This window comes from Cornus florida, unplaced genomic scaffold (genome assembly GCF_030987335.1).
Source record: "Cornus florida cultivar Cherokee Brave unplaced genomic scaffold, ASM3098733v1 CherokeeBrave_3.0.0_Hap2_Chr06, whole genome shotgun sequence".
NCBI lineage: Eukaryota > Viridiplantae > Streptophyta > Magnoliopsida > Cornales > Cornaceae > Cornus > Cornus florida.
In genome coordinates, this window is record NW_026775576.1 from 77,665,143 (window position 1) to 77,805,865 (window position 140,723).

The 140,723-nt window shown below is 34.7% G+C and overlaps 8 protein-coding genes and 2 long non-coding RNA genes across 25 annotated transcripts; 9 read left to right on the top strand and 1 right to left on the bottom strand.

Moving 5' to 3' along the window:
- Window positions 1-18,421: 18,421 nt before the first annotated feature.
- Window positions 18,422-20,286, bottom strand: LOC132312193 (GDSL esterase/lipase At4g26790). Its single transcript, XM_059810460.1, has 3 exons — window positions 19,807-20,286; window positions 19,216-19,705; window positions 18,422-18,677 (listed from the first exon to the last, which is right to left on the bottom strand). The coding sequence occupies exons 1-3, from the start codon at window positions 20,170-20,172 to the stop codon at window positions 18,484-18,486; spliced, it is 1,050 nt and encodes a 349-aa protein (XP_059666443.1). The 5' UTR covers window positions 20,173-20,286; the 3' UTR covers window positions 18,422-18,483.
- Window positions 20,287-27,509: 7,223 nt separating this feature from the next.
- Window positions 27,510-39,750, top strand: LOC132312194 (grpE protein homolog 2, mitochondrial-like). 2 transcript variants are annotated; one of them, XM_059810461.1, is made up of 6 exons: window positions 27,510-27,810; window positions 29,302-29,509; window positions 29,592-29,779; window positions 29,902-30,069; window positions 39,033-39,161; window positions 39,390-39,750. In XM_059810461.1, the coding sequence occupies exons 1-6, from the start codon at window positions 27,655-27,657 to the stop codon at window positions 39,465-39,467; spliced, it is 927 nt and encodes a 308-aa protein (XP_059666444.1). In that variant the 5' UTR covers window positions 27,510-27,654; the 3' UTR covers window positions 39,468-39,750. The 2 variants fall into 2 exon arrangements, with proteins under 2 accessions (XP_059666444.1, XP_059666445.1); XM_059810462.1 differs by having other exon boundaries at window positions 29,320-29,509.
- A 5,744-nt stretch (window positions 39,751-45,494) lies between these two features.
- LOC132312195 (trigger factor-like protein TIG, Chloroplastic) lies at window positions 45,495-54,285 on the top strand. The gene is made up of 13 exons (XM_059810463.1): window positions 45,495-45,842; window positions 46,516-46,599; window positions 47,077-47,205; window positions 47,778-47,866; window positions 48,740-48,923; window positions 49,982-50,072; window positions 51,227-51,381; window positions 51,946-52,038; window positions 52,128-52,220; window positions 52,799-52,879; window positions 53,075-53,224; window positions 53,482-53,577; window positions 53,903-54,285. Exons 1-13 carry the CDS (start codon window positions 45,543-45,545, stop codon window positions 53,981-53,983), a joined length of 1,626 nt encoding a protein of 541 aa, XP_059666446.1. The 5' UTR covers window positions 45,495-45,542; the 3' UTR covers window positions 53,984-54,285.
- Window positions 54,286-65,798: 11,513 nt separating this feature from the next.
- On the top strand, window positions 65,799-73,296 carry LOC132312196 (65-kDa microtubule-associated protein 1-like). The gene is made up of 10 exons (XM_059810464.1): window positions 65,799-65,909; window positions 66,770-66,864; window positions 67,023-67,226; window positions 67,360-67,608; window positions 67,687-67,902; window positions 69,395-69,550; window positions 69,634-69,945; window positions 71,555-71,642; window positions 72,477-72,625; window positions 72,807-73,296. Exons 2-10 carry the CDS (start codon window positions 66,793-66,795, stop codon window positions 73,110-73,112), a joined length of 1,752 nt encoding a protein of 583 aa, XP_059666447.1. The 5' UTR covers window positions 65,799-65,909; window positions 66,770-66,792; the 3' UTR covers window positions 73,113-73,296.
- A 4,893-nt stretch (window positions 73,297-78,189) lies between these two features.
- On the top strand, window positions 78,190-87,463 carry LOC132312197 (uncharacterized). 7 transcript variants are annotated; one of them, XR_009483214.1, is made up of 7 exons: window positions 78,193-78,505; window positions 79,023-79,209; window positions 79,535-79,804; window positions 79,911-80,892; window positions 82,690-82,777; window positions 84,846-84,894; window positions 85,221-85,617. It is a non-coding gene; the product is annotated as an uncharacterized LOC132312197 (long non-coding RNA). The 7 variants fall into 7 exon arrangements; XR_009483213.1 differs by lacking the exon at window positions 85,221-85,617 and adding an exon at window positions 87,009-87,463 and having other exon boundaries at window positions 78,190-78,505; window positions 82,690-84,894; XR_009483212.1 differs by having other exon boundaries at window positions 78,190-78,505; window positions 82,690-84,894.
- A 5,247-nt stretch (window positions 87,464-92,710) lies between these two features.
- LOC132312199 (uncharacterized) lies at window positions 92,711-96,469 on the top strand. Of its 2 annotated transcripts, XR_009483218.1 has the most exons (3): window positions 92,711-93,610; window positions 93,692-93,735; window positions 95,114-96,469. It is a non-coding gene; the product is annotated as an uncharacterized LOC132312199 (long non-coding RNA). The 2 variants fall into 2 exon arrangements; XR_009483217.1 differs by lacking the exon at window positions 92,711-93,610 and having other exon boundaries at window positions 93,620-93,735.
- Window positions 96,470-98,933: 2,464 nt separating this feature from the next.
- Window positions 98,934-99,747, top strand: LOC132314940 (65-kDa microtubule-associated protein 1-like). The gene is made up of 2 exons (XM_059813709.1): window positions 98,934-99,134; window positions 99,312-99,747. Exons 1-2 carry the CDS (start codon window positions 99,075-99,077, stop codon window positions 99,615-99,617), a joined length of 366 nt encoding a protein of 121 aa, XP_059669692.1. The 5' UTR covers window positions 98,934-99,074; the 3' UTR covers window positions 99,618-99,747.
- A 5,761-nt stretch (window positions 99,748-105,508) lies between these two features.
- LOC132312200 (uncharacterized) lies at window positions 105,509-109,457 on the top strand. Of its 2 annotated transcripts, none has more exons than XM_059810465.1 (4): window positions 105,509-106,596; window positions 106,669-106,713; window positions 108,132-108,180; window positions 109,155-109,457. In XM_059810465.1, exons 1-3 carry the CDS (start codon window positions 105,690-105,692, stop codon window positions 108,134-108,136), a joined length of 957 nt encoding a protein of 318 aa, XP_059666448.1. In that variant the 5' UTR covers window positions 105,509-105,689; the 3' UTR covers window positions 108,137-108,180; window positions 109,155-109,457. The 2 variants fall into 2 exon arrangements, with proteins under 2 accessions (XP_059666448.1, XP_059666449.1); XM_059810466.1 differs by having other exon boundaries at window positions 105,509-106,587.
- Window positions 109,458-120,398: 10,941 nt separating this feature from the next.
- Window positions 120,399-128,836, top strand: LOC132312201 (uncharacterized). Of its 7 annotated transcripts, none has more exons than XR_009483219.1 (4): window positions 120,399-121,409; window positions 121,482-121,526; window positions 125,543-127,915; window positions 128,079-128,836. XR_009483219.1 is itself a non-coding variant. In XM_059810469.1 (4 exons), the coding sequence occupies exons 1-3, from the start codon at window positions 120,458-120,460 to the stop codon at window positions 125,545-125,547; spliced, it is 1,002 nt and encodes a 333-aa protein (XP_059666452.1). In that variant the 5' UTR covers window positions 120,399-120,457; the 3' UTR covers window positions 125,548-125,591; window positions 128,079-128,836. The 7 variants fall into 7 exon arrangements, 5 of the variants coding, with proteins under 5 accessions (XP_059666452.1, XP_059666451.1, XP_059666455.1 ...); XR_009483220.1 differs by lacking the exon at window positions 128,079-128,836 and having other exon boundaries at window positions 125,543-127,470; window positions 127,610-127,773; XM_059810469.1 differs by having other exon boundaries at window positions 125,543-125,591.
- Window positions 128,837-132,210: 3,374 nt separating this feature from the next.
- On the top strand, window positions 132,211-138,924 carry LOC132312202 (protein HOMOLOG OF MAMMALIAN LYST-INTERACTING PROTEIN 5). The gene is made up of 6 exons (XM_059810473.1): window positions 132,211-132,361; window positions 132,472-132,572; window positions 133,869-133,978; window positions 137,106-137,181; window positions 137,367-137,507; window positions 138,042-138,924. The coding sequence occupies exons 1-6, from the start codon at window positions 132,268-132,270 to the stop codon at window positions 138,786-138,788; spliced, it is 1,269 nt and encodes a 422-aa protein (XP_059666456.1). The 5' UTR covers window positions 132,211-132,267; the 3' UTR covers window positions 138,789-138,924.
- The last annotated feature ends 1,799 nt before the right edge of the window (window positions 138,925-140,723 follow it).

Consider the following 140,723-nt stretch of genomic DNA (forward strand, 5'->3'; position numbering starts at 1 on the left):
AATTTAAAACAAGGTGGCCTTCGCCGTTTAAGAATTACCATGAACCTATCTTACTAAAACTGGAATAACTCTCATCATACATGGAGTTATGATGTGTGGTTGGTACCATTGGATAGCTAACTACGAATTCTTGAATTTAGAGTCAAGAATGACCCAAATCGGATTCGAAATGAAAGAGATATGATCTCCCAAAGTTGGAATAACAAAGCTATCCAATAGATGCTGAGAGGGAGAGAGTTCCAGGGAGGATCGGTAGACCGAAGACAATGGTCAGCCGGCCGAACCCCCATGGTCAGCCGACCGAAACACCCTTTTTCACCAAAAAGGCTACTGGAATGGTCTCGAGACAATCGTCAGCTGACCGATGGAGCTTCATCAGCTGACCGAAACTTCTACAGCTGCTATGAAAAGCTGCTGTAATGGTGTATGTGATGATAGGTTCATTTCTAAGGCTCTCTAAGCTTTATACATGATCCAGACAAGTTTGAAAACACTTTCTAGCCCCGTTCAAGCACCTAAGACATACCAAGACAAGGAGGAACTTCAAATGACACTCCAAGGAGGAATTTTCCATGAAAATTCATAAAAATCGCCCAAAAATAGGTCAAAAGTTGAAACTTGAGTGTTTTATGCAATGTGGACATGTACGCAAACGTAGAAAGACATTTAAGACGAGTTCCAATGGTCCGCGGCTTCAAAATGCCAAGAATGCAAAATATGACCTCTCAATGGCCAAAAAAATGAAACCATAATGCGAAACTTAGAATGAAATGGTGTTTAGCCCTTGGCTACACCTCATGCATGATCATAGAAACCCTATGAAAAAGAAAGAATGGAATTCCTACACCCGATGCAAAAGTTATGAAGAAAAGACTTATGAATTTTCAATATTTTCATAATAACTTTGAGAATAAAAGTACATAGAATACAGGTTACATGTCATTGGCCTCCGACCTCATCATATACATGTTGAATATAATGAAAAGGAGTGTACTTATGTACACTTTACAAATTTAGAATCAGAGAATACAAGTTACATACATTAGGCTATGAAATGATAGTTCATGCTAACATTTGCATGAAATGGAAACTGAAAAGCTAGAAGCCATCCCACTGAATAGCAAGCATCACGAACCATGTCTTCATACCTGATCAAACCACCCAGTAACTTCGGGGTGAGTAAACAAGTTAACTTGTAGAGAATGAGCATGCATCGACTCGATTTCTTTAGAGATTTTTAGGACTAACATGATATAGTTTAAAAGGGATCATGCCACCTAACATCTATGTCAAATATTAGACTCATGGATCATCCTAAGTTACCATTGAGCATAAGTAACAAGAATTATGATATATCTACATATATGAAGCAAGTTAAGATTGGGATAATCCAAAGAACACGACAAGAATAACGTATGGAATGAAGAACAAGGCATAATGTCTATGTAAGTAAACAAGATTGGGATATTCCAGTTAACACGATGTGAAGTATACTATGCGATTAAACAAGGATAGGACATTCCATGAAACACGAAAAGAGATTATACATGAAGTCAAGAACAAAGCATAATATCTATGCAATTATACAAGGATGAAATATTTCATATAACACGAAAAGAGGTTATACGTGAAATCAAGAACAAGGCATAATATCTATGCAATTTAACATGATTGGAACATTCCAAGTAACACAATAAGGAAAACACATGAATCCAAGAATGAGGCATAATATCTATGCAGTTTAGCAAGATTGGAGCATTTCACATACACGACAAGTTTAAATCTTCAAGGAATAGCAACTTGAAATTTAAAGAGTGAAATCAACAAATGTGGAAACTCGAATATCGCCCAGATTAAAACCGTACTCTTCATATCACTTTAGGGCTACTAACCCATGGATACCTTTCCCCTAGTGCGCACTATAGTGTAGGAGGACAATCCCCCATACTAGAACCAAGTCCTAGCCATGACAATTCTTGATTGATATCCCAAGTCTCCAAATTAACAAGTTGTGCAAGTCAAGATTGTATCAAAATATAAGAAATGCATTAACCTCATATCATGCACAACCAAGATTTTGGAATACACAAGTCATGCCCTAGATTCACAACTATGATGGCATGTGAAATGTCAAGAAATCAAAGTGTGCATCCATATAAACTAGAACCAAGATATATAGTACGAGAAATCCATCGAAACAAATACATTACAAGTATAAGATACATGATTCAATTGTATACGAAACAACACATGTGTATATAAACAGTTCCAAGACAAATGAGCATGTTCATTAAGTACATTAATGAAACCAAGATATAAGAAGTCTAGATACATGATATCAAGGCATGATTAACTCGAAGGAGACATAAAAGGAAATTTAATCTACTTAAGGGATTAAATTATCAAGGTTACATGGCAAGTCCAAGCGTTCTACGAACAAGTTATGTCAAGGATCATGTCAAGGCCAAGTTCAATGTCAAGTTTCAAGTTCATTTCATACACGACACAACCATGTGAGTTAAGTTCCATACAAGATAAATGAATAAATATAAGTTTCAAAACTTATCCGATTATGCTCAATGTAATACACGTGAAGGAACTTATCAAGAAAATCATGAATACAAGGTTAGAAACTTAATTAAGTGCATAGAACCATTAAATGGATTCTAATTATTTCATTTAATTAAAATCTTTAGATTTTGAAAGTCATCCAAATGGCCTCAATTTAATATATGTTTTACAACATGTCACAACTTGATTTAAGAACACGGTACATGTACATTTCATGCAAGGTATGGCCACGAGTATTAAACTTTAATACTAGAAAAATAATAATTGAAAGGATTCAAAACCTAATCAAATATTCTAGATTTAATATATGTGAAACTATATGACATGCATATCAAGAATTTCAAGTTGGAAATCCAATGGGATGAATAGTACACTTGGAGCAATTTAATTAATCTAATTAATTAAATATTACAAGATTTCAAAACTTCTCCGATTACTGTCAAATTAATCTATGTTGAAGAGTATGCTAAGGCCTAATATAATATGCTATCACTTGTTGATTTAAAGCTAGATAAGGCCACATGATTTAATATTTTATTCAAGATAAATATTAAATAAAATCTTCATTTTTTGTCCAAATAATCTAAATTTAATATATGTCAATCTACATATCAAGGGGTAATATTTTATCATGCCACATGATTAAACAAAGTTATGGACAGCCGGGAAAATTAAATCATTCACAAGAAAAATAAATAATAAAATCTCTAGATTTTGTGATTCAAGCATGCAATCAAGTTGTATAAACATCACAAGCATGTAATATAGCAAGAAAGTAAATTATAACACCCCCTACCTCAATTTGAGATGAAAACCCCAAATCCCCAACGGAAGAAAAGTGTTCCGAATCTGCCGAAACCGAAGGATTTTGTCGGGGACAACACGATCTATATGAATCCGAAGGAAGCCCCATGAAAATCACAACTTGACCTCAAACCCAAATTCAAGAAATGGTCAGAAATGAATTCTAATAAGGGGGAGGGGAAAAAAAAATATGAAGGCCGAAGACTTTTCACTTAGGAAAAGTAAATCAAAGGAGGAGAGAGAAAGTGGCAGCTCCATAGGCATCCATGGCTGCTTCAGGTCGTGCAAGGGGAGTGGGGAAGATGAAGAATGAAATATCTCATCCCCCTTTTATAGAAATCTCAAAAAGTGTCCCGAACGTGCCCTGTCGGGTCTGGAAAAGTGGATTTCGAGCAAATGCGCTCAAACGGAAAAAATCTGTGAACAAAAAAGATTTAAAATGAGAAAATATGAACAACGGAAAAAACGGCATCGAAAACTAAGTCCCGAGCAGAAAGTTATGCCCTGAACAAGTTCAGCGGCAACCGGGTCCAAAAACCCTGAAACTGGAGAAAAACGACCAGAACGGAATTCCAAGAGTCCATGACTTGATGAAATGTGAAAATGAATCCCATACAAGGATCCAGACTCCAGACGAGGCATTTTGCAATAACTTTCGTTAATTGCACAATAGCTCCTTCAAAAAGGGTTAACTACGAAACTGCCCCAGAATGAAAATATCTTCCAAAAGATATTTTCTTAGATGCCCCTGAAATAAAATAACTTCAAAAGATATTTACGAAAAACACCCTAAGAAAAGAAAAAGATTCTTAAGAATTGTGCATCCATACCCCTATGGACACCGGGAGTAACCAGAGTACTTTCTTACAAAAGTAAAAATACGTATTTCGAGAAAACCACTGAAAATGAAGACATGTGAAGTCAAAAACCAACTCCAAGCATGAAAAGTGAGGTTGTGCCAAAAACTGGCGAACGGGGAAAAGACAGAATAGGGAAAAGGACGAAATAGGGAAAAGGACAAAAGTGAATAGTGTCCCGAAAAGTGAAAATGCGGAAATGACTCGGTCCTCAAAGGAAGTTGTCAATCCGAACAAAAGAGTCTCAAAAACCATTTCCAAACACTCGAAATGACACAAAACGACGAGAAACAGAACTCAGAAAAGAAAATTAAACGGAAAAAAAATTTATCCGTAAAATTTCAAGAAAAAGGAAAGGGAGTCAAATTACCAGGTCATTACAATTGCTGCTGCAATAAGTTATTAATTCTATCACGATGGTACTCTCGCGGTGAGCTTACACCCTCAGTCGTTAAATCGGAAGCATACCTATCACATTTTCTTAATTATGTGGCTTCGGATGCGAGCTCATGATGGCTTTTTCCTAAATTATTAGTGTTATGACAAACACAGCGAATCGAGAATAAATCAAGAAACATTATAGAAAAGTTCACACCACACACAAAGAACGCAAAGATTTAGAGTGGTTCGCCTAAATCCACGGGGGAGATCCGATAAAAGTCTTCACGATGCGAAAAATATGAGATTACAAGTTTCAGATCCTCACTCTCTTTCTTTGCGATTTTCAGTGTCTCTCTATATCCCAATTTAAACCCTAAATGCCCTTATCTATCAGTACTAATTTAGGTCTATGACCCACAAGCAAAAACGAATCGGTGGGTCGTAAATTGGTCGCAGCGTGACCCGACACCAAATTCGGGCCACAACATCACAGTTAGTGATAACAAGAACTCAATGCTACTGTGACTACGACTTTTAACAAGAACCACAATAAAACAAAATGTCTAAACATTCCAATGGTGTTTGTAAGGAGAAGGGGGAGAGGTTGCAACATTCAGTTGGAAGGGAAACAAAGTGCTATTATTTCATTCTTGAACACCCCCTCTCCCCCCTTTTTTTTCCTCTATAAGAGAAAAAGTGGGACTAGGACCTATGACCATATTTAAACCGTACGGTTGACCTTATGATTGCTCATCCCCTCATGTGGTACTTCATCATACGATATATTAGCACATGCTAGATTATTGGAAAGTTTTCTTGCTTCTGTTAAAAGTAAGGGCTAAGTAAGAGAACCAGCTACCATTTAATCATTCAAATGACAAGTTTATTGGACTTCAAATTGCAAGAAGCATAAACAGAATTGAGAACAATGTTGCCGTGTGCAGCAGATGAAGAAGGCCATCAAGAAAAACCCAAGAAACTCACCTACATGATTGAATTGTAAATTTTCCTTCTACACTTGAGAATTTTTGGGTCTGTCTCAGATCCCTGGATTAGGTTGTTTCATGCATGTGTGATCAGACATCAAAGCCAACAATCTCCAGGCTCTCAGTCTCTCCTTCAATGTATTTGTTATTTGTTAATGAAAAAGTTTATAGTTTCTGTTCAGTGACTATATTTTGTTCAATATTGATCAACGTTTTTTTATTTCTTATTTTTTATTTTTATTTTTATTTTAATCTTCCTACATAATATGTTGTATCTTATTTGGATCTTTTCTTCTTCATTTCATCCGAGAAATTGAAAAATTATCTCTTGTTGTTTTAGACTTTTGTGAAATGCCTACCTGAGAATCAATGATTGCTCGACTCTTATGCACACAATCTATCATTCTATATATTAAATGCTCGTCTTGATTTCATTCAGCAAAGAAAGATCTCCTTTTTAATAGCATATGCTGAAAATAAATATATTTTTGCTGACTGAAATAAAGTGACAGCATATTCTCAACTGTCAAATAAATTTTGTAAGTTCATCGGCATATATAAGACTACAAGTTTAATCAGATGGAACTGCTTCAAAGATATAACTCCTTTATGAAAAATTGTACCTAATATAACTATCTCAGAGCTTGTTTTCAATAAGTTTTAAGATACTTCATTTAGGCTAATTATCATACAAAATGCAATATCGATTGTGGAGCGGAGGTTATCTATCTTCATGTAGACTTGAATATTTTCTATTCACTTTATGCATATGCTTGATGCAAACTTCTTCAGCCACCTTGTGCAGTCATTACTAGAAAATGTCTCAGGAAACTTTGATTTCTTCATCCCAATTTGTAATCATTCTAGTCAATTTATAGTTGAGTTTTAAACAATCTTGAAAAAGACTAGCAGAAGTGTTGATGCTAAAATCGGCTGACTAGAGCCGATCTTGATTTGATGTAATGCGGGCGTGCCAGAACCAACTATATGGTTCAATTGTGAATTGTCAACTTGCAGTCTCTTCGGGATAGTTGACTTCAGGCGATTATAGGAGAAAGAGAACAAATAGACTCCCTAATGAGTTCTAAATGCCTTAGTTAAAAGGACTTTTCAATGAATAAATAATAGTATCATTAAGATAATAGAAAAAGGGATAAACAAATATAAAAAGAAAGATTAAGAAGAGAGAGACAGAGATCGAGATCGAGAGATTGAGATAGATAGATATAGATGAAAAAGAAATAGCAATGATGCTATTTTAGTAAAGGCTTGAGAAAGCAAACAAAATAATAATAAGATTCTGAGGGTGCTGGACCCCTATCTCAGCATGCCCTTTTGTTTATTTATAGAAATTATTAGTAACAAATTCCTACCAACAAGTATTCTAATTACAATAAAACTCTATCTTATCACTAAATTTAAATTCAAACTAAAGTTACTAGATAAACATTGATTTTTAACAAAAATCTAATTCAAAAATATTTAAAAAATACTCTAACCGATCTGTAGCGCTCTTGCACATTGCATGTAACTTTACTCTATGTAGAACCTGCCATGTCACTGTTACTTGTAATCCATGTTCATGTATAACATTGATGAGTTTTATTTCAACTGAATTGTTAATCCAAACCACCTTTAGCCCAATCATAAACCATGACTCAAATACCTGTTGTGGTTTTGTGGAGTCTGATTAGGTGGAAGATTTTTAGGAATATTTAATTATATGGAAACTTCAAGAGTATTGAATTTTAGGGAAAATTCAATTTCCGAATCTGTTAGAGAAAATTCAGTTTCCTAATCTGATTTAACTTCCTTATTGGTTTAAGGAAAATCCAGTTTCCTGATCTGATTTAATTTCCTTATTGGTTTTGGATTCTACAAAAGGCAAATTTTTGTAGGACAAGTTTGGGGACTCTATAAATAGGGTGAGAAAGTTAGAAAAAAATGTGTGCCAATACAAGATAGAGCAATTGAGAGAGATTGAGAAAGAATTTTCCTTGTAATTCTTCATCTTTTTCATAGTGAATTTGTTCAGTGTGCTCCATAGACGTAGCCCTAAGATTTGGATGAACCATGTATATTTTGTGTTCTTGGGTGTGATTTTTTTTTCTTTGTGATTGCTTAATTATTTTTCGAATAACGTGCGTTGTTATTTTGCGTTTCCGCCACAACAATTGGAATCAAATTCTGTTGATTGTGTGTAGTGCAACTCTAACAACTGGTATCAGAGCCTTTGGTTGAGAACGTAGGACATATAAGGTGTTTGCTAAAAGTCTTTTGATCAGATCTATCCGTTCAAGTGGGAGTAATGGCACCAGAAGATAAGACATCCACATCCATGATCGAGAAGTTCGATGGCACAAACTTCAGCTTCTGGAAGATTCAAATTAAAGACCTCTTGTTTCAGGAAAATCTGTATCAACCTTTGTGAGAGAAGCCAGAGGATACAAATGATACAGATTGGGAATTACTTGATAGGAAGGCTCTTGGCACGGTCAGATTGACGTTGTCAAAGTCAGTCGCTTTCAACATCAAGAATGAGAAGACGATGATGTCTCTCATGGCAGCCTTTTCTAGTATGTATGAACAGCCTTTTGCAGCGAACAAGGTGCACTTGATTAAGAAGTTGTTTAACATGAAGATGGTCGAAGGTGGTAAGTTCAACGAACATCTAAATGCGTTCAACGCGATAGTTGGGCAATTAGAGTCTGTTGATATCGACTTCAAAGACGACGTCCGAGCACTGCTAATTCTAAGGCAGTTACCCGAGATTTGGAGTGGCACAGTTACAGCGATCAGTAGCTCTGTAGGGAAGACCAAGTTGAAGTTTGATGAAGTTATGAGCATGATTCTGACTGAAGAAATCAGAAGGCAAACAGTAGGGGTTTTCACCAGTGGTTTGGCGTTGAATGTTGAAAGCAGATGTAAGGGTTCAAACAAGAAGAAGGGCAATAATAATAGAGACAGAGGCAGATTGAAGTCAAGGAATGGAAGGACATAGTCTCAAAATTTCAGGAATTCTATAAATCTCAGTGACGTTGAGTATTGGAGTTGTGGAAAGAAGGGACATTACCGTGTTGATTGCAGACTGCCAAAGAAAGGAACCAAAAGAAAAACTGAAGCAAACTTTGTCTTAGAAGAATCAGATGATGCATTGATATGCTCTTTGGAGAGCAAGGCGGAGTCATGGGTTTTAGATTCTGGCGCATCGTTTCATAGCACCTAAAACAAAGAGCTATTTAATAGTTATGAACCAAGTAACCTTGGTATGGTGTATCCTAGTGATGATCAGCCTTGCAGCGTCGTTGGCAAAGGTGAAGTGCAAATCAAGTTGAATGGGTTAGCTTAAAAGTTGAAGGATGTGAGATACATCCCTGACTTGAGGAAGAATCTGATTTCGGTGGGACAATTGTCAGATGAAGGTATTGTTACAACTTTCAATGGAGACTCGTGGAAAGTTTCCAAATGCGCTATGACTATTGCACGTGGTAAGAAATCTGGCACTCTCTACATAACTACCAGTGCTTGTGGGTCTATAGTAGTTACAGAAAATAGAGAAGATCACAACCTTTGGCACCAGAGACTAGGTCACATGAGTGCAAGGGGACTCAAATTATGCACTAAAAGGGAAAACTACCAGGCATACGGGCAATTGATATTGACTTCTGTGAGAGTTACGTGATGGGCAAGCAAAAGAATATCAGTTTTAAGAAGAGTGGCAGAAATCTCAGAAAGGAGAAACTTGAGCTAGTTCACGCAGACGTTTGGGGGCTAACCACTGTTTCATCCATTGGTGGAAAATCCTACTTTGTGACTTTCTTTGATGATCACACGAGGAAGGTATGAATTTATTTTTTGAAGCACAAATCTGAGGTATTTGATGTGTTCAAGAAGTGGAAGGCCATGGTAGAGAATGAGACATGTTTGAAGATCAAAATGTTGAGATCAGACAACGGTGGTGAGTATGAAGATACTAGGTTCAAGAAGTTCTGTTTTGATAATGGGATCAGATTAGAGTGGACTGTGCAAGGAACCCCACAGCAGAATGGGGTGGCAGAACGGATAAACGGAACATTGACAGAAAGGGCCAGAAGTATACGCATACATACGGGTCTATCCAAACAGTTTTGGGCAGAAGCGGTCAATACAACATCCTACCTAATAAATCGTGGACCATCGGTGCCTTTGGAGCATTGAATACCAGAAGAGGTATGGAGTGGCAAAGAGGTAAATCTTTCATGGTTGAAAATTTTTGGTTGTATTGCATATGCGCATATTAGTGACCATGCTAGGGGAAAGCTCGACCCCAAGTCACTAAAATGCATCTTCATTAGGTATGGCGGAGATGACTTTGGTTATCGACTCTGGGATAATCAGAACAAGAAAATTATCAGAAGTAGAGATGTGATTTTCAACGAGAAGATGATATACAAGGATAGAGATGCAACACAGTTAACTAGTCTTGTACAGAGTAAGCCTGAGTTTGTTGAGTTGGATGATGATCCAGAGAGCATTGATGCGGAGCAGACAGATGAGGGTTCTTGGCCAGAACTCACAGAGCATAGTTCACCGCAGATGCCAACTCCTATGCCTGCACCTAAAAGGTCTACGCGACCTCATGTACCGAATAGGAAGTATTTGGATTATATGTTGCTCACAAATGATGGTGAGCCTGAATGCTATGATGAAACATGTCAAGTTGAAGGTGCTAGCAAGTGGGAGCTTGTAATGGAAGATGAGATAAAGTCCCTTATCTCTAACAAAACATGGGAACTAGCTAAGTTGGCCATGAGGAAGAAAGCACTTCACAAAAAATAGGCGTACAAGGTAAAAGAGGAACACGATGGTTCTAAGAGATACAAGACGAGAATGGTGGTTAAAGGTTTTCAGCAAAAGCAAGGCATTGACTACACATATATTTTTTCCTTGGTTATGAAACTGAGTATCATTCGCTCAGTTCTTAGCATTGTTGCAGCAGAGGGGTTGCACCTTGAGCAGTTAGATGTCAAAACTGATTTCCTTCATGGTGACCTTGAGGAGGAGATTTACATGCAACAACCGGAGGGTTTCTCAGTCAAAGGGAAAGAGAAACTAGTGTGCAAGTTGAAAAAAAACTTATATGGTTTGAAGCAAGCCCCAAGGCAGTGGTATAAGAAGTTTGATGATTTTATGAAGCGACATGGCTACAACAAGTGCAATGCTGACCATTGCTGCTACTTTAAGAGGTTCAAGTCAAGTTTCATTATCCTTCTACTTTATGTTGATGACATATTAGTGGCAGGTTCTGATTTTGAAGAAATTAGCAAATTGAAGAAGCAGTTGTCTAGTGAATTCGAGATGAAGGATCTTGGTGCAGCGAAGTAGATTCTTGGGATAAGGATTAGCAGAGACAAACATAAAGGTATTTTGCAGTTGTCTCAGGCTGAGTACGTTGAATGGGTTTTGAAGAGGTTCAACATGAATAATGCTAAGGCGGTGAGTACTCCCTTAACTAATCACTTCCGCTTATCTCAAGATCAGTGTCCGAAGACAGAAGATGAGAAAAATTTCATGGCTAGAATTCCATATGCCTCAGCCATTGGAAGTTTAATGTATACCATGGTGTGCAGAAGACCAGACATTGCATATGCAGTGGAAGTAGTAAGTAGGTTCATGAAGGATCCGAGCAAGCTACACTGGGAAGCAGTAAAGTGGATATTGAGATATCTACGGGGTACCACAGACAGATGTTTATGTTTCAGAAGGGGTGAGGTAAAGCTACATGGTTATGTACATTCAGACTTTGTTGGGGAGGTGGACCACAGAAGAAGTACTACCGGGTATGTGTTCATGGTGGATACAACTGCAGTTAGTTGGGTTTCGCAAATATAGAGGATTGTAGCGTTATCTACTACAAATGCAGAGTATGTGGCGATGACAGAGGCTAGTAAAGAGATGATTTGGTTACAAGGTTTGTTGATAGAGTTTGGATTCGAACATGAGAAGAATGTTTTACACAATGATAGTCAGAGTGCGATACATCTGGCAAAGAATTTAGCATGTCATTCAAGGACCAAGTGTAATACCCCTAGTTTTAAAAGGGTTATAATTGGAATTTTAATATTTAGTTATTGTTTTTATTATTTATTTTATTTGCTTTTGGTATTTATATGGCTAGGTGTTTTTCTGAATTAAAGTAAGTGTTGGGTGAATTTAAATGTTTATGACTTAAATTGATTTGTTAATTGTTTTATTTTTATTTGATTTAATGGTTAATTGTATTTGACGTTGCCTTATTTGGTTATTTGTTCTATTTAATTTAATTGTATTTTTATTTTTCTGTAATTGAATTAAATTCATTTTAAATGGATTAAATGTTGTGTAATTTAAAGGATTTAAAGGAGTTTAACTTATTAATGAATTAAATTATAATGTTAAATTAGGATTGAAGTCTGGTATCTCACGCCGACTAGAATTAGGGTTTTGTTTCAATCGTGGGTAGGATTTGGCTTAGGATTTCTTGATGCTTATATATACATAACAGTGTGTCACCTTAGGGTTGGCAGCAAACACATACCCTATTTACGTTTAGAATTATAAAGAGAAAACAGAGAGGAACAGAGAGAGATTGTGAGAAACAAACAGAGCCACTTTGGTGAAGGTTTGGCCGTGGCTTGAAGGACGGATGTAGGAGAAGGGAAGATGGAGCAATAGGAGATTTAACAGTGAATTGGATCGCCGGAAAAACTTAGAATGACGGCAATAGAGTTTTGAATCCAAAACTATAAAGGCAAGTTATTTCCTTTCTCTTTCCCGTTGCCTGTGTTCTGTGCATCCTTAGACTGTCTCTAGGGTTTTAATTGATCAATAATTAAATTATACATGTTTGTTATATGCTAAATCAGATGTCTATATGGGTTGAATTATTCTGTTAAAGTTCTTGTACCTCTGGTTTACAGTTTGGAGTGGAAGCATGTTTAATCGGTTAAGGTTTTAAACACTGTAATTGAATTGAACTATTATGAACAAGTCATGGGGATGTTAATGGGATGTTATAAGACCTTAGGTTCAGTTTTGAAGAGGAGCAGAGGAGTTGGAATGGAACTGTAGTTGAAAGATTGTATTCAATGTTTGATCGTAAAAGCGTGTTAAGACGATTGTTGTTTTTGTTGTTGTTTTAATTCCTACTGTTATAACAAACTGATGGGATGCTACTGGGTGTTAATTAAACTCCTAAGATCAGTTTTAAAGACCAACAGAGTGTTAGGAATAGACCAGAAATGAAGTGGACGGACTGAAACAAAGCAGGAACGGACTGAAGCTCGCAGAGGGGGAAAGAGACGGCTCCACAGAGGGAGGAGACGGCTCCCCCATGAGTAGAGCCTGCTCTAGAGGAAGTAGAGTAGGATCTACCTCTAAAAGAGGCGGCTCTAGGCAGGTTAGAGCCTACTCCACTTATTTGGAGAAGGCTCTATGATCCTATTTGTGTTCTGGGGCTGTTTGTGTGTTGTTTGGTTCGATGGTGGTTTTTCTGAGCTGTGTTTGGGTTAGGGAGAAGGATTTATATATTAATTCAAGAAATATTAAAGCCCTAGGATGCATTAATTTATTTATATGCTAAGGTTTTAAACTGTAGGAAAATCTAAGGCAAGACGCAGGCAGTTTACGGACTTAGCGGACCGAAAGGACTTAATTGTGCAAACTGCGTCTAGAAATTAAAAAGAGTTGGAACATGGATTCCAAGCATTATATTATGCTATACTAGAGCCATTTTTAATAAATTAAGGTCTTTATACTCAGGGGTTTAATCGTGGGAAGGAATACAGCAGTGCAGGTTATTAACGGATGAAAGAAGTTTAATTGTTTTTTTTTTTAGTTTAGCAATTTAACGGAGTATGTATATATTTGTAACTCTTATTGTGGTTGTATGCTAGGATCACTTAATTAACAAATTTGGTCTATGCATATCCTGGATGTTAATTGTTGAAATACTAAATACTTTTTTGCAATGCATGAATTTAAGCTTAGAATTTTTAAATTGCTGTAATATTAAGCATTACACTGCAATTATTTGGATTAGGGTTTAGACTTTAATTGTACTTAGGTTCTGCCAATCTAATTAGACGTTGGCCTGGAATTAATTGAAGAAATAAATGTATATTTTCTGTCAATTACCTGGATGGATGCTGGAATTTAACTTGACGAATTTGTAAACTTTGTCTCGTTTAATTACATGGATGGATTCTGGATTTTTAGTTGATGACTTGTTTAAATTCTGTGTTTATCAACTATATGGATACTGTGGACTTTATTTGATATACTGCCTAAATGTTGCATCATTTACGGATCATTTACATGTATGCACCAGTGTGGGACGGTGTCATACGGAGGGATGGATTAGGTCACAACGCTAATTCCTACCCATTCACACATACAGAATGGATTAACTAAAATAGTTAAATCCTATATGGTTTCATGTCCTGTCAACTAACACAGTTGAACGACATACTGGATGATTGTTTATATTTCTGTATTATGAAGGATAGGGTTTTAACTAAAACGTTTAAATCCTAATTTTATGTCATGTCATGGCAACGAACAGTTGAGCGGCACTACATTGGTTTGGATGGGAATTTATATATATAAATTATGGTACCGCGATCTGAGCTTGAGTCTTATAGTCGACGGTTTGGGTGCGTATATGCAGTAGGATGCGTAGTTAGCTATGTTGGTTGAGGTATACCCTGTTAGGCTTAGGTAGTCATGCCCACTCAGGTGCGTATTGCATGTTGCCTTCTATTCAGGTTGAGATCTTCAGCATAGTTTAGTGAGAGTCATGTAGTGTGGTTATATGTATATATCTATTTATGGACTATATAGATATGGTTGAGACATCTATGATGTATCTGCGTATCGGGTCTCTATTTGGATTGTAGTTAGGATAGAACTTGTTCGTGGGCCTGACCTACTATTATTTTTCAGGTAACGAACGGTTCCAAGTCTTAGATCTTGTTCGTACTGAGCAGAGACGACTTCTCATTCTCCCAACGACGTAGGCGGTTCTTGTATGGTTTAGTATTGGATTCTTTTCCGGTGATTCATTTCTCAATGATGATTTTATTAGGGGTCCACCAGATGGATTCCGGAGTTGTATTAGAAATGGAGAATTTAGATGTATCAAAATAATTCTTTATTAATTTAATTTTATTCTGAGGTTTCAGTATTTGGTTTATCATTCTACTTTCTTTTCAGCAAATTTTTATTTATTCCTGTTTCCTTAATTGTATTCTGTGTTCGTTTATTGCTAATTGGTTTGATATCCTCGGGTAATTGGGCGTGGGCCTGGCCAACTCGCATTCGGAAATCCAAGGATATCACACCAAGCATATAGGACTTCTGTATCACTTTATCAGATCTTTGCTAGAAGATGGGGTGTTAACACTTGAGAAAATACTTTGCACCAAGAATCCGGCTGACATGTTGACCAAGACAGTGACCATGGAGAAACTGAAGTTGTACGCAACTTCAGTTGGTCTTCTAGCTTGAAGACAGAAAGAAGCGCACCGACATGTATGGGACATGCATGAGAAGAAGATGGAATGGGTTTACAAGTGCTCCAGACTCCAAGTGGGAGATTGTTGTGGTTTTGTGGAGTTTGATTAAATGGAAGATTTTTAGGAAGATTTAATTATATGGAAACTTCAAGAGTACTGAATTTTAGGGAAAATTCAGTTTCCTAATCTGATTTGACTTCCTTATTGGTTTAAGGAAAATTCAGTTTCCTGATTTGATTTAATTTCCTTATTGGTTTTGGATTTTACAAAAGGCAAATTCTTGTAGGACAAGTTTAGGGACTCTATAAATAGGGTGAGAAAGTTAGAGAAAAATGTGTGCCAATACAAGAGAGAGCAATTGAGAGAGATTGAGAGAGAATTCTCCTTGTAATTCTTCATCTTTTTCATAATGAATTTGTTCGGTGTGCTCCATGGACGTAGCCCTAAGATTTGGGTGAACCATGTATATCTTGTATTCTTGTGTGTGATTTTTTTTTTTCCCTTTGTGATTGCTTAATTATTCTACGAATAACGTGCGTTGTTATTTTGCGTTTCTGCCACAATAACTGGAATCAAATTCGATTGATTGTGTAGTGCAACTCTAACAATACCATACACAGCCCAATGTTTGTGCAGCCCGAGCTTTCATCATTCATCAGGCCCATATACTCTTGGTCCATACCATCATGTCACTGTTTATCACGCCCAATTGGAGCCCAGACCTAATTACCAAAATGGGTGTCAACAAGAAGACAACCGCTTCCTACCTTTGGTTGTTGACCTCAAAATGACACTAGTTTTCGAATATGGTTTGTATGAACAAGTTAATTGTGTAAGATCATAAACTGCTAACTTCAGCTATAAAGAGTACTCAAGAATCTAAATTCCGCACTGCAGAAGCTCTGATAAAGGAAGATTTGAAATTCAAACACTTCAATAAAGAATTATGTTTAAGGTTTGATGAGAAATAAATTAGGGACAGTTGAAAATTGAGTAAAGAGTGTTTCGGGAAGAGAACTACGATTTATTGGAGCTATTTTGATGGTTGAAGTTTGGTTTAATTAAAAAGATAGTAATTTGTTTTAGTAAATTAATTAGAGATTAGAGTAAAGGAAAAAAAATTAGAGAATAAGTGGAAGAGGATAGAGAGAAGAGAAGTAAATAAAAAGGCAACAGTGAGTTTACCAAAATCATGGACTAATGCTTAGGGCTGGCTCAATGTTATTTGAAGCCTAAAGCAAAAAATCGAAATATGGCTTTGATTTTAATTGATCAATATAAAAAATATTGATATTCTTATATATAAAAAACATTTTTCTTGCTTTTTGAGATGCAAATTGCTGATTAAGTTTCCGTAAGATAGTTTAAATACGATGGCCAATTTTGATTCAAGCACATACAAAAGTGAAGTTAAAGAAGAAATTTCGAAGAAAATGAATGTGCATAGGAGTAGTTAACAAGTCTGAAGAAATACAAAGAGGTGTGAGAGAATGAAAAAATATATATATATATAGGAGAGAGAAGAGGCCTGAGAAAAATAAAATAGGAGAGAAAAGAGGAGATGAGAAGGGGTAAAAAAGAGAGGTAAAATAGGTGAAGATCTTTCACATTATACAATGTAAACTTATTTAATATAGGCCAATGTGGATAAATAATGTAATATTAAACAATTTAGGAAACTAATAGTAGAGCCCACCTAAAAAAACATCATTTTTCTAGTTGGGGCCTTAGTTGACCTCATAAATAACCTAATGATGAAGCCCTGCCCTACTAATGCTGCAATTTTTTATTCATTATTTGCCAGCAAGAGAGATGATTCAACAGCTTCTGTAACTTTTGATAGTGATAAGTCCTTACTATTGAATTGACTATCTAAACCCTTGAGTAAAATCTACATAAAAGAAGCCTAAAAAATACAAATAATGAAAATGTTCACTGCTACAGAATGGAGTAGCTTAATCAGTAACCTGCTACAATGATGTGAATGATGACAGTAGTGTTAATAGTACCTGCTGCGGCAGTAGCTTCCCTACTTTAATTATAGAACCTAAAAATAAATAATGCAAGTCTATCATGAGTGCATTTTCACTGGGCTTGTGCCCAACCTCTCGATCTAACAACAATGAGGACGGGAGCTTAGTCCACGGTGCACTGCGGTACCTATGTCAGGCAGCGCGCTACTAAAAATGCTTAACATATGTCTATGTTGCTTGTGTTTTGAGAAGCAAATACGAGCCCCTCTACTAGCTTTTTTATTGCTTTTTTCATCCTTTAAATAATAATATTTTGCAAGTAATTTAAAGAATACATTGATATTTTCTTGCCTTAACTACTAGAATTTATTATTATTGTTGTTGTTGTTGTTAATATAATCATGTTTCATTACTATCATTATATGTAGGACCCAAGCAACGAGAATGTGGTCAAGTGATGAAACGTGGAGGAGCATTTTGTTAGATAAGCATCTGATTGAGCTAGCTGAAATTTGCTGATCAAACTACATTTTCCCAAGAAATCAAAATGAAGGTGCCCATCCACTTTTTTTAAGGTGCTTGATTCACTGAGTATTTGATATATGAGTTTGTTATTGGCTAGATGCATCGATTAGCTTTTAGTTTCTGTTATATTCTTTTACCCACATAGTTTTAAAATTTCTTCAAACGATCTTTATGTATTATACAGATACAAGATTGTTATAGTAGTAGGTAATATAATATCTATTGAGCCTGAACTCCCGACTGTTTCTCTTAATAAAGGAAAGCAGTGATATGATGATGCTCGTGTAAGAAACTTTAGCTTTTCATTTGGACTAGTCGCCTAATTTCATAAAGAATGTCTCATAGCCCTACAGAGAAGCACCACGATTCACGAATAATTGAATATAATCTAATATATTGGTTCTTCATCTCTCTCCTCTGAGATAGAAAATGTAGACACGGAATCATTTATGGATTTCAACTCTTTTTAAAGGGCTGTTTTATAAGCAGTTCTGCGTTAAGGAGCCTCTACTATAGCGGAAGCCCATGAGATCACCTCATAGCACCTCTAGTGTCTGCTAAGTAAGTTACAAAAGAGCTTGAAAATAACATCTGTTTTTTCTTTCTTTTTTCTAGTGCACCTCCTTCACTGTGTCCCCTAGGTCTTTTATATGCCTTGACCAAGAAATATTGGAAAGATATAGAAGGTGTTGTGCTTGATTATGGACGAAGTGCAAATTTGGGGGAGTTTTTCTTCATGTTTGCAAAATCTTAATTTATAGGAAATTGTACAGTATCTAAATATATATATATATAAAAACAATTTGGACTAATTTTATTATGGTTACAAAAACTCAATAGACAATGGGACTGATCAAAGAAATTCAGCTAGGGAAGTCTTGACCACATGATCTGCAACAATACCATTCGTTTTCTCTGTGGGGTGGAAGGAATCCCAAAACACATATTTATCTGCATCTTGGCAGGTGAAGGGATTGAATCTGTTACACAAATAACCCATCTCAAACATTCCAGTCGCGCAACATGCAGTTGCTGCATTCTCAAATCCTGTAATTAGGAATAAAACTGTTAAATGCAGCGAAGGAAATGAGGACTGATGGTACTAATTAGTAATTATGTTAAGTGATTGAAATTAGTGATATGCATTCTAACTGAATTGAGGAATTAGCTAAAATAGACATTGTTAATATAATTTGAAATTATAAATATAACTATTGACTGTTTTAGAACCATATACCTTGAAACAAAGTTCATGCACTCCTTGTTATCTTATTTATGGATAAAGTCAACTTTGGATGTTTTTATATGGTGGTTTGTGTTAATAAGGGCAAACCAGTGCACAAGGCTCCTGCCACCACGTGGTCTAGGGAGCTTTAGATGTACGCGGCCTTTACTCTTTTGGGATATTGAAAATTTGAAGCTCCACCCAACAATTCATGGTGTCATGCCAGATTTTTAAGGGTAACGCATATCATGTAGGAACCAATGACCCAAGGCTGAATTTGCATGACCTGTTATATCATGCAATTCATGCTGCATCACACTGAAGGTGATTGAGGTGAAAATATGACCAAAAAAAACTTACCGAAAGAGTGAGGATTCCGAATGATTTCTAAGAGAATGTCATATGGATTTGAAAGCACCAATCTAATTCCTGGAAGCTCCAAGTTCAGATTAGCAACCAATCCTTGCAATTTCCAATTGAAATGCTTTGCTACATCATTGTACTCCTCTATACATTCACTTCCAGAGAAGAGATTTGTGGTTCTCTCCAATGGCAAACACCCCATTGGAGGAAGCCCGCCCAAAGACATCTTCCGGGCTCCAAGCTTGTAAAGCTCCGTGACGAAATTTCTCGCGATCCCCTCAAGAAAATGCTGATACTCTTCAACAGAATACACCGACGATCTTGTGGGAATTAAGTAGTAATTCTCTAGGAAATCATTGGTTCCCAAGCTTATAAGATACAGTGCTTGGTTAAAAATGTTGTTGGCTTTTTCATCGCCTAAATAGTCTCTCAGCCTCTTCTGGTATTCCTTGTAGTACTCTACTTCTTTCCACAGAGGTATTACAGACTGCAAGTACAGTTAATTACAAAAGTTTAGGTCTTCAGAAAATGCATAGCAGTGGGACTGTTCTATTCAAAAATTGAATGTAATTTTTTTGTCGGACTTACTAGCACATCAGATGTAGCATTATCATAACCTGTTCCGGCTGAAGCGAAGCAAACTCCTGTAGCAAAATCAGTTATGTTATACGTAGTATCCAAGTAGGCAGGTATGGCTGGTTTGACACCAAATGCCTCCGCGATGAAATCCGGCGGAACCCGACCGTTGGAAAACCGACCAGTGGCCCGACCGCCGTTGAAATCGCGACCGTAAGGCTCAAAGTTGCTCCTTAGGACCGTGGAGACGTGGTTGTTGTTCCCGGAATCTACGGAGGAGTCTCCGAACACGATGATGGTCGGAACTTTTGCATGGATCTCGAGGATTTGCAATAGGAACTGTAGTAATAGAAGCAGATGAATGGACTTGGGTGCCATATTTTTATGTTCTGCTTCACCTACTTATTACAGGGTTCAGAGTGCCAGTAGGAATAGTTATAGGAAGAGTGGTGGAGGGAAGTTGAATTTAGGTGGGACAAAGTTTGATATGAGTTCTAATTGCTATTTGCAGTGTTGGGTGAGAAAATGAAGAGGGAAGATGAGAAAGTGAGAGGACACTTCTGGTGTTTACTGTGGTAACTGAGATTGAATGCACTGTCAAAGTTTCATCAGTTTCTCATGACATTTGTACGGATTAAGGACAGTGTTGGTTGAAATATAACTTTTTCTTGTTCTTTTTCTTTTCTGGTCTTGAGAGAAATCAAACCTAAACTCAACCAACCTAAAGTAACTTCCAGGAAAAAATAAATAAAAAAAACCTACCGAAAGTAACTTGAGTCAGTCAAAATGTGTTTTGAGTGGAAATTAGATTGACTTTACACTAATGCCCTCTGGATCTTCCCATTAGCATTGCTTTTAGCTAAGATAGAATCATGAAAGTGCAAAAAAAAAATCATGGTTGGTGAAGTTGTATCCTTGACTAAGATCCATCTAGGGAACTGTTACTCAGCATGACGAGTTATCCAAGCCTGAAGTGATCTCAGTTTCACAACTATGACTGTGTTTGAAAGTTAAAAATTAGGTTAAAAGGTAAAGAGCTGTTTGAAAATTTTATCTTACTTTTTGGCAGCATATCCACTGGAACTAGCAAAGGAATGCAGATATATTTTTCACAGTTCCATTCTTAAAACTGGTTCAATTAAATTAATGTTCCATAAACTTGATTAGGGAATTGAGCACATCATATGGTGTGTCATATTCCTCCTATTATATGTTTGTTAAGGGTCATATCATATGTGATGTCATATTCGGATTTGGATCCTTTTAGGATCATCATTGTTTCTCGTGAAACTAGAGGACTAAGAAAAAATCACATCATTTGGTAATCACTTAACTACTCTGTACCTTTCGAGATATGGAGTCCAAAGAGAACAGAACATTTTTTTTGTGGGTTACCAAATGACGTGGCTTCTTTTTAGCCCTTAGATATAGTTTCACGAAAAACACGAAAGAGATCCGGTTGAAGAGGATCCCTATCCGTTATATTCCTCCAATTATTATTTGCAAGTAAAGGTTCATTCTCAAATTTAAATATTAGAAAAGAAGAGGGAACATCATATGGTGTGTCATTTTACTCATTCTCACATTTAAAAGATTGGAAAAAGAACCAAAGCCAACTTGGTGTGCTAGATGAGTTCTTCATAAATTTGCATTTTTAATCTGCAAAAAATGTAAATTTCAGTGATAGTTATACCAAGGTCACTCTCTGGCTTAGAATACTCTTTTAGATACTAAGAAGAAGTTTCAAAATGTTCTTGTGGCAATTTAAAAGATATTTTTTTTAGTATATTAGGACAAATTATATTTGAGGGAAAAAAAATATATAGAGTCAAAGAGGAGGGTCACCTGTTTCATGTGTCCTGCGGTTGTAACTGCCGTAGGGCACATGTGGTTGTAACTGCTTGAAAGATTACTGTCGGCTTCCTTCTTCTTTTTTTCTTTCTTTCTTTTTTTTTTTTTTTTTTTTTTTTTTTTGTTCTTGCTTAGTACTGAATCTACGCGTAGCTACTAATTAACCACTTCAATGACTTTTTAATAGGCAATTGCGAGTAACACAATACCGATGCATTGATAGTTCACTGAGTTAATGTCTCTGGTAGACGATTTTGGAGTATCAAATTTCGAACTCTCTGCATCTACCAATCTAATTCTCAACATTTCTTACTTCGAAAAAGAAAAAATGAGTAACACAATACAAATGGAGCAGGGTTAAAATTGTGAATTCAACAATTAGGGAAAGATTATATATATATATATATATATATATATATATATGGGTGTGTGTGTGTGTTTTTTTTTTTTTTTTTTCCTCCTATGGATATATATATATATATATATTATTTATTCCTCTGTTGGATATTTTTTTGCATAACATCATTTTTTTCCCTTTTGTTTGTTGGATTTAAGAATTTTATGCAACTCTTCTCTATTTCTGTCCTTTCTGTATTCTATTTTCAATCTCCCAGATTATGCTAATATGCTTTATTAATTTATTATGTAAATATAAAAGTCTCATGAATGAATTGTTGAGTATTATTGTTTTACACAATATATTCATTTTGGTATTTTTTTTCATAACCCAATTTAGTATATAATGCTTTAATCAATTGTTTTGGTTTGTGTGGATTCAAATCTGCTTATGTTCAATTCAAATATGAGTTTAAATCTATTTAATTTGTTATTTTTCGCTAGATTGCATTTTATAATAACACATGCATTTGTTTTATATATATATATAAAAAAAAAAAATTATATAATTATTTAGTTTTGTGGGCAAGACACCTTTAACTATTGATGAATTTATCTTACTTTTGCCAACGGATCAGTAACATAGCGGTATCGGTTCCTTACCTCTCAAAAGGAGATTAGGGATTCAAGTCTCATAGGAGACATGGGTGTGTGAATATCAATTAGGAAAACAAAAAGTTCATCTTACTTTTGGGGAGGACTAGTCCTTACTCCTATAAAATGACTGTTAATTGTGACGATTGTGCCCATGTTATTCTAATTTTGTTGTAAAGTAGAAAGGTTTAAGTTTTTATAAGGACAAGTGGGTGTGTCTGACTGTGATTTTGTCCAAAAAAAAAAAAAAAAGATTTATAATAATTTTAGGTTACTCACATTATAAATATTGGCAGGTACTTAGACAAGGTCGGAAATAAAAATAATGTTACAGGTTAGCCAAGTTTCGAGTTGGGTAATGATTTTTGTTTAAGTATTTACATTATTATCTACCATATTTCCTGCGTGTTCAATGCTCCTTTTCATGTTTTGGACCTTGCTTGTACTGATGTGTCTTCTTAGCTGTCATTTGCCTTGTACATTTGAACTTTTATTAGCGTACTCATAAAATGAAGGGGGGTATTCAGTGTGTCCGGTAGAGAGCCGTTGTAAAAAATAGATGATTTTAATGACTTATGCAAGGTATACCGGACACACCAACTATATTCCCCATACATTGCATATAACAAATGTTAATGCGTAACAAAGGCTTCAAGCATGTTTGGTGACCTAAACTAATTAAAAACACATGTTCCTGTTCTAACCAAGTTGCAAGCATTAAATGAGTATTAAATGAGTTTCAAATGCAGAGTGATGGAATTTGTGAGTGTTGTATTGCAGAGGATTCGTGGTTTGCTGAGCACCTTAGTGTCGAAGACAGGTTGGTGATATTGACGGGGGAAATTTATATATGAGATTTTATTCCTCAGTCCTCGCTACTTTAGCATATGCATGCATGTGCAAGAAAGGGATTCTGAAAAGAAAGGAGTATTATCCAAATATCTTGTTAATTAGTTAAATATAAAAATAATAATAATTCATACAAAAAAAAAAAATTTGTCACTTATTAAATGATGACACGTTATGGTAGGACTCGCTAGAGTAAAAACAGTGTTATTTGAATGATTAACTTTAAAAAAAAACATATGTAATTGATTGATAAAACACCGAAAATATTCTATATTCTCCTTTTGCGCTCTCTCTCTCTCCATTCCCTTAAAATCAAAGTGACATGCCAATTGAAAAAAAAATATTCAACATATAATAGATTTTTAATTTCACCATTTCAATTTTACCTCTAAAAAAGGAAAGATATGTAATGCTATTTGAAACTCAAATGGGTTAGAAACTTAGCAAGTACACGACTTTTTATAATTAAGTTTTCACTGATTTAATAGATTATAAAATTTGCCTTTAGAAAAAAAAAAAAAAAAATCATTAAAATATAATATATTTAGTGGGTTGTGTTGTTAGTGGGTTAAAGAGTGGGTATTTAGCCTGACGTGATCTGTTCCAAACTCCATTTATTCCTCCTCATTCTCTCTCCTCCAAATGCAATATTATAGTATGGGATTACTTCTCTACAGTTTAAAAGTACTTTTATTTTAAAAAATTATATTTAGATGTGTTTAGTAATTATTAAAAGCGCTTTTAATAGATTATCAAATTTATAAAATGTTTGAATTAAGCTAGAATTTGAAGCTTTTAAAACTAGGCTCTGAGTAGAAGTTGAATATTTTAGATAATTCTTTTTCATTAGTCAATTATGTTCTTTTTAATTTTTTATAAAGACAATTACACTCATTTCTTAATAAAATTGTTATTATCAAAAATCCTATTAAAGAATATTATTGTAAAATTAACAATAAAAATATTTTAAAAAATATTGTTAAAAAATAAATTAAAAAATAATTTAATTATGAAAAGTATTTATTATAATGTGTCATCAAACACGTAACATGTTTTTTACTTACACTGTTAATAAAAGTTTGTTTGTTTATTTGTTTATTTGTTTTTTTTTTTTTTTCAACAACAACCTTTAATGGGCTCTTAAAGTAAGGGTGTACATTGCTTACTAGGGAAAAAAAAAAAAAAATCACAGCCTTGAAAACTGGAAGAGTGGATCAATATAGGCATGGACGGTGTTTGGTATGAAATTTGTTTGCGCTGACAACATCAATTCCCTCTTCCCCCAAGCCAGATCTACACTTTTAAGGCCCTAAGATTTTGGACATTTCTATGACTATGACCAACTGCACAACTTGGACCAACCATACTTACATTTTACAACCTAATTTTGACCTAATTTTTAATGGACGATAACATACCTTAATGTAGGAGGAGTTGGTGTTTTGAAATCTTTTAAACTAAAAAATAAATAAAAAATTATTTCAATTTTAAAACATAAATTCCATACAAACGAAGATAACATTGAAGTCGCAAGAAAATATTATTCTATATTTGGGAATTGATTTTCTTACACCCTCTCTATTTCCCTTTTAATTCCTATTTATAGAAGTGTACAATTTCCCCTAATCTTCTATACTTTCCCTTGAAAGTAAACGTTAATGGGCCTCCTGTGTGGGGCGGTTCGTCCATCCAATTAGATCCCAATGTAGGCCCGGTCCTGTTATCTTTGACTTCCTTCGAATTGGGCCTGACCTTTGAGTCTTATTATTGGTGATGGGCTGGATCCATTGGGCATCTTGGGCTGGATCAGGTCTGGCCCAGCACCACTAACTTTTCCACCTCTTTAAACATATATTTTAGATTCTTTTTATAATAGTAATAATTAAATAAGGATGATTGCGTGCTGTAAAAAATTACAAATTGTCAAAAGTTGTTATCTCTTCGTTCACATACTGCATCTGATTTGAGAGAAACTCGAAGAAATTCAGAGGGTTAGCCCATTCGTGATACGCTGTCCCCCATGTCTCAAAAAGATTGCACACTGTCCATTTGGTTAATATATAAATCAAAGCTGAGTTCTTCATCGTAAATATGCATTTCAAATTTTTATTTAAAATAGTTGAGGAAGAGTTTGTCTAGTTGAATTGATTCACATCATAGTTTTAAAAAGTGTTTTAATTATTTGGGTATATTCTTAATTTGAAAACGAGCATTGCAATTTGCCATATATATAGTGATGGAAGAAGTTGGTTAAATTTTAGGAAAAACTACGCTTAAGTAAATTTATGAATCTTAAATAACAAATTAGTCTATTATTAAAGTTAATTTTTTAATTTGGTTGAGTTAGGTAAAATAATTATATATGTATTAAAAACTATTATTTAGGTCCAAAATATCCTCCAAACTCTTATTTCAAAATACCAAAATACCCTTCCTAAATCAAATCATTCTTTCATTTATAAAATTTAGAAAAACAAGATTTCTAAGTTGACTTTCAACTTGGCATTGGTGTATATATTACAAAAATAAATAAAATAAGAAACAACATATATATATATATATAATATAAATTTTGTGCAAATCTTTTTTAACAACATCTCCTGATCCATATCGGTTCAAACATGCAAATATTAATATAGAAATAATTTAATGGAAATTAAATATGTGTAGAATTTTTTTTTTTTTTTTTTTTTCTTCAGTTAGTGGAAATTCATCTTTTATATATATATATATATATATAATTTTATTTGCACATAACTTTATCTATATCTCCTAATTCATACCAGTACAAATCTGCAAATGTGAAAACTAACTTTTCCTGTGAATGTGTATATACACGCACAGTACACACGAGAGAGGAAGATTATGAAAAAAACTAAATAGTTGCTTCAGTAAATGGAATACCAGCAAATCATTTATTTATTTATTTATAAAACAAGTGTAATTAAATGAGCAAAAAAATTGATAATCATCTTAAGGCATACACCACAGCAAAGACAATTTATATATTCTTGAGTTTAATTATATTTTTCTTTTTGGAGACTAACCTTTGATTGCCCCATTTTTTACTATATTGAATCTTTTTTAATTGTTTGTATAATTTATCGTGTGTATATATGAAATTTGCAGCAATATGGTTCAAAATGAAAGGAAATAAATTATTTAAAGAAAGTACTTGATTTTAGGGGAATTTTTTTTAGTATTTTGGAATAAATGTTTGGAGGGCATTTTGGAATATGTAATTATTTTACTTAATTAAACCAGAGTGAAAAATGAACTTCTAAAATAGATTAGTTTGTTTTGGGTCCTAAACCTATAAGTGTAGGTTTTTTTTTCTAAATTTTATGATACTTTTATCATTTAAAATAGGTCTCTTGGGGGTAATTAAGTATTTTTATACGAATTAAGTCAACATGTAGTCAAAAGAATAATATTGTCATTTCACATGTAAAAGTGATCTGACACCTAAGAGAAACTCTTCAAAATGTGAGTGAGTGATAGTTAAAATCAAAATATTGATATTTGACTTAACTTAAAGGGTCGGTGTAATTTATCCAAAATAAAATTACAAATTATCTTCAAAAATTAAAATTAAAAATAAATATTAATTATAATAACGTAGTGAAATAATAAAGGCCAATACATTCTTCTAAATTGTGGGATAATAGAAATAGGGTTTCACATTGCAAGTTCTAGTTGTGATTAAAACTCATAAAGGGACACAGTATCAAACTAATTTTAATTTTATGTAAATCTAAAATCAAATCAAATCCACGAAAACCCATTCACAATGTATAGAAGTATATCTAAAATTTATGTTATTCAAATGAAATTTATGTTGTTAAAATTTATGTTATTCAAATGAAATTCATGTGCAGGTTTTCAGAAAATTATTAATCCATTGATAATATATATATATATATATATATATATATATATATATATATATCCTCTTTTAAAACCTTTTTCAAACAATTGTTTTAAAAAATTATTTTTAAATCTCTTTCAAACAAGATTTTTTCCTTATTTCACTTTCTTTCTCTCCAAGCATGTTTTATTTCCCCCAAGTTTCTCTCTCCTAAAACCCTTCAGACCAGTCGCCATAAACCCCCATCTTTCTCTCTCTACAACGATTCAACTTTTCTGGACACAATAAATCTACATCCAGCGATGTTGGTATCTAGGGTTTCCTCTCGGCTTCCGAAGGGCGTTTTGGCTCAGTGCCGGAACTCACTCCTCCTCTATGCTCGTCGACAACAACTACAACAACACCACCTTCCGATCCTTTCCAATCAATTTCACTCCCTTCGTGAATCTCCAAACAAGGTACAACAATCTCAAATTTCTTCATTTTCAGGATTTCCATATCAACTAGGGTTTTAATAGGGTTTTAGTGATACTGTAAATTGAGGCATCTTAAGACGATTTTCGATACGCCAAAGGCCTTTTGCCCATCAAATGTTGTTTTATTCTTATTTCTTTGTTTTGTTTTCTGTTTAAAGTTGGTCTTTAGTCAAAATTTATTTACTTTTCATTCCATTTGGAGCTATTGTTGCGTGTAATAGGCGTATTCACCCCTCTGCCATTCTCATATTTGTTAAGATGGGGATTTAAATCAGAAATAATATTTTATGATGAGTTCAGAATTCTCATACATGATTATTTAGGAAATTGCTTTTATGAGATTTTACATTTTAAATGCTAGAATGATTGGCATGAATTGCATTCCTAACCAAGCATAAGATTCTGCCAATTGAAGGTCTCAATTTTGAAAGCAAAGTGGGATTAGAAATGCTTTCATTATTGAATTGGTTTATTTCACCACTTTATCTGTTTCACCATTTTGTTGGATTAACCCCATACCCACTCTTTATGCATGTTTATAAGGTGAATTTACTCTTTGCTGTATTTGAAAGCTGTTGACGATGAAGTTTTCAACAATAATCATGTTGTTGAATTAATGTTTTGTGTGTCGACAAAAAGGAAATGGGAACGACAAAAAGGAAATGGGAACGGATAAACGATGTTTGGTTTAGAATATAAAGAACTAGACTTCATCATTTTTCCCAAAGCATTAGAACTTGGAGTTGGTATGCAATTGAAGTGTGGGTTTTAGATTCACTTGTAAGTTTTAAAATAATACTAACCGGATTTAGCTCATTGAGACTCAAACTAATTTTACCTAGATCTTTTGCCTTTTATGCAATTACTACAATTAAAATCTCTAGTTTTCTTTTGCCTTTGCTTTGCATATTCGTATATATTGTTATCATGTATCCTGCCTCGTAGCATAAAGATAGTTGTGTGCTCTGCACTTAGCATCTCTGACTACCTTTTGACAAAAGCTTTGTTTTCCTGACTTGTATACTGTGTTATCCTAGGCTCCTTTTGATTAGATGGAATTGTCAAGAAAGGAGAGGAAATGGAAAACTGTTAAGCACTTTAGGATTTTTGATATCTGGGATAGGAAAATTTCAAGGGAAAGTAATTTTCCATAACCACCTAACTTCCCATAAAATATTCCCACAGAAATCACTGGAAAATTTTGGTTTTTTTAGATTTATTTATGAATTTACAATGATGCCCTTCCTTTTCTTGCAAGTTTAATGCATTCCAAACCATGAAAGGGGGATTTCCCATAACTTTCTTGAGAAAATTTCGTGCTAATCAAATGCATGTTAGAAAACTATGTTTCTTTCATTTCAGTTCACCTTTTTTTTTTATTATTATTTTTTTTTTACTTTCACTTTACACTATTAGTTTCCATCTGACCAAAAGTATCCCTAGTGAATTATGTGCATTCTTTTACTGTTTTAGGTGGTTGTTGCTAGTCAGGTGTCTGTATTACATCATTCAATCTTCAATACGTCAGCCTTTCAACGATACGGAATTTCCTCATCTGCATCACCCCTACCAACTGAAAAAGATAATGCCCAATCCAGAAATGAACAAGGGGATACAATAGAGGACAATGGAGCAGCTGGGTTTGGAGAGGCTGAAGTTCCTGGTCAGAAAGAAGAATCAGGTTCTAACTCAAACCCCTGCTAACATGTCCGAATCTGTCAAAAGAAGAAGGGGTACTAAACAAACTGCATTTTCTGATTCAGATTCACTGGCCAACTTGTCTATTGATGATCTGTCGAAACTTGTGGCGGAGAAGGAAGAACTTCTAAAGATAAAGCACAAAGAGATGGAGAAAATGCAAGATAAAGTTTTACGGAGTTATGCAGAGATGGAGAATGTCATGGACAGGACAAAACGTGAAGCAGAGAGCTCCAAAAAGTTTGCCGTTCAGGTTTGTGCCAGCAGCTCCTTTCATATAATGTCTTTGTACTTTTCTTATTGGATCATAATTCAAGATTCTTCAATTCGTATATGGGAGTATTACTCTGTTCTTTGTTTGAAAATATGCTGCAGAACTTTGCAAAGAGCTTACTGGATGTTGCAGATAATCTGGGGAGGGCTGCTTCTGTTGTAAAAGGCAGTTTTTCGAAGATAGATACATCTACAGACAGTGCTGGTGCTGTGCCACTTCTCAAAACACTTCTAGAAGGTGTTGAAATGACTGATAAGCAGCTTGCAGGGGTATTATTTCCTCTTCTCAGAACAATCATCATCTACCCTCTCTGGGCATCCATATTATTAGTATCTATTTTTCTTTTTTCAGAGTTCTGCTTAAAATCTAAGCCATCATAGTTACAGCTTCATTTGTTTCTTTTCAGTTAGATTGCCATTGCTTTATATATGGTTTTTCACATATTCTAGTCCTTAAGATGCCTCGAGGAATGCAAACTGATGTAGGATTCCTATTTATCAACTAAGGACACCATTTAAATGTTTTAAATATTGAAACTTTATTTTTTTTAAGAAATCATGGAAATTGAAGTTTCACATATCTATAAATATAATTTTTTGTTTCTATCGACTTAGCTGACTAACTATTTTTTTTTTTTGTATATTTCATATGAGTCCCACATCAACACATCCATATTTTAATTTTTTGTACTTTCATATGAGCCCCACATCACACACATACATATAAACTTGCAACATATTTTTTTTAGTGTGTGTGTTTTCACATGAGTCTCACATCAACACATCCATATTTTACATGTATGTTACCATTGGTGGTTAGCTTGAGTGCTATCTTTTGGGTCAGTCGACACTCCACAGTGCTATCTTTTGGGTCACTCCACAGGGAGATGTGCAAGGCTCAAGTTCCACTTGAGATCTGAATGTGTCATCCGTAGAAATTTATATGTAATATATGCATATATATGTATATTGAAATGGTTATTTCTCTCCTTATTTTTCTTATCCACTTCTTTTGAATGGAGTTATGATTGGAAAAACTACCTCTAAAAGTTAAACACTAGCAGTGATTTTGAGAGCAGTTTTTTCTCTCTTTAAAGTCTAAACCGCAAGTTGAAGATCTAAATCAACCCAAACCACTTCCACCACTTGAAACATAGACCACCATCCTTCACCTCTGTCACTGATGATGATCCAATTTAATACATCCCATTAGAGTTGAAATCTACCACCATTACTCCTAATCCAAACATTTGACCACCAACATTCACCAATCACTTCATATTATTTTGCAAGCAAGTTTTGGTTTGCATTCATGTCAGTAAATGAAAATGTTATCTTAAACTTGACTCTTATGAACTTCGAACCAAGGTTTTAAAACTCGGTCATCTCTGCCCGACTCAGACTCAACCAGAGTTGAGACTAGGTCAAGTCAATTCTTGGTGAGAGAGAACTTCATAGCTATCTCGGCAAGATTTGGCCGCAATGACTGTGATTGGACCCGACTTAGCTGCAGCAATGTTGTTTGCCACCCCACTATATAAAACTTTTTTTTCCTCCAGTTTTTCATGATTCTCTCTTCTAAACAAGTATTCTCATCAATAAACAACCTCCAAGCATGTCAACAACTTAAATTTACAAAATTCAAAAGAAAGAAAATCCAATCTTACAAATTTATGCATCATTTTTTTTTTTTTCTTTTTTTTTGGGGGTCTTGTTACAAATCTCCTTAGATGTCCTTTTTTTTTAATATTTTCTTAATTTTAAAATTCATAAAACATGTAAATTGTATTTTTCCGTTTTGGTACCATACAACAACCACCAAGCCTTTTTCCAATTACTTGGGGTCTGCTACATGAATCTTATGTTTCCATTCTTCTCTATTTAAAGCTTCCATTCCGCTCTATTTAATGCCATAACCTCAATCAATTTACATGTTATCGTACCTTTCTTTACTAACTCTACGCACATTAACTTTGGTCTTCCTCTTAGGCCCTGTTCGGATTGGCTTTTCAAAGCGGCCTTTGGCTTTTCAAATCCAAAAAGTCGCACTATAGAGCGTTTCGCTTGCTTGGGGAGAAGAGCTTCCACATTTTTTTTTTTTTGATAAGTAAAATTTTATTAAAGAAACGCTCAGAGGGGGAGCGAAACCCAATGACAAAACAAGGCCAAAAGCGCCTTAAGCCTTCTAAGAGGCCAAAAAAACCAGTAACTCCTCAACAGAACGAAAATCTCTCCCTGAAACCCAACAAAAAAGAGTGGAAATAATCGAGAACTTAAGCATAGAGATAGGCTTTTCCTTTCCATCGAAACATTTCCTATTTCTCTCAAGCCAAATGCACCACCAAATGCACAGAGGCGTAGCCCTCAAAGCGTCCCGGATGAGAGCCCCCACTGAAAATCCTCTCCAAGCCTCAATCAACCCTCTAGAGGATCCAGGCCTGACCCAAGGGATCCTAAACAGCCCAATCATCAAATCCCAACAGTCCCTAGCCATGCTGCAATGAAGAAGAAGGTGATCAACGGTCTCCTCATCTCGCATGCACATATAACATCTATTAATCACCACCTGATTCCTCCTCCTCAAATTATCCTGAGTTAAAATCCTACCTAAGACGGAAGTCCAAGCAAAGAAGGCCACCTTAAGGGGAGCCTTGGATCGCCAAATAGACTTCCAAGGGAAAACACCTCCAACGCTAACCGTAAGACATCTGAAAAAGGATCTCACCTCAAAGAGACCCTGAGGGTTAGGAATCCAAAGCCAACAATCAGGATCCCCAACTGTAATCGTCTGACGGTACTACTCCAAAAACTGGGTGACCTCCTCAATCTCCCAATCCTGGAAGTGCCTCCTAAACTAAACATCCCAAGTCAATCTCTCGTTATCAAGATGATAGCAGTCAACCACCATGGTCTGCCTACAAGAAGTAATCCTGTAGAGACGTGGGAAAGCGAGAGCAAGAGGAAGCTACCAACACCAAAGATCCTCCCAAAATCTGATCTTCCTATCATCCCTGATGCGAAAACGAACATGCTTGCAGAAATCATTCCGCCCCTTCCGAATGGCAGTCCAAACCCCCACACCCCTAGGACCACGCACCACAAGAGAACTCCATCCTCCACCACTCTCCCTAAATTTATGCTCGATAACTCTCCTCCAGAGCCAACGTCTCTCCACCCCAAACCTCCACAACCATTTCCGAAGGAGAGCCTTATTGAAAGGCAACAACCTCCTAATCCCTAAACCACCCTTCCGAATTGGACAGCACACTTGCTCCCAACGAACCAAGTGAAACTCCCCTCCCCCCCCCCCCCCCCCCCCCCCAAAAAAAAGAAAATTGCGCTGCAACCTCTCAATCCTCTCCTCCACAGAGGAAGGAATCTGAAAGAAAGACATGAAATAAGTGGGGAGGCAATAAAAGGTACTCTTAATCAGAGTGACCTGACCCCCCTTAGAGAGATACTGTTTCTTCCAACCTGCCAGCCTTCGTTCGAATCTATCCACAATCGGATCCCAAATCCCCACACTTCTCGAAGGAGCACCCAGGGGCAACCCAAAGTAAGAAATAGGGAAGGAGCCAGTGCGACAACCAATAATCTGTGCAAACCTCTCAATCTCAGGGACCTCCCCAACTGGCACAAGAACACTCTTACCAACATTCACCTTTAACCCAGAGACAACTTGGAACCAGACCAAAACACATCTCAGATATCTCAACTGAGCCGCATCAACGTCACAGAGCACTAAAGTATCATCAACAAACATCAAGTGGGATATCTCCAACTCACTGGCAGCATCCCTGCCCACCATAAAGCCTATCAGAAAACCCAAATCAACCGCCCTCTTAATCAATCTACTTAAGGCCTCCATTACAAAAAGGAACAAGAACGGAGAAATAGGATCCCCTTGTCACAACCCCCTCGAACTAGAGAAAAAACCGGTCGGAGCTCCATTCACAAGAACTGAATAACGAGCACAGGAAATACAAAACATGATCCATCTCCTCTAACGCTCCCTAAAACCCATCCTCTCCATCAAGTAGAGGAGGAAACTCCAGTTCACATGATCGTACGCCTTCTCGATGTCCAGCTTGCACAAAACACTTGGACTCTCACTACTCAATCTGGAGTTAACACATTCACTAACAATAAGAACTGAATCCAAGATCTGTCGACCTCCCACAAAAGCATTCTAAGAGTCAGAAATGACACCATCCAAGACCTTCCTCAACCTAGAGGCCATAAGTTTAGCAATCAACTTGTAAATACACCCCACCAAGCTTATAGGGCGAAAATCCCTAACATCCAACACCCCTCCCTTTTTCGGAATGAGAGCAATAAACATGGCATTCAAACTCTTTTCAAAAGAGCCCTGAGCATAGAAAGCATGAAAAGTACCCATCACCACCTCACGAACCACCTCTCAGCACTCCGAGAGAAATCTCATGGAAAAACCATCTGGACCTCCCCGTTACAACTCTTCAGCGCGGAAAGGACTTCCTCTTCAAAAAATGGCTCCTCTATAATAGAGCTTTCCTCACCCGATAATGAATCAAACTGAAGCCCTTCGAGCAAAGGTCTCCAACCAGCAGATTCTGTAAACAACATCGAGTAGTAATCAATAAACGCCTTACAAATCTCCTCCTCCTTACAAAACACCTCCCCATCCACACGGATTCTCCCAATGTGATTGCCCCTCCTATGAGAATTGGCAAGTTTATGAAATTTTTTTGTGTTATTATCCCCTTCCTTGAGCCACAATGCTCTAGACTTTTGCCTCCACGAAATCTCTTCCATGATAGCAATCTCAGCAAACTCCGCCTGACACTCCACCCTCCTAAGTCTCAAGGAATCCGACAAAAAGCCCTGACCCTCCATCCGATCAAGATCAGCAAACTCTGAACCTTATTCTTCCGCCAAACAAGATTACCGAAAACCTCTTTATTCCAAACTTTAAGATCGTTCTTCAACAAGCACAACTTACATGCAAGAGAATGACTAGGAGAGCCACTCACACTATACCCCTCCCACCAGGATCGAACACGTTCCAGAAATCCCTCAGCTCGAAGCCACATATTCTCAAATCTGAAAGGGGATCTTCTACTACACAAACCACCACAATTCAACATCAACGGAACATGATCAGATAAAGGGCGAGCCAAGGTAGCCTGAACAACATTCGAGAACTTCTCCTCCCAATCGCTTGACACAAGGAACCTGTCAAGACGAGAGAAAGTAAGAGGAGATCGACCACTAGATCAAGTAAAAGGACCACCCACCAAAGGCAAATCAATCAACCTCGACACATCAATGCACTCCGAAAAAGACTCCATGTCAAACGTCCATCTTCCCCCCGTCGACCTCTCAAAAGGAGAACGAACAACATTGAAGTCCCCTCCAATACACCAAGGCAGCTCCTAACGCCTATGGACCTCTCCCAACTCCTCCCAAAACAAATGACGCACATTGTCTTTTGTAGGGCCATAAACACCAGAGAAAACCCAACGAAAATCGTCCTCCAACAAAGAGAACACACAGGAAGTAGAGAAAAACCCCACCTGAGAATCCACCAAAGAAACCCAACGGTTATCCCACTTCACAAATCCCCCCCCCCCCCCAACAAGCTTCGCACGATCAAGTTCGTCATCGATGCAATCTTAGTTTCTTGCAAACACATAACATAACCACCCTCTTTCCATAGAACTGACTTTACAACTTCTCCTCTCTTCGAGTCATTAAGACCCGGACATTCCATGATAAAATTCGTAGCTTCATAAGGAACAGATGAAAAAGCACTCCCACTCCTCCTTCCACCAACCCTCTCCCTGGACCCCTGTTCCTCCTTTCATAAGTAACGACATCACTGGGACTCTTCACCTCCCTCTCCCCCACCTCAGCCTGAAACCCAACCCTACTCGTCACCCTATCCACAAGCTGAGCATCAAGAACTTCATTAAACAGCCTCATCGCCTCATCCATCCTACCTTCGAAAGACCCTCCCAAAAGAGAACCCAACTCACCACTCTTCTCTCTCAGCCACTCCTCTTTCGGCCTCTCCTTACCTATGCCAGTAGCAAATGCTTCCAAACAATCCCCCTCCGGCCCCATAACAGCCAAAGGTTCAAACAAGCCAAAATCAAACTCACCCCCTTCCCACTGAACCAAGCCCATATCCCCTTCAAAAGAGGAATCTGCATCTCCCTTCCACCCATCGGAAAAAGAAGGGGAACAGCAATTCAACGGCTTCACAGCCTCCTCATCATTCCCAGAAATCCTTGAACTGCACAGAGCATTGGGCAGAAGCTGGGGGGGACTAGCTTCCGCAAAACGCTCTTCCTGGAAAACACGGGAAGCTAGTTTCCCTTTAATGAAACTTTCATAATTCCTTTTATACCCTTAATGTTTGTGAGTAAAAAATTGAAATTCGAAGTGTATCCTGTTTATATTCTACAAACCCTAGGAACAAGAACACACTTTTCTCTTCTCAGCTCGGTTGCGACTGCCATGGACTTTTGTCAAAACTATAATTTCAGTTGTGGCTTTCTCATCTCTTATTCTTGGTTTACAATCTTGTAACACACTCTAAAATTAGGGTTTGTGTTTCCAATCTAGAGAAATTTCTACCAATCAGTAGAAATATGGTTTGATTTTTTTATTTTGTTCTGTTGAAGGTCTTGCAGTTTGTTAATGATTTTAATAATACTATTATTTTCAGTGATTATGAATATTTTCTTGGTTTTAGCAGGTTGAGTTTTTCACGTATTCGTATATATGAGTTTTTCACTTATTTTGTGTGTGTTTCTTTTTTTCTCTCTCTGCCTTTGCAATTGTCATAGAGGGAAACAGAAACCTTTTTAATCAGCAGTACAATGTACAATTTCATGCCCATCCATAACCACTGTTTCTTCGATCTTCACAAGTATTTACTTTTTCTGCTTTCTTGGTAGATCAATATATATATATATATATGTATGTATATATTATTTACAAAATACAAAGTGATATAAGTTGATAAATAGTATATATTTATTATTAATTTATTTTCTTAATTGGTGTGATTTACCAATCCCAAAGTTTCTTTTTAATCTGATCAAATTTTTTTTTTTTTTTGGTCAGTAGATGACAGGTCCCCATTGTCGTTATTTAAGATAAAAATGCTACTGACCTTGTGCTTAAATAAATTTTGAGTTGTGTTATATGATATGGTCTCATAATTTAATTTGAATGGATTATTTATAAAATGTTGAGTTGTATTGATATGTTATGCTCTCATAATTTAATTTTAATGGTAATTTTAATGGATTATTTATATCACCAATTAAAAACATTCCATGTAAGGGCGAAATAGTTATTTCAATAGTAGAATAGATCCAACAAATATTGTGCTAAACGAAAAACTCTTCCATCATTGAAAGCTCTTCTAAAATACAGTTACCCAACACCAACACATATTCCAAATGGAAGTGATAGCTTCTGCTTCTCTTTTTCTTCTGTGTCAAAGTAGAAGCAAAAGCTATGCCAAACGTGCCCTTGGTATTATTCTCAATGTGGACTATGTCACTTTTCCTAACTGGCGCACTTAAAGGCCTTCTTTGCCCATGTCCAAACCATCTTAATCAATTTTTCTCCCATTTTATCTCCAATTGTTGTTACTCCAACCATCTTCCAAATGTGATAATTTCTAATTCTATCATTTTTAGTCTTACCACACATCCATCTCAATACTCGTATTTCTACCACACTCACTATGTAAATATTAAATTAGCTCATGTTCGACTCTTAGGAACATTTTTGTTATCTAAATCTTGTGTTCCTTTTTTATTTATTTATTTTTTTGATAAGTAATAATAAATTAAAAAGGGTGTTCAATAGGGGAACGCGTCCTGTGGACAAAGGAACCGGGGTTCAAGGCCCCAACAAGAAATTAAATCAACAGAAGAGGAACACGAACTTCTGTTCACATAACAAAAAAGAATTTATTTATTTTATATAATTCTTAACCTAATTATCTGAGTTTTACCTTATTAAATATGAAAATGTATATGTATATAATTAAACCATAGCTACTTGAAATTTTGACATTATACACGAGCGCTTTATGTTCAAGGGCAGAGCCAATGTAGGCCTGGGGGCACGTTGCCCTCCTTGGCCTGCCCCGCCACTATTTCGTGTTTTTTTAGGTATATATGAAAAAAAATTATACCCCCCCCCCCCCAAATTTTTAATTTATAAAATTATCTCTTAAGTTGTGTATTTATCGTTTTCATCAAGATTCGCGATGTTAAAAAAAAATTCACGACTCACAACATTACATAATCTCTGTTGGACCCTGCAACCACTACCATGTTTTAGAACTTTCTTCCTGGCCCAAATTATATGGGAGTGGAACATCCTGATTTGAAGCATTTTTCACACAATTGTTTTGCCCACAAACATAGCAATGATTGCAACGTATACGTTTAGAGTGGATTGGGCTTTTCTTCTCCTCCTCTTCCTTCTCTAAAGAACCAACTTGGTTGAAAGCAATTTCTGTAGTTCAAATGATAGAATCTTAATATATATATATACATATATATATATTCCTGTTTCTGGGAATTTTTCTTTTTGGGATTTTGGTGTGTCGAGGGAAATCTGTGAAGGCTCATATGCTTTTTATACTTCAACTCTCTCTCTCTCTCTCTCTTGCTTAGTCCCTTCAAATTTTTGATGAGCATTCTCCACATATGTGCCTTCCATCATAGCATATGCTAAATGATGGTTTGGTCGTTATAGTTTGTTATTGAAGTGTCTATATAAAATAAGCAAAATTTGGAGCACGAATGGCCACTCTCCCTACTTGTGTATGTGTGTTGAATAAAAACAGATATTAGATACTTCTTTTTAAGGGCAAAAAACTGGTAAAATACTGTTGCCAAAGCCGTTAGAATCAAGCTGTGCAGGTGCCTTGGCAAGTGCCCCCAAAATACTTATTTGATTACCTATATCATGTCTTAGTTGACTATAAGTATCATGTCTGTCTAGGCATAGTTGCCTAGGCATTTTAGGCAGCTTTCCACAGGTGGATGCCCGTGTTAGTGTTATTCAGAAAGATTTCATATTAGCAGCTTGTTTGAGTTCTAGCCCATGCAAGTTGTAATTGATGTTCCATCATGTCCTATTATGTGCTAAGATGGGCTTTATGATATGATTAACTTGGAGGTTTTCCCTATCGGGCTTATTGATGTTCATGATTCCAGGTGTTCAAAAAGTTTGGCGTGGAAAAGTTTGATCCTACAAATGAGCAATTTGATCCTCATAAGCATAATGCAGTGTTCCAAGTACCAGATGCTACCAGGCCGCCTGAAACAGTTGCTGTTGTATTGAAGGTAAATAATTGCGATCCATTTTTTTCTTAAGTATTATGGAAAGTCCTGCCACTTTGTTTTTGAACTTGAAAAATGAAAGAAAATGAACAGGGGGTGGTCACAGTAGTTCTGATATATATATATATATATATATATATATTGGTGCATATTGTGGTTAAAATGTTTCATCGAGCGTATCTTCGTAATTAAAACAATTTTTAATATTTCCTGATTGTGCTTTCATTGCAGTCGGGATACATGCTGTACGATCGAGTTATTCGGCCAGCTGAAGTTGGCGTAACAGTGGGCAATAGGATGGTAGACTAAGGCTCTGGAGCATAAGGAATGACTTGGTAGGGTACCCATTCTGGATTAATTTTTAAAAAATTTGCATGTGCTTGTGAGAGATGGAAGAAGAGGTACCCTTTCTCCATGTTAGATAAGGTTTGGATACTGTTTCCATAGAGATTCTTTATATACATTTTCAGCTTATTTATTGTCATCTGCGAAATAGTGCCTCAATGGGCTTTGTTGCATCTTTTAAATTTATAAACACAGTTCAAAAAATGATACAAACAGTAGGTAAAATCTAATGAAGTTTTCTATCCCAGCTTGCGTAGTCGTCGCTCATACCTACACCTATTTGTTGGTTTTTATACCCACGGCATGTATAATTTGTTGGTCGTGCACAGATTCAATTGTGGGTGTGGAAATGAGGTTTCTTTTTACACACCCAAGCATGCGTGATGCTCAAATTCAAGTGTGCTCATTTTGAAGGAATTGGCTTTAACTGGTATGAATTTATACAGGACATTGATTTATATACTCTCAACAGTTTTGGTTTTGTCGTGTGCCTTCGATTCATGAGTTTCTTTTATCACGAATTGAATTTATAGACATAAAAGTACATAACTGGATTATTAACTGCATGCACAGCACCATGAATTTATTTTTGACTACTACTGTTTGGGAACTTCATAGTGTAATAATACAGACAATGAAATAAAACTTTCAATAATGAAATAATTATAAGGTTTGGAACCGTCTGGAAGAACAAACCTGGGTCAAATGCTGGAGGTTGGACGCAAACCCCTCTCATTTTTATTTACTCTTTCTCATTCCATTCTCTACCGGTTCCTACAATATTTTTGACAATGTCAGATGTTTTTTTAAATTAATGTTGGATTTGGGGTCATGGATTTAAATTTTAAAGCTGGACTTTTAATATGGAGGAGTTCCAAATAAAATAAGTATGCGTGATACGCATTAAAGAAAAATCATTGTGGTCGTCATTTTGCAATAAAAGTAACTAATAATTTTATGTGTGAGTGTAGATGTTTTATTGTTTTAATAAAATTGTGGAGACACTGTAATTTGAAACTATCAACTAGTCTGGACATCCAAAAATACGTATTCATGGAAATATTATAAAAAGGGTTGGAAGATTTTAAAATATTAAAAAATTATTGAATTTGTTACAAAACCAATTGAATGGTAGGCATATACATTCTTAGGAGCCTCCCTCGTTGTTTGCTAGTGACAATTGTATCCCTTCACGATGATCATCACCATCGGTATCCCTCACCCACCATCTCGTCATCTGGATTTTCACGATTCCATGTGAATTGATTCTGCCACCTTTATGTTAATATCACCCACCATCTCGTCATCTGGATTTTCACGATTCCATGTGAATTGATATGGTCATAACTAATTTACAGTACATTCTGCCATGGTTTATGCATAGACAATTCTAACATACATATTATTGTTATTTATAGGAATCATTATGTCTTCTATTTTCATCAGCAACTCCCACCCTTTTTATAGACTAAAATTATTGCAAGTGTCATATCCAACCAAGATTTATAAAATTCTATAATTGAGTTCTAAAAAGAATACTCTAAAAAAGCTAGAATATTTACAACTTACTAGTTTTTCATGTGCTGTTGCACTTGCCTGGTGACTTCTATTTCACTCATCCTTTTTATGTTTCATTCTATTTTGTATTTTATTTAATCCTTTTGGACTTCGTTAAGTTTGACAGATAATTTTCTCTATTAGATATGAATTTTTTGTTATTGTTTGGATTACGATGTCAAATAGCAAAAGGTTTTGGATTTGGATTCTGTCCTGTAATTTTTCTCTCCAAATATCACTAAATCAACATCAAATAGTGACATTAAAATAGGCGTTCACCAAATTTCGTCTTTGAAATTGACATTATTTCTGTTTGGATTAAGTTGTGCATTAAATTATACAACAATTGGTTAAACAAGCAATTAGATTACACCTTTTTAATAATAGGATGCCATTTTAAAGATGCTTGGAGGACCTAGGGGTGGGCTTCAGCCAAATTTTTTTTTGCCACACTACTTTAAGCCCAGCCTCAAAAAAAAAAAAATTACTAGTGGTAACTCATCCAAATTAGTACAATCCAAAGTTGACCCACTCCATTCAGAAATGCTGAATCCGCCCTTATTTGAAACGAAATTCATTGAAGATTGTTTCTTTTCAAAGTGTCATAAAGACAAATTTTAGCCATTACTCTCCTACTCATTAAGTACGAATTTAATTAGATTAATTTTTTGATCAGAAGTACCATACAAAAACTTTATTTGGTCCCAAATAACTCAAGTCATACACCGAGGTGAGTAAATACAAGAACAAAGAAACCCTCTATTTTTCCTCATACTTGGAGCTAAACCCTCTATTTTTTTCACGCTCTACTTGTGGGTGAAACAACCCAACAAATCCCAAATTTAGGATTGCGTGCAATGCTATTGTCAGTTGGGACCATGGTTTACCGACCCACAAAGGCCCAAAACGTGTTGCCATGTTCTAATTTCAAAATAAAGCCACAAAAACAAACTGTTTAAGTAACAATAAATATATTTAAACTAGTGTCATTCAATTTCAAAGCTAATAAAGGTTAACGTTCTTATTGTACTTGGTCCTTAATTTATAAATGAATATTAGGAGATTGATCATTGAGACATATGTATGTGAGTATCAAATACGAAAAAAAATCATTGAACTTAAAAAATTCATTAATAACACTATGCATTTTTTTATAATGGCAACAACTTAAAAATTAATTATTAAGTCATTGTTTTGCTAAATAATCTTTAAAGTTCAATAGAATTCATCAAAATGCACTAAAAATCTATTTTTTTCGAACTATGCTGTAAAAAGTATAATATCTATGAATTTTCATCATTGTGTTCAAGACTAAAAAAATTCACAATTGAAAGTTTCTATAGGGGCTCTAAAAATTTTGAGAATCTCATAGTCGGCCTCCAAATCTCCCCCACCATCTTGACGGAGAGCTTAGACTCCTTGAACAATTCCTATATTCCCTTATTCAGCAAACCCAATATACCCAGCAAGGGCGGAGTGAGGGGTGGGTGAAGGTGGGCTTCAGCCCACACCCCCCAAAAAAAAAAATGTAATATTAGCCCACCCAAAATTAACTCAATCTAAAATTAGCTCACCCTATTCAGAAACCCTGGATCCGCCCTTGATACCCAAAGTACTATATTTGACCGAAAACACATGTTTTCTGAAACACCCCTTCTACTGAGGTTCTGCAATCTTTATTAGAGTACGCAACCACTCTCATTGATCAAAACTTTTTATATCAAGAACACAAATCTGCACTAGTTTCTCATTTGTGGTTGCTTCTTGTTGATGTTATGAATTCAACGAAACACTTTGTTTTGATTGCAACAAAATAATCCATAACCACTTTTGCACGTGTCTGATACAACGTACAACACGACGTTCATCTTGCTACCACCAGTGAACCCTTGGTGAGTTTCCACTTTCCATTACCGAGATAGTTTTGATAACCCAGCCGATCTAATGTAATTCCAGAAATGAGATTGAGACGCAAATCAAGAACACGACATAGATCATTCAACATCGATTTGCGACCAATATTAGTGTCAAGCGTCAAGCATTTTAATGTATAAAAGATTTAATTCTTGAAAGAAAATGAGAGTTTTGAATTAAACTTATTCAAGTTTCATTTTAGAGTAACGAAGAGTGTTTTAATATGTAGTGTTATGTGATTCCGTGAGTGTGGTCCGATACCCAATCGGACGGTCTGAATGTATGTTATAACCAACAACTTGTATCCCTCTGACCCCAATGCATTATTCGGAATTGTAACTACCATACCTTCAACTCTAACTACTCAACATAAGTACAATTCAACTTTATACTTTTAAACTAATGAAGTCGTGCCACTCGAGAGATTCTTATCACGCTTCCATGTCACCTTTTTGTTTCTATTTTGCCCCTCCAACTCTTTATTGTTATAGCAGCTGTGGTGACGTCTACACTATTATTTTTCTTATTTTCTTTTTCATCTTGTTATTTTAGCCAATGCAAACAAAATCAATCTCTTTATATGACATATATTGTCACCCTGAAAATACGCTCTCTCATCTATAGGTTGTGACTGGCCTGTGAAACAACTCTCATCTCTAGACTATAACTTGCCTCTGAAACGACTTTCCTCTGGACCTTCTGCTGTCTTTATCCTCTGCGACAAGAGCTTGAGTCTTAGGTTGATTTCCATCAACATCCTTTCGTCGTAGTTCTTCATTGAACGTACAATCTTTCACCACATTCAAAGTTACTTACCATCTGGAACTAGATTGCTGAGTGATACCACCAAAGTCTCCCAACTGTTAGGCAATGAACTCACAAGTAACAATGCCTGTAACTCATCATCCAACACATCTTCATTGTGGTTATCTGATTCACCAAACTCTGAAAATCACTCATGTGCTTTACAACATAATTCCCTTCCTTGAACTTAAAAATTCACCAATCTTCTTATTAAAAATGCTTTATTATGGACAACTTTCCTCTCCTACAATGACTCTAATTTCTTCCAGAGACCTTAAGTATTAGTCTCCTCAGAAACATGGTGAAAATACACTGTCTGATTAGTCCCACAATTTTCCTATTGGTCTAAATCCAGACTTTGGCATACTTTTTTTGCGAGCTTGGCACTATCACCCTCAATGGGGTCGTATAAATCCTTACAATAGGATATCCTTCATTCTAGGCTCCCAAATCGTATAGTTTGAAGCCGTCAATTTTATCATCACACCGTTGTATGTTTTCCATATTAGCCTCAAAAATAGATCACCAACGTGCAACCTCGGCTCTGATACCACTTGTTGATTCCAAATAATTTGGGATAAGAGAAATAACCTTCAAAATATAAATTCAAACAATCAACTATGCAACCAAATCAGAGACACCAAATATTTACGTGGAAAAAACCCAGGGACAAACTTTTCACTATCACAGGAAAAATTACTGTTGAATTTCCACTCAAGTTATACACCGACTTGACAGAGCAAAGAAATATATCAAAAAACCCACTAGCAACACACATATGCTCACACCCAGTTTTATAACCAAACACGATTCACCATATAACTTGCAAGGATTTTTTGAATTGAATTTCAATTTAACCGATGAGTGCGAGTTTATGTAGGCAGAGCCCATTTTCTCAAAATATTAGTTTTAGCTAACAGAAATTACGAATTAATACAAACCATAAGCAAATATTATAAAATGAACCACACTCCTTTGATTGAACAAGGATGATGATGTAACATTGGCACACAATATATACTTTTTCCAAACAAATAACATACGGGATTTTTTTTTTTTTTTTTTAAGAATAATTTAAAGAGGATTTGAACTTCTGACCTTTACGATGTGAACATAGTTCTTACAAATTGAGGTTAGGCTACTCCTATGAATTCATACCCACTCATTAACTTAATAGCAACTTAAATTTACAAACTTTTGACATTGCTCATAAACCTCATCAATTGAATTTGGTGATATTGGTACGAAAAGAAGTGGCAACTGTTTAGTTAGTTATTTCTCTCTATTTTATTTTATTTTTATTCCTTATCTTATATAAAAATTTCTTAAATTTTTTTTTTTCCTTACCTTACATAGAAAATTAGAAATTACTTATTCTTTATTTTAGTGCATATATATTCCACCAACTTACACCATAATTGACCGTAATTACACCCCAATCATTTTTTTTTTCAAAATTATTTTTATCATTTTCCAGTTCAATATATTATAAAAATTGAATTTTCTAGAAAGGTAAAAGAAAATTCTCAAATTCTTAACTAAATCCACAAATTGTATTTATCATCTTCAACACGTATTATCTTGATCCAATTTAACTATAAAGAAATCCCAAATAGAATGCTAATTTTTTTTTCCCCCCCTGATTGACCATAGCATCAAATCTAACGCCGTCGTTTTCTATGTCCATCCTATCTACTTCGCAAAACTATCTTCCCGTGACCTCGTCTATCTTCAGTAGCTTGTTGCTCTATACTCAGACCACAAATGGAGCTCTGTAGTTCTCCGACAACTCCGACGTTCCTCCAATTCAAACCCTCTCTTCTCTCTCCTACCTCATCTCTTTCTCTCTCTAGCTCTCTTCTTCAACCCACCAACAACAACAGACTCTTCAATTCTCAAAAACTATCATCCTCTTCCCGCCATTTCTCTCTCACCCAACCCCCTTCTCCAATCATTTCGACCCGCTTCGTCGTTTCGGCATCAACGGCTGCTCTCGATGATGTGAAGAAAGACCCACTTCCGGCTGAGATCAAGGTCACAGAAACCCAAGAACCCAATTCCAGAGTGAGTTTTTGTAATGTTATCTACTTTAATTTTTTTTTTAAGTAATTAATTGTGAATCAATGTAGATATTCATTTATTTTTATTTTCTTCCCAATTTCAATATGCACTTACAATCATCACTAGCTAATTGGGCGTTTCTTATATTTCTCCGCCCAACTCAAAATGTATGTGTCCATAGAACTTCTCAGTATGTCTATATAGGCTGCTTTATAATATCTGTTTGTCACTGGACATTATTGAACCTTTTCTTTGAGCTGTTTGAATAGAGTGATTTTATCTTTCTTTTTATTCAGTAGCATGGAATTGATGCATTTGAATAGTAATTCAAAATTTTCTCGAGTCCCTATTCAAATGCACCAATTCCATCCTACCAAACATAGCAAGAATGTTTTGATATTTCCTATTCACTTTATATATATATATATATATATATATATATAGCCCATATATGTTATTATATATGTTCGTATATGGAATTGGTGCATCTGAATAGGAATTCGAGAAAAAATAGTTCACAGTTTGAGCTTTTTATTATTATTATTATTATTGAATTCCAATTTCACGGCACCAATTCCATGTTACCAAACATAGCTTGAATGTTTTGATATTTCCTATTCACTTGAGGACAAAAAAAATAGCCCATCTATGTTATTATATATGTTTGTATCTGCAGGTTAGGTTGAGTGTAGAAGTTCCTCCTGTTGTCTGTGAGGATTGTTATAGAAGGGTGATGAAGGAGTTCTTGAAGCAGGCAAAGGTACTGTTGGGTTCTGTGTAATATAAGATGCTTTTATAAGATTTACTGGGATTAAACGCATACAACGCATTCACTCCACAGTGATTTTGTGACGAAAAAAACTCATTCACTCCACCATTTTTTCATGGACTGTAGTTGTTATATTCGAGGACCCAGTCAACATCTTGTTATCTAAAATTTTCCCAAGCTCAAAGAAACCACAATATTTTAGTGCTAAATCCGGAACATGACTTTTGTGTAATGAGAAACTTCCAAGATTTAGTAATTTTGTCATTCCAGATGCATACTGGGAAAAAGGAAACTTTCATCTCATTCATTTATGCAAATTGAAGGATTTTGTGCTTCACATTGGCAAATAGAATAATCTTAAATCAAACACAGATCTCACAGATATAGAAATGTTGTATTAATGTTTTCATATTATTTGGCTTGTGAAAATAAGTGTGAATTCATGCTACAAATTGGCTGTATTCTCAGGTCCCTGGATTCCGCCCGGGAAAGAATATTCCAGACAATATTCTGATTACTTACGTAGGGAAGCAAAATGTCCAAAAGGCTACAATTGAATCTATTTTGAAAAGAACCCTTCCACATGCTATGTCTTTGGTATGTTGTATTATTCTTTTGTATCCATTTATTGTTTTTATTTTTACATTTTGGATTCTCCATGCAAATCGCCTATTAGATTAGTTAACTTGATTTAAACCTTTCAGATTTTACTTGGTTTCTTCTTCTTTGTTTTATGAGACACGCTGATATGATCATCTATATGATATGCATCAATTTTGATTTTTGCAAATTGCTAGATATGTTTCAAGATGTGTTTCATTTGTAGTTAAAAAAAGAAAAATCAGCTATGTAATATGTTATGACTTGTGAGCTGGCAACACATACAATGTTTTTTCCTATAGAAAGATTGATGCGTACTGGTGGTATTAAGTGACACCCACACCCCCCATCCCAATCCCTCCATTTAAAACAACTAGGAATTGTACTAAGACTTCTCAAATGATGACTAACATAGCTTCCTTCATGAGATATAGTGTGATGAAATTATATTTCGCTGTCTGCCTATTTATGTCAAATGAATCCGGTGGTTAATGTAGTAGATTTATCCTAGGGTATTACTAGAGGATTATGCCTATTAACTGGCTCTTAATGCGTCTTTTGTTTCATAGGTGACTGGAAGGGCATTGAAAGACTCTATTCGCATTGTAACCAAATTTTCTGACATGGAAAAGACCTATTCTTCTCTCAACTTCCTGAGGTTTGTCAAACATTCACTTTAAGAAAACCTTGCTCTTACATGTTCTTGGTTCAACCAGTTTCACGTTTAGTAGTAGAATTAGTGTTTAGCTCAGTAACAAACAATTGAAAAAATGAAAAAAAAAAAAAAAACAAAATAAGGAATAAAAGTAGCAGTTACCTGCCACCAGTGCTTCTTCTTTGTTGTCAAAACTCATGGCAAGGCTAGATGAGGATCCTGTTGATAGCCTAAGTACCTTCTGGTCTGCTTAGATGAAATCTAATTACTTATTGGTTTGTATGATGAAACTTGAATGTATTTGAACTAATAGAAGAGCTTAGTGCTGATTGAGATATTCTTATTATTAACAAATAAAAACTGGATAACAATACGCATTTAGAAAAGAATTAACTTTTAAGTTCAATAATAAAATAAAATGATGAAAATTAAAGTACAAAATTAGAGTACCCTTTTCTCTACAAGTGGTGTCTTGTTGGAAAGCGTTCTTTTGTGTGTGTGTGTGTGTGTGCGTGTGTGCGCGCACACATATCTGCACTTGTGTTTTTGTTCTCTGTTATAGCATAGTGAAGCACAAAGGCAATAACCTCTTAATCAATCATTTAAAAAATTCTATGTTTATTTAATATTGTTACTCTAGGAACATTGGGTAACTGAACCTTGAAACCTGTACCCTAGTTTTTCGCACTTAGCATAAAGAAGAATCCAGTTGCCTAGTCACATTAAGTGGTCATAGCACCTAAAGGAGATTTTAACAATATTGGCCTTGTGTATTTAAAGGAGAGGCATTAGTAAGGAAATATGATTGTCTTAGCTCCCATGTGTGTATTTTACATATGAACTTGTCATGGTTGTGCATGCTGATTTATGGTCCAGATATGATGTCATTGTTGATGTGGCTCCTGAAGTCAAGTGGAATCCTGAGAATGGATACAAGAATTTGAAAATTGCTGTTGAGATAGACAGTGACATAGACGCTCATGTAGCTTCTGAACAAGAATTACGACGTCGCCACAAATCCCTAGGATTGCTGAGAATTGTAACTGACAGAGGCATGCAGGTAACCATGTAAAGTTGTTGCAGATGCTTTTTCAGTTTTGTCTCTCTTTTTGGAATTTATTTTAATTTCTACTTTGAAGCTTTGTAGACTAGTTGATTCGAAGGAAAATAAATACCAGATAGATTCATGACCAATGCTCTGCAGAAAATGATGCTATTATCATTTATTAATCTTGTGTGGAAGATTTATGTTAGTTATAGCAATGCAATAGCTAATGCAACTGAATGAAATTTACTGAGCTGGTCGCGTATTCTTATGTTTCATATACCCCCTTTTTTTTTTTTTTTTTTGTGAAGAATATTGTGTGTCCTTGGAGGTGTGGGGTTTGTTTCTTCAAAAATTCAGATATTGAGTAATAATTTTGATGCAAATATGTTTGAATGTGTCTTCATATGGGTTTCCAAATGTTTGAAGTATGAAAGCATCTTTAGATCTATTTTACATGTATCGTGTGCACGGATGTGTACAAGCGGCAGATTTATCAAAATTCCAAATTGAAGAAAACATTGACACAGTATATTCTCAATATTCTCTTCTATTTTGTAAGGGACACATCTGATACCATATAAATGTGTTATGTCAGAGACAGGTGCTTCACTAATTTAGAAGAGTCCATTAAACATAGCTCTAGACCTTTTATCTCCCATTGCTCTATTTGTTATTTTGGTAGATAGGCAAGTGGGGACAAAGAATGAAAAGAGGGTTCAGGCTCCTTTGGAGACTCGAGCCGTAGGATATGGTTCAACCACCATTATGCCTTACCGACCAAGCTCGTTAACATCTTATCCCAAGTTGCATTACATCTTATCACTGTTTTATGTTATCAGAGATCATGAACTGTGTTTTTATTCAGATAATTGATTATATCAAGTTAACTGCATGATTTGTTAAGGTACTTTCTTTTTTATACTCTTATCTCATTGCACTTTCCATATAGTGATCATAAAGGAGTGTCCCTGTTATTTAAGATTTAGTTGAGGAACTAAAATGGTTGCATGTATAACTTTATCACTTGCCATATGAGGTGTGCTACTTTAACAGACTTGAAATTTCCATAGATCGGTGATGTTGTGGTCCTTGATATATCAGCGACAACAATTGATCAAGATGAATCAAATGTTCAAAAAATTCCATCTGCAGAGAGTAAAGGTTTGTCCACATGCACTTAAGCTTCAATTTATGTCAACATAAACTATTTATGCTGCATATCATCATGAGTATTCTTCTACTTTTACAGTCTTAGACTTAGATACCTGACAAAAAATTGATGGCCAGAAGGCCCAGAATATATGTAAAAGGACGCATATGAGTGTCAGTCTATACCCTGGATCTGAGGCATTTAAACCACGTTAAATCTGCAACTTGATTTAAAAGCATGAGTATCCAGACCCCGCGTAGATATCGACATAGCAAGACAGGAATTATATATTAGCACTGTTGAAACATAGCTTGGATTGGTCTACAGATGCCTTTTAGTACTAAGATAGTGAGAAAATGAAAATGATTGAGAAACTGGTAAAGAACCCATCCTTTCTTTTCCTGGCTTACAGTGTACTAGATGTGCATAATAATGAAGATCTTCGGTTTATCAGTGTCATAGTGGTCTTAACCGATCTGATTGATTCGAAGTCCACTACGATGTGAATCTATTTATTATTTTGAATGCTTATTACATGCCTTGGGTCAGATAATATGTGCCTGATTGGGATACTTTTTTTACTTAGATTTATCTCCACAGGGGACCAAATGATGAATTAGAGTTACCATTGATATATCTGTACTGTACGGGGGAGCATTATGGCATCTTTTTTCAGAATAATTCGTTATTAAGGACGATTCTTATATCTTCAGGATACTCAACTCAATGAAGCCTTTTCCTAACTATTTGGGTGGGTTACATACTTAAATGAGTCCTCTTTCCCCATTCGGCTAAGGCCATAACCTTTGTTAAGCCATATGTTAAGTATCTTTCCTAATTATCTCAAATCATGTTAGTTTCGGTGTTTCCATTCCCCTAGTAATTCCCTTAGAAACAACCACATCACTGTACTCACTGGTTTAGTTATTGGCTGTTGCTGCATATGGCCAAATTATCTTTGATTGATTTTCTCACTACTCTTTATTCTTTTTCCTTTTATAGGAAAAATTAATTGTGCAAGTATCAAGATATCCTAATCCTAGAGCTCTATTGTCCTATGAGTCTGAAACCTCTTATAAATTGCAATTCAGTTGTTTCACCTTATGAAATTTATTGTTGATCAAATTATTTCAACTGGTTCCTACCTCATTGCTGTTCTTTGCAGGTTTTCAGTTTGATACAGAAGATGGAGATAAGGTCCTTCCAGGTTTCCTGGATTCAATAAATGGAATTCAACGAGGTGAAACAAAGTCCTTTCCACTCAAATTTCCTGAATCATGGAAACAAGAAAATCTCCATGGTGTTCATGCTCAATTTACAGTGAGTTTCCTTCTAGTTTTAAGAAATCCAAGTATCAAGGAAAAAATGAAAATGACTGCCTTCAGACACTAATAGATTGTATGTGTATAGTCATTATATTCTATGGCCTTTTGCCATTTCATTTCTACATGCTATTTGATTTGTGAATTATTGTCAAGTTTTTTGCTGGCTTGGTATCTGTTTTGGCCTGAATTACCTAGTATCAGCAGACAGTGAACTCAAAATTTCAATATATCGATCTCCTGAAAATTTGACCAAATTTCTTCTTGTATGTTTCCTGATTTTTATGCAATAATGAAATATTAGAACGGCTTGCTTTCACATAACTTTGCTGAACATTACTAAGAAAGAGTTAAATAGAAAAAATGGCAGGATTGCTTCTTGAACTAGAATCGCTTTTCAAATTGCTTTACTTTTTCAAAAAACAACCAGGCTTTTTTTCGTTGTGTCAGTGTCAAGCCAACAAACTTTCATGTTATAATTTTTATTGTTATGTGGATGACATAAAATATGCATTAATAGATTTTTTTTATATATATTCCCTTTTGTGCTCCATTCACTTAGGTTGAATGTAAAGAACTATTCTATAGAGATCTACCAGAGTTGAATGACTCCATTGCTGATAAGCTTCTTCCAGGATGCACCACCCTTACGCAGGTGAGGTGTTGCATTTGCGTGGCTCTCAATTTCATTCTGCTTAAATCATAAGATGCTGCAATGAAATTTTCTGCTACATATTCACACAGGTCAAAGAATCCTTGCTGCAAAGATGCTTAGAAATAGAGCAAACAGCTAAAGAACAAGCAACAGATAATGCCATTTTAGACCAGCTTCGCAAGGTATTTTTTATTTTTATCTTTGTTTTTCCTTTTGGGTTCTCAATAGAATTATAGAAGCATTAAGATTCAATTCATCTCTAGTGGCTTTTGGTTGATGCATCCCTGAATTTCACTGAACAATGGTTTTCCATGGTGTATCTTTTCTTCTTCTTTTTCTTGATGCATGTCATGCATGAGCATTCCATATCATATTATCATGGAGATTTTTTGCTGGTTTTTCATTCTATTAGGTGCATGCTGTTGCACTTGGCATTTCTATAGACTATAGTTGCTCGAGAGTAGGTGTTGTGCCTTATTTCTCAGCAGATCCCATGGAGATCCACAAAACAATTCTCTAATGCAGGACTAAAACTTTCAATTCAATTACTTGTTTGTCAACTTAGAGGAACTGTTCGGACCGGAAAGTAAAAAAGGAATTGCATTCAATTATTACACAATATTTGACTAGTCCAATGGGAAGAAAAGTTGTTTGAAACTAGGATCCTCTCTCTCTATATGCATTACCTATTTTACTCCCCTTCTTTGCTTTTTGACTCTCTCTTTCCACTTAATATGTAACATTTTCTTGTAATTTTCAGATGATTGATGTCAACATACCTCGATCCTTGTTTGAGGAACAAGGCAGGCAGCTATATGGATCCAGACTTTTGCAAATGCAGGTCAGCTCGCACATATTGCCTGTTTTCTTTAGGGCACCCAACCAGTAGCTGTGAATCCCAAAAATTTGCATCTTGTTTGCACCACGTACTCAGAACAAATAAACCCACCCTATGTCTTCTCTCCCTCACCCCCTCTTCGTCTTTCTTTTTTCTTTGTTTATATGCATTCTCACTCTAACACTATGTTGGGAGTAGGCAAACATGAAACTAAACGAACAGCAGTTAGCATCTCTATCAAGTCCAAAGGCCGTAAATGATTTCCTGGAAAACCAAAAGGAGAATATAACGAATGTGATAAAGCAGAATCTTGCCATTGGGGATATATTTAAACGTGAAAATTTGCAGGTACATATTTTGTATTGGGATAAACTCCTCATCTGTTTACTAAATTGTTCATGTTCTGTTTATTGAAGCATTGCTTCCTATTATTTTGCATGTGTTTCACAAATGGTAATTGGGTAGAGTACGCTGCCATCCATTTGATACAATTAGAATAACTATACGTGATTATCCAGCCTCATAATGTTGAATAAAAATAAGATCTCCTTAGAGGAAGCATGTGTTTATATGACAATGACTTTATAAGTTGGATCGTTGTGCAGTTTTCAACAGAGGATTTGGTCAAGGAGGTTGAGAACTCCATCACTGAATTCAAACGTCATAAACAAGAATATGACGAGGAACGTGTGAAAGAACAGGTTAGTATAATCCACCTTTTAAAGAAGGGGAATGCTGTTGCTGTGCTCTTTCGGTTGCTTCCAAACCCTACCCCTGTAATGTGCATGCATGTTCAATAGCAAATTGTCCGTAAAATGCCCTCTTTTGAAGTTCGAAGACTGGTGAAGGTGTTTCATAATGGTTGTACAAACCTAACACTATTAAAATGGAAGGGCTTGATACTCTTTATCACACATTTTTTATTTCTAAACCCAAAATGCTCTCTTGGTGATTGCAGTGTAGATCCTATATGTGTAACAGGTGCTGATAAGGGTATAATCTTCCTCTTTTTCCGGAATTCTATAGGTTCAGGAGATACTAGAGGGAGCCAAAGTGCTGGAGTGGTTGAGAGAACATGCTGAGATTCAATACACAACCAGCAGGTGAGGATGAGAATCAGAATTCAGCATGTCTCTGAATGATGGAAATCGGAATGTATCTGGCGGACTCTCTTGCCTCTCGGTGGTTCTTTTCTCGTGCCGGAACATGTCATTGAATGGTTTCCAGTTCTTCCTGTAAAGGTTGTGGTTGAGCAGCCTGAGCTGTTATTAGAGATCACATGACTTTTTAGTTTTGCAATAAACATAATGAAATCCACTGTCTTTTTTTTTTTTTCTTTTTTTCCCTAAATGAAATCCATTGTTTTCCATTTTAAATGTTCGGGAAAATGAATTGTAGTGTTGCTTTCAGCTTTTCTGTTCTGGTCCTTCAGTTTGCATAGTTTTAATGAGGCATTTGGTTGTTAATATGAGGACATTTTGACCTGTGGATCAATTTTTGTATAGCGTTTCAATTTAGTCAACCTAGGGGAAAAAAGGTCAATAAAACTAATCAGACATTTAACATGGGATCCACCCAAACACTAATCTATTACATTTGGTTGTTCCAATTTCAAATTCAAGTTTGGGATTGCTTACATGTAGTATTTGTATTAACTATTAAATGCTCTATAATTAAATATTTGTATTGAGTGAACCCGACCAATGCATTCATATAGACAGTATTTTACTATTAGGTTGTGATGTCACCTCTGTAAAATGATACGATGGAAGAGCCTAAACCAATAATAAAGAAAAGATAATTTGCAAATAATTATGTTTCGATCACTTTAATCATAATTAAAATGATTCCTGACCCATTGACCCATATTTGAATGATATCATCATTAAAGGGGTGCAAGACTTCCCTGTCTATGAGAAGTTCACACCAATAGCCATTTTTTCCTGATAAATTCTAAATTGATGGTGACAGATTGGAAACTTGGACAAAGTTCCCAAAACTCACTATTTATTTTGGGGGGTCATATTATAAATTTTTAAGCCTAAATATTTATAAATCTATACCTAAGTGCCAACAGATAGGCCCCAATAGGCAAGAATAGAGAGTTTGAAAATTATATTTTAATTTGTGGCCTCTTGGAACTTGAAGAAATGATTAATTTGGACCCTTTTAGTCTTCTTTTCCAAAGTGGAAATCTTGTGAAACAAAAACGTATAAGCGTGTCGTTATTTCATTTAGGTTATGTTTGGTACAATTAAAAGAAAATAGATAATAACATTTGTTATGAGAGAAGAGAAAATAAATGAGAGGATAGTGTTAATCACGTGAAGATAGTATTAATCATATATCATGCTTGGTTGATTATTAATCATGTATCGTGCTTGGTTGATTAATGAAGAAAAGAAAGGATGGTAATCATGTTTGGGAAAAGAAATGAAAGGATATTAAATAATAAAGGGAAAATTACATATAAGTGGTAATAGCAAAAGTATATTACCCATACATCATACATGAACATAGTTTGCATATTTACCTTAACATGAACTAAAAGTCAAAGCATTTTATTTGAAGGCTTAAGTACGTTAAAATTATATTTTCACCCCTAGAAGTTTACTTTATGCACAATTTACCCAAAGAACAACTTGTGTAAGTTTTAGAATTTTACCAAATAACACTTAGGAAATGCTACATAGCACTAGAATTAGGAGACATAACGCGCAGTCTACAACAAAGAATAGACAAACTTAGATCTAAAATTCTTTTGATACAGAATATTTTAGAAGTTAGACGGCAACGATTTTAGTTTATGAATAGAATAGACTTTAATAATTTAGATAATTCTATAAAACGACTATGAGAGAATCTTGATTATATTAAAGAACAAGTAGTATAGAATTCTAGTCCAAATAATTTAAATAACAAGATAATATTAGTCGCAATTAAATATATCAATAGTGATATTAAAAATATTGCTAAAAATCAAAAAATAATTATAGACTATTTAAAATCCCTTAAAACTGATATCAAACAGTTATTACAATAGTTTTATGAGTACTAGTAATCCTGATTATCTAACTGCCTTAGCTGAACTTTACAAAATTGATAAAGAACCCATAGGATTTACGAGTTTTAAAACAGACGTACAATCAACTAATATACATATTAGACAAAATAACTTTTTAATCCAGTTATTACTCCAGTTATCTGATAAAGTTAATAAACTTGAAGAGAAATTAGAAGTGATACAAGAAAGTATTCCTAGAGAATCCTCTAAAGAATTATTTGAATTATCAAATAAAATAAAGGATATAAAATTGTCAAATCAATACTCACTTGTAACCACCAAGCGTGTAAATTTGTTACAACCTCATAAACAAATATCACAATGGCCATTATCCTTAAAAAAGCCAAAGAAATAATGAGAGTAGATGATTTATATGATAATGAACATGATACTAAAAAATATATAGAACAAGGAATGAAGAAGGTAAATTATTTATTCCAATAATTTATTAGACTTCTAGAGCAAGATATACAATCATTTTAGCCAAAGAAAAATAAGTGCAGTTAATAATCAAGATATTTTAGACCTTGTAACACCCGAAGCATGTCAAGAATTAAATGATAATAATTTAGAACTCATGCATTTAGGCGTCATAATGATAGGATTAGTAGGATTAAACAGAACAGAAATAGGACCTAGAGCACTTGCTTATATTTATGATGACCGATAGAATAACCATCAACAAGCATAAATAGTTAGCGCCGAAATAGATTTAGCCAACAATACAGCCATAGTAGGACGTATCCCCAATTTTACAATAACTACTAGAGAATTCAGTAAACATATAAAGATAGCTATATCTACAAAATGATATAATATGATAGGACAATTTGAAAATCTTTTAGTTAATACTTTATTTATGGGCAAAGCAGTTAATCGATATAACTTAAAATTTAAAACCCAATTTAGTGAAATAGTTAAACCTTTTAGTAGCAAATATGTCCAGATGATAGAAGCGAGAAAAGTAAGTAGTATTACCCATGAAGGAACTGAATGGAAATTACCTAATCTTACTACTATACCTAAAAAGTTTCCCGAAAATAATATGATATATGTTACAAATAGCGGAGAAGCTAGCATAAGATTTAGTAATTATAAAAGACAAGACAATTTAGTAGATGATACACAAGAAGACTTTTTAACTACACTCATAGAAATAGAATCTCGTGAAGAAATAAATGTCCTTAATGATAGATTATAAGATGAAATTCTACAAAAAATAATGTACGATTTTGATAATTTAGAATTAGAAGCCTTACAAGACAAGTATTCAGAACTTAAATACAAACTTGTAGAAAGTATTTACTTAGGACAAGGAAATAATGATGATATTAAGAAAAATATTCTAAGCGTAAGGTTTGAATCTTTTTATACAGTATCGGAATTAAACACAGTAAAAGAAGAGTTGAATGTAATAGAACATAGAGAAGGAAAAGAACCAGAAGGATCAATATCTCAGTCAATTGACCAAGAAATGACTGACTAAGAAATGACTGACGCTTCAGGAAGTAATACCTTAAATGACGACTATACCACTGGACAACGATTAAATCCCTCACATGAAACTTATGTAGAAAATAAAAATATACTAGATATGTACACATTAACACAATATCGTAGACAATATGACAATATACCAGTACAACAAGCAGATACAATATTAGACATAACAAGACACGATCCCCAAAATTGGGCAAAAGTAATCGAAAATTGGGAATGAGATTGTATTAGGCAATCCATTTTAACCAATTTTGACAATAGAACCCAGGCCTTAACTTATTGTGAAACATTATGAAGGGGAACTATCCATGACTGGTGGCAGTTTTACAAAGTAACTTATCTCAATGATTATGTCTTTTTATGTGATAATTTTACAATTCAAGGTTTTACCAGCTTAATAAAAAAAGTATTAGTTAGTGAAGGCAGATTATTAGACAAAACCTTAATAAAGCAAAACGAAGCTTTACCAAATTTAGAATTATTACAAATTTGTGATTTTAGATACTTAAGAGATTATACCAATAAGTTTTTCGAGTATTTTACAGCCACTGGTAAAACAAGAGATAAAACCTTACTCGATAGGTATTTTTAGAAATTACCCGGAAGTATAGGAACTAAAATATAGAAAAAATGGCTAAAAAATCCTAGACGCGATACGTTAACCATAGGAGATAGAGTTAATCATGTGTATAATATTTTAAAAGCAGAATGTAGACAACGTAAAGAATCCAAACAAATTAAAAAATAATTTTATTATACGTGTAGACAAATAGATTTTCCGCCTCAGTATGGTTGTATGTCTCAGAAAAATTATAATTATAAGTGTAATAAATCTAAAAAATATAATCTACGCAAAAGTAAAACCCACAAGAAATATCATAACAAAAAACCTTATTTTAAAAATAACCCTAGACAATTCAGAAAACGCCCTTGGTATAAAAAACGAAAAATAAATAGAAATAAAAAAGATATTAAGAACAATAAAGATAACAAAGTGACTACATTACCCACAAAGGAACGAAGCTGCAAATATTTTGTTTGTGAAGATCCAAGTCATATAAGACCAAATTACCCTTATAAATATAAGCAAAACCTTATTAAACAAATACAAGAAAAAATTAATATACTTGAAGATATTGAGGAACAAATAGAGAAATTATATGAATTAGAAAACGTTTATGATTTCGATGACAATAATGAAAGCATATACAGTATTGAGAGTATTGATAGTGAGAATGATGAAGATCTTGAATAAGGACTTCATTCTGTGAAAAATTATATTTGCACTATAAGTAATTCTTCATGTTATTATGAGTTAGTTAAATTTCATTTCTCAATTTACAACTGTAAACAAAATTTCATTTCTCAAATTACAACTGTAAACAATGTAGCTCTTCTATTAACGAAGGATATTATTGTAAAGATCATTGTAAAAACCTATTATGTCTCGACTGTCATAATAAGTATGAAAATAAACTATAAAATAAATTAGTTGAATCCATAAATTCAATATATAAACTATCTAGTTTAATCCAATTTCCGGTAACATTAGAATTTAAAGAAAAATTAGTCCAAACTTCAGCTATGTTAGATACTGGAGCTTCTAAAAGCATAATTAAAAGACATTTAGTACCAGAAGAAGTATTAATAAAATTAAATTATAATGTTAATATTAGTCAATATAATAATGAAAAATTGCCAATAACTCATTGTGTCCAGAATGTTCCTATAGTAATAAATAATGAGAAATTTGTTTTACCACAAACTTATGTAGTTAACAATAGTCCGAGTACTTACGATTTTATTTTAGGCTTAAACTTTATAAATTCACTCATCGGAGGATTTATGTATACTCCTACCGGTTTACAGTTTTTTAAGAAAGGAACATTTATTCCATCCAATTCTCCTTGTATTCCTCAGAAAGAAAAATGAGTTATTACTTATATCAATACTTTACCTATTACTGAATTACCTATGACCGAAGAAAAAATCAAAAATTTATTTGATGTAATAGAATTTGTAGAAGATGTTTCTGACGCCTTAATGTTTCTTAATCACTTAGATAAACCCAAGATTTTACTCAATAATAAAGCTATATTAAAAAATTTCAAATTAAACATTGATAATCTTATAAGAGTAGCTGAAACTACTTAAATTTTAGGAGAAGATCCCCAGAAACACTAGTACAAAAATAAAATCGAAGCCAAATTAAATATAATAAATCTTTTTATAACTATAAAAATACAAGATAATCCTCATGCCTTAGATGATCAAGAAGGATTCCAAAAACGAATCAAAGAACTTTTATTGCTAAAAGTAATACGAAAAAGCAATAATAGACATAAGAGTTCAGCCTTTATGGTTAGAAATCATGCCGAAATAAAAAGAGAAAAAGTTCGTATGGTTATAAATTATAAAAAATTAAATGATAATACCTACGATGACAGTTACAAAATCCCTAATAAAAATGTTTTAATAAATCGAATGCAAGATAGAAAATGGTTTTCTAAATTTGACTGTAAATCAGGATTTTGGCAAATCCGTATGGCTGACGAATCCATTGAACTACAGCGTTCACATGTCCTGAAGGACATTATGAGTGGTTTGTCATGCCTTTTGGATTAAAAAAATGCACCACAAGAATTTCAAAGAAAAATGAATACTATATTCAATAAACATTCAAAATTCTGTTATGTTTACATAGACGATATTCTAATCTTCAGTCAAACTAAAGAAGAGCGTAGAAAATATCTTGAACTTATATTCAACGAATTTATAACACAAAGACTCATTATAAGTAGTAAAAAGATGATATTAGAAAAACAAGATATTGAATTTTTAGGCTTGTACATTAAGGACGGATAAGTAAAACTACAATCACATATTGTTAAGAAAATTTTAAAATTTCCAGATAAATTAGAAGAAACTAAATTATTACAAGCATTTTTAGGACTATTAAATTATGGTCGTAATTTTATTCCTAAATTAGGACAGTTAGTAGGACCATTGTATTCAAAACTAGGTAAACATGGACAAAAATATTTTAATACTCAAGACATAGAATTAGTTAAGAAAATTAAATCTTTAGTCACCCAGTTAGAACCCTTACAACTCCCACTTGAAAATAGTTATAAAATAATCCAGACAGATGCATCAGCTCAAGGATGGGCATGTTTACTTCTTCAAAGACCTACAAAAGAATCTTCCCGAGATGAGGAACAAATTTTTCGCCATGCTAGTGGAACTTTTAATAAAGCACAATCTATTTTACCTTCAACAAATTTAGAAATTTTAGGAGTAACCAACTCTATTGAAAAATTTCAGATATTCCTTGACAAAGAACTTCTTATAAGACAGATTGTGATAACATAGTTAAATTTGTAAACAAAGCAAAGTAACATAGGATGTCTGCAAAGAGATAGATTTCCTTTATTGACTGTATTACTGGAAGAGGTTTTAAACCTATATTTGAACATGTCAAAAGAAAAGACAATTATTTAGCAGATATTATATCCTGTGTACTAATTGATTGTTAATTTTTGCAAGAATGGAAACAAAAAGCAACAACAGTTATAGCCTTATACCAGGCACTTCTAATCCTCTTTTGATTATCCAAAACCCCGCTCAACAGTTCCGCGCTAGACATAATCTTTTTCCTGACCAAAAACTTATTTTAGATAATATTTAGTTTTCTAGAAACAACCCCGATAGGACTCTCGTCAGAAATCTAAATACTTTAAGTGAATATTTTATATCATCCAATAAAGCAAATCAGAATTTACAGTAAGAACATGAGACACTTATATCTCATTATAAAAAATTAAATTTAGCTTATCAAAAAACGACAACAAATCCCACAGAGCTAACTATTTCTGAGCAACGGACTGATGAAGATGAAAAACTTCAGAAAATTTAATTTCTGCAGGTATAAACCAAGTATGCCAAGTTATTACCCATGTTTTCTCCCACATACAGAGAAATCCTAAGACAACAAGTTGAGCTCTTTCCTGAAAACATCAAAGAAGAAGAAAATAAGTCAGATGGGCTCAAGGAATGGGTTGATATCCAAAATTACCTCAGAAACAACAGTACACCCACAGGAACACGATATCATTATTTTTTCTTAAGATTTATACAAACAGGCAATCTCGTACCTATGGGAATTATCTTACTAGAAGTAGACATTGTCTTTTTCTATCCTTTTGAAATAACCAGAAAAAACCCTTTTTGCTACAAAAACAACCATTTGTTATTTAAGCTAGCTGTTAGAATTAGGAATGATCTACAACATCACCATACCAAAAGATTTGCTATTAGAATATATAAACTCTTTAGGTAACTTTCCCAACCGATTAAACCAAGTCATTGCCTTTGAACAAAAGCTAACTCATAACTTCATGCCAGAAAGCCCAATTCTCCTTTAAATCCATAGTACTCCCCCAGAATGGGTAAATGATGGAGCAATAATTTTGGGACAGCATCAAATTTACATTCATTTTGATCCCACAGAAGTCAAAGTTTTTACCTGACATATTGATTTTGTAAATAACTTTCGTACTGAGATAGAACCAGCTACCTTTAACCATTTTGTATACTATAAAGCCTATCGATAGGTTAACCTAAACTACAATCCTGGTTTCAGACTCCACGACCATAATATCAACATGGAAATTTTTATCAAAGCAAGAATTTCGCATGTCATTAAGTCTCCTCCAGAGATTGAGATATCTCCAGAAGTTGAAGAAATTATAAATGAAGAAAAAATGTTACTGCAACAGTTTGAACTCGCCTATAGAAATGAAGAAACCAGCTCACCAGACAGTACTGATGCATATTTGGCCTGCATGCATGAAAGAGAAAAAAATGACAGCCAACAGATAACACTACCGACAGAAATTTGACCAATATGCAAGAATTCTAAAAGTATCTAAGGAAAAGCAGATTCGCCACAATGTACAGATAAAGGCAGCTTCAACGTCCAAGAAAAGTAGATTCGCAACAGTTCACAGATAAAAGCAGATCCACCGAAAGTAGATTCTCAACAGTAAAAGTAGATAAAATTTCATAGAAGTCGACATCTATAGTTCAACAATTATTCATGCCATCTTATTTCAAAAGCATCTTGAATCTCAACCGTCTATGCAGCATCTTCAAGCTCAGCCGAAGGTTCATCCCTCTCATCTTTTATAAAAAGAACTTCTCTGCTCAAGCAAACATCATCGAATCTTAGATCCAAGAGTCATTAAGCATCCCAGTTCTCTGCCATAAGATTCTAATGTGCTTTCTTTTGTGATTTCTTTCAGTACATAATCTCTTTGTAAAATAAAGTGTGAGAGTGTATCCATGTATAAAATAGTGTGTATCCATGTATATATATTTTCCATGAAATAAATCATTTAGTTTGCTTCTGTTCAAAAATTTATTTATCTCTATTTAGTATTTTAAGTATTTTCGGGCAAAAGACTTCTGTCGACAAAAAGATCAAATATATAGATTTTATTTAGCCAGACAGTGTAGATCCTAGAATTTTCTTGAATCCAGCCAGTACAAGCAGCCTTAGAATTAAATTAGCAATTTTTTCTGTAAGTTGACTCGAACTGTTGGCTTATTGGTCCGTTCTTGCTGGTGTCCGGGCGTTATTAGGTTCGATAGTCATTTCTGTGATTTAATTGTTAAATTTATTCTATGTTTATTTTGCATGCTTTTATCGTGTTGGATTCAACTCAATTTTGGTATCAGAGCCTATACTGTTTCATTAACTTTAATTTATATATAAGATCTTTTGTCTAAAGAAGTCTATAAGTCCATATTAATCTATTGCGAATTTTAATTTAGTGGGAAAAATATTAAAACGTTTGTCCAAGGATCTTTCAATAAGCTTATTTTATGATATAATCATCTATTTTGTTGGGTTAAAGTGACAATATAGCTTGTTGTGCGGTCTAAAGTAGAATATCATTCCATTTTAGAAAAATAATTGTGTGGTCCTTTCATTTGTAAGAAAAAATTTGTGTGGTCCCCTCATTTTATTGAAAAATCAAGAAGTTGACATCATTGCATTGTAGTATTTGGGCCTTAAGCCTATGTATTGGTAAAAATTCCTGTAATAAATTTATCATCATACCCTTTTCTATAGGTTTTTCTTTTGTAAAAATACCAAGAATAAGAGCAAAATAGTATTAAAAAAGTTTTATTAAACTTTGTAACCCTTTTCCTTTTATTTCTTTCCATTTTCTCTCATTTATAGAAGGATAATAGAACTCAACATTCATGCTTCATTTGAATCCCTTCATTTCTTTTCCTTAATGATTTATACCAAATAGAATATATCATTCCCCTCCGTAACCTTTATTTCTCTATCAATTCTCTCCAACCAAACTAGGTCTTACACCCCATATATAATATCTATTACATGAATTCAGAGGAGAAAGAAAAAATTACACCAATTACCCTTTGTGTATAATAAAAATGCATGAACTTTTTTTGTTAGACATTTATGTCTAAACTGACTTTAGCATTAGGAATGAGAGAAAACTAAATTGGAGTAAGATCAAAAGGACAAGAATACCATTAACAACATTGATATAATATAAAACTTCCCACAAAAAGAAAAAATAATAATAAAAAATGATATAAAATATGCTAGTATTTTTTATTGTCGCTTATTAAATGACAATTTTTTATATACAATACTAAAATACTTCTTTATCTTGTTTTTGATAATTATGTTTTCTTAATTCTTAAAGCTTGTGAGATTTATTTGGTTAAAATTATTTTTTTCTTTGCCTCCTCTCTTTTTATATATTTTTTCTTTGCCTAATTTGTAATGTCATTTAGGTTATTTTTTTCAAGATTACTTTGTGTATATATATATATATACATATATATTATGACTACTATTATAATAAAAAATTATACTAACACCTAGTACGGAGTATTAATTGGACCCACCAAAAATTTATTGCTCCGTCCTGAGACAGCCCCAACCAACCCTTGAGTGGTCCGCACTCCGCCCATTGGAATGAGAATAAAGTAAGTAAAACACAATCTCTTTAGTATATATAGATTTTGTTTCCCTTGTATAAGCTATTAGCCTTTTGGCCTTGTGCATCATTACTACTTGTTTTTTACTCTCAATTTTTTATTAACTACAAATTGTCCTTTGGGTCCCATTACATTTTTTTCACCATTCATGCATGATGATGCATCAAGTAAAAAAAAAAAAGCTTGATTGATCCGTGATGACACCTAGCAATGATAAGACTTTTGCTTGCCCCCAATTCTCCCATTTTTTTTTTTTTTTTTTTCACTTGCTATCACTAATAATGACTTAGGTCGCTTTCTATATTAGGAGCCTTCACTACCTACAAGATCTTTTTCTCTTACTCAATTACAAAATTATCCGTACTTCGAGACTTGAATTTTTGGTAAATTGGATCAAATTTGATTTGATTTGATTTGATTTTAATCTAATCATCATATCAATTTTAAAATGTTAGCTCAATTCTAAATCCAATAGGAAAATGCTATCTATCATTTTTTTTTTTTTTTTTGATACATTAAGGATGCACCAATAGTTCATTTTAAATTCAAATGTAAAGAGTATTTTGTAAACCCCACCCCTCTTTTTCTTTTTTTTTTTTTTCAACCATTCAAAGAACGAATTGCAATTAACCTCAAAAAAGAACTTATTTTGAGAAACAAGTTGCAAAAAATTGTATAGTACAAAAATTTTTGCAATTAACCTCAATATAAATGTTAATATGATTTTTGAATATTACCATTAATCCTGCACTAAGTATATTATATAAGATTTGTTCTCGATAATTTATTATATCATTTAATTACGGTACCCCAACATGGTATGATAATATTTATTCATTAATATTAGAATTACAATGCAAAACTCAATTGTTGATCAAATGTGACGGATTTGCATTAGACGTGATATATTGCTTACGAACGTTTGTGTGCTTTAAAAAATCTGAAAAATATATATAAATATTAAAAATTATATAGATATAGATAAACATTTACCAGTACAGTACTATTATACTTTGATAATACAGCTCTTCAAGGAGCGGGCATGTGGGCCCCAAATCTTTTTGAAAACGGTTTGATTGAAATGGGCCCTCCTTTTACGTAATGTTCCTTCCGTTTCGGTCAAGCAACCCCATGGTGGGTCAAACATTATAGTATTAGTGGACAAATAAAATAAGCAGATTTAATACTGACATAACACCAGTGTCATCTTCGTAATTTAGTGTAAAACAGTGGACATAAAAATACATAAATGTTCAGGACAATTATACGAACGAAAGCGAAGGGTCCCACCGAGTCTCCAATTTTTCCCCCTTCCAATCCTCTGTCAAACTGTCCTTCTCCCTCTCTCTCTCTCTCTCTCTCTCTTCACTGAGACAGCGAAGACGTTAGATCTGTGACCACACGCTCCAAAAACCCTAACTCCAAGTAGATATCTGTAAACATTTTGTGTCAATCAGTCTTTTCTCTGTTGATTCTTCAGAAATGTGGATTATCTTCTACTTGAACTCACTCCCTCTGTGATCGATTTTGAATAAAATGGCTTTGATTTGAGATCTGATACTTTTGAAGTTCGTGTCACACTTGGTTGCACTTAATGTTGTGTTTGTAGTTGTGGATTGTAGACATTCTGTGTAAGAATTAGGGTTTTGGGGGGTTTGGTTCTACATTTCCTGAATTTTTCTTGTTTTACACTGGATGAGGGAAGTGAATTGCTTGTATTCATCTTGAGTTTGAGTCTTTGTGGTTAATGCTTGTTTCTCGGGTGATTCTGTCTTTTTTTTTCTTTTGATGCTATAATTTGGTTAATTGAGTGGGCTTGAGTGCAAATGAAGTTTACTGAAACTTTTTTAGTCTTTGCAATCTTGTAATGTTGAATTCTATTTTTGACTCTTTGCGTTTATGCTCTTTGTTTTGCCACAACTTGGAGGGTTTTCCTCATAGATTTTCTATAATCCCATTTTTTCGTCCAATGCTTTTTTCTTTTAATGTGTTAGTTATTTATTGCATTTGGGTTACAAAATTTGTTCCAAAGTTTAGATGATTTTGAACTTAAATGTGGAACCTAGGTTTAAATCCCAAATTAGGCGGTCTTTTTTTATTATTGATGCTGACAGTTGCGTATGTTTTGATTGTCTGGTAAAGTGATATTTCATTGATGCCATATGATGGATATGGATTTAGTTGTGTGTTTGGGGGGTGTACTCTGCATCTTATATGTGCTTTGAAGAACATTCTGATCCATATAGAAAATATGAGAAAACCTTTTGAATACTCTGTTGGTGCAGGTTAGATTGTAGTACTAGCATCCATGGCAGCGGTGGATGTTCAGAATATTCTTCTTGGTGAAACCACTTGTGGTTCCTTATTGAAGCAATTGCAGGTAATCTTTGTTTTCTTAATTTGCAGTTTTTGATCAAATTTAATTTTGTAATGTGTTATGTCAAATAATTGGGATTCAAGCTTTGTTACGTTGTACAAGTGAAACTAAAATCATGGGACAATATGATAGACTGATAATAATTTGTGTTTTAATGCCAGCAAATTTGGGATGAGGTTGGCGAAAGTGACGAGGAACGGGACAAGATGCTTCTTCAGTTAGAACAAGAGTGCTTGGACGTGTACAAGAGGAAGGTTGATCAGGCTGCAAAGTCAAGGGCTCACCTTCTTCAAGCCTTGGCAGATGCCAATGTTGAACTCTCCAGTCTTCTATCTGCTCTCGGAGAGAAAACTTTTACTGGAATTGTGAGTAACCACTTTACCTTTTTGTGGAATTTTTTTTAGATTACTCTCACTGGAGTTCAAGCAGTGGAAGAACTTAAAATTCTGGGAGTTAGTAAACCAGGTTCGTCGTTGTTTTCTTGGGTCTGTTTTGCAGCCTGAGAATACTTCAGGAACAATTAAGGAACAAATTGCTGCTATAACACCAGTACTTGAACAGCTGTGGAAACAGAAAGGGGAAAGGATAAAGGAGTTTTTTAATGTACAGTCACAAATACAAAAGATTAGTGGAGAAATTGTTGGGACAGGTGAGCAGGTAGGGAGTCCTGCAGTTGATGAGACCGATCTATCCTTGAAGAAATTGGATAATTTTCAATCTCAGCTCCAAGAACTTCAAAAAGAAAAGGTAAATTGTTAATAATAGTTTGTTCAATCACTAGACTCATTGAGTTGATCATTATTGATCATTTGTTTGATCTTATAGAGTGATAGGTTGCACAAGGTCCTTGAATTTGTAAGCACTGTGCATGACCTCTGTGCTGTCCTTGGGATGGACTTCTTTAGCACTGTTAATGAGGTTCATCCAAGCTTAAACGACTCTATTGGTGTGCAATCCAAAAGCATCAGCAATGACACCCTAGCTAGGCTGGCTAATACGGTTTTAGCACTAAAAGAAGATAAGAAGCAGAGGTTGCAAAAGGTAATTCTTCAGAATTCAGTTCTAGATATCTATCAGTGAAGTTCATCTGAAATTTCCATTTTGATTTATATATTAGGAGTTGTGGACCAGACAGTTATGCTTTTCAGTATGAGGATAACAGATAGTACAAAGATCTGCTTGCTGTTGGTTACTGCATTTAATTATGCTTGTCTTAAGATGTATGAAGTATGATATGTTAACTACTTTTCTGAAGAAGTATGATATGTTAACTACTTTTCTGAAGCTCAAATCATGTATTGTAAAATATATATATAGAATGGAAGAGTGAGTTACAAAAAAAAAAAATCCTTGTATAACATGCAAATAGAATAGTAGAACAATGGAAGGACAAGTGTTTATATATATATATATAGAATGGAAGAGTGAGTTACAAAATAAAAAAATCCTTGTATAACATGCAAATAGAATAGTAGAACAATGGAAGGACAAGTGTTTATATATATATATATAGAATGGAAGAGTGAGTTACAAAAAAAAAAAAAATCCTTGTATAACTCACTCTTCCATTCTATATATATATATATAAACACTTGTCCTTCCATTGTTCTACTATTCTATTTGCATGTTATACAAGGATTTTTTTTTTTTTGTAACTCACTCTTCCGTTCTATATATATATATATAAACACTTGTCCTTCCATTGTTCTACTATTCTATTTGCATGTTATACAACGATTTTTTTTTTTTGTAACTCACTCTTCCATTCTATAGGTGTGATACCGGCTTCTTCATTCTTGAGAAGCTTGTCTATGCAAAGTTAACAAGAATATGTTTAGATTACATTATATGTGCACATGATAGTTATGTTTTACTTGGTATTTTGTTTTACCATGTTATATCCTCATAAAATATTAAACCCATAGTTTATCAATTTAGTTATGTAATCCTTATTACGTCACATTTGTACTTGGTTACTTTGCTATCACATAATATAAGGAGTGGTTTGGGGCACACATGTTACTTTTGAAAATGTGGTGCTACGTTTGAGGATACATTTATCTTATGTAAATATGTGTCAAGGAGTTGGATTTAATAAATTCTTAGACCTGACAGTTGGTATACAATTATACATGTATTTTTGAGTGCTTTCCATGCCTTTTAGTGTAAGTGGGTGTTTTTATGTAGCATAGGGTGTCCAACATGGGAACTTTACACATTTTGAAGCAAAAGGAACATAATAAGAGATTTTTAAATACAATTATGCAGTATACTTGAATTATCAGATATTCTTGGTAGGTGCATGTCCAACCAGACATGTTATCCCAAACTCTGCTGTTGTGTGTTTGAGACAGATTGTGTATTTAAAGGAGTTCATGTGATTTGAATTACTTAAAACATGTGATGCTTTATTTCAGCCTCTCTCTTTCAACATTCATAAGCAATTACACATCTGACTTTGAGAATCACCATGATCCGCTGTCTACTCCAGCAATTGAAACAATTCTTCTAACATGTATTTTTCCTTTCACAGCTTCAAGAGTTAGCAAGTCAGCTAATTGATCTTTGGAATTTGATGGATACCCCCCGAGAAGACCGGAGTTTGTTTGATCACGTTACCTGCAACATATCAGCTTCAGTAGATGAAGTAACCATCCCGGGGGCCCTTGCCCTGGATCTGATAGAGCAGGTAATTCAAGTTTGGTCTTTCCGAAGTGTAGTTGAATATACAATACCAGCGTGTGCTCAAAATACTTTTGTTTTGCTGTCAAGGCTGAGGTGGAAGTTGAAAGGCTGGATCAGCTAAAAGCTAGTCGGATGAAGGAAATTGCTTTTAAGAGGCAAGCTGAGCTTGAAGAGATATTTACCCGTGCTCACGTTGAGATTGATTCGGAGGCTGCCCGAGAGAAAATTATGTCACTTATTGATTCTGGGAATGTCGAGCCTTCTGAGTTATTGGCTGACATGGATAATCAAATAGTAAAAGCAAAGGAAGAGGCTCTCAGCAGAAGAGACATATTGGATAAGGTTGAAAAATGGATGTCAGCTTGTGAAGAAGAGAGTTGGCTTGAAGACTACAATAGGGTATTTCTCTCTCTCTCTCTCTCTCTGTATGTGTGTTTGTGTATTGGATAGAGTTCCCATTTACAAAGTTCTATATATGTACGCAATATATTTCTACTAACGTGACTGAACTGTGTTTTGAACTTTGGGTAATTTCAAATTTTCAATGCAATCATCAGACTCACTTGAATACATCATCGATGAAGAGATTTCTGATTACGTAATTATGTGATTCTGCTATATGCTGGTCTTTCCGATAACGCACTTTAAACTCAAACCAGATCATATTTCCAGCCACATGTACTTATGGATCAAAATTATAATTTGGGGGTGATTTATTGGGATGTTTTGTGCCACAAGGTCCAATTCCAATATCATTCTTCTGATCTCCGGTCTGCTTGTCAATTATTTGTGGTCATTAATGTGAATTTAGTAATTGATAGTTGGAGATATTATTAACCTATTATTGATCTGACATTTTAAGTGATATCCACACCATGGAAAATTTGGAATGCGCCAGATCATAAACCCTTCTATTATTTTCTTTTACATGTCATTTAGTCATCAATAAACCATTCTGACGTGTAAAAGCGGAGAGTCAATCTATTATTTTGTTGCTGAAATTTCAAAAGAAAAAAGGGAAAATGAAACTGGATAATACCATTAGTTTATCTTAAAACCATGTAATCTGCATCACGAGAAAATAGGGAAGCTTGGATGGTTGGGAAAGGTTCGAAAATGGACAAGGCCCATGCCTTGACCTGCTTTAAACATTCTTTTCAGCTGGCATCAATCTATAGCTGGAAATATCCATGAGTTTCGTTAGTATCTCTGATTCGCTCTGATAGGTGGCAACTACTTTGAGCAACAAGTATCACTTAAACATGTTTTGTGAACCTCAATGGTGTCTTTAACTAAAACTGTTGTTCTCTTTCTTGGTTCTTTCAGATCAAGCATAGGCCCCTTTTGTTCAGTCATTTCTTTTCTATTTAACTTTTTATTAATTCTCCAACAGCAGTAAGCTTATGCGAATTGTGTCTCATTGCTAACACTATAAGATAATAAATTTCTCAATTCCTAGTATAACAACACTCATTCTTTTCACCATGACCTTATTGATCTTCCTAGGGCATGTTCTTCTCACAGGGGATGTATAAAGGACACATTCTCCTCACCGGGACCTTATTGATCCACTATGCTACATGACTCTTTAAAAGTAGAGGGAGTACCTGTGTCATGCACACAATGTTCAGACATGTGTATGGGTTATGTGTATGACACTTTTGGTTAGACATGCACCTAAAAAAACATATCCAATAATTCAATTTTATTACATTATTGCTTCAGAGTGCGTAAAACGTTAATAAAAATAAAAATAATATGAATGTTTAGCAGTTTCCATGTGTCTTGTATGGGGATTGACACTTCCGACGTTTAACACATATGAAACAAACACAGTTGATCCATGAAGTTTTCATGCCCTAATGGGCGATGATAGGCTCTTTGCAAGCATGTTATTTAGGACTGTTTTTCCTTTCTTAATGCTTTAAGCCTAATTATTTCACAGTAGCAATTAGGGTGTTACTATGTCTGCATGTCACTGATGTTGCCTTGTTGAAACTTGAAACAGGATGAAAACAGGTATAACGCAAGCAGAGGTGCGCATTTAAATCTGAAACGTGCTGAAAAAGCCCGGATTTTAGTCAACAAAATTCCAGGTATTTGCAGAATAATATCACCAATTGCCATAACAGTTGCATAGATTTCTTTTTGTTGCCAAACTTGATATCCAATTAAGAATGAAGAATGCATATATTTAAATTTACCGGAACCAAAAAAAAAACATTCAGGAAAAAAAAGAAAAAGAATGCATATATTTAAATTTACCGGGGTCTTAGGGTAATCTTATGATTGATTTGGCTTTGAATGATGGCTTGATCTTCTCTCTCCACACTCTCCTTTGCTTTTCTTTTAGTCTAGGGCCTTTAGAATCTTGAAATTATTGTCTTTGACATGATACAAAATCTGGATATATATTACATGTCTGTAATATGATCAACAACAGGCATCCACAAAAGAACAACATTCAATAATATTTTTCAAATGTCAATTCACATTCTGAAGAGTTCACATGTTAGACTTGCTATGGGTACATTCATCCTCTTCCTACCTAGGGCACAGAGAGAAATACTTTGACTCATCCGTGATTTGGGTTGTCATATATTATGACATCCGGAGACGCTTAAATCTGAAACCATGTAACATATTGACAGGATGCTACAAGATGGCAAGGAGATGATTCTAGATAAAGGCTTAACACTTTCTTTAGATCATGAATGGTTTCTGAAAAAATAGTGAAAGTTTGTCACTTGTTCTAAGGTTATCATTAAGGATGTATTGTGGAGTTTCATGCTAGGAGATAGATCCGCACGTGTTTTGTCTATTGAGTGCAAACACAGCAACTCATAAATGCAACCATATGGTATTTGCTTGATTTTAACAAATGAGTTTTCACAAATAACTCCTATTGATTGGTTTTCTTGGCCATGTAGCTCTTGTTGACACTCTGGTTGCCAAGACAAGGGCTTGGGAAGAAGATCATGGCATCTCATTTACCTATGATGGTGTTCCCCTGCTTGCAATGCTAGATGAGTATGCAATGCTCAGGCATGACAGAGAAGAAGAAAAACGAAGGATGAGGGTAAGCCCAACAAATTGATTGACATTTGTCAAGTGAGATAATAAGATAGGAACAAATGCCATTTACAAAATAGTACTAATTAGTCTTGACATAAATTCTCATCTCACATTAGCTTTCAGTGGCTGATCACCAGTCGAAGTGTGTTTCTTTTACTAAAATATGTTATCTTTTGAGGGTACAGGATCAAAAGAAGTTCCATGAACAACTAAACACAGAACAGGAAGCGATTTTTGGTTCAAGGCCGAGCCCTGCTAGACCACTTGGTACAAAGAAGGTGGTGGGCCCACGTGCAAATGGTGGTGCGAATGGAACTCCTAGCAGACGGTTATCTCTGAATGTTAACCAAAATGGTGCCAGGTCCTTGAGTAGTAAAGATGGAAGACGGGACAGTGCCAGGCCCATTGCTCCTGTGAACTATGTTGCCATTTCGAAAGAGGATGCTGCATCTCACATTTCCGGGACTGAGCCAGTTCCGGCTTCACCATGATAACGGAATAAGGAAGTAATATGTAGGTTTACACACATGTGGTATGTGATTGTTAGTACCAGTGTAGTTGCTGCAATAGGGATACATCTTTGAACATCGAGGCAGTGTAGTGACTGGGTTGCTTGTTTGTGTTATATTGGCATTTGGAAAGCTTTTAAATCGCGCTTCTTCCTTTTTTGCTAGAGATCTATGTTGTTGCTCGAGTCCCTTGTTCCAATAATTAAGGGTTGGCACTGAACTCCGTCCTAGAAGTCTGGTTGGTGCTTTTGTTGCACTTGTACATTTTTGTTATCCAATAATGAGCTAGAGAGATGTTGGGTTCTGTTCAGTAGGAAAAGGGGGTGGAGGGAAGATGGGAAAGGAGGAGCAGACTTTCTGGGAAGGATGGAGAGCTGAGTCATTCTTACTGGCTCGCCATTTTGCTTCCATACAAAAGTGAGAGGAGGTGGAGAGAAAAATAAAAGAGTGAGTTACATGTGAAAAGACATCCTTATACTCAAAGACTTATAGGGCCTTGTTCAGGCATGATATCATAAGGAGAATCAATGCCCAGTACATCAGTGATCCAAGATGGCCAGTTTGATCTGAGAACCACATTAGAAGAGAGAAGCATTGAATCTACAACAAGATGACATATGGATTCATTTGTCCTTTTTTTTTTGCGTGACTGCCAGTAGCATTTTTCACCAATCTCCTTTGTTTGAGATTTCACTAAACAAGGCAATTTTATATGACAACAAAATTTAATATTTCATGGTTTTCAGATTCCAAATAGCTGACCAAACAGAGACTAGGACACTTTCATTGCTAGAGCTGACATGAAAATCAGACCTCATGGTATTTTGGCTCAAATTTAGAGCTAACTTGGTTCAACTCAATCAACCCTAATTAACAACCCTATACATCTATAGTTGCCCAATATTAGTATTAATCTGTCAAATTCCAATCCAATAGATCCAAAAATGGATAAAAAAAAAAATGGATTTGGAACAAAATGTGAGCACGTCTATAAACATATATATATATATATATATATATATATATATAAATTTGTCTATTAAATATTGCTTTTAGTTCTTGTGTTCTAATTCTTATTTTTTATTTAAGCGATAAAAATACCATCCATTTGTTTGCTACTTTTTTTTAATATAACTTGCACCAATTTTTTACTCTACGAGGACTTAATCCCTCACCCTTTGAAGGTGAGGAAGCACCAATACCTACAACTCTGGGTAAAAACTATTAATTCGAAGAATTTATTTTATTCATTGGCAAGAAACACACCCATAATGTTCTCTATAAAGGATTTAAATTCTGGACCTTCTCTCTTGAAAGGAGAGAGTAAGTACCATCAAGCTACATCGCATTTGGTGTAAAAACCATCAAATTCGATATAGAGCCATTAGGCTACATCCCTCTTGGTGTAAAAACTATACAATTCCAAGAGTCTATATCTCTAGTATTAGTACGAATATAGTAACCTACATTTTGTATCATCAAAGGGAAATGAAGGGTTTAATTGGTGGAGAGACTCTAAATTAGAAGATATTTTTTAATGTATATTAGTGTTTTATTAGGGGAGAAAGTTAAATTATTACATAGACATTCTCTTAAAAAATATATGGAAATGTTGTTTTCCCTCACAATCAATCAAAATTTTAGAATCTAAACAAATATACCATACAAATCACTCACGCATCTCGCTTCTAATTCTACTGCTACAAATGAGGTACCTATCCATTATGTAGGCATCCACTCTTTAATGGCCGACTAGAATGTGCACATTACTCTAAATCTCTTCTAAAACATCTTGATATTTACAATTACTAAGACTCTTTATTCTACCTTACGTTTTTAGAATGTTACTTCTCAAGAACATTGACTATTCTCTACATATTACTACAACTCTTCATCTTGAAAGAAAATTGTATCATTTCTTTATTTAAAAAACAAACAAAATTAAATTATACAAAATTGGACTAGGAATGCTATATTTATTGTTACAGATAATATGTATTTTCAATGACAAACAACATATAATCCAACATATCATATAAACTTAACCGACAGAATAAGACGTGGACACGACAATATACCAATATAAATTTTTACTTATATGCATCTATTTTTATAAAAAATATTCAAAAGTTTTTCTTATCGTGTACATCAGTCTCTTTTCAATGGGTTTCCCATTCATGCAACAGGGCATCTCATGGAGTGAGCAAGGTTGCTCCTCATTTGGATGGTTCGATATTATTCCGACATGCTTTTTGAGATTTAAAGTCTTAACGGCTTCTTGAGAAGTATGAATTTAATATCACTAAGCCACACTATTGGTTGCCAATGATATGTTTTAACTTGTGTAAATAGTTAAAGGTTAATGGGACAATTCAAAATGATGAAGATCCAAATTAGATGGAAATGGATAGAACTGAGCTAATCATTCATAAAAATAAATAAATAAATAAATTCTTTGTCAAAGTCTGAATCACTTTTAAAGCTATAGCTTGCTTGGACAAAATACCATGTTTTAATTATTAGACTTAATAATATTTTATAAATATATGCATGTCCATTATTATAAATATACGCGTGTGTGAGATTTGATAGCGGGCTGTCCCTCTCTTTAACTCACGATTCCTTCTCTCTTCCTACTAAATTCCCATTGATGCCTACCATCTCTCTAATTCTGAAACTCTAATATTAATCCTCTCTTCCGCCAACCAACCTCCACCGCCTCCACTACTTGCCGATCTTCACTACTTGCCACCTCCAATCTTTAGAGATGTGATTCAAGCCGCCATATTTGTTGCCTGCCATCTCTGTTGTAACTCCATCTCCAGAATGACTCAAGAGGCCGACCAATTAATAAATACGCATAAAAAATAGTGGCATTCAAAATTTTGAAATTTATCATCACGTGTTGCAATCTGAAACCAAATTGATTTCCTTAAACTCTATTGATAATTGGAGTCTTACAATTGTTTAGTTTCTTCTGTAACAGATTGCAATATGAAAGGTTTGCAATAGAAAATCTCAAACGCATGAGGGAAAAAAATCTTTTCTTTGGATGATCCACAAAAAGATCCAAATAATTTTTATTAATTATTTTAAAAAATTTTTGACACATGTTATATTTTTATTAGTCCAAATTAGCGTGCGAATGATATTTCTACTTATGTGAGGCAAGCATTGTTCATATATCTTTATCAAAGAAAGAGGGAGGGATACGAAGCCAAGTAAATAGAATTGACTGTTAAGCCACTAACATATATAATTACCAATATAATTAAGATGTAATAGTATATATTTCATTTATTTTGCCGTAAAATATATTTTTTAAAAATATATATATATTTTTTTGTAAAATATATTTATTTTTATTTTTTAGTGTTTGACAAAGTCGTCTAGGTTAAGGTTGAAGTCGAGTTCATTGGACGGGTCGTGTAAAATAACTTGTCAAAATTTGATAGTAAATTATTTTTATTAGGTTTTAATATGTTTTTCTTCGTAAATATTTTACAACAAGTAAACATCAAAAAATAAAAAATTTAAAAATATTTTATATCGAAATAAATGGTGACTTGATTTAAAGAAACATAATGTATTGTAAAGTTAAAAGAAAAAAATAAAATAAAAAAATAAATCAGGAAACGTAATGCAAATTAATAGTAACCATGATGCATATATTTAAGAATCAAGTCAATATTTGAAAAGGAGCATTTATTTTCACACAAGAGTTAATGAAGATGTTAGAGTTTTACAAAACTAAGGGACATGCATTGAGAGAGTGATATGAGATCGATGTAGAGGGAAGTTTCAGATGCAAGATCAGAGAGGCCAAATGACCAAACCAACCATGTCCAGAGCTCACCAAGGGAAAGATTTTAAACATAGAATGTTGAAGGAATGCATTGCCCTTCAGTAAAATTACAAACGATGAAATGGACTAAGGATAAGTAGGGCTTTTAACAAGGGTGTAACATAAAAATAAAAAATTTGAACCATAATTAGATTTTTACAGAACAAAATCATTGAGATTTTAGAATTACAATCCATTTGTTGTCCAAATGCAATAGTCACATGATATATATATATATATATATATATCATCATTAAACTCCGATTTAATTATTTAATTTTTGTTTATTTATAATAAAATATATAAATTTATTAAGAAAATATAAATAAAGGGAAAGTCTTTACTTAAGTCACACGATCCTTCTCAACGGGTGCAACTCTCACGTTCCGAGTGCGCTCCCATTTTCATGTTTCGTGTACCATCTTAGCTTCCATTGCCACTCAGTGTAATTTAAATTCGCTCCCATTTCCACTGTTAAATCATTTCCTCTCAAATTTCCTTTATGTGACTTAAATCTTACCTCTAAAATGAAAAGAAAAAAAGAAGGAGTAATGATAGGTCTTCCAACTTCAATTGTCGACTCTTCTCCCAAATACAACGTGGTTGGAAATAAGTCGAAGAAAAAGAGATTTTTACAGGATTTTCTTTAAGAGTTCTAACGTGATCCAACCACGTTGTATTCGTAGGAAGAGTCGGTAATTGAGATCGGAAAACTTATCATTTTTAAAAAAGAAAGAAGAGCTTAATGCGACTTTGGTCTTACCTCCAAGAAGAAGAAGAAGAAGAAGGGACTATGATACATAGGCCCAAAATACTCAAGTAATCAAACTGGCAAGTTGTTTGGGCTTAAGTATCATTTTTCCTATATGTATGCATATATAAACATGGTAATAATATGTTGTAGAAAAGAATTGCAACAAATTTTTTTTTTATTAGATTTGAAATTTTAAAAGCAATATTAAATACTTAGGATCACAAGTAACTACAAATAAAAATTTTAGAAAAATTTGGAAGGTCAACATTAAATTTTTATATAAAATAACTATTGAAAACTACATAAGCCCAAAATACTCAAATACGGAGTAATCAAATTGGTAAGTTATTTGGGCTTAAATATTTTTTTGTTAGAGATGGGCTCAGGCCCATCTGTGAGCTAACACTCCTCAAATGACTGAAATGCCTTTGTAATAAATGGGTTAAGATGGGCATCAACTTAACCCACTCAACAAAATCGAGACCCGCTCATCAACCCCCACCTCTCTCTTCGTTCACCCCCAAAATTAACAAACCCTAGCTCCCTCCAAATTGTTGTAAGACGGACGGGAATCGGTACAATCTTGGCGAAGGTCCGCTGGAACTGGTTTCACCGGTCAATTGCTTGACCATTCCCGGCTTCTACCCTCTCTTGTTATTTGACTTGAAATTCACCTCTCATTGATCGGTTTCAGATCGGTTTCGTAGGCTGTTCAAGAAACTTATAGCAGAGGCAGTTCTTCGACCGAGATTCATTTTTGCGCGTATTCAATCTATTGTAAGACGAACTCTCTCTTCTCTCTCCTTTTTCATGAATCGATCTTTTATATATGCTTCTTTCTTTAGTTCATCTCATCATTTGATTTGTTCTAACTTTGGTTCGTTTGATACTTTGATTCGACCAAACTGCTTGATTTTAGATTTTATTTTATATATTATATTTATTGTATGATCGGCAATGGTTAGTAATTATTGTTTCTGTTTGATTATCCATCCGTTTTATGTTAATTGTGATCACAAATCGATTCATATTTCGATATTTTTTAAAAAAATTTTTGCATCGAGAATAATCAGTGTGTCTAAAAATGAAAATATCTCTTTCTCTCACACTCTCTCTATATTGGTATCTGATTATTCATATTTGGGTTCTCTGTTGAAGCTCCATCTGAACGGGGTGAATTTCTTTTTTATTTTTTAATTATTTGACTTTTCATTTTCCACTCATTATTATTTTCTGCTTATTCAATCTTGGACTTAATGTTCTTTAATTTTTTTTTACTAACCCTAATCAATAGTAATAGGCGGAGGCGGAGGGAAGAACTCATTGATCCACTAATATGACTATGCCCGAAGGGTTTCGATTTAAACCCACGAACGAAGAACTCATTGAATACTTGTGGAGGAAAGTTCATGGATTCCAACCGCCGTCCAATGCCGTCGTAGAGAAGAACGTTCAAGAACTTGAACCATGCTTTCTTACGGGTACTTAATCTCTTTTTCTTGATATATATGCATACATGCATAATTACATATATATATATATATATATATATATATATATATATATATATAGTATGTGATCATAAAATTTTCTTAATTTACGTACTATTTTTGTGTGATTTAATATCAAAAATCAATATAGTTTCCTACTATTATGATATATGATACACCTCCCCCCAAAAAAAAAAAAAAAAAATGGAAAAGCAACTATCTACGCAACATTTTTGTATGATTTAATATCATTTTGTTTCTTATGATTAATGTCAATATGATTTCCTACTAACTAATGTGTTTTTGGATGTCGCAGATCATACCAAGTGTACTGAGTATTCGGAAGGATATTATTATGTTAAAAGAGAGAAGAAATCTGCGAAAACAAAATGGGAAGAGGCCGACAAGGAAGCTTAGAGGAGGATGGTGGAAGGCCACCCATGGGGACAAACTAATTCCAGGGGAACCCAAGAAGGGTTATATGAAGAGTCTTAAATTTCACAGCTACAAAGATAGTAATCCAATTTGTAATAAATGCTCGAAGAGTGATTGGATTATGCATGAATTCACGCTTGACTCTAATAAAGTAAGACATACTTTATTTTTCCTGAAATTTTCAATTTGCTTACAATTTTTAGTGTGATCTTCATCATCTTGTCATCTAACTGTTTTGTTTTTGTGTTATGATGCAGTTTCAAGAGTGGGTTCTTTGTCGGATCAAGAGAAAATGGAACAAACGAGCAGAGATGGAGATTCTTACAAGCAATACTCAACAGTCGTGCAAAAGTTTTATAGATCTGTCACATGCACTGTCCGAGCAAGAACTACAGTGCATTCAAGATGAATTTGAAGCCGAGCAAGAAATACAGAGTATGCAGTGGATTCAAGATGAATCTCAAGCTGAGCAAGAACTAATGTTTATTCTAGATCAAATCTCAAGCTGAGTCATGTTACAAGCAGCAGATACAACAGAAGATGCAAGAACTTCAAGATCTGCTCTAAATTCTGTATAGTCTAATCTGTAAACTGATGCCATTTTTGTTTTATGGAAAATTTCATGTGAATATTTTTCAATCAATGCATTAAGACAGCGCATAGTACACCTCATCATTCTCTATGCATTCTATAAACTTGATTGAGAATCTGAAATACTTCCATCATTTATGTCCCTGAATTATTTATTTATTTATTATTGTTTTTATCTTTTGGGGAAAATTTTAGAATCTGTTTTAGTGAAGTATTGCATTCTTGTGCGCCAGATAGTAGGACCATTGAGCTGAGTGAATTAGTGAGAAATGTTTATTCTTTCTTTTCTTTGTTGGTAGTGGCAAACACAAAGTATAGATGTTACAGTCAACATAATGTGGTTACTAAAGTCTTAAAAGGAATGGTGGACAATTGAAAGGATATCAATAAATGTTTATATTTGCACAAATGGAAACATAAAACTTTGCCAAGTATAGAGAATTTGCCATTTGACATTATATGAACCTGTCTTCATTTTTTGAGTCTATGGTTTCCCTTTTATCCCTGCATCTTAAGACTTAATTTGGAATAAGTTGTGATAGTAGTAAAAACTATGACTGTAACAATGCATTCCCTAAGGAAGGAGTCATTGGCTGTTTATTGTGACGAGAAGTGAACAAGGAGTTGCCAATATGTATCAAATCCGGTGTGAGATTTTCTATGCATCTCTCAAATTGCAATTGTGTTTTATTTATTTATTTATTTTTATGTGGTCTTTATTTTATACCATTTTTTGGTCCTTTTTCTATGTTGATCTCTTACTTTTACTAGCATTTGAATTTAGATATGTCAATTGGAAAGAAAGATTATGTTTCAATAGTTTTGGGCTTATATTGACAATAAAATAGGGGATTGATGGGTCTTTCATTGAAGAATTGTAGGTTTGAATAGTGACATTCCCTTATTCTGGTTAAGGGTTGAGTTTGAATCCATGACTACACAGAAAGTTCAGTTGTTGCTCAAAAAAACTTCTAATAAATCTGATTTATTTTTCTGAAGTAAAGGTTTACATTTTTGATAAGTGATAATTCATTAAAAGCATTCAAAAGGGTTTACGTATTTGAGAAAAAAAAAAAAAAAAAGGAAGTTGACTTATTCAACTACTGCATTCTCTTCTAGCACTCTTATTGCCTCTATGATAGTCTTTTTCGCTTTCTATTACTCCTATTTCTTCTGTGATAGTCTTCCTTGACAAGATGAATAGTGTAAAGATAATTTATATTCTTCTTGCTGTTTGGAGTTTCATCCCTTGTATCTTTTAGAATTATCTTGATGATCTGAAGGCTAAGAAAGCACAGGCTGATCTTAATGTGATGTGAAATGATTTTTTTTTTTTTTTTAATGGCGATTTTGTGGTATTGGGTTGGAAAGAACGCTTAGAACCTCATGGTCTTGAACTATTATTGTTTATTCCTTTTTCTTTTTCTTCATTTTTTTTTTTTCCTTTTCTTTTTATATTTTATTGCAAGCAATGGCATTATCACGATGGTCCCCTGTACAGATTTATGGTTTTTAGTTGTCTATTTGTTAAATCAAAATTATTTTAGTAGTTGTTTGATCACATGTTCGATCACATGGTTGCTAGTGGGTAATTGGTAGATTAATTGGATCATAGTGGTTATGGCATTGCTGGACACTAACTTAGCTTTATCTCTTTTCTGGGTAATTATATGTTATGTTTCAAACTTTGTCTGTAAATCCGAAGGTTTGAGAGATGATAACATTTCATAAAGTCATTAGTGATACCGCGAAGAGTCCAAACTTTATATATAACATGTCCAGCAAGGTTGCATTTAAGATGGCAAGTACCTTAACAGGTATCTATTTGTTTGCAACATAATCTTTGGTAGAATAGCTGCAAGCTTGCAACTAGGATGCTGCAGAAAGTCAGCTGGTTTTGTCTGTGGTTATGATCATTGAGACCAGTCTAATGAGCCTGCTTTGTTTTGTGGGGGATCACTCCCGAATACGTTGTGCATTGGTTAGTTATATAGCATGCAGAACAGTGAACAAAGCCTACTGCCTTTGTATTTCACCTAAAATCTCCTGCCCCCTTTTTGTATGTGTAGCTATAATAAATTCAATCTTTTTATTTGAAGAGATGCGGAAGATGTTTGTGCTAAGTGCCAAGAATATTTTAATGTGGCATCAAACTATTATCATTTCAATTTGGCTTTGGGTTTCCCAAGTGATGGTCATTGTCATTCCTTTCTATCATATTGTCATAGCCTATATCCCCTTCCAGGTTCAGGTTTTTATCTATAAATTCAAAGCAGTACATAATATTCTCCGTGCCATACAATTCTTCTGCATGTTTTGTCTGCTAAGTTGAGCATTTGGCTTTATTTATGTCTTCATTAAATCATTTGCTATGTAGATCTTTGTATGAAATTTTTTTAGATAAGCTCAAAGACCAGTTACCCTTATTGAAATTGGTTGTTGCAGCTTTGCATCTGGAGCGTGTTACATGTTGCTGATCAGAAATGGAACTAGGCAATGGAGTGGGTGGTGTAACCAGTTGATGAACATTTAGGTTGAATTGTTTCATGAGTATGCATTTTGGTTAAAGAACATGCAATTTCTCTAGCAATCATACTCTTTGGATGTCTTTTCTGTTCCATGTAATTTTTGAATCCTTTTTCTAGCATGTAAATTCTTAAGCATTGCACGTTTCGTTGTGGTAAATGGGGCTCTACACTTGATCTTCATTTATGGCAATGCATGGTAGTTAATGTTGGGGAGACGAGCTCATGGTTGCGGGAGGATATGAAATATAAGGCTCCCTTGTTTTCATGAGATGTCTTGTACTTCCGCTCTCCTCGAGTGTTTTCGGTTGTATCAAATAGTGGTTCTAATTGCCATTTCCTTGTCTGTGGACTCTGAAAGCATTAGGAGACAGACTACTCTACTAGGGTATGGCACATGTTGTTGTGTTTCCTCTGTTTCCATGGCTTTCCTTCTCATGCAATGTGGTAAATCCATGTTCCTCATGTAGTCACTGTGATGCTTAGGAACCAAAGTTTTAGTCCAACAAACTTTGATGTGTTAACACGAGGACCACAAGTTGCAATTCATGAATGAAGGTGTGAGGTAAATTAGGTATAACACCCATTGGTGAGAAAATTAGGGACAGTTTTAGTCCAACAAACCTTGGCGCGCAGAGACAACACCAAGGTGAGATGTTCTGTAAACTATGGTAAAGTTGTTCCTGTAATTGGGTGTGGATTGTTAATGTTTAATGATAAGTGCATTGCATTCCCTAATCATATTCGAGGGTACATTTATGTTTAATATATGCTTGTCACCTCAAGCAGTTTGATCTGCCCCCTCTCTTCTACTTGAATTTTGTTTAGTGAGAAATGTTTATTGTTTCTTTTCTTTGCTGGTGGCAAACGAAGTATAGATATTACGGTCAACATATTGTGGTTACCAAAGTCTTAAAAAGAATGGAGGACAATTGAAAGGATATCACTACTGTAGATTTTTGCACAAATGGGAACATAAAACTTGGCTAAATATAGAGAAGTATCCATTTGACAGTATACGAATCTGTCACCCTTTATTGCTGCAGCTTAAGACTTAATTTGAAATAAGTAGTGATAGTAGTAAAACCTATGACTATAACAATGCTCGCCCTAAGGAAGGAGCCATTGACTGTTTTTGGTAATGGGAAGCAAACAAGGAGTTTTCAATATGTTTTGAATCTGGTATAAGATTTTCTATGCATCTCTCAAATTGCAATTGTTTTTCTTTATGTGGTCTTTATTTTATAATCTCTTTTTTTCTTTCTTTTCTTTTTTTGTCCTTTTTCTATGTTGATGTCTTACTTTTACTAACACTTGAATTTGGATATGTCAATTGCAAAGAAAGATTATGTTTTTGTGTTCGCATATTCACTGTTTTGGACTTACATTGACAATGAATAGCAAATAGGGGGATTGATGGGTCTTTTATTAAAGAATTGTAGGTGTGAACAGTGACATCCCATTACTCTAGTTGAGGGTTGAAATTGAATCCGTGATTCCACAGTGACATCCCTTGACAAGATGAATAGTGCAAAGATAATTTATATTCTTCTTGTTATTAGGAGTTTCGCCACTTGTATGTATCAGAATTATCCTGATGATCTGAACGTTAAGAAAGCACAAACTGATCTTAATGTGACGTGAAATGATTCTTTTTGTTGACGATTTTGTGCTATATTGTTGGGAAGAAAGCATAGTGCCTGTTTGGATTATCTTCCAAAACGTTGCTTTTGCTTTTTGAGCTCAAAAGCCATTTTGAATACCGTTTGTATTACTAGATTGAAAGAGCTCAAAAGCCATTTTGGGTAGCATTTGGATCATTGTTTATTCCTTCTTCTTCTTCTTCTTATTTTAATTGTAACATCACAATAGTGCCCTGTACAGATTTACACTTTTTAGTCTTCTGTATGTTCAATCAAAATTATTTTAGTATTTCTTTGATCACAAGGTTGCTAGTGGGTAATTGATAGATTAATTGATTCATAGCGGTTATGGCATTGCTGGACACTACCCTTAGCTATATTTTTTTCCTTTTATTGATTTCTGACACCTTATTGTTTTGCTCTAATTTTGCAGCATGAGCAGTAATGGCTAGGAAATGATGATTCCTCTCGAATTTTTTGGGGTAACTATATCTGAATGACCACCTCTTGTTATCTTCTTTGGAATGTTGAATGTTTTTTATTGATGATCCAATTGCAATCATATACTAGAATGAAAATCAAAGTCTTCTATACAATTGTAATCAACCCTACTGTACCCATATACTAAAAAGAAAACTGAAATCTGCTATACAATTATATGTTATTCTTCAAACTCTGTCTGTAAAACAAAAGGTCTGAGAAATGATAACATTTCAGAAAGTCATTATAGATACTGAGAAAAGTCCTCACTTTGTATGTAGTATAGCATTCAAGGATACACTTACCTAGGTTATGCATGTATTTCCAGCAAGGTTGCAATTAAGATGGCAAGTACCCGTCATCTTTGGTAGCACAGCTGCAAGCTTGCAACTAGGATGCTTCAGAAAGTCAGCTGGTTTTGTCTGTGGTTATGATCATTGAGACCGGTCCAATTAGCCTGCTCTGTTTTTTGGGGGGTCACTGCATCATATGTTGGACATTGATTAGTTATATAGCATGCATAACAGTGAACAAAGCCTGCTGCCTTTGTATTTCAGCTAACATCTCCCACCCCTTTTTGTATGTTTGTAACTGTAATAAATTCAATCTTTTTTTTTTTTAGTGTTGCAGAAGATGTATATGTGTTAAGTGCCAAGTATATTTAAATGTGGCATCAAACTATTAGCATTTCAATTTGGATCAATTATTGGATTTGGGTTTTCCAAGCGACGGTCATTGTCATTCCTTACTGTCATATTGTCATAGCCAATATCCCCTTCCTGGTTCAGGTTTTTAACTATAAACTTAAAGCAGTACATAATATTCTCTGTGATGCTTCGAGGGGCGTCCAATGGAGGAACCAAAGTTTTAGTCGCAACTTTGACTGATAATTTGGACCCAACTCAAATGTGGAGAACCATGTATCATCATCCCGTGGTTTATGAATGTCGTTTTGATTTTTCAAAATTATAGTGAATTACAAGACTCTTCTCAGTTCTCGCTCTCATTGAGCTTTAACGTTGTTGCTGACTTGTTTTGGTGTCTCATTCCATTTTTGGCTTTCAATTTCATTATTTGCCACAAAGCTCTCATGGAGCAGTAATTGGTTATAATCCCATACTGTACCTAGGCAGTAGGTATGGCATAAAAACGTCCATTTTAAGCCAGAAAATTCAACAAGCCTCAAAATGTTGGTTGATAGACCTCAGCTAAAAGAAAATAAACAATTGATAGGTGCATGTAGATTAACATTTTGTTATTTCATCATCAATTTATCGTTTTCTTTCATTTTGTTCAGCTGACCTAGATTTTCACATTGTAAAGCTTTTTCCTTTCCTTTTTAACAAGAATTTAGGTTGTCAAAAATGTCGCATTTCATGACTGGAATTTGAGTGGTCTGAGATGAGCTACATACAAATTATTGCAATATCACGTTAATGAGAATTGAATTTTGAAAGATTCATTGATTAAATAACACTTATTGGAGGTAACAGGAGAAACTATTGACTACATTAGTTTGCCATGTGCTGTACATTATTGGAAGTCATAGTTCTGTGTTTGGCCGCCAAGAAAATTGGTATACTTGTTACCATTCCATCAACACAGTGTTCCGCTTTCTCCTTGGATTAGAGTACTCCTACGCAACTTGCTCTCACCCAACTCTCAACTTGGCCCACATTTGGCTCTCATTCACGCATGGACTACAATTTATCATTATAAATAGAACTCATTTACCAAAGGAAAATAGATCGTGCATCAGTCACACTTGCATAATTACTCTTTTGAAGCATTTACCTTTCCAGCTGAAGACAATGCATGAATGGACAATGTGCCCAAAATAGTTAACTAAGTGCCAAGAAAGCAATTTTCGGTCGCCAAGATTGCCACTGATCTTAGTCATTCAACTCAAGTCACTCAATTAGCTGTCGTAGTAGTTCTTGTCAAATTAAAACATCGTTTCTAAACAGACAAGACAGGTTAAAAAACACTTGATAGTCGTCATAATCTAATTCAAATTCAAACATATAAGATCAATCGTAGGCTCAATGACTCACATCTGTATCACCAGTCGAAGTGTGTTTCTCATGCGAAAATATGTTATCTTTTGAGGGTACAGGATCAAAAGAAGTTCCATGAACAATTAAACACACAACAGGAAGCGATTTTTGGTTAAAGGACGAGCCCTGACCACTTGGTACAAAGAAGGTGGTGGGCCCACATGCAAATGGTGGTGCAAATGGAACTCCTAGCAGACGGCTATCTCTGCAGGTCCTTGTAGTAAAGATGGAAGACGGGACAGTGCCAGGCCCATTGCTCCTGTGAACTATGTTGCCATTTCGAAAGAGGGTGCTGCATCTCATGTTTCTGGCACTGAGCCAGTTCCAGCTTCACTGTAATAATGGAATAAGGAAGTAATCTGTAGGTTTACACACGCGGTATGTGATTGTTATTACCAGTGTAGTTGCTGCAATAGGGATACATCTTTGAACATTGAGGCAGTGTAGAGACTGGGTTGGTTGTTTGTGTTATATTGGCATTCGGAAAGCTTTTAAATCGTGCTTCTTCCTTTTTTTGCTCGAGATCTAAGTTGTTGCTTGAGTCCCTTGTTCTAATTATTACGGGGTTGGCACTGAACTCCATCCTAGAAGTCTGGTTGGTGCTTTCGTTGCATTTTAACATTTTTGTTCTCCAATAATGAGCGAGAGAGATGTTGGGTTCTGTTTGGTAGGAAGAGTGGTGGAGGGTAGATGGGAAAGGAGGAGCAGACTTCGTTTGTAGAGAGGAGACAAGGAGAGGGAGAAAGGGAAGAATGGAGGGATGAGTCATTCCTCTGGGCTCACCATTTTGCTTCCATCCAAAAAGTGAGAGGAGATGGAGAAAAAAATAAAAGAATGGGTGATGTACATTTCAAAAGATATCCTTAGTTACACTCATTTTATTATTTTAATTTAGGAAAGTGATTAAATTTGAAAATATTTACGATGCCTTATTCTTGATATCATAAGTAGTATCAAAACAAGAAGAATAGTCCAAGAAATCTTGGATTGCTCTATTAGAAAGCCATGAGATCCTTTCAAATTGAAGTAAAAATTCAATCATTTCTATAATCAACTTCTATATTACAGCTAAAATCGAGGAGTATTGTTTGAACTAATGCGAAACCTTTTTTTTTTTACTCCCCACAACAAGAATTTATTAAGATGACAAAGAGTGAACATCACTGTTCAGTACATCAATGAAACAAGAAGGCTGTCCAAATTTGGTACTGCATCATTTTTTCACCAATCTCCTTTGTTTGTGATTCACTAATTAAACAAGGCAATTTTTCATGACAACAAAATTTAATCTTCCGCATTGTTTTCAGATTCCAAATAGCTGACCAAACAGAGACTATAACACCTTTCATTGATAGAGCTGACAAGAAAATCAGATCTCATGTTATTGTGGGTCTAATTAAAATTAGAGCTAACTTGGTTCAACTCAATCAACCCTATACTATAGTTGCCCAATATTGTATTAATCGGTCAAAACCCAATTCTAACAGATCCAAATATGGATAAAAAATATATGGATTTGGAATACAAGGTAAGTATATATATATATATATATATATATATATCATAAAAATATAGTAGAGAAAGGGTGTACATAAAAATATCACTCTCAAAAGGTAGAATGTAGTGCAATGCAGTTTTAACTCCTCTTCTTACTAGGGTGGAATGGTAGAGTAAATTAGGATACTGCATTTAGCGCTCTAGAGTGGAATGAGTACATTATGATACTTGGCATGTAGTGCCTCTTGTCCATAAATTTCCCCTGCAGCTATGTAAATTCCTCACGTATATTGATTCATTCCATTTTAGTTTCTTCCAATATTTCAAGGATGTAATACATTAAAATACATAAAATTCATCAATAATTATAAATATATATATATATGAAATCTTCATTTCTAAAATAAGCAGATGGTTACTAATATATCCTCTACACCAAGTGTAACTAGGGCTAGCATGCAAACTGAATAGAGTGATTAAGAGTTAGTTGATGCATCAAAGTGTGACTACGGCTAGCATCCAGACTGAATGGGAATGAATAAGAGTTGATCCATCCACTAAATGTGAAACATAAAAGCGTTTCAGCATAGATTTTTTTTTTTTTTTTACACACACACACACATATATATATATTTTATTTTCAATTTTAGTTTAGATCGAAAATCATGAATTTGGTGAGAGTTCAAGTCTTAACTTATATATATCTACTGCTAAGACTATTACAGAAATTTAATTAATTTCTAACTTTATACTGATACTTATTATAATATTCTTAAAAAAATGATATTTTGTGAAATTGTAATGACCTACATGCTTACGCCATATTCATCACTATTAATTTTAAATTCCCAAGTGTCTAAGAAGTATCATTGAAGTGTCTTAAGTGTTCGAAAGTGTTAGTCTAAGGTTCATAATAATAATAATAATTATTTTTCGTTAATTTATGGTTAAATTCATAAAATGGACATAGAGAGAAATTATCCAAAACCCTAATCAAGAAACATTATTAATCTTTTGAGTTTGCACAGAAAATCGAATCAGACGTTAGAGTTTCAATTATAAGGTATATTACCAATTTTAAGGTGTAAAATTATATAATGATACTTAATTCTAAAATACATATATATAATGCAAATTAATAGTACCATGCATATATTTAAAAATCTAAGTAATATATATATATATATATATATATATATATATATATATATATATATATATATATTTTGTAAGTAAAATCAAGTAAATTCTAACAAAGTCTTGCAGTAAAATTGAGATACGGGATGTGTATGGTAGAGACTTTCCGATGGACAAAACTTGTCTACTCATCGTTGAGTAGGTCATTCTTACTTACTGCTAATGTGTTTTAATCACAAATGCACAAAGAGTTCGTAATTACAAATTAGGAAACTGATATATAAAGACAATAATATTTTTTTGGAATAAATTTAATCACCCTATCTGATTTTATTATTTATCATATTTCAAATTTTGTAATTACAAACTATTTGTATATTTGTCTAGTCTAATTACAAACTATTTGTATATTTGTGATTAGATCATATCAGCGGTGAGTTTGGATGACCTACTCACTAGTGAGTAGGCAAATCTTGTCCCTTCCCGATAATATTTCTCTACTTATCGGTGAGTAGGAAGTTCATGATTACCCTTAATGTGGCCGCAAAAGTAATGTGACAAGTGTACTAAAATAAAAAATAATAAAAATTAAAAAAATTGAATGCTTACCGAATCAACCCAAAAGGATGTAAATCAAATCCTAATTTAATCCTTTCTCTTTCTCTCTCAGACTAGCTAAAACCCTAATATGTTAATACCGGAAGTTTTGACTTTTATCTTTCATGGTCTAATGTGTAATTCTAATATATACTTATCAATTGTTTTTATCAAGTACACCAAATCATCTTGATAGATGATTTGTTGATTGCAAGATAAATTGTTATTACTTATTTCTTGTCTTCTTTTTTTTTTTTTTTTTTTTTCTTTTGGCGGAAAAGAAATATCTATCTATTATTATATTTATGGTTATTTTTTTTATTTAACTTTGTTTGTATCTTGTAATATTATTTTATTTAAGAATTTTAGATTATAATATTTTTTTGTTTTTTTATTTTTTTGTTTTTTTCCGACAAGATCCCCTTTTAATTCACTCTCTTGACAAGAAGAGAAAACCAAAGTAGCGTGAGAAAGAGGGGGAAAGAGAGTTAGATTTGGATTTAATTTGGATAACCTCTCAAATCTTTTATTCTTTATTATTTTATGTTGTAGGAACACGAGACAGAGCTATAGCAAGCACGGGCAATTGCCCCTTTTGATTTTATTTTTTTTAGCAATATAACCTTGCTAATATGCTTTTTTCAAGTATATCCCTCGAAAAATTACTATTGCCCCCCTAAAATTATTTAAAAAATTTATTATATTTCCCCTCGCATAATTTTTTTGGGTTTGTCCCCGAACACGTGTTCCACTAATTTTGCGGCACATCAAAGTAAGTAGGAACTTCCTATGCATTGATAAGTAGACAAGTATTATCATTTATATATACTATCCGGTGCTTTAATTTGGAAGGACTATTCAACTAAATGCTAAATAATGTAATACTTTGAGAAAAAAGTAAAATAAAAAATAAATAAAATTTGAACACCAGAAATAGATTTTTTCAACATCATTGAAATCTTAGAATTACAATCCATTTGTTGTACAAATGCATTAATTAGATGATCACACGCATACCACTTTTTATTGAAGAATTGTAGGTGTGAACAGTGACGTTCCATTATTCTGGTTAAGGGTTGACTTGAATCTTTGACTACTCACAGAAAGTTCAGTTGTTGCTCAAAAAAAAACTTCTAATAAATCTGATTTATTTTTCTGAATTAAAGGTTTACATTTTGATAATTAATAATTCATTAAAAGTGTTCAAAAGGTTTACATATTTGAGATTAAAAAAAATAAATGTATAAAACTTGTTCAACTACTGCATTCTCTTCTAGCATTATTCTGTTTCGATAGTATGCTTTAGATATTGACTCGTAAAGCTGATAAATGAATTTTAAAAGTTAAATATTGTAAAGTGAGATGGTATGTGGTGGACTAGGATCTCTAAGTTAATACTTCTTTACATCATCTTAAATTGAATCTCATAAACTTTGAGAATGTGGCCTTTATCACAAATCTATGACTCATAATGTTGTTAGCAAATTAAAAATAAAAACTAAAGTTGTTTAACCAATGAACAGAAAAACGTCACTAATGAAAGCTAAAACTTCTTCAACTCTACATTTTTTTTTTTTTGATTTCTTATGCCTAAAATTAGTGGGTTCTTCGTTGTTACAAACCGTCCCCCACTTGTTCCTCTCTCTAGCTTTATGTTCAGTGAGAGGAAATTGGAAGGAGCGGTTTAAATATAAAAAAGAATTAGAATAGAAGAAAAACAATAAAAGGTGAAGACATTGGAGAATCTAGTTGCCTAAAATGAATAGAAATAAAATCAAACCAAGAATATTGGTAGAGACGGACGAGTTGTTGGAAACCTAAAGCTGTCTACTGACAGTATTTAGTTTTTCTTCCTCAAATTTTGTTCGTTTCAAGCCTTTTTAATCACTAAATTATGTGTAGCGTTGTTAACTCACATTTAGGTTAAATGACACATGTTAAAATCATAACAATTCAACTTAAGATAATATAAAGAGATTTTAACTTAGAGGATCTTAATCCGTAGTTTAAAAAAAAAAAAATAGATTTATGTCTCTATAGGACTTTCTTACTTAAGATAATGTAGAGAGATTTTAACTTAAAGGATCTTAATCCATAGTTTTTTTAAAAAAATATATTTATGTCTCTACAGGACTAGAAGAACATTTCCTATTTTTTTTTTTTCCAAGTCTTTACCCTTAAATTGGCCATTTGGACTGGACAATTTCAGCAATTACTCTCTAATAACCTAATTATATATTCAAAAAATAATAATAATTTTTAAAATATTCTATCGTATATAATGGTTATATGACAAACAATTTTTGAGACCGGCATGTTCAAAAAATAATCTTCCTATTTGTTGTCAAGCTACACAGCCCAAACAGACCCCATCATCTGTGAGTCTACACTCCACAGAGTAGACAGGAGCCCAGGCCCAAGCTCCTTAGCCTAACCGACTCGGGGGAGTAATACTACTATGTAAGCGCTCAAACGTGAGTTCTTTTTATATATAACCGACTGGAAGAGCTCATCATATGGCGAGGGAGGGACTCCTGCAGTAGCATTACTCAATAGGACATTAACAAGGGTCGTTAGGGCTCTCGAGTGTCGAAAAGAATGACCGGCAAAGTCGCCCGTCGCACTGGAAACTACTCGTCTGAAACTCCCCTCATCGCCGGACGTGGTGGTGAGCGTGAACGGCGACAAGCTTGGAAAAAATTGGAGCGGCTAGTCAGGAATCTGAGTCTGGTGGCGGCAAATGTCTCGTTGATCAGCGTTTACGTTGCCTTTAGGGGTTCGAAGCTGGATAACCACTTAGGGTTCCACCCGATATGGCTTCCGATCCTTTTCTTCATCGCCCATCTCGCTGTCACTGTGATTCTCCGCATGAGGGACCTTTTCGCCCCCACCTATTCTTCTCCGGCGTGATCTTCAAGCCCACTGCCGTTATCTCGGTCAAGACGTCACTACGTCTCTCCTTCTCCTGGATTCGATTACTATATCTTCAACTGCACCAATCCTTTAGGTGTTTCATACCTGCCGGAATTGAGCTTCACTGGGTAGAAAATTTTAGATCCATCATCCTCTCTCTCAATATTGAACCCTAACCCTAACCTACTTGACTTGATCTTAGGTGAGTGTAACGAGCCAATTTTGGTTCCTCCATCCTCTCTCAAAACATTGAACACCAACTATAACCTACTTGACTGGCAAATTGTTGTGGCACAAGCTCTACCCTGGCCATGGCCACCTTCCTCCGCCCCGGGCTGTCGTATACCCCAACCCATAGATTATTCTGTATCTTCATCTTTTTCTCATTTCGTCTCTACGCGGATTCGGAGTACCCCTGCTTGGCTTTTGGGGCTTTATCCATCTACACCCTTTTCTTAAGGTTATATTGAGCATCGTGCCCAGGATGCTCCAGACACGTAGACTCTGGCACAGAGTGGTGAGTTAGGTGAGATGTTGGTATTTTGTTGTTAGTATCCTCTATTATTAAATTATCTTCAAATTTTCTGTTGAATTTCAGCTTCAGTGCGAAGGCCGCTATGCGCTCACAGAGACAGCACCAAGGTGAGAAGTTCTATAAACTATGGTAATTGGGTGTGGATTGTTAATGTTTAATGGTCAGTGCATTCCATTCCCTAATCACATTCGAGGGTACATTTATGTTTAATACATGTTTGTCACCTCAAGCAGTTTGATCTGCCACCTCTCCTCTACTTGAATTTTGTTTAATGAAAAAATGATTATTGTTTCTTTTCTTTGTTGGTGGCAAAGAAGTATAGATATTACTGTCAACACATTGTGGTTACCAAAGTCTTAAAAGGAATGGAGGACAATTGAAAGGATATCACTAATGTAGATTTTTGAACAAATGGGAACATAAAACTTGGCTAAATATAGAGAACTATCCATTTGACGGTATACGAATCTGTCACCCTTTATCGCTGCAGCTTAAGACTTAATTTGAAATAAGTAGTGATAGTAGTAAAACCTATGACTATAACAATGCTTGCCCTAAGGACGGAGCCATTGACCGTTTTTGGCAATGGGAAGCAAACAGGGAGTTTCCAATATGTTTTGAATCTGTTATGAGTTTTTCTATGCATCTCTCAAATTGCAATTGTTTTTCTTTATGTTGTCTTTATTTTATACTCTCTTTTTTTATTTCTTTTAATTTTTTGTCATTTTTCTATGTTGATGTCTTACTTTTACTAACACTTGAATTTGGATATGTCAATTACAAAGAAAGATTATGTTTCTCTATTCGCATATTCACTATTTTGGACTTACATTGACAATGAAATAGCAAATAGGTGTGAACAGTGACATCCCATTACGCTAGTTGAGGGTTGAATTGGAATCCTTGTTTCCGCAGTGACATCCCATGGCAAGATGAATAGTGTAAAGATAATTTATATTCTTCTTGTTATTTGGAGTTTCTCCACTTGTATGTATCAGAATTATCCCGATGATCCAAACGTTAAGAAAGCACAAACTGATCTTAATATGACGTGAAATGATTCTTTTTGTTGACGATTTTCTGCTATATTGTTGGGAAGAATACCTAGTGCCTGTTTGGATTATCTTCCAAAACGTTGCTTTTGCTTTTTGAGCTCAAAAGCCATTTTGAATACCATTTGTATTGCTAGATTGAAAGAGCTCAAAAGCCATTTTGGGTAGCTATTTGATTATTGTTTATTCCTTCTTCTTGTTCTTCTTATTTTAATTGTAATATCATAATAGTGCCCTGTACAGATTTACACTTTAGTTTTCTGTATGTTCAATCAAAATTATTTTAGTATTTCTTTGATCACAAGGTTGCTAGTGGGTAATTGATAGATTAATTGATTCATAGCGGTTATGGCATTGCTGGACACTAACCTTGGCTTTATTTCTTTCCTTTTATTGATATCTGACACCTTATTGTTTTGCTCTAATTTTGCAGCATGAGCATTAATGGCTAGGAAATGATGATTCCTCTTGCATTTTTTGGGGTAACTATATATGAATGACCACCTCTTGTTATCTTCTTTGGAGTCTAGAATGTTTTTTATTGATGATCCAATTGCAATCTTATACTAGAATGAAAATCAGAATCTTCTATACAATTGTAATCGAACCCAATTGTACCCATATATACTAAAAAGAAAACTGAAATCTGCTATACAATTATATGTTATGCTTCAAACTCTGTCTGTAAAACAAAAGGTCTTAGAAATGATAACATTTCAGAAAGTCATTATAAATACTGAAAAAAGTTCTCACTTTGTATGTAGTCTATAGCATTCAAGGGTACTCTTCCCTAGGTTATGCATGTATTTCCAGGAAGGTTGCAATTAAGATGGCAAGTACCCGTCATCTTTGGTAGCACAGCTGCGAGCTTGCAACTAGGATGCTTCAGAAAGTCAGCTGGTTTTGTCTGTGGTTGTGATCATTGAGACTGATCCAATTAGCCTGCTCTGTTTTTTGGGGGGTCACTGCTGCATATGTTGGACATTGATTAGTTATATAGTATGCATAACAGTGAACAAAGCCTGCTGCCTTTGTATTTCACCTAACATCTCCCGCCCCTTTTTGTATGTTTGGAACTGTAATAAATTCGATCTTTTATTTTAAGTGATGCAGAAGATATAAATGTGTTAAGTGCCAAGTATATTTAAATCTGGCATCAAACTATTATAATAGCATTTCAATTTGGATCAATTATTGGATTTGGGTTTTCCAAGCGACGGTCATTGTCATTCCTTGCTGTCATATTGTGATAGCCAATATCCCCTTCCTGGTTCAGGTTTTTAACTATAAACTTAAAGCAGTACATAATATTCTCTAAGCTATACAATTCTTCTGCATGTTTTGTCTGCTAAGTGGAACATTCGGCTTTATTTATGTCTTCGTTAACTAATTTGTTATGTAGATCTTTGTATATATAGATTTATGTATGGAAAATCTTCAGGTAAGCTCAAAGATTACCTTTATTGAAAGTGGTGGTTGCAGCTTTGTATCTGGATAGCACTACATGTTGCAGATCAGAAATGGAACCTTAGGCAATGGAGTAGGTGGTGTGCCCAGTTGATGGAACATATTTTGGTTGAATTGTTTAACGAGTATGCATTTTGGTTAAAGAATGTACAATGTCTCTAGCAATCATACATTCTTAAGCATTGCCCATTTTCTGTTCCCTAGATCTGAATCCTTTCTCAAGTATGTAAATTCTTAAGCATTGCCCATTTTCTTTGTTGCTTATGGTGCTCTAAACTTGCTCTTCATTTATGGCAATGCATGGTAGTTACTGTTGTGGAGATGAGCTCGTGGTTGTTTATGACGTTTCAATAGTATGCTTTCGATATTAACTCGTAAATGCTGTTTCCCGGAAATCGTCTACTTAGGAGGATATGAATATTGCAGAAGACGCCCTTGTTGTCAAGAAATGTCTTCTAATGCAGCTTTCCTCGAGCTTTTGCAGTTTATCCTAATTGCCATTTCCATGTTTGTGAACTCGGTAAGCACTAGGAAACATGCTCTCTACTAGGGTGAGCGGACATGTTGCTGTGTCTCCTCTTTTTCCGTGGCGTTTCATCTAATGCAATGTGGTAAATGCATCTTCCTCATGGAGTCTCTCTGATGCTTCGAGGGGCCTCCAATGGAGGAACCAAAGTTTTTGTCGCAACTTTGACTGATAATTTGGACCCAACTCAAATGTGGAGAACCATGTATCATCATCCCGTGGTTTTTGAATGTAGTTTTGATTTTTCAAAATTATAGATTGAATTACAAGACTCTTCTCAGTTCTTGCTCTCATTGAGCTTTAAAGTTGTTGCTAACTTGTTTTGGTGTCGCATTCCATTTTTGGCCTTCAATTTCATTATTTGCCACAAAGCTTTCATAGAGCAGAATGGGTTATATTCCCAAACTGTAGGCAGTAGGTTTGGTATAAAAACGTCCATTTTAAGCCAAAAAATGCAACCGCCCTCAAAATGTTGGTTGATGGACCTCAGATAAAAGAAAATAAATAATTGATAGGTGCATGTAGATTTACATTATATTATTTCATCACCTATTTATCATTTTCTTTCATTTTGTTCAGCTGACCTATATTTTCACATCGTAAAGCATTTTCTTTCCATTTTAACAAGAATTTAGGGTGTCAAAAATGTCGCATTTCACAACTGGAATTTGAATGGTCTGAGATGAGTTCCATACAAATTATTGCAATATAACGTGAATGAGAATTGAATTTTGAAAGAGATTCATGGATTGAATAACACTTATTGGAGGTAACATGAGAAACAATTGACTACATTAGTTTGCCATGTGCTGTACATTATTGGAAGTCATTGTTCTCTGTTTGGCTGCCAAGAAATTTGTTCTACTTGTTACAATTCCATCAACATAGTGTTCCCTTCTTCTTAGATTAGAGTACTCCTACGCAACTTGCTCTCACCCAACTCTCAACTTGGCCCTACATTTGGCACTCATTCATGCATGGACTGCAATTCATCATTATAAATAGAACTCATTTATAAAAGGAAAATGGATCATGCACCAGTCACATTTGCATAATTACTCCTTTGGAGCATTAACCTTTCCAGACGAAGACAATACATGAATAGATAACGTGCTCAAAATAGTTAACTAAGTGCCAAGAAAGCAATTTTCGGTCACCAAGATTCCCAATGTCTTAGCCATTCGACTCTAATTCACTCAATTAGCCGTCGTAGTGATTGTTGTCAAATCAAAACACCATCTCTAAACAGATAAGACAGTTTACTCCTCTAAAACCTTTACCTTTCCAGTGGACAAAACTTCGTTTATAGTCCATGTATTTTCCTTTCAAGCTTGTAAACTTGGCTCTTAATTGCCTTGCATGTGCTTCTAATAGTGTAAGCTTGTATTCTTAGTTCATTTTCTTTTAATTTTCGCTGTAAACCTTGTAACACTTGAATTATTAGGTCTCTTTACTTCATGAAATTTATGACCAGTTGCTATGACCCCACACACTTGTACCCACCAAACCTCCTTGTACTACTTTTAGTCAATGAAGTAGAGAATGTTACATGTTAGTTAGAAGGTACTAGTTTGTTGCATTTGATTTTGTTTTGGCTTACGAGACTTGAACAAATCTCAATCAAGACTTTTTTTTACCTCAAAAATCAAAGATTGATTGAATTAGGATTAATGTTTAATGACCATTGAGAGGTCTTTAATTGCAAGCAGGACGATTTTAGACATATATAATAAGATACATAAGCTTAAACATGAAACAAAGAAGATAGTAAGCAAAATTAAGAAAGATGAGCATTGGTCTGGGTCGGAACAAGGTGAAATTAGGGCATTGTGAGAGACCAAGAGTCGGTTTTGTCAGCCATTAGGGCAATTTGAGCAGCAAGCTTTTAGTGGAGTAAAAACTATAATGGATGTGGAGCTACAGGGTGGTGTTTTGATGAAAGGAGTGGGAAGACCTTGTTTGGGTTGTCAGATATTACGACATCCGGAGACGCTTAAATCTGAAACCATGTAACATATTGACGGGATGCTACAAGATGGCAAGGAGATGATTGGAGAGAGAGGCTTAACACTTTATTTAGATCATGAATGGTTGTCATTATTCTGAAAAAATAGTGAAAATTTGTCACTTGTTAGAAGGTTGTCATTAAGGATGTATTGTTCAGTTTCATGCCTAGGAGACAGATCCGCGCATGTTTTGTCCATTGAGTGCAAACATAGCAACTCATAAATGCATCCATATGGTATTTGCTTGATTTTAACAAATAAGTTTTCACAAATAACTCCTATTGATTGGTTTTCTTGGCGATGTAGCTCTTGTTGACACTCTGGTTGCCAAGACAAGGGCTTGGGAAGAAGATCATGGCATCTCATTTACCTATGATGGTGTTCCCCTGCTTGCAATGCTAGATGAGTATGCAATGCTCAGGCATGACAGAGAAGAAGAAAAACGAAGGATGAGGGTAAGCCCAACAAATTGATTGACATTTGCCAAGTGAGATAATAAGATAGGATCAAATGCCATTTACAAAATAGTACTTAAATAGTCTTGACATAAATTCTCATCTCACATTAGCTTTCAGTGGCTGATCACCAGTCCAAGTGTGTTTCTTATACTATGTTATCTGTTGAGGGTACAGGATCAAAAGAAGTTCCATGAACAACTAAACACAGAACAGGAAGCGATTTTTGGTTCAAGGCCGAGCCCTGCTAGACCACTTGGTACAAAGAAGGTGGTGGGCCCACGTGCAAATGGTGGTACGAATGGAACTCCTAGCAGACGGCTATCTCTGAATGTTAACCAAAATGGTGCCAGGTCCTTGAGTAGTAAAGATGGAAGACGGGACAGTGACAGGCCCATTGCTCCTGTGAACTATGTTGCCATTTCGAAAGAGGATGCTGCATCTCACGTTTCTGGCACTGAGCCGGTTCTGGCTTCACCATAATAATGGAATAAGGAAGTAATCTGTAGGTTTACACACGTGTGGTATGTGATTGTTATTACCAGTGTAGTTGCTGCAATAGGGATACATCTTTGAACATTGAGGTAGTGTAGAGACTGGGTTTGGTTGTTTGTGTTATATTGGCATTCGGAAAGCTTTTAAATCGTGCTTCTTCCTTTTTTTGCTCGAGATCTAAGTTGTTGCTTGAGTCCCTTGTTCTAATTATTACGGGGTTGGCACTGAACTCCATCCTAGAAGTCTGGTTGGTGCTTTTGTTGCATTTTAACATTTTTGTTCTCCAATAATGAGAGAGAGAGAGATGTTGGGTTCTGTTTGGTAGGAAAAGTGGTGGAGGGTAGATGGGAAAGGAGGAGCAGACTTCTTCTGTAGTGAAGAGACAAGAAGAGGGAGAAAGGAAAGAATGGAGGGATGAGTCATTCCTCCTGTCTCACCATTTTGCTTCCATCCAAAAAGTGAGAGGAGATGGAGCTAAAAATAAAAGAGTGGGTGATGTACATTAGAAAAGATATCCTTACACTCATTTTATTTTTTAATTTAGGAAAGTGATAAATTTGAAAATACTTTCTATGCCTTGTTCTTGATATCATAAGCAGCATCAAAACAACAAGAATAGTTCAAGAAATCTTGGATTGCTTTATTAGAAAGCCATGAGATTCTTTCAAATTGAAGTAAAAATTCAATCATTTCTATATTAATCAACTTCTATATTACAGCTGAAGGAGTGTTGTTTGAACTAATGCGAAACCTTTTTTTTTTAACCCAACAAGAAGAATTATTAAGATGAAAGAGTGAACATCAATGTTCAAATGAAGGCTGGCCAAATTTGGCACTGCATCATTTTTTCACCAATCTCCTTTCTTTGAGATTCACTAAAAACAAAACAAAATCTTCCGCATTGTTTTCAGATTCCAAATAGCTGACCAAAGAGACTATAACACCTTCCATTGCTAGAGCTGACATGAAAATCAGACCTCAATGCTATTTTGGCTCTAATTAAAATTAGAAGTAACTTGGTTCAACTCAATCTAACCCTAATTTACAACCCTATAGTGTAGTTGCCCAATATTGTATTAATCTGCCAAAATCCAATTCAACCGATCCAAATATGGATAAAAATATATGGATTTGGAATAAAATATAAGTACATATATATAATAAAAATATAGTAGAAATATAGTAGAGAAAGTGTGTACATAAAAATATCACTCTCAAGAGCGAGAATGTAGTCCAATGCAGCCAGCTGATTTTGGTACCGCTTGATAGGTTTTAACTCCTCTTCTGTTGCCAAAGTGGAATGATAGAGTACATTAGGATACTTCCCATGTAGTGATTTGAGTCTTCCATAGATTTCGCCTGCAGCTATGTAAATTTTGGTAGAGAAAGGGATCCCTATTGCCTCAAGGAACACAGCACCCTCCTATGATGGGGCACACCCCTTGCCGCCTCCTCTTCGTGCCATCTCTTTTTTAGAAGTCACACAAATCTGCATAAAAGCTTCCAATAATTCATCACCTATATTGGATTCACTCCATTTTAGTTTCTTCCAATATTTCAAGGAAGTAATACATCAAAATACATAAAATTCATCAATAATTATAAAAAAGAAAATGAAACTCATTTCTAAAATAAGCAGGTGTGTGTCTAAGGCTAGCATACAAACTGAATGGAACTGAATAAGAGATAGTTGATGCATCGAAGTGTGACTGCGACTAGCATCCATACTGAATGAAATGAAGAAGAGTTAGTTTATGCATCCAGTTAATGTGAAACATAAAAGCTTTTCAGCATAGATTTTTTTTTTTTGCACATATATATATATTTTTTATTTTCAATTTTGGTTTAGATGGAAAACCATGAGTTTGGATTCATATTGAAGTTTGAGAGAAGTCATCAAGGGCATTGTAATTTAGTGATTCTTCATCTCCTTCCAAAATAGAAGGTGAGGGTCCAAGTCTCGTATGAACAAAAAGTGAGTGAAAAAAGTCCCTCACCTTACTTTTGCTCAAATACCGCTGAAAGTAGGGCTGCAAGTTGGGCGGGTTAGCCCAGCCCAGCTCAACCCCAACTCAAAAATTTTAAAATTTGAACACGCAATTTACAAATCGGGTTCATACTCGGGTTGGGTTTTGTCAAAACCCAGACAATTCGGGTTGGGCTCGGGCTCAACCCGAACCCAACCCAAAACCCAAAATTAATTTTTTTTTTTTTTTTTTCTCTTTTCTCTCTCCTCCCCGAAATTTATTTTCTCTCTCCTCTCTTTTCTTTCTCTTTCTTCTATCTGCCCGAAATTTTTTTTTTTTCTCTCTCTCCTCTCTCTTCTTTCCCTTTCTCTTTCTTCTTTCTGCCCGAAATTTTTTTTTTTTTTTTTTCTCTCTCCTCTCTCTTCTTTCTCTTTCTCTTTCTCTTTCTTCTTTCTTCTTTCTCTTTCTCTCTCTGCCCGAATTTTTTTTTTTTTTTTCACTTTCTCTTTTCTTTTCTCTTCTTTCTCTTTCTCTCTCTCTCTGCCGCCGTCCTCAGCCGATCCACCGCCGCCGCCGTCACTTCCAAAAATAAAAACAAAACCCATACATACAAGTTAGCAATTGCAGAGAGAGAGGGGCAAGCTTGAGACGGCTGAAGCTTGCGAACGGCAAGAACTGGAACAGCCGGCGATGGAAACTGAAACATATGGGTTTTGATTTTTTGAACAATCTGAAATGATCTGAAATATATGAATTTTGAACTTTTGATTCTTGCAGACGATCTGAAATATATGGATTTTGAACTTCTGATTCTTGTAGATTTTGTAGTTTGAAGTTGGAGAGAGAGAGAGTTGAGAATGAGACAGGGGAGGCTGAAATGATTTGCCCTAAATTTTTTTTGTTTTTTAATAATATATATATTTTCAAAAAAATATATATATAATTTTTAAAAAGTCAACCAGTCAACCCGACCCGACCGGCCCAAAAATATTCGGGCTGGGTTTTTACTATAGCCCATGTTAAGTATAATTCGGGTTAGCCCAATCCAACCCGATTCGGGTTGAGGTTGGGTTGGGACTGGGCCAGGTTGAACCCACCCAACTTACAGCCCTAGCTGAAATTGCAAGAATACCAAGCTTTCTCACCTTATTTTTGCATATAATCTAATGTTCTATTGCCATGGTGATCCCCTTTCCCTCTCTGTCATTACTGATACCATTAGTACCTTCTGTGGTTTTTCTGGTCAACCCCTCCAAAAGTCTCATATTTATATTCAATCATGATTCGCAGTATCGGTTGCTGTTGCAGTACAACGGAGTTAGTGTAAACTGGTCAATATCCCAAAAGGGACACAGGCCTACATAATCAATAGGGCTGCCTTTAATTTTCCACTAGACTCGGTGCAAATGACTATAGGTCACTGGTTGAAAGAAGCAGTTGTTGGACTGCTAGATTTCTCTCCTATGCTGGCATACTACGACAATAACCCTACTTCAATCAAGATATAAGTAGCACAAATATGGACATGAAACGCCAACTAAAAAGGCGTGGATATGAAAATAAACAAATATAAATCTTAACTTATATATATCTACTGCTAAGACTATTACAGAACTTTAATTATTTTCTAACTTTATACTGAGAGTTATTCTAATATTCTTAAAAAAATGAAATTTTGTGAAATTGTAATGAGCTAACACGCTTACACCATATTCATTTGCAGGGAACACATTCATTAGTGTCTAAGAAGTATCATTGAAGTAAGTGCTCGAAAGTGTTACTCTAAGGTTCACAATAATAATACTAATTTTATTTTTTTAATTTATGGTTACATTCATAAAATATTTGACATAGAAACATTCTTACAGAGACGGAGAGAAATGCACAGACAATCGAACCAGAGACGTTTGAGTTTCGACTAAAAGGTATATTACCAATAGTAAGGTGTAAAATTATATAATGATACTTAATTTTAAAATACATATATACCATGCATATATTTAAAGGATAATACTTCCCTACTTACCGGTGAATAGGAAGTTCAAGTTCATGATTACCTTGATTGATCTGACGCAAAAAGGTAATGTGACAAGTGTCCTAAAATAAAAAATGATAAAAATTAAAAAATTTGAATGATTACCACATCAACTCAAAAAGATACAAATCAAATCCTAATTTAACGGTCTCTTTCAAACAAACCCTAATCTCTAATCAGGGCCGGCCCTGGCCCAAGGCGACCTTGGGCCTCAAATTTTAGAGGGCCAATTTGAGGCCCAAAAGGGATAAAAAAAAAAAATTATGTTTGGACAAGTCTTGGTCGCCTTGGGCCTCAAATTTTAGAGGTGTCAAATTTTGAGGCCCATAGGGGATGGAAAAAAAATAAAAAAAATTAAGTTGGGGCAAGTCTCAGACGACACAATCTGCTTCGACACTCCGCCGGGCACAGCCTCCACTATCGCCTCAGGTGACAAGGCATGTTCATCCTCTCTCTCTTCCCTCTCCTTTTGCATGAATCGATCTTTTATATATGTTTCTTTCTTTCGTTCATCTCATCATTTGATTTGTTCTAATTTTGGTTCGTTTGATTCGGGCCTTTACCTTTGTTCCAATAGTGAAAAGTAGCTTCCAAACTAGGGTTTTTTGTGTGTGTGTGTCACTGTGTGTGATGGCTATCAAAAGCTGAATGAATATATTATGGTTCTCTTAGTATTTTTATAAATGTGTGCCTTTCTACACGTGTCTTTCATGGCGATCGAGTCCATAATCTATGGCAGGCACTTTTTTTTTTTTTTTTTTTTCCTCTCCCTAATTCCACTCCAATCTCACAACAGCAGCAATCATACCCCTTGTCCTCATAAGTTTTTGCATTTTCACATTCAATCCTACGAAAATTAAGGATCCCTTCTGGGTTGAGCCGTTGTGGTAATAATTAACTTTTTCGATCTCTAAATTATGCTTATACTTAAAAGTGCCAAATTAAGGGTTTTTTTTTTTATATTTTATTTTTATATGAAGATACATACCACCATTATTGATGTTATTTGAAGTTGGCTCAGCTAGAATTTCAGTTAATAATACTGTCAAAGCACTTGCCATCAGAATGTACAAACACATGGAAATCAAGAGCAGGCTTTAACAAAACAAAAGTTAATGGTTTTTCTATTAATTTGCACAGGTCTTCTGTAGCAATGATCAACCAGTCACTGCTACTAAAGTTGATTCCTCATCCTGAAATCAAGAAAGGGGTAATTGGCTCCCAAAAAAAAACCAAACACAACGTGAGTGTAGTTAATACAAAGAGTGAAAGACAAAACTATATATGATAGTGGATGCCACATATAACTTAAAAGTCCCACTACTTCTTCAGTACTACAAGTTCAGCCTCCTTATAGTCACCTCATCTCCACATATTTTTGTCATCTGTAATCATCAAATTTTAGTAGCTATATAAACAATGAATGTAAAAGAAGCTGCAGTTTTCTGTTCTCTAGTAAACTGTTCTCTTCAATTTTATTTTGTGCCTTTGAAAATTTCGCACTCCTAAATTGATAGATTTATTGTAATTAGTTAGTTGTTTTATGCACATTGCACATGCGCATAATTATTTATTGGTGATAATAGATTTATAGTTATTAGTTAGTTGTCTTATGCAAACTGCACAGGCGCACAATTATTTATTGGTGGTGATAAAAATTTATAGTTATTATTTAGTTGTCTCAACTCTTAAGCACACTGCACAGGCGCACAATTATTGACTGGCCCTGTCTCTAATAACGGAAGTTTTGACTTTTATCTTTCATGGTTTAATGTGTAATTTTTATATATACTTATCAATTGTTTTGATCTAAAATACACCCAATTACATAAAATCTGGTTCACATGGCTTGATAGATGATTTGTTAATTGCAGGATAGCGCTCAAACGTGAGTTCTCTTTTTATATAACCGACTGTTTTGTTGAGATATTTGAAAAGTCAAACAAATCAGTGGTTCAACAAAGTAGAGCTCTTCATATGACAAGGGAGGGACTCCTAAAGTAGCATTACTCAATAAGATATTAACAAGCGTCGTTAGTTCTCTCGAGTGTCGAAAAAATGACCAGGAAAGTCACCCGTTGCACTGGAAACTACTCGTCTAAAACTCCGCTCATCGCCGGACGTGGTGGTGAGCGTGAACGCCGACAAGTTTGGAAAAAATTTGAGCGGCTAGTTAGGAATCTGAGTCTGGTGGCGGCAAATGTCTCGTTGATCGGCGTTTACGTTGCCTTTAGGGGTTCGAAGCTGGATCACCACTTAGGGTTCCACCCGATATGGCTTCCGATCCTGCTCTTCATCGCCCATCTCGCTGTCACTGTGATTCTCCGCATGAGGCGACCTTTTCACCCCCGCCAATTCTTCTCCGGCATGATCTTCAAGGCCACTGCCGACTGGCTCTCCATGATTTTCACCGGGCTTATCACATATCAGGTATCTGGGTCAAGACGTCACTACGTCTCTCCTTCTCCTGGATTCGATTACTATATCTTCAACTGCACCAATCCTTTAGGTGTTTCATCCATGCTGCCGGAATTGAGCTTCACTGGGCAGCAAATTTTAGATCCATCATCCTCCCTTACATTGAACCCTAATCCTAACATACTTGACTTGATCTTAGGTGGGTGTAACGAGCCAATTTTAGTTCCTCCATCCTCTCTCAAAACATTGAACACCAACTCTAACCTACTTGACTGGCAAATTGTTGTGGCACAAGCTCTACTGGCACTTTATTCCCTGGCCATGGCCACCCTTCTCCGCCCCGGGCTGTCGTATACCCCAACCGATAGATTACTCTATATCGTCATCTTTTTCTCATTTCATCTCTACGCGGACTTGGAGTACCCCTGCTTGGCTTTTGGGGCTTTATCCATCTACACCTTTCTCTTGCTTTGCATCGAAGGTTATATTGAGCATCGTGCCCAGGATGCTCCAGACACACAGACTCTGGCACAAAGAGGTGAGCTAGGTGAGATATTGGTATTTAGTTGTTAGTATCTTCTATTGTTAAATTGTCTTCAAATTTTCTGTTGAATTTCAGCTCCAGTGCGAAGGGCCGCGATGCGTCCACAGAGACAGCACCAAGGTGAGATGTTCTGTAAACTATGGTAAAGTTGTTCCTCTAATTGGGTGTGGATTGTTAATGTTTAAGGATAGGTGCATTGCACTCCCTAATCATTTTCAAGGGTACATTTATTTTTAATAAATGTTTGTCACCTCAAGCAGCTTGATTTGCCACCTCTCTTCTACTTGAATTTTGTTTAATGACAAATGTTTATTGTTTCTTTTCTTTGCTGGTGGCAAACGAAGTATAGATATTATGGTCAACATATTGTGGTTACCAAAGTCTTAAAAGGAATAGAGGACAATTGAAATGATATCACTAATGTAGATTTTTGCACAAATGGAAACATAAAACTTGGCTAAGTGTAGAGAAGTATCCATTTGACGGTATACGAATCAGTCACCCTTTTTCGCTGCAGCTTAGGACTTAATATGAAATAAGTAGTGATAGTAGTAAAACCTATGACTATAACAATGCTTGCCCTAAGGAAGGAGCCATTGACTGTTTTTGGTAATGGGAAGCAAACAAGGAGTTTCCAGTATGTTTCGAATCTGGTATAAGATTTTCTATGCATCTCTCAAATTGCAATTGTTTTTCTTTGTGTTGTCTTTATTTTATACTCTCTTTTTTCCTTTATATTCTTTTTTTGTCCTTTTTCTATGTTGATGTCTTACTTTTACTAACACTTGAATTTGGATATGTCAATTGCAAAGAAGATTATGTTTCTCTATTCGCATATTCACTGTTTTGGACTTACATTGAGAATGAAATAGCAAATAGGGGGATTGATGGGTCTTTCATTAAAGAATTGTAGGTGTGAACAGTGACATCCCATTGCTCTAGTGGAGGGTTGAATTTGAATCCATGATTCCACAATGACATCCCATGGCAAGATGAATAGTGTAAAGATAATTTATATTCTTCTTGTTATTTGGAGTTTCGCCACTTGTATGTATCAGAATTATCCTGATGATCTGAACTTTAAGAAAGCACAAACTGATCTTAATGTGATGTGATTTGTTGACGATTTTGTGCTATATTGTTGGGAAGAATGCCTAGTGCCTGTTTGGATTATCTTCCAAAACGTTGCTTTTGCTTTTTGAGCCATTTTGAATACTGTTTGTATTACTAGATTAAAAGAGCTCAAAAGCCATTTTGGGTAGCGATTTGATTATTTTTTATTCCTTCTTCTTCTTCTTCTTCTTCTTATTTTAATTGTAATATCACAATAGTGCCCTGTACAAATTTACACTTTTTAGTGATCTTCTATATGGTCAATCAAAATTATTTTAGTATTTCTTTGATCACAAGGTTGCTAGTGGGTAATTGATAGATTAATTGATTCATAGTGGTTATGGCATTGCTGGACACTAACCTTAGCTTTATTTCTTTCCTTTTATTGATATCTGACACCTTATTGTTTTGCTCTAATTTTGCAGCATGAGCATTAATGGCTAGGAAATGATGATTCCTCTCGCATTTTTTGGGGTAACTATATATGAATGCCCACCTCTTGTTATCTTCTTTGGAGTCTAGAATGTTTTTTATTGATGATCCAATTGCAATCTTATACTAGAATGAAAATCAAAATCTGCTTTACAATTGTAATCAACCCAATTGTACCCATATACTAAAAAGAAAACTGAAATCTGCCATACAATTATATTTTATGCTTCAAACTGTGTCTGTAAAACAAAAGGTCTTAGAAATGATAACATTTCAGAAAGTCATTATAAATACTGAGAAAAGTTCTCACTTTGTATGTAGTATATAGCATTCAAGGGTACTCTTCCCTAGGTTATGCATGTATTTCCAGCAAGGTTGCAATTAAGATGGCAAGTACCCGTCCTCTTTGGTAGCACAGCTGCAAGCTTGCAACTAGGATTCTTCATAAAGTCATCTGGTTTTGTCTGTGGTTATGATCATTGAGACCGGTCCAATTAGCCTGCTCTGTTTTTTGGGGGGTCACTGCTGCATAGTGTGGACATTGATTAGTTATATAGCATGCATAACAGTGAACAAAGCCTGCTTCCTTTGTATTTCACCTAACATCTCCCGCCCTTTTTGTATGTTTGTAACTGTAATAAATTCAATCTTTTATTTTAAGTGATGCAGAAGATGTATATGTGTGAAGTGCCAAATATATTTAAATGTGGCATCAAACTATTAGCATTTCAATTTGGATTAATTATTGGATTTGGGTTTTCCAAGCGACGGTCATTGTCATTCCTTACTGTCATATTGTCATAGCCAATATCCCCTCCCTGGTTTAGGTTTTTAACTATAAACTTAAAGCAGTACATAATATTCTCTAAGCTATACAATTCTTCTGCATGCTTTGTCTGCTAAGTAGAACATTCGTCTTTATTTATGTCTTCGTTAAATAATTTGTTATGTAGATCTTTGTATATATAGATTTAAGTATGGAAAATCTTTACCTTTATTGAAAATGGTTGTTGCAGCTTTGTATCTGGAGAGCACTACATGTTGCAGATCAGAAATGGAACCTTAGGCAATGGAGTAGGTGGTGTGCCCGGTTGATGAAGAACATATTTTCGTTGAATTGTTTAACGAGTATGCAATTTGGTTAGAGAACATACAATGTCTCTATCAATCATACTCTTTGGATTTCTTTTCTGTTCCATAGATCTGAATCCTTTCTCAAGTATGTAAATTCTTCAGCATTGCACATTTTCTTTGTTGCTTATGGTGCTCTAAACTTGATCTTCATTTATGGCAATGCATGGTAGTTACTGTTGTGGAGATGAGCTCGTGGTTGTTTATGCCGTTTCAATAGTATGCTTTAGATATTAACTAGTAAATGCTATTTACCGGAAATCGTCTACTTAGGAGGATATGAATATTGCAGACTCCCTTGTTGTCATGAAATGTCTTCTAATGCAGCTATCCTCGATCTTTTACATTTTATCCCAATAGTGGTCCTAATTGCCATTTCCACGTTTGTGAACTCCGTAAGCACTAGGAAACAGACTACTCTACTAGGGTAGGGGACATGTTGCTGTGTCTACTCTGTTTCCATGGCGTTTCTTCTAATGCAATGCGGTAAATGCATCTTTCTCATGGAGTCTTTGTGATGATTCGAGGGCTCTCCAATGGAGGAACCAAAGTTTTAGTCGCAACTTTGACTGATAATTTGGACCCAACTCAAATTTATCCGTGGTTTATGAATGACGTTTTGATTTTTCAAAATTATAGATTGAATTACAAGACTCTTCTCAGTTCTGGCTCTCATTGAGCTTTAATGTTTTTGCTGACTTGAGCTTTAAAGTTGTTGCTGACTTGTTTTGGTGTCGCATTCCATTTTTGGCCTTCAATTTCATTATTTGCCACAAAGCTTTCGTAGAGCATTAATGGGTTATAATCCCAAACTGTACCTTGGCAGTAGGTATGGCATAAAAACGTCCATTTTTGGCCTTCACTTGCATTATTTGCCTCAAAATGTTGGTTGATAGACCTCAGCTAAAAGAAAATAAACAATTGATAGGTGCATGTAGATTTACATTATGTTATTTCATCATCTATTTATCATTTTCTTTCATTTTGTTCAGCTGACCTAGATTTTCACATCGTTAAGCATTTTCCTTTCCCTTTTAACAAGAATTTAGGGTGTCAAAAATGTAGCATTTCACGACTGGAATTTGAATGGTCTGAGATGAGCTCCATACAAATTATTGCAATATAACGTTAATGAGAATTGAATTTTGAAGATTAAATAACACTTAATGGAGGTAACATGAGAAACTATTTGACTACATTAGTTTGCCATGTGCTGTACATTATTGGAAGTCATAGTTCTCTGTTTGGCTGCCAAGAAAATTGGTATACTTGTTACAATTCCATCAACATGGTGTTCCCCTTTCTCCTTGGATTAGAGTACTCCTACACAACTTGCTTTCACCCAACTCTCAACCTACATTTGGCGCTCATTCACGCATGGACTGCAATTCATTATTATAAATAGAACGCATTTACAAAAGGAAAATGGATCATGCATCAGTCACATTTGCATAATTACTCCTCTGAAACATTAACCTTTCCAACTGAGGACAATACATGAATGGACAACGTGCCCAAAATAGTTTACCAAGTGCCAAGAAAGCAATTTTCGGTCACCAAGATTCCCAATGATCTTAGCCATTCAACTCAAGTCACTCAATTAGCCGTCGTAGTGGTTCTTGTCAAATCAAAACATTGTCTCTAAACAAACAAGACAGGTTAAAAAGCACTTGATTGTCTTCATAATCTAACTCAAATTCAAACCTATCATCTCAATCGTACGCTCAATGACCCCATCACATCTGTATCTGCTGAAGATGATACATGAATGGACAATATATTTTCATCAACTCTTAACTTCACCCTACATTTGGTGCTCATCTACGCATGAACGGTAATTCAACATTATAAATAGAACTCATTTACAGAAGGAAAAGGGATCGTGTTATTCCTATGAAACCTTTACTTTTCCTGTTTACAAAACTTCATTTATGTTCCATGTATTTTCCTTTCAAGCTTGTAAACTTGGCTCTTAATTGCCTTGCATGTGCTTCTTATAGTGTAAGCTTGTATTTCTTAGTTCATTTTCTTTTCATTTTCGCTGTTAACCTTGTAGCACTTGAATTATTAGGTTTCTTTACTTCATGAAATTTATAACCAGTTGCTATGACCGCAAGCACTTGTACCCACCAAAGATTCGTAACCTCGTTGTGGTACCTTTAGTCGATGAAGTAGAGAATGTTGCATGTTAGTTAAAAGGTACTAGTTTGTTGCATTTAATTTTGTTTTGGCTTACGAGACTTGAACAAATCTCAATCAAGACTTTTTTTACCTCAAAAGTCAAAGATTGATTGAATTAGGATTAAAGTTTAATGACCAGTGAGAGGTCTTTAATTGCAAGCAGGAAGATTTTAGACATATATAATAAGATACATAAGCTTAAATATGAAACAAAGAAGATAGTAAGCAAAATAAAGAAAAATGAGCATTGGTCTGGGTAGGAACCAGGTGAAATTAGGGAATTTTGAGAGACCAAGTGTCGGTTTTGTCAGCCATTAGGGCAATTTGAGCAGCAAGCTTTAAGTGGAGTAAAAACTATAATGGATGTGGAGGAGCTGCAGGGTGTTTTGATGAAAGGAGTGGGAAGACCTTGTTTGGGTTGTCAGATATTATGACATCCGGAGATGATATTGACGGGATGCTACAAGATGGCAAGGAGATGATGATATTGACGGGATGCTACAAGATGGCAAGGAGATGAATGGTTTCTGAAAAAATAGTGAAAATTTGTCACTTGTTCTAAGTTGATCATTAAGGATGTATTGGGGAGTTTCATGCCTAGGAGATAGATCCACGCATGTTTTGTCTATTGAGTGCAAACATAGCAACTCATAAATGCAACCATATGCTATTTGCTTGGTTTTAACAAAATGAGTTTTCACAAATAACTCCTATTGATTGGTTTTCTTGGCGATGTAGCTCTTGTTGACACTCTGGTTGCCAAGACAAGGGCTTGGGAAGAAGATCATGGCATCTCATTTACCTATGATGGTGTTCCCCTGCTTGCAATGCTAGATGATGAGTATGCAATGTCTCAGCCTCTCAGGCATGACAGAGAAGAAGAGAAACGAAACATTTGCAAGTGAGATAATAAGATGGGATAAAGTGCCATTTACAAAGTAGTACTAATTAGTCTTGACATAAATTCTCATCTCACATTAGCTTTCAGTGGCTGATCACCAGTCCAAGTGTGTTTATTATACTGCAGTATGTTATCTTTTGAGGGTACAGGATCGAAAGAAGTTCCATGAACAACTAAACACAGAACAGGAAGCGATTTTTGGTTCAAGGCCGAGCCCTGCTAGACCACTTGGTACAAAGAAGGTGGTGGGCCCACGTGCAAATGGCGGTGCGAATGGAACTCCTAGCAGACGGCTATCTCTGAATGTTAACCAAAATGGTGCCAGGTCCTTGAGTAGTAAAGATGGAAGACGGGACAGTGCCAGGCCCATTGCTCCTGTAAACTATGTTCCAGCTTCACCGTAATAATGGAATAAGGAAGTAATATGTAGGTTTACTCACATGTGGTATGTGTAGAGACTGGGTTGGTTGTTTGTGTTATATTGGCATTCGGAAAGCTTTTAAATCGTGCATCATTTTTTCACCAATCTCCTTTGGTTTGAGATTCACTAAACAAGACAATTTTTCATGACAACTAAATTTAATCTTCCGCATTGTTTTCAGATTCCATATAGCTGACTAATTATTATTATTATTATTATTTATTTTTTATTTTTAAATTCCAAAAAAAAAAACCAAAATCCGAACTCGTGCTATTTTGGCTCTAATTAAAATTAGATGTAAATTGGTTCAACCCAATCAACTCTAATTTACAACCCTGTAGTATAGTTACCCAATATTGTATTGATCCGTCAAAATCCAATTCTAACACATCCAAATATGGATAAAAAATATGTGGATTTGGAATAAAATGTAAGTACATATATATAATAAAAATATAGTAAATATCACCATCAAGAGCGAGAATGTAGTACAATTCAGCCAGCTGATTTTGGTGGTGGAATGATAGAGTACATTAAGATAGTTGACATATTTAGTGCTTCAAGTCCTTCTCTTCGATAGAGTGCAGCTATGTAAATTTTGGCAGAGAAAGGGATCCCGATTGCCTCAAGGAACACATCAGTCTCTTAGGGGTCATGGTATATCTACAATCGTGTGATCTGTATAGTTAGTGAAACTAAAACAATTAAACAAACAAAAAGGACTAGTCCATACATGAGACTTCCGCCATTATGAGATCTAAGAATTAATACATTATAAAAATTGATAATTAACAAAACTGCCTGATGTGTCCCATCATGTCCATTTTAAGTTCTTAGAATATGAAAAGGGAGGTTAATCTATTTGATTTAGAAAGAATAAATCTCATTCACTACGGATTATATCTCAATATACTTATAATATTGAGAGTAAAAAAGCACTTAGAGTAGACAAATATGAATAAGAGTTGGATTCATAAATTAAGGTACAAAAATTACTAGTATATCATTTTTTAGTAGTTTAAAGTTAATTAAAGAACTTTTTTATATTTTTCATTCATCTAGTAACTTGGATTTGGATTCTGAATGATTGTTTTAAATCAGTGGCTTATAAAAGCGTATAACACTTTAAAGAATTATTCTAAATCACACCATGGATGTGATTAAAAACACACAAACTACCTTATTTGAAAACACACAAACTACTTTATTTGAATCCAAATCAATAACCATGAAGGAAATAAAAATAACATTAGATCAATATACGAAACTTCACAAGCCCCTTCTAGATGAGTGACAATATTTATAAATATTTTTAAAAAATCATCTAATAAATCCGTGTTGTGTAATCCAGAATCGATAAAACACATTATATAATAGCATTAGCTTATAGATAGGAACAATATTGTTATTGATAAAAAATAACACAATAAATTATTAGATTTAGAATGGAGGGAAATGTACCATTCCTCACGTATGTTGGATTCATTCCATTTTAATTTCTTCCAATATTTCAAGGATGTAATACATTAAAATACATTAAATTCATCAATAATTATAAAAAAAAGAATATGAAATTCATTTCTAAAATAAGCAGGTGGTCACTAATATATCCTCTGTAACTAAGGCTAGCATGCAAACTGAATGGAAGGAAATAAGAGTTAGTTGATGCATCAAAGTGTGACTACGGCTAGCTAGCATCCAAACTGAATGGGAATGACTAAGAGTTAGTTGATGCATCCAGTTAATGTGAAACATAAAAACTTTTCTTTTTACATATATATATTTTTTATTTTCAATTTTAGTTTAGATCGAAAATCATGAGTTTGAATTCATATTGAAATTTGAGAGAAGTCATCAATATATGATGATCTGAATGTTAGAATCACTGCTAGAATCACTTGTACTGCTAAGACTGTTACAGAACTTTAATTAATTTCTAACTTTATACTGAGAATTAAAAAATGTGATGTCTTGACATGTGGCATAAAAAATGAAATAAGAGAAACCATGAAAAATGAAGTAACCAAAGGACCATGAGAACCCAATGCATTGGTACTGTCACTGTCCCGTCTAATCATGAAAATTGTCATGGTTTCTTAAACCATGAAAAATGAGTTAAAAAATGTCATTTCTTAAAAAAAAAAATTCTGTGAAATTGTTATGAGCTACACGCTTACACCATATTCATCACTATTAATTTTAAAAATTGCAGGGAACACATTCACGAGTGTCTAATTCGAAAGTGTTAGTCTAAGGTTCATAATAATAATAATTTTATTTTTTTAATTTATGGTTACATTCATAAAATGTTTGACGGATAAAGTGCAAACACTGCTACAGAGACATAGAGAGAAATTATCCAAAACCCTAATCAAGAAACACTATTAATCTTTTGAGTTTGCATGGACAATCGAACCAGAGATGTTAGAGTTTCAACTATAAGTTATATTACAAATATTAAGGTGTAAAATTATATAATGATACTTAATTTTAAAATACATATATATAATGCAAATTAACAATACCATGCATATATTTAAAGGATAATACTTATAGATATTACGGTCAACATATTGTGGTTACCAAAGTCTTAAAAGGAATGGAGGACAATTGAAAGGATATCACTAATGTAGATTTTTGCACAAATGGAAACATAAAACTTGGCTAAGTATAGAGAAGTATCCATTTGAGGGTATACGAATCAGTCACCCTTTATCGCTGCAGCTTAAGACTTAATTTGAAATAAGTAGTAATTGTAGTAAAACCTATGACTATAACAATGCTTGCCCTAAGGAAGGAGCCATTGACTGTTTTTGGTAATGGGAAGCAAACAAGGAGTTTCCATTATGTTTCGAATCTGGTATGAGATTTTCTATGCATCTCTCAAATTGCAATTGTTTTTCTTTATGTTGTCTTTATTTTATACTCTCTTTTTTTCGTTCTATTATTTTTTTGTCCTTTTTTTATGTTGATGTCTTACTTTTACTAACACTTGCATTTGGATATGTCAATTGCAAAGAAAGATTATGTTTCTCTATTCGCATATTCACTGTTTTGGACTTACATTGACAATGAAATAGCAAATAGGGGGATTGATGGGTCTTTCATTAAATAATTGTAGGTGTGAACAGTGACATCCCATTACTCTAGTTGAGGGTTGAATTTGAATCCATGATTCCACAGTGACATCCCATGACAAGATGAATAGTGTAAAGATAATTTATATTCTTCTTGTTATTTGGAGTTTTGCCACTTGTATGTATCAGAATTATCCTGATGATCTGAACGTTAAGAAAGCACAAACTGATCTTAATGTGATGTGAAATGATTCTTTTTGTTGACGATTTTGTGCTATATTGTTGGGAAGAATACCTAGTGCCTGTTTGGATTATCTTCCAAAACGTTGCTTTTGCTTTTTGAGCTCAAAAGCCATTTTGGGTAGCGATTTGATTATTGTTTATTCCTTCTTCTTCTTCTTCTTCTTCTTCTTATTTTAATTGTAATATCACAATAGTGCCCGGTACAAATTTACACTTTTTAGTCTTCTGTATGTTCAATCAAAATTATTTTAGTATTTCTTTGATCGCAAGGTTGCTAGTGGGTAATTGATAGATTAATTGATTCATAGTGGTTATGGCATTGCTGGACACTAACCTTAGCTTTATTGATTTCTGACACCTTATTGTTTTGCTCTAATTTTGCAGCATGAGCATTAATGGTTAGGAAGTGATGATTCCTCTCGTATTTTATGGGGTAACTATATCTGAATGACCACCTCTTGTTATCTTCTTTGGAATCTAGAATGTTTTTTTTTTGATGGTCCAATTGCAATCATATACTAGAATGAAAATCAAAATCTTCTATATAATTGTAATCAACCCTACTGTACCCATATACTAAAAAGAAAACTGAAATCTGCTATACAATTATATGTTATGCTTCAAACTCTCTCTGTAAAACAAAAGGTCTTAGAAATGATAACATTTCAGAAAGTCATTATAGATACTGAGAAAAGTCCTCACTTTGTATGTAGTATAGTATTCAAGGGTACTCTTCCCTAGGTTATGCATGTATTTCCATCAAGGTTGCAATTAAGATGGCTAGTACCCGTCATCTTTGGTAGCACAGCTGCGAGCTTGCAACTAGGATGCTTCAGAAAGTCAGCTGGTTTTGTCTGTGGTTATGATCATTGAGACCGGTCCAATTAGCCTGCTCTGTTTTTTGTGGGGTCACTGCTGCATATGTTGGACATTCATTAGTTATATAGCTTGCATAACAGTGAACAAAGCCTGCTGCCTTTGTATTTCACCTAACATCTCCCGCCCCTTTTTGTATGTTTGTAACTGTAATAAATTCAATCTTTTATTTTAAGTGATGCAGAAGATGTATATGTGTTAAGTGCCAAGTATATTTAAATGTGGCATCAAACTATTAGCATTTCAATTTGGATCAATTATTGGATTTGGGTTTTCCAAGCCACGGTCATTGTCATTCCTTACTGTCATATTGTCATAGCCAATATCCCCGTCCTGGTTCAGGTTTTTGACATAAAACTTAAAGCAGTAAAAAATATTCTCAAAGCTATACAATTCTTCGGCATGATCTTCATTTATGGCAATGCATGGTTAACTAATTTGTTATGTAGATCTTTGTATATATAGATTTATGTATGGAAAATCTTCAGATAAGCACAAAGACCAGTTACCTTTATTGAAAGTGGTTGTTGCAGCTTTGTATCTGGAGAGCACTACATGTTGCAGATCAGAAATAGAACCTGAGGCAATGGAGTAGGTGGTGTGCCCAGTTGATGAATATATTTTGGTTGAATTGTTTAACGAGTATTCATTTTGGTTAAAGAACATTCAATGTCTCTTGCAATCATACTCTGGGGATGTCTTTTCTGTTCCATAGATCTGAATCCTTTCTCAAATATGTAAATTCTTAAGCATTGTACATTTTTTTTGTTGCTTATGGTGCTCTAAGCTTGATCTTCATTTATGGCAATGCATGGTAGTTACTGTTGTGGAGATGAGCTCATGGTTGTTTATGCCGTTTCAATAGTATGCTTTAGATATTAACTCGTAAATGCTGTTTCCCGGAAATGGTCTACTTGGCAGGAGGATATGAATATTGTAGACTACCTTGTTGTCATGAAATGTCTTCTAATGCAGCTATCCTCGAGTTTTTACAGTTTATCCTAATAGTGTTCCTGATTGCCATTTCCATGTTTGTGAACTCCGTAAGCACTAGGAAACATACTATACTAGGGTAGGGGACATGTTGCTGTGTTCCTCTGTTTCCATGGCGTTTCTTCTAGTGCAATGTGGTAAATGCATCTTCCTCACGGAGTCTCTGTGATGCTCCGAGGGGCCTCCAATGGAGGAACCAAAGTTTTAGTCGCAACTTTGACTGATAATTTGGACCCAACTCAAATGTGGAGAACCATGTATCATCATCCCGTGGTTTATGAACGTCGTTTTGATTTTCCAAAATTATAGATTGAATTACAAGACTCTTCTCAATTCTCGCTCTCATTGAGCTTTAAAGGAAAAGTAATCGTGTTACTCCTATGAAACCTTTACCTTTCCGGTTTACAAAATTTCGTTTATATATATTCCATGTATTTTCCTTTCAAGCTTATAAACTTGGCTCTTAATTGCCTTGCATGTGCTTCTAATAGTGTAAGCTTGTATTTCTTAGTTCATTTTCTTTTCATTTTCGCTGTAAACCTTGTAACACTGGATTCCCAATGATCTTAGCTATTCGACTCAAGTCACTCAATTAGTCGTCGTAGTGGTTTTTGTCAAATCAAAACATTGTCTCGAAACAGACAAGACAGGTTAAAAAGCACTTGATTGTCTTCATAATCTAACTCAAATTCAAACCTATCAGATCAATCGTACGTTCAATGACCCCATCACATCTGTATCAGCTGAAGACAATACATGAATGGACAATATATTTTCATCAACTCTCAACTTCACCCTACATTTGGTGTTCATTTACGCATGAACAGTAGTTCAGCATTATAAATAGAACTCATTTACGGAAGGAAAAGGGATCGTGTTACTCCTATAAAACCTTTACTTTTCGTGTTTACAAAACTTCATTTATGTTCCATGTATTTTCCTTTCAAGCTTGTAAACTTGGCTCTTAATTGCCTTTCATGTGCTTCTAATAGTGTAAGCTTGTATTTCTTCGTTCATTTTCTTTTCGTTTTCGCTGTTAACCTTGTAACACTTGAATTATTAGGTTTCTTTACTCCATGAAATTTATAACCAGTTGCTATATATGACCCAAACACTTGTACCCACCAAAGATTTGTAACCTCCTTGGACTACTATTAGTCAATGAAGTATAGCATGTTACATGTTAATTAAAAGGTACTAGTTTGTTGCATTTTATTTTGTTTTGGCTTACGAGACGTGAACAAATGTCAACCAATACTTTTTTTTACCTCAAAAATCAAAGATTGATTGAATTAGTATTAAAGTTTAATGACCATTGATAGGTCTTTAATTGCAAGCATGAAGATTTTAGACATATATAATAAGATACATAAGCTTAAATATGAAACAAAGAAGATAGTAAGCAAAATTAAGAAAGATGAGCATTGGTCTGGGTTGGAACAAGGTGAAATTAGGGCATTTTGAGAGACCAAGCGTCGGTTTTGTCAGCCATTATGGCAATTTGAGCAGCAAGCTTTTAGTGGAGTAAAAACTATAATGGATGTGGAGCTACAGGGTGTTTTGATGAAAGGAGTGGGAAATTGTGTCTGCGGGAAATATTTTTACTTAATGGAAAAAATCCCTTTAAAAGTATAATTTTTGCCTTTATTAGCGAGACGATTTTATTCTGTTAAAGTTGGACAAATACGAAAAATATTTATTTACGAGAACTCTATTAAAATCCCGTGAAAGTGTGATTCTTTATGAATGTATGCGTTTTATTTTATGTGTTTTTTTTGTTTTTTTGTCATTGTAAGAGTGTTTTTACAGGGGAAAAAAAAAACATTTGGTAAAAAAGTTTTTTTTTTTGTACAGTATTAAAAGGTTTCATGAATTCAATATGATGTTTTTACATGTTTTTATCCTATACCAACAGATACTATAACAATGAACAATCTAAAAAAAAAAATTAAAAACTTATAACATTTTTTTCCAAATATATATTTATATTTCTGCTTCCATAATTTTTACAAGATCTAAAACATTATCAAATATACTTTTCTTACTATTCAAAATACTCGCTCATTATTTTGTTAAGGATTAAAACAAAAACAAAATAAACAAAACACCTATCAGTCCTAAAACAATTAAGAAAAAAAAGAAAGAAAAAAAATTATATTTGATCAACAGTGGTTACGTGGTGAACGGTGATGATGCCGGGTATTCTGGTTCAGGACGCATGCGTAAGCCCACACACAAGCTAGACAGGAGGCCCGTCCCAAGCGTCTTAGCCTCACCGCGTCGCGGGAGTAATACTACCATGTAACCGCTCAAACGTGAGCTCTTTTATTAAACAACAGTTTCTTAAGATATTTGAATAGTCAAATAAATCAGTGGTTAAAAAAGGTAGAGCTGATCATTTGACGAGGACCAGACTCCTACGGTAGTATTTCTCAATTGGACCTTAAAAAGCGTGGTTAGTTTAGGGACTCTTTTGAATCTCGAGAGTCGAAAACAATGCCCGCGAAAGTCGTCCTTCGCACTGGAAACTACTCGTCTGAAACTCCACTCATCGCCGGAGCTGGTGAACGTGACCGGCGAAAAGCTTGGAAAAAATGGGAGCTGCTTGTTAGGAATTTGAGTCTGGTGACGGTAAACTTCTCATTGATCGGATTTTACGTTGTCTTCAGGAGTTCGAAGCTGAATCACCACATAGGGTTCCACTCGATATGGCTTGCGGTCCTGCTTTTCATCGTCCATCTCGCTGTCACTGTAATTCTCCGCATGAGGCGACCCTTTCGCTCCCTCGGATTTTTCTCCGGCGTGATCCTCAAGTCCATCACTGACCTTCTCACCGTGTTTTTCACCGGGTTATTGACATCTCAGGTAACTCGGTCAAGACCTCACTACTTCTCTCCTTCTCCTGGAGTCGATTACTTTCTCTTCAACTGCACCGGTCCTTTAGGCGTTTCATCCCTGGCTGAACTGAGCTCCACTGGGGAGCAAATTTTAGTTCCATCATCCTTCCTCGCAACATTGAACCCTAACGCTAACCCTAACCCTAACCTACTTGACTTGATCTTAGCTGGGTGTAGCCAGCCGATTTTAGTTCCACCATCCTCTCTCCAAACATTGATCACTGAACCTAACCCTAACCCTAACCCTAACCCTAACCCTAACCCTAACCTACTTGACTGGCAGATCGTTGTGGCACTGGCTCTAGTGGCTCTGTATTCCCTGACCATGGCCACCCTTCTCCGCCCCGGGCTGTCGTTTACCCTAACCCCTGTATCACTCTATATCTCCTTCTTTTTCTTATTTGCTCTCCACGCGGATTCGGAGTTCCCCCGCTTTTATTTTGGGCCTTTATCCATCTACTCCATTCTCTTGATTGGTATCAAAAATTATATTGAGTATCGTGCCGACGATGCTCCAGACACACAGACTCTGGCACAGAGATGTGAGTTAAGTGAGATATTGGTATTTAGTTGTTAGTATCCTCTATTGTTAAATTATCTTCAAATTTTGTGTTGAATTTCAGCTTCTGTGCGAAGGACCGCGTTGCGCGCACAGAGACAGCTCCAAGGTGAGATGTTCTGTAAACTATGGTAAAGTTGTTCCTCTAATTGGATGTGGATTGTTAATGTTTAATGATAAGTGCATTGCATTCCCTAATCATATTCGAGAATACATTTATGTTTAATATATGTTTGTCACCTCAAGCAGTTTGATCTGCCAGTTCTCTTCTACTTGTAATTTTGTTTAATGAGAAATGTTTATTGTTTCTGTTCTTTGCTGGTGGCAAACAAAGTATAGATATTACAGTCAGCATATTGTGGTTACCAAAGTCTTAAAAGGAATGGAGGACAATTGAAAGGATATTAATAATGTTGATTTTTGCACAAATGGAAACATAAAACTTGGCTAAGTATAGAGAAGTAGCCATTTGACATTATACCGATCTGTCTTCATTTTTTTTGCCTGTGGTTTCACCGAGTATCACTGCATCTTAAGACTTAATTTGAAATAAGTATTGATAGTAGTAAAAACTATGACTATAACAATGCATGCCCTAAGAAAGGAGTCATTGACTGTTTGTGGTGATGGGAAGCAAACAAGGAGTTTCCAATATGTTTCAGATCTGGTATGAGATTTTCTATGCAGCTCTCAAATTGCAATTGTTTTTCTTTATGTGGTCTCTATTTTATAATCTCTTTCCTTTTCTTTCTTTTTTTCTTTTTTTGGGTTCTTTTTCTATGTTGATCTCTTACTTCTACTAACATTTTATAATGGCAATATTGCCCTCATATTTCTGACCAAAAAAATAAAGAATTCCACCCCTATCCCACATTCATAATCGTTCTTCCTTCTTCACCACGGTCTCCTCTCCTCCACATAATCACTCGGGTGCTCCCTCTCCTTATTCACCCATCTCTCTTCCCGCTCTGCAAATGCTAGACTCTTCATTTTACCCATTTCTTATATAGAGAAACTAGAGAGCGAAAAAAAAAAGTGTATATATATATATATATATATATAGAGAGAGAGAGAGAGAGAGAAACTAGAGATAAAATATAGAAGTCAAGAAGTTAGGGCTGGGTATGCTATACTGTTTTATTTTTGGTTGTGGAGGTTAAGAGGAACAGGTTCTGTGTTCTGATAGTTGAAGTTATATTCAATTTGAAGTTTGGTTTGTTGAATTAGGGTTTTGGAATTGCTGATTTGTTTGTCACATTTGGATGTTTGTCTCATGCATCATCTGTCAATTGCCAACCTCAAAATTTACTCGGCATAGCAAGACTAAAGTCCATTGGGCAGTGTATGAATTCTGTTGAATTTCTAATTTCTTTCTCATATAACATATCCAATATCCAATATATATATATATATATTTATGGGTAAAGTGCAAATAACCCCCTCACTATATACCTGAAAGTATATGAACATATATACCTACAGAACTGATTTTTGGTTTTCTAAAAAAATAAAAGAGGAACAAACTGAATTGAATTCAACATTAACCTCACATCTGTTTTCTGTTGTTTCCCTTACTTTCCTAGTTCCTCACCAACCAACAAAACCAAATTTTAGTCTAATTCCGTTCACTGCTCTGGGCCACGCTTAACAAAATACACGTGCGAACACGTACACTGACTTTGTGTCTCAAACCCTTGTTCAATTGTGAATAAATTTTTAATTGTGTTTCAATTTGCTGCTCGTCCTTGCGTTGGATCGTCATTGCAATTCTTCATCCCATTCACATGAACCATGCTTCAGCAGAACTCCAGAGCCTTTGTACATCCTGAACTCCAACGCCAACTCCACCAATTCATTTTCGGAGGAGATGAAGTTTGATCAACAGTGCTCAACAAACCCACTTTGTCACTTAGTCTTTGTTTCTGCCATGGTCACCGCCAGTCCTTTGGCATTCACTAAGTTTCCAAAGCTCATAAAATGTATATGACAGAGAGTTAGAAGATAGAAGACTGTTGGGTGTTTCTATTTTTATTTTGCCTTAGGGGCATTTTAGGTATTTCAGTGTTCAAATTGAGGAAATATCCTTATTTGCTCAATTTGGAAAATGTAGGGAGGTTTTTTGAACACCGGGGGTATACGCACATTTTTTTATAGCAGGGTTTATTTTTTTGCTCTTCTACTTGTAATTTTATTTTTGTTCTCATGTAACTGAACGAAACTGGTTTTACATTACAATGAGAGATTTAATTATATGTAAATCAGTAATTCAGTATATTTCGTAGACCTCAATTGCTGTACTAATTGTTCTATTAAATTCAGACACTAAGATATAGTTAGTTACTTACCAAATGCACTGCTTCAGTACTTCATTAGCATTTCAACCATACAATGCATGATCCAATATCAACTACACAATATTGCTAGGCAATATTTTTCATAAAACAGAAAAAAAATAAATAAATAAATAAATTCGAACAGAATTTGTTTGGTGATGCTCAGAGTATTTTCCCAACCCTTTTTCTTTTAAACTCCCCATTTGTTTTTAGCAATTTCATAGACAAGACAGCGCAGAGTACACCTCAATATTCTCTTCTGCATTCTATAACTTGATTGAGAATCCTAAATACTTCTATTATATATGCCCCTGAACTTTAATTTATTTGTTATATCCTAAATACGTCCATCATATATGCTACTGAATTTTTATTTATATATTATATTTTTATCTTTTGGGGAAAATTGCTGAATTTGTTTTAGTGAAGTATTTGATTCTTGTGCTCCAGATAGTGGGGAGCTGAGGGAATTAGGGAGAAATGTTTATTCTTTCTTTTCTTTTCTTGTGGCAAACAAAGTATAAATTTTACAGTCAACATATTGTGGTTACCAAAGTCATAAAAGGAATGGAGGATAATTGAAAGGATATCAATAGATGTAAATTTTTGCACAAATAGAAACATAAAACTTGGCTAAGTATAGAGAAGTAGCCATTTGACGTCATATGAATCCGTCTTCATTTTTTGAGCCTGTGGTTTCACCCTTTATCGCTTCATCTTAAACTTAATTTGAAATAAGTAGTAAGTAGTGATAGTAGTAAAAACTATAACAATGCATGCCCTGAGGAAGGGGCCATTGATTGTTTTTTGTGGTGACGGGAAGCAAACAAGGAGCTTCCAATATGTTTCAAATCTGGTATGAGATTTTCTATGCATCTCTCAAATTGCAATTGTTTTTCTTTTTGAGGTCTTTATTTTATACTCTTATTATTTTATTTTATTTTTCCTTTTTCTATGTTGATCTCATACTTTTACTAGCATTTGAATTTGGATATGTCAATTGTAAAGAAAGATTATGTTTCTCTATTCGCATATTCACTGTTTTGGACTTACGTTGACAATGAAATAGCAAATAGGGGGATTGATGGGTCTTTCATTAAAGAATTGTAGGTGTGAACAGTGATAGTCTTCCATGACAAGATGAATAGTGTAAAGATGATTTCTTTTCTTTTTGCTGTTTGGAGTTTCACCAATTTTATGTATTAGGATTCTCTTGATGATCTGAAGGCTAAGAAAGCACAAACTGATCTTAATGTGACACGAAATGATTCTTTTATTGATGATTTTGTGCTATTGGGTTAGGAAGAACGCTTGAGAGTCTTATGGTCTTGTACTCTTAATTGTAATCAGTGGCATTACCACAATAGTGCCCTGTACAGATTTATAGTTTTTAGTTGTCTGTATGTTCAATCAAATTATTTTGTTAGTTCGTTGATCACATGGTTCCTAGTGGGTAATTGATCGATTAATTGGTTCATAGTGGTTATGGCATTGCTGGACACTAACCTTAGCTTTATTTCTTTCCTTTTATTTTTTTTCTGACTCCTTGTCTTCTTCTTCTTTAATTGTAATCAGTTATCGCAATAGTGCCCTGTACAGATTTATAGTTTTTAGTTCTCTGTATGTTCAATCAAAATTATTATATTACTTCTTTGATCACATGATTCCTACTGGGTAATTGATTGATTAGTTGGTTCATAGTGATTATGGCATTGCTGAACACTAACCTAGGCTTTATTTTTTTTCCTTTTATTGATTTCTGAATCCTTATTGTTTTGCTCTAATTTGGCAGCATGAGCATTAATGGCTGGGAAATGATGATTCCTCTCGCATTTTTTGGGGTAACTATATATGAATGACCACCTCTTATTATCTTCTTTGGAATCTAGAAATTTTTTATTAATGATCCAATTCCAATCATATACTAAAAAGAAAATCGAAATCTTCCATACAATTGTAATCAGTCCAATTGCACCCATATGCTAAAAAGAAAACTGAAATCTGCTATACAATTATATGTTATGCTTCAAACTGTGTTTGTAAAACAAAAGGTCTGAGAAATGGTAACATTTCAGAAAGTCATCATAAATACTGAGAAGAGTCTTCACTTTGTATGTAGAAATTAGTGTATAGCATTCAATGGTACTCTAGCCTAGGTTATGCATGTATTTCCAGCAAGGTTGCAATTAAGATGGCAAATACCCATCATCGTTGGTAGCACAGCTGCGAGGTTGCAACTAGGATGCTTCAGAAAGTCAGCTGGTTTTGTCTGTGGTTATGATCATTGAGACCAGTCCAATGAGCCTGCTCGGTTTTGTAGGGGGTCACTCCCGATTATGTTGTACATTGTTTAATCAAACTACCCTAAGGTTTGATTGACTTTACTCTCTATACCCCTGCAGTCAATTTCTTGTTACGCCAGTTAAAGTCAAGAAAAAAAATTCACCAAAATGCCAAAACTACCCTTGTTGGTAGCAGAACATTGTTTGTTTCTCTCTCTCCTCTGTACATGCCTCTTTCACTTTCCTCTCTCTTCCTCTACTTTTCTCTCTTTCTTTTCCCTCTCTATGTAATTATTTACATCATTACATCTTTCTGAATATATTGGCATCTTCACTCTATAATATTAGCACCAAATCTAACGCGCCATAACACGCATATATATTTATAAATGTCAAAAACGAATGAAAATCAAAAAAAAAAAAAACTATTTTATCTCTGAATATATCGCCATCTTCACACGGTTGTATATATATAACAAATGAAAATCGAAATAATTTTTTTTGATTTTTTTTTCTTTTCAAATCCATAGGTTTGATTGACTTAGAACAATCCTATATAATTATGTTTGATAATATATATCAATATATATATCACAACATTTGGCCTGATTCAACAACTCAGTGAATCATGGCATTTGGCTTGACTCAACAAATCAGTGGATGAACCCACTATCACATCATTTGGATTGATATAACGATGATTCAAACCCAGTTTCACAAAAAAGAAGATTCAACCCTAATTTCACAAGAAGAAGATTGAGACTGTTCTCACCATCGCCGCCTTCTTCCCGACCACAACTCGAGATCAATCTCAATGGCAGCCAAAAACCTTCTTGTCCTTTCACTGGTGAAGCATGGTGGCGGCGCAAGGGCATGTGTGTATTTTCTTCTATGTGTACTGGGGTGTATGTATGCACTTGTGCTGGTGTGTGTGCTGGTGGAGGTAGATAGAGAGAGATGGTGCGACTGTGGAAACTGGAGGGGGGTGGAGAGAGATGAATAATATTAAATTGTATTAAATTTGAAAGTATTTTAGTAATTAACCTGGTAAGATGAGGGCATTCAAGTAAATGCATACAAAATTTTAGTTCAAGTAACAGGTCGCTTGTTTGATAGGGGTGTCGGAATAATTCTGCAAAAACTTTAATTTGAGGGTAATTAGATTAAACCTCAAGGGAGGTGAGAGTAATTTACCCTAAATTGAATCTTTTTATTTTAAGTGACGCAGAAGATGTATATGTGTTAAGTGCCAAGTATATTTAAATGTGGCATTAAACTATTAGCATTTCAATTTGGATCAATTTTTGGCTTTGGGTTTCCCAAGTGACGGTCATTGTCATTCCTTAATTTCACCTTCCAGGTTCAGGTTTTTAACTATAAACTTAAAGCAGTACATAATATTCTCTATGCTATACAATTCTTCTGCATGTTTTGTCTGGTAAGTTGAGCATTCGGCTTTATTTATGTCTTCGTTAAATCATCTGCCATGTAGGTCTTTGTATATATAGATTTATGTATGGAAAATCTTTAGATAAGCTCAAAGACCAGTTACCCTTGATTGAAATTGGTTGTTACAGCTTTGTATCTGGAGAGCTGACAGGTTGCAGATCAGAAGTGGAACCTTGGGCAATGGAGTTGGTGGTGTACCCAGTTGATGAACATTTTTTGGTTGAATTGTTTCATGAGTGTGCATTTTGGTTTTAAAGAACATACAATGTGAATAGCAATCATACTCTTTGGATGTCTTTTATGTTCCATGGAATTTCTGAATCCTCTCTCTTGTATATAAATACTTGAGCATTCCACATTTACTTTGTGGTTTATGGGGGTCTAAACTTGATCATCTTCATATATGGCAATGCACGACAGTTACTGTTGTGGAGGTGAGCTCATGGTGTTTTTATTCTGTTTCAATAGTATGCTTTAGATATTAACTCATAAATGTTGTTTCCGGGAAATAGTCTACTTCGCAGGAGGATATGAAATATAAGAATTGCTTGTTTTCATGAGATGTCTTCTAATGCAGCTCTCTTTGAGGTTTTGCAGTTGTATCAAATAGTGGTCCTCCTAATTGCCATTTCCTTGTCTGTGAACTCCAAAAGGCATTAGGAGACATGTTGCTGTGTCTCCTCTGTTTCCACGGCGTTCCTTCTCATGCATTGTGGTAAATCCATGTTTCTTGGATGTGTTAAGAGTACATGTGGACGACGAGTTGCAAGTCAACACCTCAAATGTGGAGGTCTATGTATCATCATCGTGGTTTATGAATGTTGTTTTGATTTCTCACTATTATATATTGGGAAATCACAAGACTCACTCTCTCATTGAGCTTAACAGTTGTTGCTGAGTTGTTTTGGTGTCCGCCCATTCCATTTTTGGCCATTCATTATTTGCCACAAAGCTTGACGTGCTGTACAATAGTGGAAGCGTCCAGTACCAAATCGAAATGTACAACGAGTGCTAGTTTTTTTAACCATGGGCTTCTTGAGACACAGATTTAAGTAGATCTCACAACTTGACGCCTCCGGGCCTTGAGGGATTGGATCTGGTTCTGATATTAACTGTAACGGGTCAAGTGTTTCGCGATCTGATCCAAAAACTTAATCTATTAGGTAAGGTTAATACTTAATCCATATATACTCATTAACTTGACCATTCAAATCCAACTTGGGATATATGTAATAGCTCCCCTCTAGAAAGAAAGTACCATTTACAGTAAATAAATACCCTATGTACTTCTTACAGAAAATAACCTAACATGTGGAACGCATTTAAGATATGAATTAAAGTGTATTTTGCTTAAATAGTTTCAATGATTTTGTATAATTCTTGCCATGCTTGCATCCAAATTGGACATTTGGCCCAAGGGGTACTATTAGGGACAGATCCAGGAACTCGTGGGAGGGGGGCAAAAGTGAATTTAATGTAATTTTTTTATAATTTAAAGGGGGGCAAAGTGAAATTTTTATATATTTTAAAGAAAATAATTAATTTTTTTATCATGAATTGATGAGTTGTAAGTGAATTTATCATAAGCTTTTTCTATTTCTAGGTCTATGAAAATCATATAAAACATTACAAGCCCAAAGACCACTTATCGCAATTCACCATTTTATTAACATATTTATGTAAATGAAAATAAGAATTGAACAAGAAAGGTTTATTGCAATTCGCCCTTTTCATTGATATCTTTTATGAAAATGATGGGAGGCACACTTCACTTTTCAAAGTTTGCACCACAATATTAAATAAAATGATAATTTTAACTTTAATTTTACAATTAAATAATTATTACTTTTAAAATGACACAACTGCACTTTCAGATTACTTTTTTTTTAACTATACCAATATATATGTTGAATAAATTGTCTCTTTTGACTAAACCAAAAATTTAAAAAGTAACCATTAAAATAATAATCTCTTTTGACATGAAAATAAATAAATATATATATATATATATATATATATATATATATTTATTGAAGAAATTATCTCTTTTGTCAAGATCAAAAAATTAAAAATAATAAATAATAAAAAAAGGTATGAAAGAAGAGGATTAAAAAATATATATATTTCTATTGAATAAATTATCTCTTTTGATAAGTGTAACGACTCAAATCCAGGGGATTCGGATCACTAATCGAGTCCTAACCCGAGGCGAGGTCACACAAAGGTAAAGGGGTCATTTCAAGTAAAAAAAATGGGAAAATAGCTGACTATAAGAAGTTAAGTAGGGCTCTCTAGCATCACAGTAGACAATTTAATTCATTCCATAAGTTTTCAATGGCCATAGGTATGGTTTCCCACGCATTACCCACTCTTGGTTTGAAGGATTCTCCGACACCTCTTCACTAAAACAGCTATAACTCTCAATGTGATTGGAATTTGAGGATGATATTGATATCATTGGAAAGCTGACTTCGAACCGGTCACTTTAGACTCAAGAACGACCCAATTTGGGTTTGAAACCTGGGAGTTATGGCTATTTGAAGTTTGGGTTAACAACTAGTGGGCAGGTAAGAGTGCTCGATTGATCGAGCCTAACTCGATCGATTGAGTCCAACCTCGAACGATGGGGCTGAGAGCATGAAATTTGAGGTTTTCTCAAATTTTTCTAAGTATGAAAGGCTTCGATCAATCGAGAGGAAGGCTTCGATCAATCGATCGATCGAGTAACCAAAAAAATGGTCAATTTGGTCTCTTGGGAAGCTTTGGTTGGTTCCTACATTGAAATTTAAGATAGATGACACTTCCATACACTTAAAACCTATCCCAAAGCAATCATAAAAAATATAGATACACTCTTAAAACATCATCCATACGTTATAATGGTTTAACATACATTATTAAATTGCACATCGTCCCAAAACTTCAAGGTGAAAACGTAATTGTCATCCCCAATATCACTTACATGCCCAAATTATACAAATAACATCCTAAAAGAATAAGTTTACAAGTTAGAGACCCTTAAGAAGTAGATAAAACTAATCATTGATTACAAAAATACTACAAAAAGTGATTCTATCAGCGTCATCTACCCTTAGGAAGATCCTTCGTCAACCACGTCATTGCCATAACCTGAAAGTATTAATAGAAGGGGTGAGCATGGAGGCTCCGTAGAAGATGCCTAAGGCGCTAACTTTGGACTCTCAACCTTGGTCTTAACCAATTCCAAACGTGGCCTTTACTTGCTCTAATTTCCACCTACGATAACCGACTTTATCGAGATGAAATTGATACTATCCCTGGTTCTAAATCCGATAATCATTTGGGGTATAGTATTAACGTTACATGTCCTACACCGAACCACGCTCCCTCTAGGTCAAGTTGGCACCGGACTCGCGATACCCGATCCATTTCTAAGTTCCATTTTCCCGCAAATTCTAAGATGGCCTAATTCATCAAGTGTCACTTGGCCTTCCTTGTGCGAAGTGTCAACCTCACATGGTTACTACCTTAAGCAAACTTACCACATTGCCCTCCCTCTTCTATCATAATGCCATGCTTGTCCCTAAAATATCTCATCTAATGTATAGATACATGTGTATATATGTGTGAAAAGACCACAATGCCCCTCAATGCAAATGGCACAACCGGGAGAAGTTCTTGAGCCCGAAAATTGTCCCGACTTCCGAAAAATTCTAAAAATGATACCGTCATTTCTAATTGACTTAAAATAAAAATTAAAAAATGCATTTCTAAAACCCTCGGCTCGAAAAATGATTAAAACGACCCTTTGGGTCCTCATGACACGCAAAACGAGGCACAAAAAATAATAATATAAAATTTTGAAAAAATTCGGGACATTACAATAAGACCCAATATATATATATATATATATCAAATAATTATTTCTTTTGACACCCATCAACAATTACCAAAAAAAAGTAATCTTTTTTGACAAGACTGAAAAAAGAAGTTAACTTTGTTGAATAAATGTCTTTTTTCATTGTGTGTGTGTATGTGTGTGTGTGTGTGTGTATATACACTATGGAATAAATTTCCTTTTATTAATACTAGTAAGAGACCGTGAAATTAATTTATAATTTTAATTTTTTTAAAAATTACAGAATAATAAAAAATAAAATAATTTCTTTTATGAATAATTAATTAGCAATTTGTTTTGAGTAACTGAAATTTTAAATATTTATGAAATCAATTGTATCATCCTTTTGCACATTTATTAGTACGAAACAAGATTTTAGAGTAAAGATTAAAATTTAAGGAGTCACGTTTTCTCATTTAAATAATTTTTAACCATAAGATAAAAATACTAATTTTAAATAAATATTAAAATTCAATTGGTGTTTTATTTTAAAACAAGTAGAAGAATTTTGAATTAAAATTTTAATTGGTATTTTATTTTAGTTAAATTTAAAATTAGTTTATGGAGGGTTTCCAAATTGATATTTTATTTTACTTAAAATTAAAGTTAGTTTATGAGAGGTTTGTTTGTTAGGGATTTTATTTTAGTTAAAATTAAAAAAAGTAGAAGAATTTTAAATTAAAAACTCAATTGAATTAGTAGAAGGATTATAAATTAGAAATCATTTAAAAAGAAAAATAGATATACACACTTGTTTTGGTAACAAAAAATTATGCACACGTGGCGAAGCGTCGTCGTTTCCAAATCAGCCCTTGCCTTGTCTCCACAACGATTCAAAAGCCTTGTCTAGTCTCCACAACGATCGTCTCAGCAAAAAGTAGGAGTTAAGCTTTCTCATACTGTCCAACGATGGCGATCGAGAACGAGCCAGCGAAGCTTCTTTTGCCATACCTTCAACGAGCCGATGAGTTGCAGAAACACGAACCCCTAGTCGCCTACTACTGTAAGTCTCTAGCAGTTGTAACGTTTAATAAATTTGAACCCTAATTTCACGATTCTTAAGACGTGTTTTTTCTATGAATTTGACGTTTTCGATTCCTAATCCATCCGCAGGTCGATTGTATGCGATGGATCGAGGGCTAAGGATTCCACAGAACGAGCGCACAAAATACACCAATTCCCTCCTTGTTTCCCTCATGAAACAACTTGAAAAGGTCAAATTATTCAACTTTTGAATAATTATTACTCTTTAAAAGGTGCAATATTTTAGTTCTGTTGTAGAATCTAAAACCTTTGTTCATGGTTCTTCCATTAATATGTGATGGGTATTGCCTTTTAATAAATTGTTGAGTTAAATTAACTGGAAATAAAATATTAAATCTAACTGTGAGTGTTTGGTTTTAGATAGCCAAATGGTTACCTATGGAAATCCAATTGAAGTTCTTTTTTCTTTAATTACTTTGGGTGCATTTTTTTTTTTTTTTTTTTTTTTGCACTATGGACATCCAATATATTTTCCCCTGCCTTTGGGATCCAAAATGATAGAAAATTCAAGATTTACAATTTTTATCTCTCTTATTATCCTTCCTTTCCCTCTATAAATATATAGAGCTCTGTATATATTTTTTAAGAGACATTCCCTCGATTTCCCAATGGAATTCCATTGGCCATTCTGATATAGAGGATGTGTTATGGACTCTTTATTGAGCTAAGGTGGTTGTTTATATTGAAACTTAAACCAACTACAATTTGTTTTTTGGTTGTGATCTCTCAAAGTTCAAGGGTTTAAATATGGAAAAGAATCTGAAGTCCAAAACTTTCTTGTATTTAAATAGTTCAAAATGTGTTGAACTTGAGATTCAAAGCATTGTTCAACATTGTGTAGTGCTTCTACTTGTCTAGTCCATGAAGCAAGGACACATTTGGAATTATCTGTGAATTTTGTGGCCAATCCCACTTTTTTTAACAAACGAAATAGAAGTTCTTTCACCTAAAATAGGGGCGTTGGAGAAGATAGGAAACCTTGTGATGTTTGCCTTGACGTTTTGTGATTCTAAAATGGACGTGTTTCTCTATATCTCGTGGATTGATTTAGTAGTAGTTACATGCAATACATCCATCACCAGAAACACCAAAAATATCTCAAGTATTGCCCCTGAATGTACATGTCGGAGTGAATTATGTTGGTGCTTTACATTGTTCTGGCTGTAGTAACATTCTTCCTTAACTCCGTTGGCATAAGGCCTCTGGACATGATGCAAAGGTCTTGTGCTCAATACCTGGGAGCGTCAAAAACCTCCTCCCTGTGCTTATTTGATACCAGTAGTTTTGGGGTAATTGTAGGTATGCAAATGATAATTAACATTATTTTTTGCAGACTTGAACTTCTGCCAAGGAGACTAGCAATGCAATTTAAAGTTGAAGCTTATTACTGATTAGCAATTGTCTGAAATTGATATCCTCTCTATATCTACAATTCATTGGTTTCTACTTGTTCGGTCATTTTACAGGATAAGATGTCGCTAAAGTTGGGGCCTGATGACAGCTTACACCTGGAGGGATTTGCTTTAAATGTCTTTACGAAGGCAGACAAGCAAGATCGGGCTGGGCGAGCAGATCTGTACGATAAGTTTTTTTTCTACCTTTTCCATGATACTTATTTTGCAAGGATTTGAGACACATGCCTTGAGGCATGTAGTCTCTCTCAAATTGATTGAGGTCCACACAACCAATTATGAAGCATTTTCTCTCAGTACACACCTTATGCCGAGAGGCTCCCTTTATGTTTGTGATGTATACCATGTGTAAACCAAGTTTTGTAAATGGTTAATGGCCAGTTATGAAAACTAAGTCATAAAACAATTCCCGGTATTATGTTCTTTAGCAATCAGCTTCCATTCGGAGACTTGTGAACAAGCTAAACCCTACTATTATTCAAGGAATGTTTTAAGTGCCACCGACCTCATATTGCCTAAAAGTATGAAGGTGATACGGCTAGTGATGGGAACGGGTTGGATTCAGGACAAATCCCCTTTCTGGACCCCACCTTAGGGAGGAGGTAACCATCCCCAAATCCATGGTGAGTTGGGTTGTGAAAAAATTAAAATTTCAACAGGGTGGGGTGGGTCTCTTTGTGAGATTGAAAATAATTTGTTATATTTTCTAAGGGAAAATTACATATTAATCCTACTTTTCATTTTCAAAGACCAATAAGTTCTAGAAAATTTTGCTATTTAAGATTTTTAATTTTCTTAAACCAATAATTTCAAGAATATGTTAAATAATAAAGGGCTGAATGGGAAAAAAAAATTATTACTAGTGGAGTTACGAATTTAGTTGGAAATATTTTAATAAAAAAGTAGGGCTTCTTTGTCTTAATAGAATTTCATAGGACTTCTTGGTCCTTACAATTGAAAAGTAGGACTAATCAGTAGTTTTCCCATATTCTAACTGCCATGTTGTTATGCTGCCCCACTGTTCTCGAAACCGATTTTTAAAAATACATTTTACAGGTGGCATACACTCATCTCCGCCATCCATAATGCACAGTGAATAATTACAATTTGGATGGAGTGGTGAGGCGTAGTTGCTTTAATAGATAAAGAGGTCCCTTCATTTTTACTGAATCCGTTGTGGGAAGAGAGTACTCTATCCATCAGTCTATTAGCGGATATGAGACCATACGCTACAAAGGCATAAAAATGTAGTACTGCAGTTCCTCTTTTGGTAGTAGATGAATAATCCTTTTTCCCTCATTGGCAACAAATTAAAATATAGGAAGTATTTATGAAGTTTCAGTATCTTATAGGATGTCCAGCGTGCACATTTTGTATCAAGGGTGGATATAAACTTCTGAATCTTTTTTAAGGGTATCAATGTACAATACCTGCATAATAAGGGTGACCTGGGTATTCCCTGGTCTTGGACCTGCCCCGAATTGGAGTTGATTTTGCACATTTGTCCCTTAATCCACCCTACACCATTTACTGATTTCTTAAACATTGTTTTTGTTGGGGCAGGCATGGGGCCAGAGTAACCCAAATAAATTAGGTTGATTGCATCCCTAGAAACAGCTAAAATACTTTTGCAGCTGATTTGAATTTTTTTTTCCCTTATCAATTGTTTCTTTGTATTCAAAGCTAAATGGATTAAATGAATAAAACAATATCGTTTTTGCACATTAAGATTTTGTATATAAATTTTCCCTGGTAATCTGTTTTATTTTTAGTATTTTATGAAATTCTAAATGAACAATTTTGACGGAAGACAAGTCTAGGATTATTTTTTTAAAAAAATATAAAGATAAACAAATATTTTATCATATACGATTCAACATTTCAGGTCAACTATTCTTACTCCCTGTCTCCGCTCCAAATGAGAACTCTAGAAAAATTCACTCAGGCTAGTCTTCATACATCTCTCCACACCAAGTCTACTGAATAGAAGGAATTTGAGCCTGCTGGTACCACCCCTCCCCCGGCTTACATCCCGGTGTACATGGACAGGTTTTAACCTATATCAAGAATAGTCTTTCTATCTAATTGCTAACCACTTCCCCCTAAGTTCCCTTTCACAAATGGCTTCTTCGTTTGAGGTTCCACCAGTTCATTAGTAGTAAAGATGTGATACTACAGTCCCCGGTTCAAGCAGGCATCAATGCCTTCAACAGGTGCACGTACCCGCTGTTCCCCTGGGAAGCGAACTTCCTTATGAGTGGTGCATAAAAATTAGTACAGCTTGTCTCCTGTAACACAAGGTTTCCCCATTTTTTTGTCTATAATTTTATTTTCAAACCGTTGACAAATTTATGTGATAGTTTGTGTTAAGAATCATGCCTAATATTGTGAGGGGGCAGGATTGATGTACCTATCAAGCACCTGTCAAACTTTATGATATAGTATCTGTTAGAGAATACATTACTCTTTGAAAATGAGAAAAAAAAATAAAATAAAATAAAATAAAAAAATAAAAAAAATAAAAATAAAAAATAAAAAATTGAACATTATATGTCTTGTATTTTGCAACAGATAGCATAGTAGTACATTTTTTACATCATGATTTATCTTCCATGGTAGCACCAGATTATGTAATTGCCCCCTCTACTAATTTTGATATTATGAACACTTTGTGATATTGTGGCCAAATAACAAGAACGGGAAGTCATTGATCTGGTGACTTTGTGCAGCAAACAAAGACAAAGCAGAAGTCCTCTTATAGTTGTAAGATAGACTAGAATCACTCCAATCACCATTAGTTTATATACTGATAATATCTCAAACTGATATAGATCAAAAATCGTTACAACAGAGAAAACAGGCTTCCCTTTAATAAAATAGCCAATAATGACCTCTAATCTTCCCTAGACAGACTTTAGAATTCCCACACAACATTAATAAAACCCTAGAGCTTTCCTGACTAATCACTTAATAATTTCTTAATTTAAAGCTTAATTACTACTTAGTTACCAAAAAAAGAATGACTCTTTTTCCTTCTTGAAGACACTTTTTCAGAGCTCCATTAATTATTTGCATCACTTTGCCAATCTAGCTTGTTTTTCACAACAGAATCGAAGCTTGAATGATGGGTCATGCCCTTACTAATGTTTAATATTAGTGTATATATATTGTCTGTGAGATCAGATAGTTCTCTCTCTCTCTCTCTCTCTCTCTCGGTGGGCATGTGTGTGTAAAGTTAAATTTTATTTTTGTTAATTGATTGACAGTTAGAACTTGTTGAGTTTGTTACAGGAACACTGCAAAGACATTTTATGCTGCAAGCATATTTTTTGAGATTCTTAATCAGTTTGGTGAACTTCATCCTGATGTGAGTTTAAAGATCACGTTATTAAATTTTACATTGACAGGTTACTTTACTCTATAAAGGCTATAGGCTAAAAGGATTCAGTTTTAACTAGCTTTGGCGTAGTTTATATTGTTGTATCTCAAATTATATAAAGAATATTCAGTTGACTATATTGTGTTTGGTTTCATGTGCATGCCTTGTAACAGCTTGAGCAGAAACAGAAGTATGCAGCATGGAAAGCCGCTGATATACGAAAAGCTATAAAAGAAGGAAGGAACCCTGAACCAGGCCCCCCTGGTGGTGATAAAGATCTCTCAGTACCATCAAGTTCACCTAGCAGTGGATATGTATGATTCTGAACTCTCTAATAAAATGTTTTAACCTAGTTTGAGTGATGTTGTTATTGTGAAACTTAGCATGGGAGACGAAGTATGAGATTAGTTGCCTGTTAAACCCAATTTAAAATTACTTCTAATCAACAACAACCACTGAATGTCTCGTATTTGCACCAAATATAATAAAAAAAATATTCAAGGCAGTACAACATGAGAGAGTTTTGGTTTTTCATTGAATTTTATTCATAGATGAACCAATTTCACTTCTGATTAACATCTATGCAATGGATTTGATGGCGAAAACTTTGATGAACATAGTTATCATCATTGTGGGTTCTCAATGCGCAGTAGTACTCAACAAGAGTCTATAATGCATTAGTTAAAGGATCTACTGAGTTTTTTAGTTCACAAAAAACTGAATAGAAAATATATTAAAAGAAACATAAAAAGTTAATAGATGTATTCATCTTAGAACTTGATTAGAGAAGAGTTTAATAAGTTGTTAAATATTTTTGAAGAATTTCATGCTATTTTTTTGCTTGGCAGGATCTCGAACCGAGCAGATTTGAGCCAGATACCAAACCTGCACCAGAATCTGAGCCATCACCTCAGTTCTATGATGAAGTTAACACCCATCATTCCGCGAATATTCCACCATCACCTCCATCAAATATTCTGCCATCACCTCCATCAAATATTCTGCCATCACCTCCTCCTTACCGTACTACCAGTTATACTTCCCAGGATTTTCATCCACCTCCTTCAAGCAACATATCAGAGAATTCTACTTATTTGCAGCCACATCACCATCAACCCTACCCGCAAGAGCCTCAACAGCATTTGCCTCAAAATTATCCGTCCCAAGAGCCTCAACATCTTCTGCCTCAAAATTATCCGTCTCATGAGATTCCCTCGTACTCATATCCCAATTTCCAATCTTACCCTAGTTTTACGGAGAGTAGCCTCCCAGCAGCACCATCTCATTATCCTTCCTATCATCAGGGCTCCGATGCTTCCTACCCTACCTCATCAGCTACTACCCAACCGAACTACCAAACACCTGCTCAGTATGATTCAGGCAGCAGAAACGGAACTGTTTCAGAAGCTGTACCAACTTCTGCACAAACATATCAATATGACAGCAATTACCAGCCACCAGCTGAGAAAATTGCCGAGGCACACAAGGCCGCGAGGTTTGCAGTTGGCGCTTTGGCATTTGATGATGTGTCTGTTGCAGTAGACTTCCTTAAAAAATCACTTGAACTGTTGACGATCCCATCGAAGGGTCAGTAGAATTGATAATTTGAACTCACAGAGCTGGGAGTTGTTTCTATGTTATTCCATCTCATCTTTTATGGTTTGATTTGTAAAGTCCATTGGATCTTTTCTTTCCCTTTCTTTTCTAATGAAAAAGTTGCTGTATTCTATATGATCACTGACCGATTTGGAAGTTAATAGTTGGATTAAGTCTCAGCAATCAGTTTGTGAAATGTCAATATTTTGGTTCTGCTGTGGTCTTCCCTTCTCATCACCGTGCATAGGTGGAATACTGTGTTTTGCTGGACCATCACAAACAAGAAGTATATAATATTTCAGGACACGATTGTGTATCTCAGTATCTGAATCTAGCTTTATTCAATGTCAACAGTCTCAGTGAATGGTGGGGGTGCATCGGTAATACAAATTGAATTTCAGTTTGGTTTCATGTCTCAAACGTGTTGGTTCTAATTTCAATTTTTTAGAAACCGTTAAGAATAGTTCAATTCCGATTTAGTCTAAAATCGTACGTTAAGAACGATTCACTGGATCGATCATGTGCAACCCTAGTAAATGGTTGCGGCACCCTGGATCGATCATGTGCAACCCTAGTGGATGGTTGAGGCACCCGCTTTCTATATTAGTAATTTAAATTTAACAGTTAGGACAACATAGAATCGGAGGGCTGTATTTTCCTTGAAATTTTCTTTTGTACTCGGGTGAAATGATGTAATATGAAAGTCCCTTCGCTTTCATCACCAATCAATTCAACACTATATCTTCAAATGTAGTAAGTAAAGTAATTATTTTGGACACAATATAGTTTGTAGTGATTATAGAGCCATATATTATTGGTGGTATCAATTTGATCTAATCAAACAAATCTACGCTGATAATAACAAAGCTTATCTAGGAAAATTCCTCTCTCTTGCAGAACCCGCCTAAGCAGCCTTCATAACCTCATTCAGAACACTAATTTACTGAAACCATATTCAGCCTGGTGTGGTTAATTCATTTCAGAAGAAGAAATGGGAGCAAATCTCTGCGTTTTCCGGCAAACAAGCCCTAAAAGGCTGCCAAAACAGGACGCTGATCATCATGTCAACCGTGTCGGTCTAAAAGCATCCATTATCAAGTTCATGAAGCAGACATGTCCTCGCCCAGCAAAGAAAAAGCAGCAACGGTTGCACTCACATGATCAGAAGCTGTTAACGGATACGAGTCAGCTCACTACTCTGGAGGAGTGGATCTTGGCTTCACCGGCCCTAAATGAAGGTTGCACCACCAATGGAGGACATGACTTTCATGTTGTTAAACAATGCTCTAATAAGGTGTACCCATCTTTAACTGGAGACTTCACCAGACTACGAGTGACGGTTGGTGAAGTTGACAGAGAAGAAACAGAAGTTTCTTCATGGACGGTTGGTGAAGTTGACAGAGAAGAAACAGAAGTTTCTTCATGGAGCAGAAGCCAGAGTGGGAAGACAAAGAAGAGGGTGAGCTTTAGAAAACCAGAAGTTGCTCAAATAATCATATTTGATATATCAGATGAATAATATGAAGTTTGATTGAAAGTGGTTTGCTTTTGTTGTTCATGGTTTGGGGCCAGTTTGGAGTCTGGACTTGAAGATGTCTTGGTCCATTTTGCCAGTTTTCCAATTGTTGCATTATAAGAAATTAGTTATAACCTTCCCCTCCACATAGTAGTCTATGCATTTACTACCATACCATGTCAACTCAGTGGTTGATTGTCATTTGATGACAAACTCATCAAAAAATTTGTATATATATATGGGTCCCGATCTCTTACTCGAACGAGTGTGAGTAAGAATTTATTCACACTTTTTATAGTCATCATTAGATTAAATCTAACCGTAAACATTCCAAACTCAACTCACTTATCTCCTTTTCTAGAAAATGTGGATAACTTCTCTTACTCACATTAAGCAAGAGATCAGGATATGTGTGTGT

What these genes read in the sequence shown, in the direction of transcription:
- LOC132312195 (XM_059810463.1), top strand. Translation starts at nt 45,543, where the DNA reads ATGGAGCTCTGTAGTTCTCCGACAACTCCGACGTTCCTCCAATTCAAA. An exon ending in AGTTCTTGAAGCAGGCAAAG is followed by an intron (nt 46,600 to 47,076) that starts GTACTGTTGGGT and finishes CTGTATTCTCAG; the next exon opens with GTCCCTGGATTCCGCCCGGG. An exon ending in TTTTAGACCAGCTTCGCAAG is followed by an intron (nt 52,221 to 52,798) that starts GTATTTTTTATT and finishes TGTAATTTTCAG; the next exon opens with ATGATTGATGTCAACATACC.
- LOC132314940 (XM_059813709.1), top strand. Translation starts at nt 99,075, where the DNA reads ATGCTAGATGAGTATGCAATGCTCAGGCATGACAGAGAAGAAGAAAAA. An exon ending in AAGAAAAACGAAGGATGAGG is followed by an intron (nt 99,135 to 99,311) that starts GTAAGCCCAACA and finishes TTGAGGGTACAG; the next exon opens with GATCAAAAGAAGTTCCATGA.
- LOC132312194 (XM_059810461.1), top strand. Translation starts at nt 27,655, where the DNA reads ATGTTGGTATCTAGGGTTTCCTCTCGGCTTCCGAAGGGCGTTTTGGCT. An exon ending in CCAAAAAGTTTGCCGTTCAG is followed by an intron (nt 29,780 to 29,901) that starts GTTTGTGCCAGC and finishes AATATGCTGCAG; the next exon opens with AACTTTGCAAAGAGCTTACT. An exon ending in CAGTTGCTGTTGTATTGAAG is followed by an intron (nt 39,162 to 39,389) that starts GTAAATAATTGC and finishes CTTTCATTGCAG; the next exon opens with TCGGGATACATGCTGTACGA.
- LOC132312196 (XM_059810464.1), top strand. Translation starts at nt 66,793, where the DNA reads ATGGCAGCGGTGGATGTTCAGAATATTCTTCTTGGTGAAACCACTTGT. An exon ending in CCTTATTGAAGCAATTGCAG is followed by an intron (nt 66,865 to 67,022) that starts GTAATCTTTGTT and finishes TTTTAATGCCAG; the next exon opens with CAAATTTGGGATGAGGTTGG. An exon ending in AGAAAACTTTTACTGGAATT is followed by an intron (nt 67,227 to 67,359) that starts GTGAGTAACCAC and finishes TCTGTTTTGCAG; the next exon opens with CCTGAGAATACTTCAGGAAC.
- LOC132312202 (XM_059810473.1), top strand. Translation starts at nt 132,268, where the DNA reads ATGGCGATCGAGAACGAGCCAGCGAAGCTTCTTTTGCCATACCTTCAA. An exon ending in ACCCCTAGTCGCCTACTACT is followed by an intron (nt 132,362 to 132,471) that starts GTAAGTCTCTAG and finishes ATCCATCCGCAG; the next exon opens with GTCGATTGTATGCGATGGAT. An exon ending in TTGGTGAACTTCATCCTGAT is followed by an intron (nt 137,182 to 137,366) that starts GTGAGTTTAAAG and finishes GCCTTGTAACAG; the next exon opens with CTTGAGCAGAAACAGAAGTA.
- LOC132312200 (XM_059810465.1), top strand. Translation starts at nt 105,690, where the DNA reads ATGACCAGGAAAGTCACCCGTTGCACTGGAAACTACTCGTCTAAAACT. An exon ending in GGCACAAAGAGGTGAGCTAG is followed by an intron (nt 106,597 to 106,668) that starts GTGAGATATTGG and finishes GTTGAATTTCAG; the next exon opens with CTCCAGTGCGAAGGGCCGCG.
- LOC132312201 (XM_059810469.1), top strand. Translation starts at nt 120,458, where the DNA reads ATGCCCGCGAAAGTCGTCCTTCGCACTGGAAACTACTCGTCTGAAACT. An exon ending in GGCACAGAGATGTGAGTTAA is followed by an intron (nt 121,410 to 121,481) that starts GTGAGATATTGG and finishes GTTGAATTTCAG; the next exon opens with CTTCTGTGCGAAGGACCGCG.
- LOC132312193 (XM_059810460.1), bottom strand. Translation starts at nt 20,172, where the DNA reads ATGGCACCCAAGTCCATTCATCTGCTTCTATTACTACAGTTCCTATTG. An exon ending in ATGCTACATCTGATGTGCTA is followed by an intron (nt 19,706 to 19,806) that starts GTAAGTCCGACA and finishes CTGTACTTGCAG; the next exon opens with TCTGTAATACCTCTGTGGAA. An exon ending in TCGGAATCCTCACTCTTTCG is followed by an intron (nt 18,678 to 19,215) that starts GTAAGTTTTTTT and finishes TCCTAATTACAG; the next exon opens with GATTTGAGAATGCAGCAACT.